At 43.8% G+C, this 140,477-nt stretch overlaps 2 protein-coding genes across 6 annotated transcripts; both read right to left on the bottom strand.

Annotated features, from left to right (window-relative positions):
• Positions 1-5,847: 5,847 nt before the first annotated feature.
• LOC110498836 (MAGUK p55 subfamily member 2-like) lies at positions 5,848-93,222 on the bottom strand. Of its 3 annotated transcripts, XM_021575484.2 has the most exons (13): positions 92,902-93,222; positions 72,696-72,777; positions 36,711-36,811; positions 23,882-24,058; positions 23,368-23,523; positions 22,884-23,111; positions 16,881-17,012; positions 16,646-16,748; positions 12,400-12,468; positions 12,017-12,178; positions 11,555-11,757; positions 10,996-11,124; positions 5,848-7,618 (listed from the first exon to the last, which is right to left on the bottom strand). In XM_021575484.2, exons 2-13 carry the CDS (start codon positions 72,724-72,726, stop codon positions 7,442-7,444), a joined length of 1,668 nt encoding a protein of 555 aa, XP_021431159.1. In that variant the 5' UTR covers positions 72,727-72,777; positions 92,902-93,222; the 3' UTR covers positions 5,848-7,441. The 3 variants fall into 3 exon arrangements, with proteins under 3 accessions (XP_021431159.1, XP_036811521.1, XP_036811520.1); XM_036955626.1 differs by lacking the exons at positions 72,696-72,777; positions 92,902-93,222 and adding an exon at positions 52,149-52,290 and having other exon boundaries at positions 23,882-24,034; XM_036955625.1 differs by lacking the exons at positions 72,696-72,777; positions 92,902-93,222 and adding an exon at positions 52,149-52,290.
• A 273-nt stretch (positions 93,223-93,495) lies between these two features.
• Positions 93,496-108,765, bottom strand: LOC110499577 (peptide Y-like). Of its 3 annotated transcripts, none has more exons than XM_021576712.2 (4): positions 108,676-108,754; positions 104,456-104,643; positions 95,259-95,339; positions 93,496-93,793 (listed from the first exon to the last, which is right to left on the bottom strand). In XM_021576712.2, exons 2-4 carry the CDS (start codon positions 104,641-104,643, stop codon positions 93,784-93,786), a joined length of 279 nt encoding a protein of 92 aa, XP_021432387.1. In that variant the 5' UTR covers positions 108,676-108,754; the 3' UTR covers positions 93,496-93,783. The 3 variants fall into 3 exon arrangements, with proteins under 3 accessions (XP_021432387.1, XP_021432386.1, XP_021432385.1); XM_021576711.2 differs by having other exon boundaries at positions 93,501-93,798; positions 108,686-108,765; XM_021576710.2 differs by having other exon boundaries at positions 93,503-93,798.
• Positions 108,766-140,477: the final 31,712 nt, after the last annotated feature.

A 140,477-nucleotide genomic window follows, 5' to 3' on the forward strand; every position in this document is an offset into this window, starting at 1 on the left:
TGTAGGTAACAGGGTGCCATTTGGGACCCAAACTAAGTGTTGTAATACCTGTGCAGTTTCCCAGGCTGTAGATCCATCAGGAGAAAGTAGCTCGGAGAGAGACTTCACCACAGTAACAAAGTTGGTTTGCACCAAATTAACGAGCCCTCCCAAAGCTGGCCGGGAGCCCAGGGTCCGCTACACCAGACAATACATTTTCCCTTGTGGAGAAATGTATCCCATTAGACTTAGCATTGATATTTGTTAAAGTAATATGTTATTGATTTGACAATGCCAGCAGCACATAAACAAGACTCTCTCTCTATGAATAATATATAGCAGTCTACATCATTGACATGACAATTCTCTGGTATTATTAGCACTCGTGCTTACTAGCACTTACTTAGTCTGTAATTCAATGCCGCCATTGCAATGTTATTCGGCCATCTTGTTGTGTCAGCTATCTATCTAGATGCTGACTTTAGAGCAATAATATGGTTGTGATGTTTTCCCAATTTATTGTCTTCCCCATCTCAATGAGCTGCAGCCTGGGAAGAGAACAGAGAGCGTGCAGAGTACATGGAGCTGTGGCCCGGTGGAGTGTCCAGTTGCTCCTGCTACCCAGCCTGGGAAGAGAACAGAGAGCGTGCAGAGTACATGGAGCTGTGGCCCGGTGGAGTGTCCAGTTGCTCCTGCTACCCAGCCTGGGAAGAGAACAGAGAGCGTGCAGAGTACATGGAGCTGTGGCCCGGTGGAGTGTCCAGTTGCTCCTGCTACCCAGCCTGGGAAGAGAACAGAGAGCGTGCAGAGTACATGGTGCTGTGGCCCGGTGGAGTGTCCAGTTGCTCCTGCTACCCAGCCTGGGGAACCCTCCTCTGCCAGCATCAATAATGGTCTCTACAGGTAAGCACAGGACAAGTTGGAGTAGCGATGGGGCATGACCAGTTATTATACTGTAGTTAAACCAGTGATAATGCACATATTACCAGTAACAGATGGACATTAGTCTACATTGCCTCAATATGGGACATACTGTACATTTAAATTAGGGATTCTGAAGAAAAAAAAACATCACAATTGATCTATAAAATATCAATTGAATGGAACCTTCTCATTGTACCAACCTACAGTATATATACACTACTGTTCAAACATTTGGGTTTGCTTAGCAATGTCCTTTTTTTAAAGAAAAGCACATTTTTGTCAATTTTTAAAATAACATCAAATTGATCCGAAATACAGTGTAGACATGGTTAATATTGTAAGTGACTATTGTAGCTGGAAACTGCTGATTGTTTTTGAAGGAATATCTACATAGGTCGTACAGATTCCCATTATCAGCAACCATCACTCCTGTGTTCCAATGGCACGTTGTGTTGGCTAATCCAAGTTTATCATTTTAAAAGGCTAATTGATCATTAGAATACCCTTTTGCAGTTATGTTAGCACAGATGAAAACTGTTGTTCTGATTAAAGCAGCAATAAATCTGGCCTTCTTTAGACTAGTTGAGTATCTGGAGCATCAGCATTTGTGGGTTCGATTACAGGCTCAAAATGGCCAGAAACAAAATACTTTCTTCTGAAACTCGTCAGTCTATTCTTGTTCTGAGAAATGAAGGCTATTCCATGTGAGATATTGCCAACAAATTGAAGATCTCGTACAAAGCTGTGCACTACTCCCTTCACAGAACAGTACAAACTCTAACCAGAATAGAAAGAGGAGTGGGAGGCCCCGGTGCACAACTGAGCAAGAGGACAAGTACATTAGTGTCTAGTTTGAGAAACAGACACCTCACAAGTTCTCAACTGGCAGCTTCATTAAATAGTACCCGCAAAACATCAGTCTCAGCATCAACATTGAAGATGCGGCTCTGCGATGCTGGCCTTCTAGGAAGAGATTAGCTAACACAACGTGCCATTGGAACACAGGAGTGATGGTTGCTGATAATGGGCCTCTGTATGCCTATGTAGATATTCCATAAACAAAATCAGCCGTTTCCAGCTACAATAGTCATTTACAACATTAACAATGTCTACACTCAATTTCTGATCAATTTGATGTTATTTTAATGGACAAAAAAATATGCTTTTCTTTAAAAATCAAGGACATTTGTAAGTGACCCCAAACTTTTGAATGGTAGTGTGTGTATGTATGTATGTATGTATGTATGTATGTATGTATGTACAGTGCCTTGCGAAAGTAGTCGGCCCCCTTGAACTTTGCGACCTTTTGCCACATTTCAGGCTTCAAACATAAAGATATAAAACTGTATTTTTTTGTGATGAATCAACAACAAGTGGGACACATTCATGAAGTGGAACGACATTTATTGGATATTTCAAACTTTTTTAACAAATGAAAAACTGATAAATTGGGCGTGCAAAATTATTCAGCCCCCTTAAGTTAATACTTTGTAGCGCCACCTTTTGCTGCGATTACAGCTGTAAGTCGCTTGGGGTATGTCTCTATCAGTTTTGCACATCGAGAGACTGAAATGTTTTCCCATTCCTCCAAACATAACGCCAAACATAACGTTTTGCATTGTTGCCAAAAAGTTCAATTTTGGTTTCATCTGACCAGAGCACCTTCTTCCACATATGTGGACTAGTGGCTAAAATGCCAAGGCTGAATTTTTGTCCCAGTCCGCCCCTGCCTCAGAATGCTATTTTCTGTATTCTCCACAAAGATCACGAACGGAATATTTCCAACATCTCACACAATAAACCATTTAAAAAAAACAACCTATTTGATAAAAACATGGCAACAAAGAACAAAGAAATGAAAGCTGACAGTAAAATATTCCATTCTCGGAGTAAGAAAATAGATCATGTGCTGCAACCAGGTAAATTCAACAGAAGGATGCATTGTTGACTGCTGTGTGAATGTCACGTTCTGACCATCGTTCGTGTGTGTTTTCCTTGTTTTAGTGTTGGTCAGGACGTGAGCTGGGTGGGCATTCTATGTTGGATGTCTTGTTTGTCTATTTCTATGTCTGGCCTGATATGGTTCTCAATCAGAGGCAGGTGTTAGTCATTGTCTCTGATTGGGATTTAGATAGCCTGGGTTTCACTGTGTGTTTGTGGGTGATTGTCCTTAGTGTCTTGATGTCCTTGTTCTGTGTGTATGTGCACCAGTATTAGGCTGTTTCGGTTTTCGTTACGTTTATTGTTTTGTAGTGTTTGTATCGATTCGTGGTTTACGTTAGTTTAAATAAACATGGATCGCAATCTACACGCCGCATTTTGGTCCGACTCTCCTTCACATACAGAAAACCGTGACAGTGAATGTCTTTGCGTGTGTGCCTATGCATTCATGCAGGCATTTGTGTATATTTATCTCAGATCATGTATTGCTATTGCTATGCCATTGTACTTTTTCAACAAAGAACATTAATAAGAATAAATACAGTAAGATCAACAATTGTCAATTATTTACAATTGTATGATCATATGACCAAATATACAGAATTTCATATAAAGAATAGTTACAGTTGGCCATAAAATGAAACACTGAATGTAAACATTGCAGTACATCGTTTTTGTAAGATTTGGTAAGGCCCCAATTTTCTTTAATAAATAAATATTTGGTAAGGCTAAACATTTTCATTATACTCCAAGAACTCCAGTACAGTATTTGCTAAATATATAAGCCTACTTCAACCTATATAACATACTGTCACTCGTATCACTCACATGCTACCTCAAAACACCTCTAACGCCTCCACAACAAATACCAATATATATTTTGTTAATATATTTTTAATATAAATTAGGCTTATCATTTTTACAGAAATTACAGTTCAACATCATGTCTGTGGAGGAACTATAATGTGTGCAACAGTCTACCATGAGGCAAACCCCTTGCACTGGAGCATCTGAATGGGCCCTTTACAACAGGCCTCCAACCAATACCCCATGAAAGTGATGCGTTTCTATGTCATACGTCCGTATCCATGTCCCTGGGCCCGGTTCCCCAAAAGCATCTTAAAGGAGAATTTCATTATTTAGTAACCTAATCTGTAAATTTGTGATGTACATGGCATGCTTTTGAAAGGTCCAGACACTTTCACTTGGTTTTGAGAAACTTACACTAGCAGTGATTGACTTTCTGAGTTCCAGGACGTCCAAAGAACACAAAATAACCACCTAAATACGTCTTTTTACAAACGGCAAAGCTCTTAGCATCGTGATGCAGGTCTTTAGAATCTTTACAAATGACATTGCGGATAAAGTTTAGAATGACACAATGTTATAATCAATTTTGTGGTTTGGGGCACTGACCATAAGGGGTGTGGGGACCAATTGTGGGATACATTTCTTAGTGACCCAAAACATATTCCAGTCCATGTGATCAAAACAGTCTTGGAGCGTGAATTCTGATTGGTCCAACTCTGTACAGACCTGTCCACCGGAACTTCCTTCTTGAGTTTTTGTTTGTAGGTGGAGAGAAGCAAGATGGAGTCATGGTCGGATTTGCCGAAAGGAGGATGGGAGAGGGCCTTATACCCATGTCGAAAGGTGTGTAGCAGTGGTCAAGAGTAGAATTTCCACAAAATAGACAGTCGACGTGTAATAATTTGGGTGCACAGCTCAAATACCAATATACCATGAGCTCTCAAATTACTTTTGTTAAAGTCCCCCGCAACAATGATCGTTGCCTCCGGGAATGCGGTCTCCAGTTTGTTCAGGGTCTAATGAAGATCTTTGAGATCCTTTTTGGTGTCGGCTTGGGATGGGATGAACACAGACATGGCGGTAATCCCTGAGAACTCTCTCGGTAGCTAAAAAGGGCGACATTTGATGACCAAGTATTCCAAATAGGGGGAGCAGAAGCTCGCAAGTTCATGTACATTTCCTTCATCGCACCCTGTGTTATTGGTCATAAAGCAGAGCCCAACACCTTTGCTCTTGCCAGAGAGAGCCCACTTCCTATCCTTCAAAAAACACTAAAAACCGCTGGTTGTATATAATCCATTTGGATGTCGGAGGAAAGCCAAATCTCAGAAAGGTATGTTACAGGATCGGATGTCCCTCTGGAAGGAGATCCTCACTCTGAGTTCGTCAATTTTGTTCATTTAATGACTGAACATTGGCGAGTAATATGCTCGGTAATGTAGGACGGGGCGCACAGCGTCTTAATCTCACTAAGATCCCACGATGTCTGCCTCTCCGTTTGTGTCTTTGCTTCCTACTCTCAGGTAGACCTCGCAAGCAGCTAGGCGCCTCGCCAAAGAAGCTAGTCCATTGTTTCGATTTCTCACGGATTCAGGGAGGTCGGGTGGACGGTGAGTATTCTAATAGTTCTACCCGAGTGTATGTAGTAATGCATGAAGTAAAATGATTATGAAAATTTGAGAAAAACAAAAAGTAGAAACCTGTTTTATCAGAGCTCGAGGCGAAGCACCCTTGGTCAGCGCTATCTTAACCACCCACTCATACAGAGATCTCCGCTAAACATAGAGTTAAGATGTTTAGCTGTCTCTCTGTGACCACCGATAATTTCAGAACAAAGTCGACTACAAATACAAAGTTGGCAATGTCTTTGCAATTGTTACAACCAAGCAAATGACAAACAATGCTTCAAATGAAAACTAAGATGACTGCATTAAAAGATAAATAATATAGGCTGCATAGGCCTATTGTCACGCCCTGGCCATAGAGAGGCTTTTATTCTCCATTTTGGGTAGGCCAGGGTGTGACTAGGGTGGGCATTCTAGTTTCTTTATTTCTATGTTTTCTGTTTCTATGTTTTGGCCGGGTATGTTTCTCAATCAGGGACAGCTGTCTATCGTTGTCTTTGATTGGGAATCATACTTAGGCAGCCTTTTTTCCTTTGTATTTTGTGGGTAGTTATCTTTGTTAGTGGCACTATAGCCCTAGGAAGCTTCACGGTCGTTTCTTTGTTTCTTGTTTTGTTGGCGACATTTACATAAATAAAGGAAAATGTACGCCCACCAGCCTGCACCTTGGTCCGGTCATTTCCACGACGACGACCCTAACACCTATATACAGTATTTCAATCATATTGAAGTACATTTTATGTTCAGTTATATTTTGCTCATTTTAGGTTAAGCTACTCTTTGTAATTTTGGCCTCACTATTTGTCATTATGTGTAGCAACATGTGCAATGATATGCCACATTTTGTGCATTATTATTGGATAACCAGCCTCAATATTTGCTGCCATATGTGGCAATATCTAAAGCTGATCCGAGAGCAGCACTGCCTTTCTTTCGACCCTATCAGCACCGACACACGCTCCAACGACGCATTTAGCAAACATTCTCTCTGCGTGGTGTTTTGGGAAACGCATGTTACACATTTGGCCGTTGTAGGAACGATAGAAACGTTAAAACACTCGTATGCCTAAGTTACTATTGGGAAACTATTGGGAAACCGGGCCCAGATCTTTTGAATGGTAATGAAGACTTGATAATCAAATTCAGGAAAACAAGGTGATTTAAGATATTTATGACATAACATCATATTCATATTCGTGATTTAGTCATATCAATGCCTTCTCTAAAAATATTTGACGCCCAAGAAGTAAGACATGGCAGAAAGGTAGAAAAGTATCCTTTGAACTTCGTCTCCTGCTGCTTTGACAGCATGCCGGAGCATGCATGCTCTAGCCGAGTACTTACTCGTTTCGTCCTGCAAATAGGCATTTCTATTAATATTTACATGAAACATTTTTACTTTTACTCTTCATTGATGCCAAGTTGTGGAAAGAACTGTAGCCTGGATCCCTTCATCAAACAAACGTAAACTATTTGGTTTCACCAACAAAAAAAAACATTTCCCATCAACAAATGCAGATCCATAATGTCAAGGAACAAAACTTATGATATGTCGGGTTGAATGTGTCCCTCACTATCAAATACGTGTTTAAAACACATTTTTATCCAGGGTCTTCCGGCTGTGGGCTGCCATTGTAGATCACGCAGTAGCTAACTCTCACAGGAAGAACTTGTTACTTACAGGCTGTTTGAAGGGTTTACAGGCTGTTTGATGTGTACGCTGTTTTTGTTAATGAACATTGCAGGCCGGTACTTTTTTTAATGCAAAAAAAAGAATTGTAGACCTGGCGAGCTGCCGAAAGATTTGTAGTTCTAATGAAACGGATTTCACTTTTCGGCTTCATGCTTCTTCTTGGCCATCAAATACATTGAAAACCATCTTATGGTAGAGTATACAATTTCACATATATCTTAAATGGCCACGTTTTCATGACTTGGACGATGCAAATTTGAGGCTCATTTTTAGCCTACAAAACAAGGGAAACGGAACTAAAATTGACGTAACTTGCACATCGTATAGCGTTACACGCTGCTGAGGGAAACTCCACTCCTTTACAATTTACTCTCTCCTAATTGGTCCCACTCTACCTGCCAACTCCTCAGACCTTTGACCCCTATTCTGACCTCCTGACCTCTAGCCCTGACCTCTGATTGATTGGCCTTTAGAAGACCCAGCTGACAGGAACCCACTGCTGCTCTGAGCTCAGTCTCTCCAGTGCCGTCTTCAGGCCGCAGAAGGCCCCCTCCAGGCTGTCGTTGATGATGTTCAGGTCAAAGAAATGTCCGTAGGCACGCTGGATCTTCTCGCTCTCATCCAATGTCCTCTTCAGCTCAGAGTCCTGCATGGGAGGAACAACATGGTGATGAGAGTGGTGATAGGAGGTCTACGCCCAAACAGTTCGAGCTTCTAATTTTAAAAATGTTTCTCTCCAGAAATAAGTCTCTCACTGTTGCCACAAGTCATAGACCCCCCCAGCTCCCAGCTGTGCCCTGGACACCATATGTGAATTGATTGCCCCTCATCTATCTTCAGAGTTAGTTCTGTTAGGTGACCTAAACTGGGATATGCTTAACACCCCGGCAGTCCTACAATCTAAGCTAGATGCCCTCAATCTCACACAAATTATCAAGGAACCCACCAGTTACAACCCTAAATCCGTAAACATGGGCACCCTCATAGATATTATCCTGACCAACTTGCCCACCAAATACACCTCTGCTGTTCTCAATCATAATCTCAGCGATCAGTGCCTCATTGCCTGCATCCGCGGTCAAACGGCCACCCCTCATCACTGTCAAACGCTCCCTAAGACACTTCTGCGAGCAGGCCTTTCTATCCTGGAAAGATATTGACCACATCCCGTCAGTAGAGGATGCCTGGTTGTTCCTTAAAAGTAATCTCCTCACCATCTTAAATAAGCATGCCCCATTCAAAAAATGTAGAACTAAGAACAGATATAGCCCTTGGTTCACTCCAGACCTGACTGCCCTCGACCAGCACAAAAACATCCTGTGGCGGACTGCACTAGTATCGAATAGTCCCCGCGATACGCAACTCTTCAGGGAAGTCAGGAACCAATACACACAGTCAGTTAGGAAAGCAAAGACTAGCTTTTTCAAACAGAAATGTGAATCCTGTAGCTCTAACTCCAAAAAGTTTTGGGACACTGTAAAGTCCATGGAGAATAGGAGCACCTCCTCCCAGCTGCCCACTGCACTGAGGCTAGGAAACACTGTCACCACTGATAAATCCACGATAATCGGGAATTTCAATAAGCATTTCTCTATGGCTGGCCATGCTTTCCTCCTGGCTACCCCAACCCCAGCCAACAGCTCCGCACCCCCCGCAGCTACTTGCCCAAGCCTTCCCAGCTTCTCCTTCACCCAAATCCAGTTAGCAGATGCTCTGAAAGAGCTGGACAATCTGGACCCTCTCTTTCTAAAATTATCCGCCGCCATTGTTGCAACACCTATTACCAGTCTGTTCAACCTCTCTTTTGTATCGTCCGAGATCCCTAAAGATTGGAAAGCTGCCGCGATCAACCCCCTCTTTAAAGGGGGTGACACTCTAGACCCAAACTGTTATAGACCTATATCCATCCTTCCCTGCCTTTCTAAAGTATTTGAAAGCCAAGTTGACAAACAGATCACTGATCATTTCGAATCCCACAGCACCTTCTCCGCTGTGCAATCCGGTTTCCGAGCTAGTCACGAGCGTGGCTGAGGGGCACCCAAGGTACTAAACGATATCATAACCACCATCGATAAAAGACAGTACTGTGCAGCCGCCTTCATCGACCTGGCCAAGGCTTTCGACTCTGTCAATCACCGTATTCTTATCGGCAGACTCAACAGCCTTGGTTTCTCAAATGACAGCCTCGCCTGGTTCACCAACTACAGTGCCTTGCGAAAGTATTCGGCCCCCTTGAACTTTGCGACCTTTTGCCACATTTCAGGCTTCAAACATAAAGATATAAAACTGTATTTTTTTGTGAAGAATCAACAACAAGTGGGACACAATCATGAAGTGGAACGACATTTATTGGATATTTCAAACTTTTTTAACAAATCAAAAACTGAAAAATTGGGCGTGCTAAATTATTCAGCCCCCTTAAGTTAATACTTTGTAGAGCCACCTTTTGCTGCGATTACAGCTGTAAGTCGCTTGGGGTATGTCTCTATCAGTTTTGCACATCGAGAGACTGAAATTTTTTCCCATACCTCCTTGCAAAACAGCTCGAGCTCAGTGAGGTTGGATGGAGAGCATTTGTGAACAGCAGAATGGTCCTGTATTTGGCTCCATCCATCTTCCCATCAATTTTAACCATCTTCCCTGTCCCTGCTGAAGAAAAGCAGGCCCAAACCATGATGCTGCCACCACCATGTTTGACAGTGGGGATGGTGTGTTCAGCTGTGTTGCTTTTACGCCAAACATAACGTTTTGCATTGTTGCCAAAAAGTTCAATTTTGGTTTCATCTGACCAGAGCACCTTCTTCCACATGTTTGGTGTGTCTCCCAGGTGGCTTGTGGCAAACTTTAACCGACACTTTTTATGGATATCTTTAAGAAATGGCTTTCTTCTTGCCACTCTTCCATAAAGGCCAGATTTGTGCAATATACGACTGATTGTTGTCCTATGGACAGAGTCTCCCACCTCAGCTGTAGATCTCTGCAGTTCATCCAGAGTGATCATGGGCCTCTTGGCTGCATCTCTGATCAGTCTTCTCCTTGTATGAGCTGAAAGTTTAGAGGGACGGCCAGGTCTTGGTAGATTTGCAGTGGTCTGATATTCCTTCCATTTCAATATTAGCGCTTGCACAGTGCTCCTTGGGATGTTTAAAGCTTGGGAAATATTTTTGTATCCAAATCCGGCTTTAAAGTTCTTCACAACAGTATCTCGGACCTGCCTGGTATGTTCCTTGTTCTTCATGATGCTCTCTGCGCTTTTAAAGGACCTCTGAGACTATCACAGTGCAGGTGCATTTATACGGAGACTTGATTACACACAGGTGGATTGTATTTATCATCATTAGTCATTTAGGTCAACATTGGATCATTCAGAGATCCTCATTGAACTTCTGGAGAGAGTTTGCTGCACTGAAAGTAAAGGGGCTGAATAATTTTGCACGGCCAATTTTTCAGTTTTTGATTTGTTAAAAAGTTAGAAATATCCAATAAATGTCGTTCCACTTCATGATTGTGTCCCACTTGTTGTTGATTCTTCACAAAAAAATAAAGTTTTATATCTTTATGTTTGAAGCCTGAAATGTGGCAAAAGGTCGCAAAGTTCAAGGGGGCCGAATACTTTCGCAAGGCACTGTATGTTCTCTATTTGTATTTGATTGTTGCCACTTGTGTTTACCAGTATGGATGACATATGCATTAGAGTGCAGAATGTGTTTTGAGAATGAGAATGTGTTTAGAGTTTTGCTGAAAAGTCTGCAAATTGTGTTTTATCATGTGAAATGGTTTAAGGTATTGACAACAGACTGCATAATTAGCTAAATGAGTCCAGGCAACTGAGAACTTTGTTCAGCCAATGGGTTTTAGTGTTTTAGCAATTGAGAAAAACTGTAATTAAATATGATGATTTGCTAGGGTTAATGCATGTTCAACATACCAGTCATACATTTTAACGCGTTTCAAACAACATATTCTGCTAACTGGAACAATGATGTAGCTATGATACAACTGTCCAGTCTGTCTGGGACTCACTGTTAACTGCTTAGTCATCACTCCGGCTTCTTTGGCAGACTTATTCATGGCTTTGAGAACCTCATAATCTGGAGCCTCAATAAACACCACGTAGGGAAGGAACTCTGATGTCCGCAGAACCTTAAGTGCCTGCAGAAAGAAATTAAATAGTTGAAATGCAGTTTTAATCATAGATTATTAGTAGATGCTAATGCAGGTAACGAGCTAATCAAATTAACTATGAACCACTTGGGAATATTGAGTCTCATTAAAGTGTTCCATTCCTTCCATTTCATCTCCGTAAATGCAAACCTTGGCTTTGGTTAAAAAAATAAGAACGTTCTATAATAATCCTATTACTTCACTGATCTATGTGCCAAAGTTTGGCATAGTGGTAATGTAGACAACAATCTCCATAAAACAATAAAATACGAAGGGGGGGACCCAATTCTGTTGTCCTTTCAAAAAAGAAAGAAAAAAAGGTCAAGATCAACCTCTTCTCTAGACATTGATGCAGAGAAAATGTGTCTGGAGTATTACACCGATGAATGAATAAAGATGCCCAGATGCTATAGTCTACCTGTGGGTTGACATCCAGGATGCAGATCTTTCCAGCATCCACCACCTCATGGATGGAGTTGATCTTGGTGCCGTAGAGGTTCCCGTCGTACTCGCCGTGCTCCAGGAAGCGTCCGTTCTTAATGTCCGTATCCATCTCAGTGCGAGTCATGAACGAATACATCTGTCCATCCTTCTCATCCACCTTGGGTTTCCTCGAAGTAACTGGAAACAGGTAATAAAGAGAGATTGACGGTTGTTGTTGGGTGATGTACAGAAAGGTGTAGCAACTGACAAGCACAGTGCTGAGCAACGCACACAGAATAAAGAAATGTAGCCCTTGTATCTCATACAAATGTGAATACAGTATTTGTATTTCTAAATTGTTTGTATGTTTTTAAAAAAAAAATTAAATATGGCATAAATCACAGAGGGTCAATGTCAATGGCTGGTCAGTGTTAAATGCTACTGTAGTGCTACTCACAGGGGATGGTGGTCCCGTAGCGCAGGGGGTCTGATACCAACAGTTTGTTTTTTAGACTACGGCGGCCCACTCCCTGTGCTCCAATCAGAACCAACGTCTTCCGGCGAAACGGGGAAACCTTGGCAACCTCCTCGTAGATCCTCAGCTCGTGCCGATCAAACTCTGGACAGGAACATATTGATATCAGACATCCACATAATCAGTGTTACTATCAGTATTACTTTACCTAATCTAATTCGTGCTGCACATACACAATATAGCATACAACATTGACAACCGTTTACACTGTTTTATAATCAAGTTTACAAGTAAAGAATACAATGGCAGCAGTTTCAAACATTGTTACGTTTACGAATTGTCATTTTGGCACAAAAAAAACGTACCTGCATTTTTGGTTGTCAGATACATCATCTTTTTTTTCTTCTTCCCACCCATTCCAGAACAAAGAGGACCTGAGAAAGGCAACACACAAAATGTTGTCTTCATTCAGTACTTCCCAACCCACTTAAATTGAGTCTTTATCAATTTAATGGATAGTACCTGCCAGTCAGGGTCGGTTGCCTTTTACAATGTTGCTGCTCTGTATCATAAATCAAGTCTGCAATATGTAGCCTGTACCACCAGAGGGGAGTATGCCAATGCATTACAGCAGGGGCCTTCAATCTTTCCCAGAAACCTCCTCCCAGGCAAACAGCGACCCAGGGACCCCCTTCATATATTAGCAAAAAAATGTAAATGTTCCCACGTCTTGTCTTATCATTAGGTGACAGATAATGGCAAGGAGAACTAATCAACATTTTATAATGAATGGATTTAAAAGATTGGTTTTCATTATTTTGACCTCCCCACATTGGATTTGTTAGAGGAAGTGTAACTCTAACATAGCCTATTAGCTAGAAAGGTAACTCCAGCTGTTTAGCTGTATAAACAAAGTTTAGCTATGTGTTGGCAAAAATGTATGTTCAAGCGAAGAAAGCTTACTAGTAGTTTTATTCTCCTCTTTTCTACTGTAGATAAGTCAATTAAAATGTGTTTATTCTGCTGTTTCTAGTGATATTCATAAAATCATGAATAAAAAAAAAAAATTTTTTTTTGGTATATATATATATCTATATCTATAATTTAAAAAAAAATAAGACTCCAGGTTGAATACCCCTGCATTACAGAAAGGAAGGCAGTTCAATTTGATTACAACAGTACACCTGGGAATCTCTGCCACTGCCCAGTCGTCTCTTCAGTATGGCTGGCTGGGAATCTCTGTCCCTGCCCAGTCGTCTCTTCAGTATGGCTGGCTGGGAATCTCTGTCACTGCCCAGTCATCTCTTCAGTATGGCTGGCTGGGAATCTCTGTCACTGCCCAGTCATCTCTTCAGTATGGCTGGCTGGGAATCTCTGTCACTGCCCAGTCGTCTCTTCAGTATGGCTGGGAATCTCTGTCACTGCCCAGTCGTCTCTTCAGTATGGCTGGCTGGGAATCTCTGTCACCGCCCAGTCGTCTCTTCAGTATGGCTGGCTGGGAGTCTCTGTCACTGCCCAGTCGTCTCTTCAGTATGGCTGGCTGGGAATCTCTGTCACTGCCCAGTCGTCTCTTCAGTATGGCTGGGAATCTCTGTCACTGCCCAGTCGTCTCTTCAGTATGGCTGGGAATCTCTGTCACTGCCCAGTCGTCTCTTCAGTATGGCTGGCTGGGAATCTCTGTCCCTGCCCAGTCATCTCTTCAGTATGGCTGGCTGGGAATCTCTGTCACTGCCCAGTCGTCTCTTCAGTATGGCTGGCTGGGAATCTCTGCCACTGCCCAGTCGTCTCTTCAGTATGGCTGGCTGGGAATCTCTGTCACTGCCCAGTCGTCTCTTCAGTATGGCTGGCTGGGAATCTCTGCCACTGCCCAGTCGTCTCTTCAGTATGGCTGGCTGGGAATCTCTGTCCCTGCCCAGTCGTCTCTTCAGTATGGCTGGCTGGGAATCTCTGTCACCGCCCAGTCGTCTCTTCAGTATGGCTGGCTGGGAATCTCTGTCACTGCCCAGTCATCTCTTCAGTATGGCTGGCAGGGAATCTCTGTCACTGCCCAGTCGTCTCTTCAGTATGGCTGGCTGGGAATCTCTGTCACTGCCCAGTCGTTTCTTCAGTATGGCTGGCTGGTGGGCTTTAAGGACATTCGTTTGAAGCAGAGATAACAATGGGCATGACATAACCCCTTGATATGTCTCTTTGTTCATGGATACAGTTATGACTGTGATATTGACGCAGTTTATATATTTGTTGATGGAATGCATTAAAGGGCCGGACCTTTGAAAATGGACCACTTCTGCTTTTTAAATATGTCTCGATCACATTAAAATCATATACTGAATTCTGGTTCCAATGGCTCAGTCGGTAGGACCATGGTGCTTGCAACACGACTATTGTGTGTTTGATTCTTACATTGACTTGATACAATCAATACATGTGTTGACTATAAGTAGCTTGGGATAGGCATTTTGTATACAGTCGTGGCCCCAAAAAATTGCATCCTTGTACTTTTTTCTCACAATTTTCCCTAAAAATAAGTTGAAATTTAACAAAGTATTTGTTCTCCACAATTCTTTATTTCACTGTTAATATTACAGAACCTTTGTTTTTTATTCAGAACTTAATATATCCATTTAAATTTAAAAAAAATAAAAAAAATGACATTGACAAAATTATTGATACCCTTGACTTAATATTTGGAAGCACAGCCTTAGGTCAAAATAACTGCAATCAAGCGCTTCCTGTAGCCAACGACGAGCTTCCTGCACCTCTGTACTGGCAGTTTGGGCCACTCCTCTTGTGCTCCCAGATTAGAAAGGTGCTGTTTTCAATGGGATTTAGATCTGAACTCATTGCTGGCCACTTCAGAACAGTCCAGCGTTTTGTCATGAACCATTCCTGGGTGCTTTTTGAAGTGTGTTTGGGGTCATTGTCCTGCTGGAAGACCCATGACCTTTGACGGAGACCCAGTGTTCTAACACTGGGTTGTCAGAAAGGCATGCTCAAGTCTGTTTTGTCAAATTGCAGTCAGGCTTTCCAGTCTTTCTCTAAGCAGTGGGGTCCTCCTGGGTCTCCTACCCCTTCCATTGAGTTGGCGACGGATGGTGCGACAGGAAACTGTTCTACCTTGTGTCTGAAGGTCAGCTTGAATATGTGTAGCAGTTGGCCGAGGTGCTTATCCACCATTCTAACAATCCTTCGCTGCAATCTTCCATCAAGTTTTCTCTTTGAGGCCATGTCCAGTGAGGTTGGCTACAGTGGCATGGGCCTCAAACATCTCGATAACATTACATACGGTGGAAACAGGAACATCAAGGTCTCTGGAGATGGACTTGTGGCATTGAGATTGTCCATGCTTGACTACAATCTTGTGTCTGACGTCCTCAGATAATTCTCTGGTTCTTTCTTTTGTCCATGCTCGTTGCAGTACACACAGTGTCAAGAGAGATCTGGAGCTGGTTACTACAGGTACCAGTCCTCTTCTCTATTTAACCTGGATGAATACGTGATGTTTATACTGCAGGCACCTGCAACTCACCACTAGTGAGTTCAATTCCAAAGTAAAGGAGAATCACCTGCTGGAAATCTAATTATTTCTAACTACTTCTAGATGGTGCAAATAATATTGTCCGGGCCATTTTAGGATTTCTTTGTGGAATAAGCTAAGATGTAAATAAATTATTCAGATTTTTTTTTTTAAATTATTATTATTTTTTGCACACTGAAGACATACGTATTTGGATACCAAAATGTTTTATTTTTAAACAGTTTTCTGGAAGAAATTGTATGTATGACTGTATGGCCATATCATATACTGCGTGAATAACCCCCACAAGTGTCACATATTTGTCTCATACAGGTCCAAGGGCAGTCTTAGTGCCTTAGTGGACTGCCTGACTGCCACCTCCCTCTACTGAAGTGAAGAGCATGTGGCTGCAGGCAGGGCAGAGTGGGGGACTCACCTCCTACCACCTGTGCTACAGACAGAAAGAGAACACTACAGTATGAATGTGACCTGGCACCTCCTGTCTAGAAGGAGCTTAAGGAGGAACAGCCTGCCTTTCTGAGTCATGTCTTTCTAAGTCTGCTGCTTTCTGGTAGTCCCTCTTCACTGATTAAACAACCATCTTGAAGGGTGACAAGGGGACAAGCAGGCAGTCGAAGCGTACGCACACAAAACACACAGAACAAAAAAAAGTATTTATTTTGTCGCATTTATTCTATTCATGTTTCATGTTGGTGGACCATATTTTGCGCATTCAGACAATAAAAAAAGTATAATCTTATCCCATTTTAGTTTTTCTTGTTTTATCTTCCTGACAAATGTGGACTCCTGAGTGGAGCAGCGGTCTAAGGCACTGCATAGCAGTGCTAGAGGCAACACTAGAGACCTTGGTTCGATTCCAGACTATCACAACCAGCTGGGATTGGGAGTCCCATAGGGCAGCACACAATTGGCCCAGCGTCATCCGGGTTAGGGTTTGGCTGGGGTAGGCCGTCATTGTAAATAATTTGTTAACTTGCCAAGTAAATGTGTTCAACTTGAGTAAATTGAGTGCTGTCTTTAGTGTGTGGAAGATGCCAAGCTCCTTTGTATCCTCAGTATATAATATACAGTACCTGTAGTAACCAGCTCCAGATCTCTCTTGACAAAAGCCTTCCTCTTCTCCTCCAGTAGCTGGCTAGGGATGAGGCCTGCACTGCCCCCCACTAGGTGACATGCCTGTGGTGGAAATACATTCATAAAGTGCTTCGATCACTGCATTGGAACCACAACATATCTTTTTTAAACTATTTAGGATAAACATGATAAAGTGAAAGACTAAACAGTGGTTGTCCGTTAGAAGTGACTGACCTGCCACCAGTTGAGGTCCTCCTGGTTGAAAAGCTGCAGGATGTCTCCACTGCTGAAGCCCAGGCCTGCCTCCTTACAGGGGATTAGGTTGTCATGGGACGGGTCGTAGTCAAAGTGACACTTCACATACGTCTGAGGGAGATAGAGAGGGAGCTCGGTGAACAGGTCAGAGCTTGAGTAGAGGTAAACACCATCTAAACATAATACATTCTCGGGCCGACTCTTTTCTCTGTATATATCAATGATGTTGCTCTTGCTGCGGGCGATTGATTCCCTGATCCACCTCTACGCAGACGACACCATTCTGTATACTTCCGGCCCGTCCTTGGACACTGTGCTATCTAACCTCCAAACGAGCTTCAATGCCATACAACACTCCTTCTGTGGCCTCCAACTGCTCTTAAACGCTAGTAAAACCAAATGCATGCTTTTCAACCATTCGCTGCCTGCACCCGCACGACCGACTAGCATCACCACCCTGGATGGTTCCGACCTAGAATATGTGGACATCTATAAGTACCTAGGTGTCTGGCTAGACTGTAAACTCTCCTTCCAGACTCATATCAAACATCTCCAATCTAAAATCAAATCTAGAGTCGGCTTTCTATTCCGCAACAAAGCCTCCTTCACTCACGCCGCCAAACTTACCCTAGTAAAACTGACTATCCTACCGATCCTCGACTTCGGTGATGTCATCTACAAAATAGCTTCCAACACTCTTATACCACCACTTATACCACCCACCACTGCGACCTGTATGCTCTAGTCGGCTGGCCCTCGCTACATATTCGTCGCCAGACCCACTGGCTCCAGGTCATCTACAAGTCCATGCTAGGTAAAGCTCCGCCTTATCTCAGTTCACTGGTCACGATGGCAACACCCACCCGTAGCACGCGCATCTCACTGATTATCCCTAAAGCCCACACCTCATTTGGCCGCCTTTCGTTCCAGTTCTCTGCTGCCTGTGACTGGAACGAATTGCAAAAATCGCTGAAGTTGGAGACTTTTATCTCCCTCACCAATTTCAAACATCTGCTATCTGAGCAGCTAATCGATCGCTGCAGCTGTACATAGTCTATCGGTAAATAGCCCACCAAATTTTACCTACCTCATCCCCATACTGTTTTTATTTATTTACTTTTCTGCTCTTTTGCACACCAATATCTCTACCTGTACATGACCATCTGATCATTTATCACTCCAGTGTTAATCTGCAAAATTGTAATTATTCACCTTTTGCACACAATGTATATAGACTCTCTTTTTTTTTCTACTGTGTTATTGACTGTGTTATTGAAAATTGTAATTGTTTACTCCATGTGTAACTCTGTGTTGTCTGTTCACACTGCTTTGCTTTATCTTGGCCAGGTCGCAGTTGCAATTGAGAACTTGTTCTCAACTAGCCTACCTGGTTAAATAAAGGTGAAATAAAAAAATAAAAAATAAAAATAAACATAATATCTAGTGCTCAATACACTGCCTACTTCAAAACGTTAAACACTTTATTACAGTATTTGTTTACATGCCATACTACTATGAACACAATACCGGCAACCTGTGTGTGGTCTCAATGATTCCTGGTGAATAGCTACAGTATCTGGTCAAGACCATCTCAATCAAACAGCCTTGCTCACATGAAACTCATTCATCTGCCTCTTACTGTCCCAGACAACACAAAGCTAGAGCACCACCCCTGTATCCCATCTCCTAAAAATGGAAGAGTCGGAGGAAGTTAGAGCCCAAACAGGTAGCCATGGCAACCCTTCCCTATGCTCAACGGTGATTACTCATGGCAGCAAGTTGAAGTGTGAATGAAATGCTCCCCTCAGCCCCTGAGCTACTCTAGCCCTCCCATCACCCCTTCTACCCCCCGGTGATTTTAGCAATGTGGAGGGAAATATTGTCACTTGGAGTCACAGACAGGACACTGAGTAAAAGGAGTATTCTACTTAGCTCGGTCACCTCAGCATACACCAGCACAGTACAGAGAGATGGTAGTTAATGTTGGTACTTTGTAATATACCGGGCGGATCTCTTTAATGGACTGGATTAATTGAGCACTTAAGAGGAATGCATCATCCATTATCAATGTAGTGTAGCACCCACCTGCACAAAGTGCCTTGTATGTAATGTAATGTTACGGTGTTTGGACAAACTGTTTATCTCATTGTTGAGGGCCGCCATTGTCCCTGTTCCCAAGAAAGCTAAGGTAACTGAGCCCCGCAGCACTCACTTCCGTCATCATGGAGTGCTTTGAGAGACTAGTCAAGGACCGTATCATCTCCACCCTACCTGACACCCTAGACCCACTCCAATTTGCTTACCGCCCCAATAGGTCCACAGACGACGCAATCGCAACCACACTGCACACTGCCCTATCCCACCTGGACAAGAGGAATACCTATGTGAGAATGCTGTTCATCGACTACAGCTCAGCATTTATCACCATAGTACACTCCAAACTCATCATCAAGCTCGAGACCCTGGGTCTCGACCCCGCCCTGTGCAACTGGGTACTGGACTTCCTGACGGGCCGCCCCCAGGTGGTGAGGGTAGGTAACAACATCTCCACCCCGCTGATCCTTAACACTGGGGCCTCTCCTGTACTCCATGTTCACCCACGACTGCGTGGCCATGCACGCCTCAAACTCAATCATCAAGTTTGCGGACGACACTACAGTGGTAGGCTTGATTACCAACAACGACGAGACGGCCTACAGGGAGGAGGTGAGGGCCCTCGGAGTGTGGTGTCAGGAAAATAACCTCACACTCACACTCAACGTCAACAAAACAAAAGAGATGATTGTGGACTTCAGGAAACAGCAGAGGGAGCACCCCCCTATCCACATCGACGGGACAGTAGTGGAGAGGGTAGTAAGTTTTAAGTTCCTCGGCATACACATCACGGACAAACTGAATTGGTCCACTCACACAGACAGCATCGTGAAGAAGGCGCAGCAGCGCCTCTTCAACCTCAGGAGGCTGAAGAAATTTGGCTTGTCACCAAAAGCACTCACAAACTTCTACAGATGCACAATCGAGAGCATCCTGTCGGGCTGTATCCCCGCCTGGTACGGCAACTGCTCCGCCCACAACCGTAAGGCTCTCCAGAGGGTAGTGAGGTCTGCACAACGCATCACCGGGGGCAAACAACCTGCCCTCCAGGACACCTACACCACCCGATGTCACAGGAAGGTCATAAAGATCATCAAGGACAACAACCACCCGAGCCACTGCCTGTTCCCCCCGCTATCATCCAGAAGGCAAGGTCAGTACAGGTGCATCAAAGCAGGGACCGAGAGACTGAAAAACAGCTTCTATCTCAAGGCCATCAGACTGTTAAACAGCCACCACTAACATTGAGTGGCTGCTGCCAACATACTGACTCAACTCCAGGTCACTTTATTAATGGAAATTGATGTCAAAAATGTATCACTAGCCACTTTAAACACTTAATATAATGTTTACATACTCTACATTACTCATCTCATATGTATATACTGTACTCTATACCATCTACTGCATCTTGCCTATGCCGTTCTGTACCATCACTCATTCATATATCTTTATGTACATATTCTTTATCCCTTTACACTTGTGTGTGTATAAGGTAGTAGTTGTGGAATTGTTAGGTTAGATTACCCATTGGTTATTAATGCATCGTCGGAACTAGAAGCACAAGCATTTCGCTGTCCTCGCATTAACATCTGCTAACCATGTGTATGTGACAAATAACATTTGATTTGATTTGAAGATGTGTTATGATGATGGAGCAGTTTTGAGATGCAAGGGAAATGTCTGCACAAACAGACAGTAGCATCTCATCTGTCATCTCTCTCCCTTTCAGAGAAGCCATTTTGCAGCAATTATCTGGTTTGGACAGCCTGAAGTCGCCTCCGGAGATCAAAATACTTCAAAATGGACCCTCGCCGGTCGCCAGGAAGTATTTCAATGCCGTAACCTCTACATTTTCTTCTCAGAACCTTTTGAAATGTGCCAAATATAATAGCCCAGGGACTGATTTCAAAATGTCAGTGGACTGGATGGACAGTACAGACCTGTGGGCGATTAGCATGCCATGAATTACTGCTATTTGAGAGAGGTGTCCAGTCCTGTGAGCTTTTCCTTGATCTCTGGGTCAGTTACCGAAGAGTCGCTGGTTCAAATACTCCAGCCGACAAGGTGAAAAATCTGTCGATGTGCCCTTGAGCAAGGCACTTAACCCTCATTTGCACCAGGGGTACTGTATTACTATGGCTGACCCTGCAAAAGAAAACCTTTCACTGTACCTCTCCGGGGGTATCTGACAAAACATTTTATTGTTATTTATTTCATTTGGGTCATGATGCCACTGAGTACAATCAATCTCGCACACTCTTTCCCACTGGGCACACACTGGTTGAAACAACCGTGATTCAACATCATTTCATGAAATGACATTGAACCAACGTGGAATAGACATTGAACTGACATCTGTGCCCAGTGGGTTGACTCCTCAGAGATTCTGGGTCCATTAGCTAGAATCACAGAGCTAAGGACACTATACTAACAAGGAATCCAAAGGCTGGGCGGAAAGGTTCAAGGGGACTAATAGTAACCAGTAATGTGTTTTAGGTGTATTCATTTAGGGTGCATACACTATTCTGAATAACTATTTTTGTCAACTGAATGCTGAGTCTGTGGGTTGAAATAACCGATTGAAACATTTTCTTTCTAGTTGGAACAGATGTACTGTACAGATCTTTTTCTGTTTTTCTGGCCCTTTTTGGTTTGCTCTCTCATCCTCACGGCGACTCCAGTAGCTAATTCATTATTCATGAGAGAAAAGCCATTAGTAGGATTACACTTAAAAAAATAAATACAAATATCACAAAATTGTAAAAGTAAAATTGCCAGCGCAATTGGCAGGTTGATGTTTATTGTCATGAATCTTGGCCTGCAGGCAGAACTGAGTGATGTCCACTAGATGGACCAGCTACAAAGTCAAAATTGGATATATCGTACAAATTCAGGAAAATGTAAATGTGCTTTTTGGTCTTAATCTAAGGTTAGGGTTTGACATTAGCATTAGCAGTGTGGTTAAGGTTAAGGTCACCACTCTGCAGAGCTGCATCCAAGGCAATATTCATGACAATAAATGCCACCATAGCACTCACTTGAAGAGGTTGCATTGGATGTGTATTCTTGGAAGGAGACACATGGTTAAAGACTGCAGGAGGGAGACATTGGCTCTACAGTATTTTCTGAAAACCAAAATACAATTTCATGTAAATCTGAAAAGATTTGATAGGCTAAGTGGACGTTTTTGGCATATTGGATACACATATAAAATGCTTTCAGATATACAGAAATCCCAAAACAGATATGGGCTAGGGTTACATTTATGCTGAACCAAAAAATAAACGCAACATGTAAAGTGTTGGTCCCATGTTCCATGAGCTGAAAAAAAATTAACCCAGAAATTTCCCAAAAGCATAAAAAACTTATTTCTTGCAAATGTTGTGCACAAATTTGTTTGGAATTGTCTGAGACCAGCCACAAGGACAGCTGAAGAAACTATGGGTAAATAAGGTATTTCTGTCTTTTATTTTTAATACATTTGCAAACATTTCTAAAAACCTGTTTTTGCTTTGACAAGGGGTATTGTGGGTAGATTGATGAGGATTTTTATTTATTTCATCCATTTTAGGAAAAGGCTGTAATGTAACAAAATGTAAAAAAAAGGGAAGGGGTCTGAATTCTTTATTTCGGGTAGCTATTTGGTCAACTATTAAACTAACTACTTAACAGTCGTATGGTTTGGAGTTGGAAGTTGTTCAGGGTCCTGTTGGCTCCAGACTTGGAGCAGAGGTACAGCTTGCCGTGCAGTAGCAGAGAGAACAGTCTATGACTTGGGTGGTTGGAGTCTTTTGAAAATGTTTAGGCCCTTCATCGGACACTGACTGGATGGCAGGTCATATGGTTCACTGTATGGGGTCACAGAGAAATCATGGATCAACTCACCTGGCGTGGGGTGTGAGGCTCCTGGTAGCTGGGGAGGATCTTGAGCACCACACTGCCGCTGGCCTCTTTCAGCATCTGCTGGAGCACCTTGGGGTCGTTGCCCACCTCTTTCGCGTTCACCTCCTTGATAATGTCACCGACGTGGAGGAGGCCCTGCTGGTCGATCATCCCACCGTGGAGGATGCGGGCGATCACCAGCTCTCCGCTCTCTACCCGAAACGTCACACCCTACAAAGGCAAAGATTTAGCACTGTATTTTACATTGCCGTTTTTAACTACATGAGCAGAGTCAAAGAAAAGTAAAAAATTCATGACACTGAGTGGAAGGACCTACCATGGTATAACAAGGACCGCCATTTTGTTTTTTAATTTCATTAAGAAACATACTCACAAACTCAACCACCACTGTAAGCCTCTGTAAAGTAAGCCATTTCAAAATGGCTGCCAGGGTGTCCAGCATTTCTTGCCCCTCACTGAGTCTTACCAGGTGCTCTCCAGACACCTTGCGGATGCCCACCATCCTGACTGCGTCTGGGGCTACAGGCTGGGTGTTGAAGGCAGCGTCCATGAAGGAACAGGGGCTGGGAGGAGGAGTCTCAAAGGTCTTGGATGCCACCGAATCATGGGTTTCCAGGAGAGACTGTGTGTGGACCAATAGGGGCAGAGGATAATGATGTTGATGATTGCATGACACATACTGTAGGATGGAATTGATCTAGTAAGATTCACAACTGATCTTAAGAAGACGGCATTCGATACATTAAACACGGTAGCATGCCATCCATGGTAGCTACATAAGTTAGGTCACTTTCCCCTCAATAAGGTAAAGTTCTTGGAGAATGGGTAAAAAAAAAAACTCTGTGTAGAAGTCCCACAGTAGGAGTGCTGATCTAAGATCAGTTTGGCCATTCAGATCATAATGAATAAGATTACGTAGACAGGCGGGAACTTGTCCTAGATCAGCCCTGATGAAAGCTAAAACATTGAGTGTTTTAGACCTGGAAGTGTGGCTCCTTCAGTATGCGTGCCAGTTCGTCTGCAGCCTTGTTCCTGTGTGTGAGGGGAGTGAGCTCCTTCAGGATGTCCTGCACCAGCTCCATGTTGTTGTCACTCACCGCCTCCAGCCTGGACTCCTCCAGGTTCTCATGGGCCTGAGGGTAGCAGGGAGACGGGAACTGAAGGTAAAAAAATGGTCTTGTTAATAACCATCTTTGTTGGAAATTTTAGCCTACACTATTTAGCCGACACTTTTATCAAACGCGACTTACAGTGCAGTGTGTGCACACATTTTTGCATTCAATCCCACGACCCTGGCGTTGCTAGCGCCATGCTTTTACCAACTGTGCCACACAGGACCATTGGAACCAAATCAGAACCAATTAGTGCCAAATCTCACAAAGTACTTAGGCCATACAAATAAGTGCAAATAGTCACAGAGTGTTCACCATTCGCTCAGTTCTTTTCTAGCAATAAAGTCAATGAATTGTAAAAAGACGGGAAATCCCCAAATAAACACAGTACAACTCCCATTCAGGAACAAACAACAAACGTCTCAGAAGATAAGCATCTGCCCTAAAACAGTCAAGTACGCTGTGTGTTTTCTCCCTGTGCTGTGGAGCATCAACATTCGTTTTTTTTTTTGTCTCTCGTACCGAGGGCACTGGGCCCTCATCTTTTACCATGACTGGCCTCTGGCCCACCCCCCATGTGGAACTAGTGAACTGAGTGATAATGTGTTACTGCCCATCAATCTCCAAATGTTTCTTTTTGGCTCCCATTAACAGCAAACCCTTTAATTTAGAAGTTTGAAACGCTGCATAGTACTTAAATGGTTTAACCTGATATCAACTTATGCTGTCTTAAACCCATTAGATAAACCAGTACATACATTGGTAGGCACAGTGTAACTATAGTGTTGATTCAAATTAGCATCAGATAAATGAATGAGAACAAGAAGAAGACTACTCAAATAAGGATCTCTATGCATAGCCGTTCCAGTACGCTGCATAGAATATAAAGATAGAATAGTCAATTATAAATGATCTATCATCCTGCTACGTTACTCCCAAACGGATACAAATAGCCATGTTGTTTTGTGGGTAGATTCACAGAGACAGTCATACTCCCTTGGGCCTGTTGTCTAATCTCTGATCTGGCAGCCATGGGCTGTTTGTTTACGTGAGGGAAAGGAGAGCGCCCCTGCTGTTAAACAAGACGGACAGAAACACAACACACACACAGTGTAACGATTTTCTTCCTCTTCTGACGAGGAGTAGGAAGGATCGGACCAATGTGCAGCGTGGTACGTGTCCGTGTTATTTTATTAGAACAGAAACACTAAACAAAATAACAAAGAGCGTGAAATGAAAATGAAACAGTCCTGTAAGGTGCAGCAACACAAAACAGAAAACGACTACCCACAACTCAAGGGCGAAACCAGGCTGCCTAAGTATGGTTCTCAATCAGAGACAACGATTGACAGCTGCCTCTGATTGGGAACCATACCAGGCCGAACACATAGAAATACAAACATAGAATACCCATCCACATCACACCCTGACAAAACTAAACATAGAAACATACAAAGCAATCTACGGTCAGGGCGTGACACACAGACAGACACTCACACACACACACACGAGAGAGAGAGAGAGAGAGAGAGAGAGAGAGAGAGAGAGAGAGAGAGAGAGAGAGAGAGAGAGAGAGAGAGCGAGAGAGAGAGAGAGAGACATACACACCCACACACATATAGAATGTGTTTTGGTAAGGGTGGCAAGGCTGGTGGAGCAAGCTTCCGAGAGTGGCCCTTGGACAGCAGAACAACACAGCCAAAGGCAGGTTATGCCCCCATATAATAGCTATCTTTGCCCTCTGCTGTTGTTGTCTGGCTTTGTAAGCTACTTCACAGGCACATTGGAAATATGGGAGGCTGAAGAATCCAAATAGAGCAAAAGACCTGCAAGTCTGTTGTCATTTATTTAGATACAGTATCCACTCATAGAAAATGGGTTCAAAAAGGGTTCTTCAGCTGTCACCATTGGAGAAACCTTTTGGGTTCCAGGTAAAACCCTCTGTAGAAAGGGTTCTACATGGAATCCAAAAGGGTTCTACTTGGGGAAAAATAGGGTTCTTCAAATGGTTCTCCTACGGGGACAGCCAGATAATCATTTTAGGTTGTAGATAAAATAAAAGGCTAAGAGTGTAGGCCAACTAAATACGTGAGTGAGAGCAAGAGCGCATTTGTTATCTCATGATCTACAACTTCAATAGTTCCAACATAAGGAGCCAAGCAGTAGCTGCCAAGGAACTGACTGATCATAATGTTCTGTAGTTTTGTGAATGGCTTTTGGCATAGCTGCTTCTGCCAATATCCATTCATTATATATATATATCTCTCACCATCATTTAGACAAGCATTTCTCTACACCCGCAATAACATCTGCTAAATATGTGCATGTATAACATTTGATTTAGTAGTACAGAACCTTGCTGAATACACACAGGGCCCTGTTCAAAAGCCCTGTAAGGAATAGGGCGCCATTTCAGATGCACCACGTAATATATTCCATTTATTCTTTACCGTGAATATTATACAATAGACCCGCTACTGTCTCAAGTCCTTGAACATGGACCAGTGCTCTTACAGCTGGCATCTGTGGATGAATCATTTATGATGTTTCCCATCGATAGACACAATGGGCACACACACAGATAAAACACACAGATAAACACACAGATAAAACACAGAGAGAGAGAGAGACTTTAATTTAATTTAAAACTCACCCCCCCCCCCCTTAAAAATAAAACACCAAAATATATCCTGTACTGCATACATGTACCGTACTCAGCTTGCCCTCTACCCTATGATACAAACCAACATCACAATACCCAAAACAACTCACCACTTCTACAACCAGCATATACAATCTGTATATGCTGACACTGCTATGCCTGTCACCATATCCATGCCTGTCCAGCACGGCAGGGTAGCCTAGTGGTTAGAGCGTTGGATTAATAACCGGAAGGTTGCAAGTTCAACCCCCCGAGCTGACAAGGTACAAATCTGTCGTTCTGCCCCTGAACAGGCAGTTAACCCACTGTTCCTAGGCCGTCATTGAAAATAAGAAGTCTCCTGCAGTCTCCTGCGTAGCAGTCCCAAAAAAGGCTCAATGGCTAGTGTGTATAACTGCCCAGATAGAGGGCATCCCTGTCTAACCCAGACTAGACTACTGAGCCCCCCTCCCACCTTGACCATACATGACGCCCCAGCATACAACATCTTCACACAGGCCAAAATCCTTTCTCCAATCCTTTTGCACTCTATCAAAATCCTTCTCTTGATCTAAAGAGACCAGTTCAAAGTTCACATTAGAACCTCTCGACAAGTCCAACATGTCCCTGATTAAGAACAAGTTGTCCGTGATTGACTGTCCCGGTACACAATATGTCCTTATGTACTATCGAGTCCAAATGGGACTTCAGTCTGTTAGAGAGGACCTTGGCAAAAGCCTTGTAATCTGCACAGAGTAATGCCACAGGCCTCCAGTTCTTAAGTTCACACAAGTCCCCCTTTTTTGGGCAGGAGAGTCAGAGCCGCCCGACGGCATCTCATCGGCAACTCTCCTACCGACGCATTCACGCAACACGCAAAAGAAGTCCTGTCCAATTACAAGTGCTCCCTTTGCTTTGACCTGGAAAAAACTGCCCAGGTCCCTACGTAATTCAGCTAAATTAGCCTGGAGGCCTACATTGCCTTGCCCCACCATCTCTACCTCCATCTCACTAATACAAAGCTCTAGTTCCCCCAATACTCTCCTGAGAGAGCTGTGTATTGTTGACAGAAAAGCCGAAATTGGACTTTTCTCAGAGACTCATACTCCTCTCTTCGCTGCCCCCACCCTTCCCAAAAGGTCTGGAAACCTAAGCAAAAAGTGGCATCTTGTAAGAGCTTTACATTGAACTTCCAATAAGATGCCTGTCGGGGCCCTGGTGAAATAGACAGCCGAGCCATGGTTATGTGGTTATTCGAAAACCCAACCGGGAGAATGGTAGCGCCCAAAAGTCAGTTGCTCCGATTCCTAGACATGTAAAAACGATCAAGTCGGGCTGCACTCACCCTAGCCCCAAAAACCTTCACCCATGTATACTGTCTTGTGTTAGGATGTTTAGTTCTCCAGACATCCACTAGGTTGAACTGATTAAGGATGTCCCTTAACACTCCCACTGACACTGAATGAGGCTCTTCCCCATTTCTGTCTTTTGTCAAATCCATTGTACAGTTCCAGTCCCCTCCGACCACCAGCGTCTCCTCAGGCGCTAGCTGTGAGAGTTCCAGTCCCCTCCGACCACCAGCGTCTCCTCAGGCACTACCTGTGAGAGTTCCAGTCCCCTCCGACCACCAGCGTCTCCTCAGGCGCTAGCTGTGAGAGTTCCAGTCCCCTCCGACCACCAGCCTCTCCTCAGGCGCTAGCTGTGAGAATTCCTGTCCCCTCCGACCACCAGCCTCTCCTCAGGCGCTACCTGTGAGAGTTCCAGTCCCCTCCGACCACCAGCGTCTCCTCAGGCGCTACCTGTGAGAGTTCCAGTCCCCTCCGACCACCAGCGTCTCCTCAGGCGCTAGCTGTGAGAGTTCCAGTCCCCTCCGACCACCAGCGTCTCCTCAGGCGCTAGCTGTGAGAGTTCCTGTCCCCTCCGACCACCAGCGTCTCCTAAGGCGCTAGCTGTGAGAGTTCCAGTCCCCTCCGACCACCAGCGTCTCCTCAGGCGCTACCTGTGAGAGTTCCAGTCCCCTCCGACCACCAGCGTCTCCTCAGGCGCTAGCTGTGAGAGTTCCAGTCCCCTCCGACCACCAGCGTCTCCTCAGGCGCTAGCTGTGAGAGTTCCAGTCCCCTCCGACCACCAGCGTCTCCTCAGGCACTACCTGTGAGAGTTCCAGTCCCCTCCGACCACCAGCGTCTCCTCAGGCGCTAGCTGTGAGAGTTCCAGTCCCCTCCGACCACCAGCCTCTCCTCAGACGCTAGCTGTGAGAATTCCTGTCCCCTCCGACCACCAGCGTCTCCTCAGGCGCTACCTGTGAGAGTTCCAGTCCCCTCCGACCACCAGCGTCTCCTCAGGCGCTACCTGTGAGAGTTCCAGTCCCCTCCGACCACCAGCGTCTCCTCAGGCACTACCTGTGAGAGTTCCAGTCCCCTAAGACCACCAGCGTCTCCTCAGGCGCTAGCTGTGAGAGTTCCAGTCCCCTCCAACCACCAGCGTCTCCTCAGGCGCTAGCTGTGAGAGTTCCAGTCCCCTCCGACCACCAGCGTCTCCTCAGGCGCAAGCTGTGAGAGTTCCAGTCCACTCCGACCACCAGCGTCTCCTCAGGCGCTAGCTGTGAGAGTTCCTGTCCCCTCCGACCACCAGTGTCTCCTCAGGCGCTAGCTGTGAGAGTTCCAGTCCCCTCCGACCACCAGCGTCTCCTCAGGCGCTACCTGTGAGAGTTCCAGTCCCCTCCGACCACCAGCGTCTCCTCAGGCGCTAGCTGTGAGAGTTCCAGTCCCCTCCGACCACCAGCGTCTCCTCAGGCGCAAGCTGTAAGAGTTCCAGTCCCATCCGACCACCAGCGTCTCCTCAGGCGCTAGCTGTGAGAGTTCCAGTCCCCTCCGACCACCAGCGTCTCCTCAGGCGCTACCTGTGAGAGTTCCAGTCCCCTCCGACCACCAGCGTCTCCTCAGGCGCTAGCTGTGAGAGTTCCAGTCCCCTCCGACCACCAGCGTCTCCTCAGGCACTACCTGTGAGAGTTCCAGTCCCCTCCGACCACCAGCGTCTCCTCAGGCGCTAGCTGTGAGAGTTCCAGTCCCCTCCGACCACCAGCCTCTCCTCAGGCGCTAGCTGTGAGAATTCCTGTCCCCTCCGACCACCAGCCTCTCCTCAGGCGCTACCTGTGAGAGTTCCAGTCCCCTCCGACCACCAGCGTCTCCTCAGGCGCTACCTGTGAGAGTTCCAGTCCCCTCCGACCACCAGCGTCTCCTCAGGCGCTAGCTGTGAGAGTTCCAGTCCCCTCCGACCACCAGCGTCTCCTCAGGCGCTAGCTGTGAGAGTTCCTGTCCCCTCCGACCACCAGCGTCTCCTAAGGCGCTAGCTGTGAGAGTTCCAGTCCCCTCCGACCACCAGCGTCTCCTCAGGCGCTACCTGTGAAAGTTCCAGTCCCCTCCGACCACCAGCGTCTCCTCAGGCGCTAGCTGTGAGAGTTCCAGTCCCCTCCGACCACCAGCGTCTCCTCAGGCGCTAGCTGTGAGAGTTCCAGTCCCCTCCGACCACCAGCGTCTCCTCAGGCACTACCTGTGAGAGTTCCAGTCCCCTCCGACCACCAGCGTCTCCTCAGGCGCTAGCTGTGAGAGTTCCAGTCCCCTCCGACCACCAGCCTCTCCTCAGACGCTAGCTGTGAGAATTCCTGTCCCCTCCGACCACCAGCGTCTCCTCAGGCGCTACCTGTGAGAGTTCCAGTCCCCTCCGACCACCAGCGTCTCCTCAGGCGCTACCTGTGAGAGTTCCAGTCCCCTCCGACCACCAGCGTCTCCTCAGGCACTACCTGTGAGAGTTCCAGTCCCCTAAGACCACCAGCGTCTCCTCAGGCGCTAGCTGTGAGAGTTCCAGTCCCCTCCAACCACCAGCGTCTCCTCAGGCGCTAGCTGTGAGAGTTCCAGTCCCCTCCGACCACCAGCGTCTCCTCAGGCGCAAGCTGTGAGAGTTCCAGTCCACTCCGACCACCAGCGTCTCCTCAGGCGCTAGCTGTGAGAGTTCCTGTCCCCTCCGACCACCAGTGTCTCCTCAGGCGCTAGCTGTGAGAGTTCCAGTCCCCTCCGACCACCAGCGTCTCCTCAGGCGCTACCTGTGAGAGTTCCAGTCCCCTCCGACCACCAGCGTCTCCTCAGGCGCTAGCTGTGAGAGTTCCAGTCCCCTCCGACCACCAGCGTCTCCTCAGGCGCAAGCTGTAAGAGTTCCAGTCCCATCCGACCACCAGCGTCTCCTCAGGCGCTAGCTGTGAGAGTTCCAGTCCCCTCCGACCACCAGCGTCTCCTCAGGCGCTACCTGTGAGAGTTCCAGTCCCCTCCGACCACCAGCGTCTCCTCAGGCGCTAGCTGTGAGAGTTCCAGTCCCCTCCGACCACCAGCGTCTCCTCAGGCACTACCTGTGAGAGTTCCAGTCCCCTCCGACCACCAGCGTCTCCTCAGGCGCTAGCTGTGAGAGTTCCAGTCCCCTCCGACCACCAGCCTCTCCTCAGGCGCTAGCTGTGAGAATTCCTGTCCCCTCCGACCACCAGCCTCTCCTCAGGCGCTACCTGTGAGAGTTCCAGTCCCCTCCGACCACCAGCGTCTCCTCAGGCGCTACCTGTGAGAGTTCCAGTCCCCTCCGACCACCAGCGTCTCCTCAGGCGCTAGCTGTGAGAGTTCCAGTCCCCTCCGACCACCAGCGTCTCCTCAGGCGCTAGCTGTGAGAGTTCCTGTCCCCTCCGACCACCAGCGTCTCCTAAGGCGCTAGCTGTGAGAGTTCCAGTCCCCTCCGACCACCAGCGTCTCCTCAGGCGCTAGCTGTGAGAGTTCCAGTCCCCTCCGACCACCAGCGTCTCCTCAGGCGCTACCTGTGAGAGTTCCAGTCCCCTCCGACCACCAGCGTCTCCTCAGGCACTACCTGTGAGAGTTCCAGTCCCCTCCGACCACCAGCGTCTCCTCAGGCGCTAGCTGTGAGAGTTCCAGTCCCCTCCGACCACCAGCGTCTCCTCAGGCGCTACCTGTGAGAGTTCCAGTCCCCTCCGACCACCAGCGTCTCCTCAGGCGCTAGCTGTGAGAGTTCCTGTCCCCTCCGACCACCAGCGTCTCCTCAGGCGCTACCTGTGAGAGTTCCAGTCCCCTCCGACCACCAGCGTCTCCTCAAGCGCTACCTGTGAGAGTTCCAGTCCCCTCCGACCACCAGCGTCTCCTCAGGCGCTAGCTGTGAGAGTTCCTGTCTCCTCCGACCACCAGCGTCTCCTCAGGCGCTACCTGTGAGAGTTCCAGTCCCCTCCGACCACCAGCGTCTCCTCAGGCGCTAGCTGTGAGAGTTCCAGTCCCCTCCGACCACCAGCGTCTCCTCAAGCGCTACCTGTGAGAGTTCCAGTCCCCTCCGACCACCAGCGTCTCCTCAGGCGCTACCTGTGAGAGTTCCAGTCCCCTCCGACCACCAGCGTCTCCTCAGGCGCTAGCTGTGAGAGTTCCTGTCTCCTCCGACCACCAGCGTCTCCTCAGGCGCTACCTGTGAGAGTTCCAGTCCCCTCCGACCACCAGCGTCTCCTCAGGCGCTAGCTGTGAGAGTTCCAGTCCCATCCGACCACCAGCGTCTCCTCAGGCGCGACCTGTGAGAGCTCCTGTCTAAGGCTCCCAAATAGAACCCGTCTTTCTCTCCCTGTGTTAGGCGCATACATGTTTATAAATACAAAACCCATGTTGTTGTCCAATGGATCAACACACAGACAGCCCCGGTGCAAAAAGGACTGTCACCCCTGCACTAAGATTTGTTCCATGGCTCAACACACAGACAGCCCCGGTGCAAAAAGGACTGCTTCCCCTGCACTAAGATTTGTCCCATGGATCAACACACTTGCCCCTTTCCATCAGAGCCCCAAATCGACTTCATTCATTCAACACATCACTATGTGTCTCCTGCAGAAACAACACCTGTACTTTTTTTTGTTTTACTGTACATATTCACCCAACTCACTCCTCTTTCCCGCATCTCTGGCACCATTTATAATGAGCGAGCCTACCCGAAGAGTCTCCATAAGAAGTGGGAGAAAAGCCAGTAAAGAAAGAGACCAATAGCAAAGCTCAAAAAGCCCCAGTGTCAGAAAGACATTATACAATATATATCTAAACAGTGTCTGAAGGTAAACCTTTACGCACTGTTGTGACCCACTTCCTCAACCTAAACCGTTTCCTGGGTGAGAGGACACCATGCTCCTCATTTTTCATAGCATGTTGTACTGATCTTACAAACTCTCTCGGATCAGAAAAAAAAGCCTCAAGATGAACTTTTTTCCCCTTGGTCTCATTCAGGAACCTTGTCAGTTCTCTCAACGTGTACTTTGACCCCTCTGCTTGACTGGCTGTCAGCTCCGGGCCCATTGAAGAGGAGTCTGAAAAAAATAACTCCTCCTCCTCACTTTCCTCTTCATCTCCCATCCTGACCACCTGCCCTTCCTCTCTGGTCAGGGCATCACACACAGCAACAGGAAAAGTTTCCATGGTGCCTTTGTCCACACCCTTTTCCTTTTCCGCTTGACACCCTCCTCCTCCACCCTATTCTCTTACACTTCCCCACTATACTCTCTTCATCCACTTGCATAACCTGACTAGACCCAGCCTCATCTACACCACCCTCCATAGCATGACTAGGCCCAGCCTCAGCTACCCCACCATCTCTAGGCTGACTAGACCCAGCCTCCGCTACCCCACCATCTCTAGCCTGACTAGACCCAGCCTCCGCTACCCCTCCATCTCTAGTCTGACTAGACCCAGCCTCCGCTACCTCACCATCTCTAGCCTGACTAGACCCAGCCTCATCTACCCCACCATCTCTAGCCTGACTAGACCCAGCCTCCGCTACCCCTCCATCTCTAGCCTGACTAGACCCAGCCTCCGCTACCCCACCATCTCTAGGCTGACTAGACCCAGCCTCAGCTACTCCACCATCTCTAGCCTGACTAGGCCCAGCCTCATCTACACCACCATCTCTAGCCTGACTAGGCCCAGCCTCATCTACACCACCATCTCTAGCCTGACTAGGCCCAGCCTCATCAACACCACCATCTATTGCATGACTAGGCCCAGCCTCATCTACACCACCATCCCTGGCATGACTAGACCCAGCCTCAGCTACCCCACCATCTCTAGCCTGACTAGACCCAGCTTCATCTACACCACCATCTCTAGCCTGACTAGACCCAGCCTCAGCTACAAAACCATCCATAGCCTGACTAGACTCAGCCTCAGCTACACCACCATCTCTAGCCTGACTAGACCCAGCCTCCGCTACCCCACCATCTCTAGCCTGACTAGACCCAGTCTCAGCTACCCCACCATCTCTAACCTGACTAGACCCATCCTCCGCTACCCCACCATCTCTAGCCTGACTAGACCCAGCCACCGCTACCCCACCATCTCTAACCTGACTAGACCCAGCCTCCGCTACCCCACCATCTCTAGCCTGACTAGACCCAGCCTCAGCTACCCCACCATCTCTAGCCTGACTAGGCCCAGCCTCATCTACACCACCATCTCTAGCCTGACTAGGCCCAGCCTCATCTACACCACCATCCCTGGCATGACTAGGCCCAGCCTCATCTACATCACCATCCCTGGCATGACCTCTGCATCTCATTACCCCCTGCACGTTGACCTCGATTTCCCCCACTGGCGCTTGTACCCTTACCTTGTCTACGGGCTTTATGTGGGCACGCAAAGCTCTTATGCCCCAAATCCCCACACCCAAAACACCGTAAACTATCTGTGCTGGCAAACTCTGGATAGAGCCCCTCCCCGTGCCTCACTTTAAAATGCACATTTAGCTGTTGCTCATTGTCATTCAGAAACAAACACTTGCCTCCGGAATGAAACAACTTAAAAACCGCTAGCAAACTTGCAAATTTGCAACTACCACTCTTGTCGAAGGGGTAGGGGTAGAGAAGGGTGAGAGAAAGGTGAAACTGGCACCAACACATCCCTTACAAATATTCCACTAGCAATTAGCCTACCAGCCAAATTTGCTCTTTTCATGAACACAATCACAGCTTTGTTCATTCTAGAAGCAGAATGTATAAATTCAGCTCCTACCTGTTCACCGACAGCAAGCAGAACCTCCTCCACCTTAACTCCATTCTCAGGAACACACCTGAATCTATGCCGTATAGACAGCGTCTCCTCCGCGCTAGGCTGAGAAGCCATCGCGCACACAACACCTTCCAAACCCCAGGAAACTAAAACTCTGTCCTCTTCCACCCTAACTTTGAAAAAACTGTGGATACCGGTAAAACAAATAGTGCATTAACCCTCCACCATAGAAAAAGAGAATTGAAAGAAAAGACCAAAAAAACTATCAAGAAACTTAGTTAGGACAGAGCCCTCCACACCAAAAACTCAAACTCCAAAAAACTCCCAGCATGCACTGAGACAGAGAGAGAGAGAGCAAAAATACAATTACTTAACACATTGCAAAGAAATTACAAAAATGTGGGTACACAGTGGCAGAATACCTGACCACTGAGACTGACCCAAAATGAAGGAAATCTTGACTATGTACAGACTCCATGAGCATAGCCTTGCTATTGAGAAAGGCCATGTGCACACTGCCCACAAAATGAGGTGGAAACTGAGCAGCACTTCCGAACCTCCTGCCAAATACAGTATATGACCATATTAGAGACACATATTTCCCTCAGATTACTCAGACCCACAAAGAATACGAAAACACATCCAATTTTGATCTATTGGGTGAAATACCACAGTGTCCCATCACAGCAGCACCATTGTAAATACAACCTATATTTATGTTGATTTATTTATTTTGTCCTTTAACATTAACACTGTATATAGACTGTGTTAAAGTTCAAAAAAAAAAATGTCTTTATTCTTTTGGAACTTTTGTGACTGTAATGTTTACTGTTCATTTTTTATTGATTATTTCACTTTTGTTTATTATCTATTTCACTTGCTTTGTAAATGTAAACATTTGTTTCCCATACCAATAAACTGTTACATTGAAATTGAGAGTGAAAGCGAGAGAGCGAGGGGCTCTGTTCTTTTCTTCAACTGGAGGGATTTGATGCAGTGCTCCCAGAGAGCTCTCATCTTCTTATCTCTCCCAAAAAAGTATGTCTGAATGCTCTCTGTAGGAGAGAGAGAAAGACCACACAGCACTAATGGGCCTGCGAGTCTGTTCTTTCTCTAAGCGCAAGGAAAAGAACACAGTATCCCCCAGGACATGGTATTGTAAAAGCTCAGAGCTTCTGTCAGTTCCTAGGCATCAACTGCATTTGATTGGATGACGCCACAATTACGACTATGTTGTAATGTTAATAATTACAATGTTGATGTCAAGGTTGATTTGATCATTTCAAAATGAAAACAAAACAATTTGCTTTAAATCATTTTGATGGTTGACTTTTCATTCTAGTAGCTCTTGTAAAAGTAAAATATTTTCAAACCTTACACGTTAACGTTATGGCACTTGATTTTATGTGCATTTTACATTCACTGTACATTTGTTGATAACAAAATCTGAAAATACTCTGGAGACATTTAGTAAAATGATTTGTGGTAGGTGCAACCGACGTTCCTCTAAACTGTGCACATGTACAGGCTCGCAGCTCCCCCCTGGATTGACGCACAGAAGAAATATCAGCCCACGCAGAGAAGCGCAGGATTGAACTACACTCAACTTTCAAGAGCTTTCCCCGTTTCTAGAGTTTTCCCCCTGTTAACACTATCAACATTTCAACTTTTAGCCCAGTTATAGATCATTTGTTGTCAGCAATGGGGAGAGTGATTGCTTCTTACAAGAGCACAAAATGTGTGCATTTTTCTAGACATCTTTGAAAAGAGAGTTTTTGTCTTAAAGGGGAACTGTTGTATTTTGAGGCAGGCTTGAATAAGCTAAGTAGCCAATAGGCAGAGGGTAGCATCATTGTTCTGATTCTCTGTAATAATGGTATGAGAATAATGATGCATTTTATTTTGTGAAGTGGTTTCTTGCATCAAAAAACACCATAGACAAGCATGTATACTGTAGGCATTCTGTAGGTACATATATTCTCACCACGGGGCTCTCCATGATGCCCTTGAGGAAGATGAGGTCCAGGTCATTGGCGATGGTGGAGCTGGTGCTGTCACTCAGAGTGTCCAGAACCTGCTGCATGGCTGAAGACAAACACAGAGATGAGGACAGTTAGGACTCCAGGTTACACACCGTTCCACTTTTCCCATGTGTGCCAAGCTGTCATCAAGGCAAAGGGTGGCTATTTGAAGAATCTCAGATATAAAATATATTTGGATTTGTTTGACACTTTTTTGGTTACTACATGATTCCATATGTGTTATTTCATAGTGTTGATGTCTTCACTATTATTCTACAATGTAGAAAATAGTAAAAATAAAGAAAAACCCTTTAATGAGTCAGTGTTTTAAAACGTTTGTCCTTGCTGGTTTTACACACCTAACCAACCCTTTGGGAGAGTCACACACACGCACCACCACACACCACGCACCACGCACCACACACACAGAGCAATTGCACCACTGTCATTCACTTCCCTTTGAAGTCTCTTTCTGTCAGTGTTGACAGCCTCTCACTTCCTCCTCAGTCTCTCTCTCTTCTATCTCTCCGATGTAGTCACAGTAGGGAGAGACTGGGGGCAGCGGGAGCTGTACTCAACAACTCCACTTGTTTTACGAGGAAGGTTGGCAGTGCAGTTGGTCCACTGGTTTTACATAACAAAAGGGACACATTAAAGTAAAGTGGACTGACTAGTGGTGTGTATTCATGGATGCCAAGAGAAGCCAGGCTTCCCCAAAAAATTTAACTAGAATTTTTTTATTATGGAAAATAAAATAAAACCACAAGTCCATATCCCTATCCATGACAAATTTAGGAAAAGGACAATTTTAGACCCTGGGACTAAACACCTCCCTCTGCAACTGGATCCCCCCCCCCCCCTCCGGTGGTGAGGGTAGGTAGCAACACATCTGCCACACTGATCCTCAACACAGGGGCCCTTCAGAGGTATGTGGTCAGTCCCCTCCTGTACTCCCTGTTCACTCAGGACTGCACGGCCAGGTACGACTCCAACACCATCATTCAGTTTGCAGACGACACAACAGTGGTAGGCCTGATCACCGACAACGACGAGACAGCCTATAGGGAGGAAGTCAGAGATCTGGCCGTGTGGTGCCAGGACAACAACCTCTCCCTCAACGTGATCAAGACAAAGGAGATGATTGTGGACTACAGGAAAAAGAGGACCGAGCACGCCCCTATTTTCATCAATGGAGCTGCAGTGGAGCAGTTTGATAGCTTCAAGTTCCTTGGTGTCCACATCACCAACAAACCAACATGGTCCAAGCACACCAAGACAGTTGTGAAAAAGGGCACGACAAAACCTATTCTCCAGGAGACTCAGGAGACTGAAAATATTTGGCATGGGTCCTCAGATCCTCAAAAGGATCTACAGCTGCACCATTGAGTTGCATCACTGTCTGGTATGGCAACTGCTCGGCCTCCGAACGCAAGGCACTACAGAGGGTAGTGAGAACGGCTCAGTACATCACTGGGGCAAAGCTTTCTGCCATCCAGGACCTCTATACCAGGCGGTGTCAGAGGAAGGCCCTAAAAATGGTCAAGGACTCCAGCCCCCCAAGTCATAGACTGTTCTCTCTACTACCGCATGGCAAGCGGTACCGGAGTGCCGGAGTCTAGGACAAAAAGGCTTCTCAACAGTTTTTACCCCCAAGCCATAAGACTCCTGAACATCTAATCAAATGGCTACCAGGACTATTTGCATTGTCCCTCTTTTTATGCTGCTGCTACTCTCTGTTTATCATACTGTATATGCATAGTCACTTTAACTCTACATTCATGTACATATTACCTCAACTAACCGGTGCCCCCCCCGCACATTGACTCTGTACCGGTACCCCCCTGTATATCGTCTCGCTATTGTTATTGTGCTGCTGTTTTTTAATTACTTGTTACTTTTATTTCTTATTCTTATCCAATAAAAAATGTAACTGCATTGTTGATTAGGGGCTCATAAGTAAGCATTTCACTGTAAATTCTACCCCTGTTGAATTCGGCGCATGTGACTAATAACATTTGATTTGATTTGATTACCATTGGGGTTATGAAAAACATCTGACCCCGTATCAGTGGTTACTAGTAACTTCTACTAATTCCACCTCACTCCATAACGCTCTGAAGGCAACGAGGGGCTAGAAGACATAAAATATAGAGAGGAGAGAAGTTGTGTATCTTCTCCATTACATGAGGATCAGTGTGATACAAGGTCAACAGTGACAAGTAGTTCTGTACTCACATCACTATAGAGACACTTCACAGTAAGGCATTCATTGTACATCAGACACAGCCTTGACAAGATAAATGGAAGTCACATAGGTACACTATAGACTTCTCTAAATCCGCAAGCATGCCACTTTTTAAGAGAAAGACTATGAATCACACACACATTATTATTATTTATTTTTTTAACCTTTATTTAACTATGACGGCCTTTACAATGACAGCCAATGAACAGTGGGTTAACTACCTTGTTCAGAACAACAGATTTTTACCTTGTCATCTCGGGGGTTCAATCTTGCAACCTTTCAGCTACTAGTCCAACGCTCTAACCACTAGGCGCCTGCCGCCCCAATTGACGGATCTGTTACCACATAATCAAAACGATACTGTTCATCTTCAAGCGAATACTGACCTATCATTTTTTAACACCTGTCCTATCATTACAGACCTCTCGTCAATAATAGAGACATTAGTGTAATACACTATCAAATCAAATTTGATTTATTTTTCACATACACATGGTTAGCAGATGTTAATGCGAGTGTAGCGAAATGCTTGTAATACACTAATGTGTCGGAGGCAACACCGTACACAGCATGCACTGTGCCCGGCACACCACAGGAGTCGCTAGTGCGCGATGGGACAAGTCTGAGCCTGGACTCAGGCGACAGAGCCTAGACTGGAACCCAGAATCTCAAGTGGCACAGCTAGCACTGCAGTGCAGTGCCTTAGACCACTGCGCCACTCGGGAGGTCCTATGATAGTAATACTGACCCTTGACAGGTTCTGCAGCTTCAACAGTTCCACCCCCAGCTGTCAGCAGCAAAACATGAGGATTAAAGATGCAGCCCTTGTCTTGATTTGGCTTTCACAAGACAGGAAGGATGACAGGAAGAGAGGAAGGAAGGCCATAATTAAAAAACCCAGTCTCCATCTACTTCCCTAAACAAAGAATTATGTGTGTAGTGGTGAAGGCTCGTCATCCCTCCCCTCTTCCCACCGAAACCCCTACTCTCATCTGGAGATCTGGAGCGGAGGTTGCCAGATTGGAGAACAGATCAAACTACCGACCCGGCTTTTACAGGCCCTGTATAATTCTCTTTAATAACCGACACTCGCCACAGTGTGCCCACTCTAGTAGAACCAACATTTATTGTAAAAGTGTACTTTGCTTCGGCTTCACACAGGGTTTGTTTACACTTTAGTTTACTGGGCCCTCCCTTGCTTCTCTCATACTATCGCGCTCTCTCCCTCTCGCCTTTTCAGTGTCGCTCTCTCTCTCTCCCTCTCTCCTCACATTTCGTCCTGTTCCTATTCCCGTCAGTTCTGGACAACATCATGTAACGTTACATAGTCGGCTCTTTAAACAGATTGAATAAGATAATACGGAGAGCTAGCGAACAGACAGGGGAAATAAGTAGCCTAGCCATGCTTTTCAATGAGGTTTTCTGATGTTTTGGAGTAGGTTTGATGTCTAGGCAAATTACGAGCGAAATGTGAAGCGAAAAGAGAATAAGGGCTCTATTGTTTTATTCAGAAGGATTATTAAAAAATCCAACTTGGCCTACTTCTTGTGTCTGGCTGCGTGTCAGTTGCCAGATCGGGTTGCCTCGCTCACTTTTCCGGACACACTGCAACAAAAAGTGTAAGAATAAGTAGTTTCAAGTTTTATTAGTGGCTTACTTGCAGGTTCTTTCTCGATAATGCGGCAACAATAATAAATCATAAAAGATAAGAATATGAACATAAAGTAAATCGCTCAGTAGGATAGAATAAACATTTGAGCATAAGTATAATACAGGGAGGCACAATTTATAGTCCAATATTTACCCTGTTTTGGGGAAGGGGGGATTGAGAGGCAAGTGTTTAAAATTGTGCAGTATTTAGCAATCATACTGTAATAAGAGTCTGATAGCAGCAGTTGTGATGCGTTTGTAGCATGAACGTGTGTGTGTGTGCGTGGTGTGTATGCGCGTCTGTGCGGGCGGTCAGTTCAGTTCTGATGGCTTGTAGATAGAAACTGTCCCTGAGCCTGTTGGTATCAGACCTCATGCTCCGATACAGTCTGATGTCTTGTAGATAGAAATTGTCCCTGAGCCTGTTGGTATCAGACCTCATGCTCCGATACAATCTGATGGCTTGTAGATAGAAACTGTCTCTGAGCCTGTTGGTATCAGACCTCATGCTCCGATACAATCTGATGGCTTGTAGATAGAAACTGTCTCTGAGCCTGTTGGTATCAGACCTCATGCTTCGATACAGTCTGATGGCTTGTAGATAGAAACTGTCTCTGAGCCTGTTGGTATCAGACCTCATGCTTCGATACAGTCTGCCCGTATAAAAAAAAGAGAAATAATAAAAAAATAATAACACAAGGAATAAATTAACAATGAGTAACTATAGCTTCGCGACATACACGGGGTACCAGTATCGAGTCGATGTGCATGAGTATGAGCTAATTGAGGTAGATATGAACATATAGGTAGGGATAACGTGACAAGGCAACAGGATAGAGGATAAACAGTAGCAGCAGCGTATGTGATGAGTCAAACGATTTAGTGCAAAAGGGGTCAATGCACATAGTTAAATAGTTAACCAATAGCAACTGGACTAAATATTTGGCAATCTGAGCATGGTGGATGTTTCGTTGTCTATCCTCACCACCTGGGGGTGGCTTTGGGGTAGAAGCTGTTCAGAGTCCTGTTGGTTCCAGTCTTGTACCCCTTGCTATGGTTCCAGACATCGTTACCACTTGTCATGGGGTAGCAGAGAAAACAGTCTATGACTTGGGTGGCTGGAGTCTTCAACAATTTTTAGTGCCTTCGTCTGACACCGCCTGGTATAGAGGTCTTGGACAGCAGGGAGCTCGGCCCCAGTAACGTACTGGGCAGTACACACTACCCTCTGTAGCGCCTTGCAGTCGGAAGCTGAGCAGTTGCCATACCAAGCTGTAATGCAGCAAGTCAAGATGCTCTCAATGGTGCAGCTCTATAACGTGTTGAGGATCTGAGGGCCCTTGCTGAATCTTTTCAGCCTCCTGAGGAGGAAGAGGCGTTGTCCTGCCTTTCTATGCAACTGTTTTGGTGTGTGCGGACCATGATAATTCCTTAGTGATGTGGACACTGAGGAACTTGGCCCACTCCAATACAGCCCCCTCGATGTGGATGGTGGTGTGCTCGGCCACTCCATTTCCTGCAGTCCACGATCTGCTCCTTTGTCTTGCAGACCACACTGCCAGGTCACTGACCTCCTCCCATAGGATGTCTCATCGTTGTCGGTGATCAGGCCAACCACCGTCGTGTTGTCAGCAACCTTAATGATGATGTTGGAAAAGTGTGCGGCCACGCAGTCGTAGGTGAGCAGGGAGTACAGGAGGGGACTAAGCATGCACCCCTGATGAGCCCTCTTGTTGAGAGGCAGCGTGGTGGATGTTTCGTTGCCTACCCTCACCCCCTGGAGACGACCCATCAGGAAGTCGGATCCAGTTGCAGAGGGAGCTGTTCAGTTCCTGGGTCCTGAGCTTAGTGATGAGCTTGGAGGGCTGGACGCTGAGCTATAGTCAAAGAACGAGTCAGCCTATAGGGAGCAAGTAAGTGGTGTCATGACAACAACCTCCTTCTCAACGTCAGCAAAACAAAGGAGTTGATTGTTGACCTAAGGAAGCAGAGGAGGGAACATGCCCCGATCCACATCAACGGGACTGCAGTAGAGAGAGTATGCAGTTTTAAGTTCCTCAGCATCCACATCACCAAGGACTTGTCATGGACCAACAACAAAAACAACTCTTGTCAAGAGGGAGCAACAGCGTCTCTACTTTCTATGGCGGCTGAAGAAATTCGTCATGCCACCCCCGGTCCTCTCCAAATACTACTGCTGCACCATTGAGAGCGTCCTGACCGGTTGCATCACGGCCTGGTACGGGAATGGCTGCTTCCATGACGGCAAGGCGAAGATGGTGAAGATGGCCCAGTACATCACTGGGATAGTGCTCCCACCCATTCAGGACATCTACATGAAACAGTGCCTGAGTAAGGCATGCAGCATCATCAAGGACCCCACACACCCCAGCCACGAGCTGTTCACTCCCTTACCGTTGGGCAGACTGGTTCGGAGCATGAGGTCTGATACCAACAGGCTCAGAGACAGTTTCTATCTACAAGCCATCAGACTGTATCAGAGCATGTGGTCTGATACCAACAGGCTCAGAGACAGTTTCTATCTACAAGCCATCAGACTGTATCAGAGCATGTGGTCTGATACCAACAGGCTCAGAAACAGTTTCTATCTACAAGCCATCAGACGGTATCAGAGCATGAGGTCTGATACCAACAGGCTCAGAGACCGTTTCTATCTACAAACCATCAGACTGTATCAGAGCATGAGGTCTGATACCAACAGGCTCAGAGACCGTTTTTATCTACAAGACATCAGACTGCTGAACACTTAAACTGAACTGACCACCTGTTCTGATTCTCCACACCGTAGCACACATGTACTCACTCATGCACACACCCACACAGACATACACAGACACATATTCAGTGGGTTTACAAAACATTAGGAACACCTTCCTAATATTGAGTTGCACCACCTTTGCCCTCAGAACAGCCTCAGTTCATCGGGGCATGGACTCTACAAGGTGTCGAAAGAATTCCAAAGAGATGCTGGCCCATGTTGACTCCAATGCTTCCCACAGTTGTGTTAAGTTGGCTGGATGTCCTTTGGGTGGTGGACCATTCTAGATGCACACGGTAAACTGTTGAGTGTGAATAATCCAGCAGCGTTGCGGTTCTTGACACACTCAAACCACTTATATCTTTTGAAAGTGTGGAACTGTGGGAAGCATTGGAGTCAACATGGGCCAGCATCCCTGTGGAACGCTTTTGACACCTTGTAGAGTCCATACCTCAATTAATTGTGGCTGTTCTGAGGGCAAAGGGTGCAACTCAATATTATGAAGGTGTTCCTAATGTTTTGTACACTCAGTGTATTACTCTACCAAGAACAGGCTCTACTAGTAGCTAAAAGGAAATAAAAGCAGGAAGTTGTCAAAAAAAACTTCTCACGCTTGACTTAATCCCGGTTTAACAGGGAAACAGAGTGAACATTGGGTCCACTACAGCAGTCAGTGGGATTACCACATTCCACCCGCTTCAATAACAATAACAGCCTAAAATGGCCGACAGACGGAGACTTGGCCGCTAGCCAATCACAAAAGGTACAACTATGTCAAATAATGCTCCCTCCTTGTCCATTTCTGCCCAAAACAACAGCATGAGGCCACAGGTGACCAGCCTGTGACTGTTAAGATTCAGTTGATCTCACGGGGAAGCTGCTAAGGTCCCAATATGTACATCAATGGCATAACGAAAACCATAATGTGGGTTTACTGGGTTGTAATAACCTCTGTTTGCCTAAGAGAAACAGGTAGACATATTTAAACTAGAAAATACCTAAAAATATAATAGGTAGAGGGGACTGCCTTGAGTCACCCAGCATTCATGCATTATCATACTACGTGGTCACCTCAACAACAACAAAAAGCTGCACTGTTCTGTGTGACTGAAACATTCAGAGTTGTTGTTGTTTGTGGTTCTGGTATGGGAACACAGTGGGGAACATTAACCTCATAGTATTAGCAGAGGTTGCTATGGAGCTCTGTGGCTCAAGTGAGTGAGACAGGGATAGTGGCAGAGGTTGCTATGGAGCTCTGTGGCTCAAGTGAGTGAGACAGGGATAGTGGCAGAGGTTGCTATGGAGCTCTGTGGCTCAAGTGAGTGAGACAGGGATAGTGGCAGAGGTTGCTCTGGAGCTCTGTGGCTCAAGTGAGTGAGTCAGGGGCAGTGGGTGTTTTTGTTGTGTAGTGACTCCACATAGGGAATATACTATTCTGAGATCTGTCTGTTGTTGTCATGCTATACATATGTCAGAAGAGTTGCCTAAAGTACATTCAGATCTCCAATATGGAGCACCTGACAACAACAAGATGTACTGTGGATATATATTTTTTTAGAGGATTGAAGGATGTAGGAAATGCAGACTAATAATGTCTATAGACGAAGCTATGGCTTAAACATTTGAGTTTGCTGAAGAACTACACAGTAATTCACAGTGTCATGTCTTGAGGGTCTTAACAGGTAGTGTTTCTGTAGGCTATTTGGGTAGTTTCCCTGAAATCCTCTTCGACTTTGCTCACTCTGAGTAAATCCATGAGCTGTTTGATATGACTGTAAGGATTGCTGTTAAATGGCTTTTTAGAAGTAAGTGCACTGCCATGGAGCGATTTATAAATCAAATACATTTGAAATTAACAATTACTGACACCCTAAATTGCCTAAATGATCTATCAGCAGTAAGACTTTTACAACATTAGATTTGACTGAGAAATGATGAAACAGTTAGAGGCAGTAGACATAAAATATTCCCTGCTTTCCACAGAGTTGTGTAATTAAACTAAGGCCTCCAGTAAAGATGATGACTGCCAGTAGACAATATTCAGTAAATGTTTTGGAGTGGAGCTTATTCCTGAGTGGTATGTCCCTGATTAGCAATTTTTGATGGAACATGCACTTTTAATCACTAGCTTTCATTATTGTATGTGCTGTGTTTCTGAACTTGGAACACTCGAAGAAAAGCCTTAAATTCCAACGTTCAACCAACATCTAGACTACATCAAATATTTTTCAAAATGCCATGCAGCACAAGAGGTATTGTAATTATCAATTGAGCCAGCCTAGTGTGCAAATGGAGTTGTAGTTTGTGAACAGAGTCTCGAGAGTTGAAGTCAACATTCACCCAGTGACACAGTAACTTCACTGTGTAAACTGGTTTGGGCTGATGTTTGTGTGCAGTACATGTGCATGCAGTGTGTGTGTATCTGTGCGCATTTGTGTGCAATGCATGTAGACAATATACAGTATGTGTGTTGCATATTCTGACCGTTAAGATATTTCCAACACCCCTTCCCTGGAGAACACAACAAGCCCTCTGAAGGGCCTACAGTATAACAGCCATTGACACCACAACATCTCCATGGTGATGGTCGTTGTCCCAGTCTACGTGCCCCAGGGCTCAGACCTCATTATCAAGCTGAAGGTCACCAGCCCAGACAACAACCAGTGATATTTAGCTCCCATTATATTTAATCCTAGCATGTCCAGGATAAAACAACAGGGTTGAACAACAGGCTTATTATATGATGGCTGTCGGGGAAGAAACAATGAAAAAGGTGTGGTGTGACACACTTTGTTCATTTCTATAATGACAATTATAATATATAATCACATGTCAATAGCAATATGAAAGAGCATTACATGACAGAGATGAAGACGTCACCATTGTCACCAAACCATCATTGGGTCATTGAAAATGGCCACATAAAACCCGGGTATTATTATCATCGTTAACAAACCACACAATCAGATCAGGATGTAAGACTGTCACCGTCAGTCCAATACACTCAGCAGTCACCCTTCTATGGCACCACACTTCTGTTCCTGACAGCCTAATCATACATGAAAACTCCCCTTACTCATCGTCAATGGTGCTGAAGGCTGCGTCCCAAATGGCACCCTAATCCCTTTATAGTACACAACGTATGGCCAGATCAGGGCACTATATAGGGAATAGGGTGCCATTTGGGATGTACACAATGATGTCTTTCCTGGGCCATTACCGATTGTGCATATCATTGAGTATTTCAATGTGACAGGTCCTGGTACAGAGAGGGCAGAGAGAGAGGGATGTTGTTTGAAGGTTGTGTCTGTCTCTGAAACTCCCAAACGTGACCGTTCTGAGAAGTGCACTGTTGCATATGAATCCCCGCATAGCAGCTCCCATAGAATACACAATACCCTGGGTAGGAGGGAGGTCCTGTGACAGTGTTGCGTTAGGAGCTAGGTGAAGGAGTCAGGCGCAGGAGAGCAGAGATGTCTGAGATGAGTACTTTTAATAGGCAAGTCCACCAAACACAGGTATGGCACAATCCAAAAGTCAAACGCCCTCGACAACAGACACACCCGTTACTCACGCAAGGAGGAACAAACAAGCTCCTTAATAACACTCTAATTAAATGCGTGAAACAAAAAAAATTGGGCGCAACCTCACCGAGGTACATCACAAAATAAAACAATACCGCACAAACCTAGGCAGGCAACAGGGTAAATATATACACACAGAAATGAAGGCAAATGAAAGCAGGTGTGAAAGAACCAAAGACAAAACAACTAGAAAAGGAAAAAAGGATCGGTGATGGCTAGTAGGCCGGCGACGCCGAGCGCCGCCCCAACAGGGGGAGGAACCACCTTCGGTGGAAGTCGTGACAGGTCCTCAATGAAGGACTAATGTGAATGTACTGACAGACTGTGTTGTCTGTCACATCAACTTGTATTGGAAGATGCTGTACATCTCGATCTCACTGTGTTATACAGCAGTATGCACCACGTGCATTATCTTATTAATTCCTCATTCACCTCTCTCTTGCTGTTGATATAATGTATATAATAACATACACTGAACAAAAACATAAAAGCAACATGCAACAATTTCAAAGAGTCTACTGATTTACAGTTCATATATTGGCTCATCACGCTCTAGTGACTCCTTGTGGCGGGTCGGGCGCCCGCAAGCTGATTCTGATCATTTGTTAGTCGGGTTAATCGAGCAATGTGTTAAAAAGCAGCTCGGCTAGGCGGATCATGTTTCGGCCTCCCCCGAGCTTTCAACCTTCGCCTCTCCCGAGCCTGTTAGGGAGTTGCTGCGATGAGGAAAGATTGTGGAGAAAAGGTAGGGCCGTTGACCAGAAAGCTAGTCAGTATCTTGTGACCACCGTTTGCCTTATCCAGTGCGACACATCTTCGTATAGAGTTGACCAGGCTGTTGATTTGTGACATGTGGAATGTTGTCCCACTCCTCTTCAATGGCTGTGCAAAGCTGCTGGATATTGGCGGAAACTGGAACACGTTGTCGTACACGTAGATCCAGAGGATTCCAAACATGCTCAGTAGGTGACATGTCTGGTCAGTATGCAGGCCATGGCAGGACTGGGCTTCCAGTAATTGTGTAAAGATCCTTGTGACATGGGGCTTTGCATTATCATTCTGAAACATGAGGTGATGGCGGCGGATGAATGGCACGGCAATGGGCCTCTGGATCTCATCACGGTACCTCAGAGCATTCAAATTGCCATCGATAAAATACAATTGTGTGTGTTCGTTGTCCGTAGCTTATGCCTGCCCATACCATAACCCCACCGCCACCAGGGGACACTCTGTTCCCAATGTTGACATCAGCAAAGCGGTCACCCACACTGCCCAATCTGGCCGGTACAGTTGAAACTGGGATTCATCTATGAAGAGCACACTTATCCAGCATGCCAGTAGTCATTGAAGGTGAGCATTTGCCCACTGAATTTGGCTATGACACCGAACTGCAGGGTGGTCAAGACCCTGGTAAGGACGACAAGCACACAGATGAGCTTCCCTGGCAGTTTGTGCAGGTATGATTTAGTTGTGCAAACTCACAGCTTCATCAGCTGTCCAGGTGGCTGGTCTCAGACGATCCCACAGCTTCATCAGCTGTCCAGGTGGCTGGTCTCAGACCATCCCACAGCTTCATCAGCTGTCCAGGTGGCTGGTCTCAGACCATCCCACAGCTTCATCAGCTGTCCAGGTGGCTGGTTTCAGACCATCCCACAGCTTCATCAGCTGTCCAGGTGGCTGGTTTCAGACCATCCCACAGCTTCATCAGCTGTCCAGGTGGCTGGTCTCAGACGATCCCACAGCTTCATCAGCTGTCCAGGTGGCTGGTTTCAGACGATCCCACAGCTTCATCAGCTGTCCAGGTGGCTGGTTTCAGACGATCCCACAGCTTCATCAGCTGTCCAGGTGGCTGGTCTCAGACGATCCCACAGCTTCATCAGCTGTCCAGGTGGCTGGTCTCAGACGATCCCACAGCTTCATCAGCTGTCCAGGTGGCTGGTCTCAGACCATCCCACAGCTTCATCAGCTGTCTAGGTGGCTGGTTTCAGACCATCCCACAGCTTCATCAGCTGTCCAGGTGGCTGGTTTCAGACCATCCCACAGCTTCATCAGCTGTCCAGGTGGCTGGTCTCAGACGATCCCACAGCTTCATCAGCTGTCCAGGTGGCTGGTTTCAGACGATCCCACAGCTTCATCAGCTGTCCAGGTGGCTGGTTTCAGACGATCCCACAGCTTCATCAGCTGTCCAGGTGGCTGGTTTCAGACGATCCCACAGCTTCATCAGCTGTCCAGGTGGCTGGTTTCAGACGATCCCACAGCTTCATCAGCTGTCCAGGTGGCTGGTCTCAGACGATCCCACAGCTTCATCAGCTGTCCAGGTGGCTGGTCTCAGACCATCCCACAGCTTCATCAGCTGTCCAGGTGGCTGGTCTCAGACGATCCCACAGCTTCATCAGCTGTCCAGGTGGCTGGTCTCAGACGATCCCACAGTTTCATCAGCTGTCCAGGTGGCTGGTCTCAGACGATCCCACAGTTTCATCAGCTGTCCAGGTGGCTGGTCTCAGACGATCCCACAGTTTCATCAGCTGTCCAGGTGGCTGGTCTCAGACGATCCCACAGCTTCATCAGCTGTCCAGGTGGCTGGTCTCAGACGATCCCACAGTTTCATCAGCTGTCCAGGTGGCTGGTTTCAGACGATCCCACAGCTTCATCAGCTGTCCAGGTGGCTGGTCTCAGACGATCCCACAGCTTCATCAGCTGTCCAGGTGGCTGGTCTCAGACGATCCCACAGCTTCATCAGCTGTCCAGGTGGCTGGTCTCAGACGATCCCACAGTTTCATCAGCTGTCCAGGTGGCTGGTTTCAGACGATCCCACAGCTTCATCAGCTGTCCAGGTGGCTGGTCTCAGACGATCCCACAGTTTCATCAGCTGTCCAGGTGGCTGGTCTCAGACGATCCTGCAGGTGAAGGATGTGGAGGTCCTGGGCTGGCGTGGTTTTAGGTGGTCTGCGGTTGTGAGGTGGCTGGTCTCAGACGATCCTGCAGGGGAAGAAGGATGTGGAGGTCCTGGGCTGGCGTGGTTATAGGTGGTCTGCGGTTGTGAGGTGGCTGGTCTCAGACGATCCTGCAGGTGAAGGATGTGGAGGTCCTGGGCTGGCGTGGTTATAGGTGGTCTGCGGTTGTGAGGTGGCTGGTCTCAGACAATCCTGCAGGTGAAGGATGTGGAGGTCTTGGGCTGGCGTGGTTATAGGTGGTCTGCGGTTGTGAGGTGGCTGGTCTCAGACAATCCTGCAGGTGAAGGATGTGGAGGTCTTGGGCTGGCGTGGTTATAGGTGGTCTGCGGTTGTGAGGTGGCTGGTCTCAGACAATCCTGCAGGTGAAGGATGTGGAGGTCCTGGGCTGGCGTGGTTTTAGGTGGTCTGCGGTTGTGAGGTGGCTGGTCTCAGACGATCCTGCAGGGGAAGAAGGATGTGGAGGTCCTGGGCTGGCGTGGTTATAGGTGGTCTGCGGTTGTGAGGTGGCTGGTCTCAGACGATCCTGCAGGTGAAGGATGTGGAGGTCCTGGGCTGGCGTGGTTATAGGTGGTCTGCGGTTGTGTGGTGGCTGGTCTCAGACAATCCTGCAGGTGAAGGATGTGGAGGTCCTGGGCTGGCGTGGTTATAGGTGGTCTGCGGTTGTGAGGCCGGTTGGACATACAGCCAAATTCTCTAAGAAAATAAGTTGCAGGATGCTTATAGTCGAGGAGAAATGCTTACTAAAAGGGTGTATGGAACATTTCTGGGATCTTTTATTTCGGTTCATGAAACATGGGACCAACACTTTACATTTTATATTTTTGTTCAGTGTATTATGATAGTCAATGCAACATAATGTCTAACAAAGGCACATGATTCTAGTACGTCCTGTGAAAGCTTCATGTTCCATTTTGACCCCTATCCATTTGTACAGCGATACATTTCCTTAGTGGCTGTGATTTCAGTGACTGAACATATTTCTTAATTTCTTTATTATGTTATTTTTCTGGATTATGTGTGTGTTGTTTTATTTTGTATTGCTATATTATACTGCACTGTTGGAGCTAGAAACACAAGCATTTCGCTGCACCTGCGATTACATCTGCAAATCTGTGAACGCTGCCAATAAACTTTTATTCGATTTCTATGACCAACAACAATCAATGCAAACAGCATGAACACGCATGCAGTAGAGTTCTCACAATTCTGTATGTATTGCGATTCGATACTGTGATTTTATTACCATATATCTGCTGCAGAGAAACAAGAAAGCCATGAGTAAACAAGTTAACAGTCATGGAAATAAAAGTTCTTAAAAGCAATTAGTTGCCTATTTTAAAAGAATATGGCGAACAAGCTATGTAGGTACAGCCAACTAGTGCAAATATAACATTACGATATTGTCAAAACGATACAATATATCTTCAAAAATAATATCCCGATATGTAACTATCATTTTTTCCCCAATCACTAATGCAATACATAAATATTTAATACCATCAATTATGGATATAATGTAGACGAGCACTTCCCCCACACACTCATTCAGCTTTGTCAGGCACAGCGATTTACTGTTTAGGGCAGCCATATTTGTCATAAAGAGTATAATGTTTTTTATCACAGAAATACAATCTAATAGAGTGATTCTATTTCTAGGGCCATTTGAGGGCTGTGTTAAAAGTACTACATGTTTTCTCTCTGTGGACTCTCATTTTCCCCTAGTCATAATGGACATTGGATCAATACATAGTTTAGCTAGTATGTAATAATTACACTTTATCAATGGTCAACTCAAGGACAGTAATGCCATACAAAAATAGAAGTATTCCCACATGCTTGAGATTCTGCTGTTTGTTATTTCTGACATCGGATGAAGACAGATTCCCACCTCACAGCAATGAGTCTCACACATCCACACCCTATTGGGATCTCATCTGTATCTCCCTACTGTATCTATAGGTAGGTAATCATTCTCACTCACACTTCACTTCTAGACCAATACATAAAACAACATCCAAGAAGTAAGTGGAGCACATCCATAGATGAGCCATAGAATCCAAACCCTCATCCCTTCACCGTAGATGAACCACAGAGTCACAACCCTTATCCTATTACCATATGGCCCAAACCCTCATCCATTTACTATGACCCCCATCACCATTAGTATCACCTCAGCCCTCTGTCCTTACCTTCCCCACTGAGTTCCAGGCCCTCCAGGGACATGACAAAGTCCTCCTCCTCCTCCTCCTCTAGGGAGAGTCTTCCAAACAGGCTGCCAGCCATGTAGACCACCCACCGACGACTCATACACTCACAACTGAGAAGCTCCTCTCCTCCTCTTTATCCTTCCCTTCCACAGAGCGCCTCTATCTCTCTTCTCTCTCTCTCTCTCTCTCTTCTCCTCCCAATACCTACAGCTCCTGAGAGCTGCCAAGGCTGATTGAGCCTCTCCCTCTGAATGGAAGAAGGAGGGGGAGACAGAGAAAGTGAGGGGGGGGGGGGGGGGGGGGGGGGGGGGTTAGAGCGATGCTTCTCTAGAGAGACAACACGAGAGAGGTGTGATGCTTGGAAATGTGGAAACGAGACACAATAATCTTCTACTACCGGCCACTACTCAGTATGTGTGTGTGTTGGGAAATAGAGCAGGGGGGCTGTGAGAGGGATCTTCTGATTGGAATTTATACCTAGAACTTCCTTTCTGTTTAGTAACATCACCACAGTTCACCACCCATTTGATGTGTCCTAATTAGAGGTATTCACGGGCCCACCCAAGACCCTACCTGGGACTCAAGTCATCCAGGTCCAAAAAATATTTTCCTTTATGTCAGAGTCGGATCCTGTTTGTTTGTCATCTGTCCTCAGGTCTATGCAACTACAGCTAATATACCAAGAACGGACCCAACCACGGCTCTGCCTAGCCTATAACATACACTGAACCAAAATAGAAACGCAACATTTAAAGTGTTTCATGAGCTGAAAAAAAAGATCCCAGAAATGTCCCATACGCACAAATAGATTATTCTCAAAAACAAATTGCACAAATTTGAATACATCCCTGCCAGTGAGCATTTCTCCTTTGCCAAGATAAGCCATTCATCTGACAGGTGTGGCATATCAAGAAGCTGATTAAACTGCATGATCATTACACAGGTTCACCTTGTGCGGAGGACAATAAAAGGCCACTCTAAAATATGCAGTTTTGTGTGTGTGTATATATATATATATATATATATATATATATATATATATATATATATATATATACAGTGGGGCAAAAAAGTATTTAGTCAACCACCAATTGTGCAAGTTCTCCAACTTAAAAATATGAGAGAGGCCTGTAATTTTCATCATAGGTACACTTCATCTATGACAGACAAAATTAGGAAAAAAATCCAGAAAATCACATTGTAGGATTTTTAATGAATTTATTTGCAAATTATGTTGGAAAATAAGCATTTGGTCAATAAAAAAAGTTTATCTCAATACTTTGTTATATACCCTTTGTTGGCAATGACAGAGGTCAAACGTTTTCTGTAAGTCTTCATGAGGTTTGCCCACACTGTTGCTGGTATTTTGGCGCATTCCTCCATGCAGATCTCCTCTAGAGCAGTGATGTTTTGGGACTGTTGCTGGGCAACACGGACTTTCAACTCGCTCCAAAGATTTTCTATGGGGTTGAGATCTGGAGACTGGCTAGGCCACTCCAGGACCTTGAAATGCTTCTTACGAAGCCACTCCTTCGTTGCCCGGGCGGTGTGTTTGGGATCATTGTCATGCTGAAAGACCCAGCCATGTTTCATCTTCAATGCCCTTGCTGATGGAAGGAGGTTTTCACTCAAAATCTCACGATACATGGCCCCATTCATTCTTTCCTTCAGTCGTCCTGGTCCCTTTACAGAAAAACAGCCCCAAAGCATGATGTTTCCACCCCCATGCTTCACAGTAGGTATGGTGTTCTTTGGATGCAACTCAGCATTCTTTGTCCTCCAAACACGACGAGTTGAGTTTTTACCAAAAAGTTATATTTTGGTTTCATCTGACCATATGACATTCTCCCAATCTTCTTCTGGATCATCCAAATGCTCTCTAGCAAATTTCAGACGGGCCTGGACATGTACTGGCTTAAGCAGGGGGACACGTCTGGCACTGCAGGATTTGAGTCCCTGGCGGCGTAGTGTGTTACTGATGGTAGGCTTTGTTACTTTGGTCCCAGCTCTCTGCAGGTCATTCACTAGGTCCCCCCGTGTGGTTCTGGGATTTTTGCTCACTGTTCTTGTGATCATTTTTACCCCACGGGGTGAGGTCTTGCGTGGAGCCCCAGATCCAGGGAGATTATCAGTTGTCTTGTATGTCTTCCATTTCCTAATTATTGCTCCCACAGTTGATTTCTTCAAACCAAGCTGCTTACCTATTGCAGTTTCAGTCTTCCCAGACTGGTGCAGGTCAACAATTTTGTTTCTGGTGTCCTTTAACAGCTCTTTGGTCTTGGCCATAGTGGAGTTTGGAGTGTGACTGTTTGAGGTTGTGGACATTTGTCTTTTATACTGATAACAAGTTCAAACTAGTGCCATTAATACAGGTAACGAGTGGAGGACAGAGGAGCCTCTTAAAGAAGAAGTTACAGGTCTGTGAGAGCCAGAAATATTGCTTGTTTGTAGGTGACCAAATACTTATTTTCCACCATAATTTGCAAATAAATTCATTAAAAATCCTACAATGTGATTTTCTGGATTTTCTTCTTCTCATTTTGTCTGTCATAGTTGAAGTGTACCTATGATGTAAATTACAGGCCTCTCTCATATTTTTAAGTGGGAGAACTTGCACAATTGGTGGCTGACTAAATACTTTTTTGCCCCACTGTATATATATTATATTAGCCACATGCTTTCTTGAGTAAGGCAGCTCCAAAATGCAGGTGTTTCAGCCTAGCTCAGTGGTTTCTGTGGTGGTGGGGCAGCCAGCGGAAAATACAGAGCATAGGGGTTGGTAATGTTCTCTAGTTGCGCCATCATTGGCTTAGTGTTCTGTCACTAATGGGGACACAACATCACCGCAAAATCTACAGGGAGAGCTAGAGAGTTCAAGCCCCTTTGGGTGCTGCCATAGATTTAAAATAGAAGTGCCCGTCCAAGAAGGCTCAAGGTCATTGGCCACGGATAAATTGCCGTCAAATCACGTTTTATCTACCATCGCTTTGATTGGACTGATCATGTCAACATCATACTTTCAAAATCTTAGCTAGCAAGCTAGACAAGCATTCACCATCATTAATCACATTGACAATCTACTGGCAAATCATTTTCAACCTTGTCATATGAAGGGAAATTAGAGATAAAACCTCTCGGTGCTCATCGGCCATAAACATTACACAACTAGTCAGAAATTGCAAATTCAACAATGAGTGGTTTGGAACGATTCAATGGCTAACTGCAAGCATCTCAAAGCAATCACTATTGTGCTTCCCCTGCCTGCTATTCAGTGGAGAGGGTGTGTGGTCCAAGTCTGGGTTTAGGGACTTAAAACATAAAGACAAGGCTGCTAAACTCGGATGACTGGGGAAATCAAAGTTGTGGCTCAGCTAGACACCACATATAGACAAGCCATCGACCTTCACAACCAATAAATGGAGGAGAATAGGTGCGCGCTTGCCAGAATTATAGCATGGATTAAATTGTGTGGCAATTGTGAGACAGCACTGAGGAGCCTGTTTGTACAGCAGTTCCGACTTGGTGGTTCCCCACTAGTTTTAGAGAAAATGTCATCATCAAATATTGTAACAGCTTTCATTGCCTGCTTACGCGAGCGCCCCCATTGTAAGAGCTTTCATTGTCTGCTTATGTGTCCCTGTTCGTACTTGGTGTAAATGGAAAATACTGTAAGAACGGCCCATGTTCTGAATTATGTCGCTGTCCATTTCAAAAGAGCTAAACAAATAGGCATATAGGATACTGTTCTGACTTGGTAGTGCACATGTAGCCTACATCGTGTTGCAAAGAAATGTCATCATCGAATATTGTAAGAGCTTTCATTGTCTGCTTACGTGCCCCTGTTATTCATCCTACGATTCTGACTTGGTGTACAGTGAGAATACTGTAAGAATGGCACATGTTCGGAATTATGTCGCCGTCTATTTCAAAAGTGTTGAACGAATAGGCGGCATATAGGCTACATCCGTCTCAACTCGCTCAAGTCTTAATCGAAATTACGGCTTGCCTCTTAACCTGCTTACCATCGACCATCGACCTGTGCAGCCGTCTTCATCGACCTTGCCAAGGCTTTCGACTCTGTCAATCACCCTATTCCTATCGGCAGACTCAGTAGCCTCGGTTTTTCTAATGACTGCCTTGCCTGGTTCACCAACTACTTTGCAGACAGAGTTCAGTGTGTCAAATCGGAGGGCATGCTGTCCGGTCCTCTGGCAGTCTCTATGGGGGTGCCACAGGGTTCAATTCTCGGGCCGACTCTTTTCTCTGTATATATCAATGATGTTGCTCTTGCTGCGGGCGATTCCCTGATCCACCTCTACACGGACGACAACATTCTGTATACTTCCGGCCTGTCCTTGGACACTGTGCTAGCTAACCTCCAAACGAGCTTCAATGCCACACAACACTCCTTCCGTGGCCTCCAACTGCTCTTAAACGCTAGTAAAACCAAATGCATGCTTTTCAACCGTTCGTTGCCTGCACCCGCACGCCCGACTAGCATCACCACCCTGGATGGTTCCGACCTAGAATATGTGGACATCTATAAGTGCCTAGGTGTCTGGCTAGACTGTAAACTCTCCTTCCAGACTCATATCAAACATCTCCAATCTAAAATCAAATCTAGAGTCGGCTTTCTATTCCGCAAAAAAGCCTCCTTCATTCACGCCGCCAAACTTACCCTAGTAAAACTGACTATCCTACCGATCCTCGACTCTGCGACGTCATGTACAAAATAGCTTCCAATACTCTACTCAGCAAATTGGATGCAGTTTATCACAGTGCCATCCGTTTTGTTACTAAAGCACCTTATACCACCCACCACTGCGACCTATATGCTCTAGTCGGCTGGCCCTCGCTACATATTCGTCGCCAGACCCACTGGCTCCAGGTCATCTACAAGTCCATGCTAGGTAAAGCTACACCTTATCTCAGTTCACTGGTCACGATGGCAACACCCACCCGTAGCACGCGCTCCAGCAGGTGTATCTCACTGATCATCCCTAAAGCCAACACCTCATTTCGCCGCCTTTCCTTCCAGTTCTCTGCTGCCTGTGACTGGAACGAATTGCAAAAATCGCTGAAGTTGGAGACTTTTATCTCCCTCACCAACTTCAAACATCTGCTATCTGAGCAGCTAACCGATCGCTGCAGCTGTACATAGTCGATCGGTAAATAGCCCACCCAATTTGACCTACCTCATCCCCATACTGTTTATATTTATTTACTTTTCTGCTCTTTTGCACACCAATATCTCTACCTGCACATGACCATCTGATCATTTATCACTCCAGTGTTAATCTGCAAAATTTTAATTATTCGCCTACCTCCTCATGCCTTTTGCACACAATGTATATAGACTTTTTTTCCTACTGTGTTATTGACTTGTTAATTGTTCACTCCATGTGTAACTCTGTGTTGTCTGTTCACACTGCTATGCTTTATCTTGGCCAGGTCGCAGTTGCAAATGAGAACTTGTTCTCAACTAGCCTACCTGGTTAAATAAAGGTGAAATAAAAATAAGCCATAGTTCGTACATCTGAATTGTTATATAGGTCTATCTCATTAGTATTGTGTGTCTTTGGCTATGCCAGATTAAGTGATATGACATGCTATTCTATAAAATCCTTTCTCTGTAATTAATATTACCTGATTGAGCTAATCATGTAAATGTAATTAACTAGAAAGTCGGGGCACCACAAAATAATATTTGTAGAGCAGTTATCTTCCGAATAAACTCTTAAAGACCTAGTAATATTTGACATCAATAGCAGTCAATATTAATCGTCACCTTATTTCAGTCTCATCTGAAAGTTGTAAATTCTTGGTTATCTTCACGAACCCTGGCTAACAAGTTGAATCAGCAATACAAAATTGGGTTTAATTATTTATTTACTAAATACCTAACTAATCACACAGAATTACATATACACAGAATGAATCATTCCTTGATTACAAATTACGTAATAAAGGAAAACGTCCCTAGCGGACGGAACAGATATGACAGCTGGTTACACAAAAGAAAAGGGGTCTGGGTTTGAGTGAAAGAGCGGGAAGACTTGAGGAACAAAGGGAGAAGCCATTCTATCGTAAATACAGTATCTTATTTATTCTAAATTACCGCCCATTTGGAAAATGAAAATGCAATACATATTTACTCTGAGCTGCGTTTCGGTAGGTTGGTGGTAGATGGAAGGCTGTGTTGCCAAACCGAGTCCTTTGTTCTTTGAAGAATGTCTCTGCTGGTAAATTGTAGTAACGTCGTTGTGTGGTAGACGGGATACTCTGTCTGTTCTTTCCTAGCCCACGTAGGCAGCTGCTGTTGCTAACTCAATGGCTAGGAGGTATCACTTCTTTATTGAATAAGAGTTCAAAGTTCATACCATTCGCAACCAAAGCTCACGCTGAGGTTGGCTTTGTTCTCTAGTTATTATCTGAACCATTCTGACATCAGATCGTCATCCTAATGTACCCGGAACAGAAGGTTACAGAAGTCTGGTGTCCTTTGACAGCTCTTTGGTCTTGGCAATAGTGGAGTTTGGAGTGTGACTGTTTGAGGTTGTGGACAGGTGTCTTTTATACTGATAACAAGTTCAAACAGGTGCCATTAATACGGGTAACGAGTGGAGGAAAGAGGAGCCTCTTAAAGAAGAAGTTACAGGTCTGTGAGAGCCAGAAATCTTGATTGTTTGTAGGTGACCAAAAACGTATTTTCCACCATAATTTGCAAATAAATTCATTAAAAATCCTACAATGTGATTTTCTGGATTTTTTTCTAATTTTGTCTGTAATAGTTGAAGTGTACATATGATGAAAATTACAGGCCTCTCTCATCTTTTTAAGTGGGAGAACTTGCACAATTGGTGGCTGACTAAATACTTGTTTGTCCCACTGTACTTGTGCTTACATTCTGAATTTACTGAACAGAAATGGAATAATGTTCGCATGGTTCAAAAGTCAAAACTCATTATTATTGAAGGAGAATGCGGTTCTTATCCAGTTACACAAATCCACAAGGAGTCAGTAGAAACAAATATTTATTTAACAAAGTCAGCCGTAAGCTCCACTGTTGGGACAGCTTTATGTAGGCCCTAACAGTTTGTGGGCACCGTTTGTCACCGTTATAGTGCATTTAATCTATTGTTTAGAGTTGTGTAGTGGCTTCGCTGGCATGAATTAAAAAAAAATGGGTTGTTTGCCCCACCAAGATTGACATGCTAAAATTACCACTGCCCCATGGTGGCGGTGGGGTTATGGTATGGGGAGTCATAAGCTACGGACAACGTACACAAATGTATATCTGTATTCCCAGTCATGTGAAATCCATAGATTAGGGCCACATTCATTTCTTTCAATTGACTGATTTCCTAATATGAACTGTAACTCGGTTAAATCTGAAACGGTTGCATTTATAGAGACGAGTACAAAGCTCTCTCTCGCCCTTCATTTGACAAATCTGATTCCTGCTTACAAGCAAAAATTAAAGCAGGAAGCACCAGTGACTCGGTAAATATATATAAAACACAGGAAATCAAATATTTGACTGCACTGGGCCTTTAACCAGAAGAGCAACTTGGCTGATACACATGTTTTTGGTTCCAACTGTTTGGATCATACTGAAATAAGCTCACATAGTTCCTGTCAAAAACTCCAAACTCCACACAGTTGTCAGGATATTAATTTCCCACTGAGCAAACAATTTCTGTACTAACAGCAATCTTATAAATACATTTTTATCAGGTTTTTGCATGGTTGGACCTTGTTTGTTTATTGAAATCTGTCAATAAAACTCATGAATACAACTGTTTATGTCAAATAGTTTTGTGTTCTACTTGTAGCCCTGGTTGTCCTGAAAATAAAAAGGTAATTGTGAGGCTAAATATAAGGGCTGGACATGCAGATAAATTAAAGTTAGATAAGTTAGAGTCTCGGGACTGATAGGGTTAAATTCCCTGAAGGTTTTGCCATGCTTTGTACCCATTTTGTGACCTGATTTCTGCCTATCTGTACTTGCTATTGGACAGGGACAGGGCTCAGGGACAGTGGCAGAGACAAGGACAATGAGAGGGAGAATGACATAAACAAGGACAGGGACACAGACAGACACAAGGACAAGGGCAGAGACAATAAATATCATACTCATTTATCAATCCACTGGGAGGGGAAGTGAAGGAGAGAAGAGAGAGATGGAGGAGAGGGAAAATTGAGCTGTTTTCTTTTTATATGGTTGGATGAATCAATCTATTACCAAACGTTGTATGGCCTCTGATGGAAAACATAAGTATATCATGAGTTTGAGCAGGACGGAGAGAGGAGATGAATTTACTCTGATGGAAATTCAACTCCCCTGAGATAAATTCATCTCCTCGGAGTTATTGATTGTGCATTTATCAGGGATCAAGGTAAGACCCAGGCTGTCAAAGTGACATTGTTTATAGTAGCAACAGGCAAAGACAGGTCAAGGCAGGCAGGGGTCAAAAATCCAGGGTGAGGCAAAGGTACAGGACGGCAGACAAGCTAAGGGCCAGGCAGAGAGGTCAGGCGGGCAGGTACAGGGTCAGGACAGGCAAAGGTCAAAAACCAGGAGGACGAGGAAAGAGAGGCTGGGAAACAATAGAAGCTGGCAGGAAAAACGCTGGTAAGCTTGAACGAACAAGACGAACTGGCGAACACAGATATAAATACACAGGGGATAATTGGGAAGATGGGCGAGACCTGGAGGGAGGTGGAGACAAGGACAGGTGAAACAGATCAGGGCGTGACAGCATTACATTTGTTTAAAAAAATGTCCCGCACATCAATCTATTTTTGTAAACTAGCCTAAGGCGAAGTCTCCCGACTGGAATTTTCAGTAACCTAGAATAAATTGTGCCTCCAAACCATTTCATGTCTCCCGTTCATGAAAAAGGATAGCATTTATCAGTGTAGATATTTTTGGCAATGGTATGCAGCCGGATACAATTACATTTTTATTTGGAGCGAGTAGGTGGTTCATGCACTCAGTCAATGAACCTGCAACGTTTTTATGTGCAATGAATGGAGAGCAAAATGCTAAAAGTTACAGTGCCTTCAGAACCACTTCCCATTTTCCAAATTTTGTCACGTTACAGCCTTATTCTAAAATTGATTTCGATAAAAAACATCCTCAGCAATCTACACACAATACCCCATAATAACAAAGTGAAAACAGGTTTTTTGAGATTTCTGCACATTTATTAAAGACAAAAAACTGAAATAAATTACTTACATAAGTATTCAGACCCTTTGCTATGAGACTCGAAATTGAGCTCAGGTGCATCTTGTTTCCATTGATCATCCTTTAGCTGTTTCTAAAACTTGATTGGAGCCCTCCTGTGGTAAATTCAATTGATTGCGTAGCAGTCAGGTGTCTTTGTCTTTGTCTTGTCTCGTCCCATGTGTATATATCTTTATCTTCTTTTTAATATTTTTCCTAAACCTCAACTTCAAACTACTCTCCCGCAACGTGCCTCACCCAATGTGGTGTAGATCTGTTTTTTTTTCCTAAAGTATTTCTATTTACCTCCGAACTGGAATACTTCAACTGAAGCTAGCTAGCTAACTATCTACCAGCTATCAGTCAGCTAACCACTGCTAGTGGTCATCAGCTAACCTTTAGCTCGGAAAGCTCTCGCCAGTTCGTACAACGCGTTTCAAACCAGAGCCTAATGGACCTATTTTTCTCTCCATATCCCTGAATTCCCACCACAAACTCTGAACTAGAGGTCGACCGATTAATCGGAATGGCCGATTAATTAGGGTCGATTTCAAGTTTTCATAACAATCGGAAATCAGTATTTTTGGGCGCCGATTTTGCCGATATTTGACAAAAACATTTTTACACCTTTATTTAACTAGGCAAGTCAGATAAGAACACATTCTTATTTTCAATGATGGCCTAGGAACGTTCTGCCTCGTTCAGGGACAGATTTTTACCTTGTCAGCTCGGGGGATCCAATCTTGCAACCTTACAGTTAACTCATCCAATGCTCTAACTACCTGATTACATTGCACTCCACGAGGAGCCTGCCTGTTATGTGAATGCAGTAAGCCAAGGTAAGTTGCTAGCTAGCATTAAACTTATCTTATAAAAAACAATCAATCAACAACTGTCGTTGCTCCAATGTGTACTTAACCATAAACATCAATGCCTTTCTTGAAATCAATACACAAGTATATATTTTTAAACCTGCATATTTAGCTAAAATAAATCCAGGTTAGCAGGCAATATTAACCAGGTGAAGTTGTGTCACCTCTTGCGTTCATTGCACGCAGAGTCAGGGTATATGCAGCAGTTTGGGCCGCCTGGCTCTTTGAAACAAACTAATTTGCCAGAATTTTACGTAATTATGACATAACATTGAAGGTTGTGCAATGTAACAGGCATATTTAGACTCATGGATGCCACCCGTTAGATAAAATACGGAACGGAATAAACGTTTTGTTTTCAAGGTGATAGTTTCCGGATTTGACCTAAAGACTCGTATTTCTGTGTGTTTATTATAGTTAAGTCTATGATTTGATATTTGATAGAGCAGTCTGACTGAGGGGTGGTAGGCAGCAGAAGGCTCGTAATAGTCAAAGGTATATGGTTTAGAGAAATAGTCAACGCGTTATAATTCATGTAATAACTTGCGGCTGAACTTGAAAGAGGTTCCTTCGTTATTTTACCGTTCATGTCTTCCATAGAGAATGTCTTGATCTACTTCAAATAAGGTCTGTGTTTCGTGCAGGTTAGGGTGCAGGTTAGGGTGCAGGCTTAAACCGCCTCTGCGTTTTGGTACCCGTGTAAATCTCACTAGGATAAGGTAACGTTTGTCAACATATTTTCATAATTCCACTCTACAAATTTTTTTTATCTTCGCTTATATTTAGCAAATATTGATCAGAGTTACCTTGTCCTATGGATATCTACACAGTTATAAAATTGGCAAGGTGGTGTAAGCCTACACGTAACTTAAACTCTATTTTTATTCAAACAGTTGAGAGTATTTGTCTTCTAAGCAGACTCTTCAGTATCGTTGTCACTTCAGAGCTGTATGTGTGTGTGTGTGTTTTACAGATGACAGAGAAAAGCAGAGCACCAGTGTGGGACTATTACATGGAATTTTTTTTGTCCTCCAATAATCGGTATCGGGGTTGAAAAATCATAATCGGTTGACCTCTACCTTTTTATCTGGATCATCACAGCTAGCTAACCGACATAACCTGCCCGAGGATTCCAACAGGCCCCTCAGGCGCGATGCCCGCTGAAGGCCCATTCTGCTAACCTGCTAGGCCTGCTAGCTACCTAGAGCTACCTGGACCCTACTAATTCCACGACTGGTCTATCGACGTCACCGCACGAAGAGGCAAAAACAGACTTACCCCTATCGTGACGTCCCCCAAAGGCTAATTTGCTAGCCCCGGTCTACTAACTGCTATCTTGCCAGCCCCGGGCTGCTAACTGCTAGCCCCTGCTAACTGCTTGCTTGCTAACCCGGTCTGCTAACTGCTAGCTTGTTTAGCCCCGGCCTACTAACTGTTAGCGTGTTAGAATCGGCCTGCTAACTGTCTGAATCGTCGTGGACCCATATGTTCACTTGGCTACGCATGCCTCTCTCTAATATCAATATGCCTCATCCATTACTGTCCTGGTTAGTGATTACTGTCTTATTTCACTGTAGAGCCTCTAGCCCTGCTCAATATGCCTTAACCAACCATGTTGTTCCACCTCCTACATATGCGATGACATCACCTGGTTTAAACGTCTCTAGAGACGAAATCTCTCTCATCATTACTCAATGCCTAGGTTTACCTCCAATGTAATAACACCCTACCTTGTCTTTGTCTGTACACTATGCCTTAAATCTATGCTATCGTGCCCAGAAACCTGCTCCTTTTACTCTCTGTTCCGAACGTGCTAGACGGCCAGTTCGTATAGCCTTTAACCGTACCCTACTTCTCCTCTGTTCCTCTGGTGATGCAGAGGTTAATCCAGGTCCTGCAGTGCCTAGCTCCACTCCCCAGGTGCTCTCATTTGTTGACTTCTGTAACAGTAAAAGCCTTGGTTTCATGCACGTTAACATTAGAAGCCTACTCCCTAAGTTTGTTTTACTCACTGCTTTAGCACACTCTGCCAACCCGGATGTCTTAGCCGTGTCTGAAATCTGGCTTGGGAAAACCACCAAAAATATTGAAATCTCCATCGCTAACAACAACATTTTCCGCCAAGATAGAACTGCCAAAGGGGGCGGTGTTGCAATCTACTGCAAAGATAGCCTGCAGAGTTCTGTATTACTATCCAAGTCTGTACCCAAACAATTCGAGCTTCTACTTCTAAAAATTCACCTTTCCAGAAACAAGTCTCTCACTGTTGCCGCTTGCTATAGATCTCCCTCTGCCACCAGCTGTACCCTCCATACCATATGTGAATTGATTGCCCGCCATCTATCTTCTGAGCGCGTGCTACTAGGTGACGTAAACTGGGACATGCTTAACACCCCGGCCATCCTACAATCCAAGCTTGATGCCCTCAATCTCACACAAATTATCAATGAACCTACCAGGTACAACTCCAAATCTGTAAACACGGGCACCCTCATAGATGTCATCCTAACTAACTCGCCCCCCAAATACACCTCTGCTGTTTTCAACCAAGATCTCAGCAATCACTGCCTCATTGCCTGCATCCGTAATGGGTCTGCGACCAAACGACCACCCCTCATCACTCTCAAATGCGAGAAAAGAGAAAAAGTGTAGTCAATATGACTAAACGTGGAATTGCTGGACAACAGGGTTAGGGTAACATTAACAATCAAATGACTCCCTGTCACGCCCTGACCCTAGATTGCTTTTTATGTTTCTATTTTTAGTTTGGTAAGGGTGTGATGTGGGTGGGTATTCTATGTTGTAGGTCTAGGTTTTATTTTTCTATGTGTTTGGCCTGGTATGGTTCTCAATCAGAAGCAGCTGTCTATCGTTGTCTCTGATTGAGAGCCATACTTAGGTAGCCTGTTTTCCCATTTTGAGTTGTGGGTGATTATTTTCCGTTTCAGTGTTTTCACCATAGGGGACTGTTTCGGTTTTCCTTTATTATTTTGTTCGTTTGTATTCAGTGTTCAGTTTATTAAAACCTCTTACAGGTACCCCTCTACTTTTTTCAGTTTCTGCCTGAAGACATACCCAAATCTAACTGCCTGTAGCTCAGGTTCAGAACCAAGGATATGCATATTCTTGATTTCATTTGAAAGAAAACACTCTGAAGTTTGTGTAAATGAAAATTGAATGTAGGAGAATATAACACAATAGATCTGGTTAAGATAATAAAATGAAAAAAATATTATTTTTTAATTTTTATTGTTGTATCATCATCTTTAAAATGAACAAGACAAAACAAACATGCAGATAGGATGATGGGGACAATTTCAGTGAAAAACATCAGAGGGCAACAGTACTTGTGCAAAGTTTCAGAATGATAACTTCCAAAATGAGTGTGCTACATGACATTTATCATGAAGTCACCCAGGTGTTCCACACAAGTAACCCAAATGTACCCAAGTGGCCAAATCGGTGAAGTTATACATTTTGAATGGAATAACTATATACAAAATACCAAAATGGTATTCTAACACACCACCCCCTAATTTGTTTTGAAAAAACATGAAAAAAATATATATACATTTACAAAATAACACTTTCAATATTTGGAAGACCCTCAGTCCTCTACACAATATTGTGCTGCTGATGCCAGGTGCCATAGCAGTCTCTTTCTGCTGTAAAGCAGAGGGTCACCAAGCATGTGGTGCAGGTGATGGGGGACTTCATTTTGCAAAGAACACAGCAACGCCTCCATGCTGTGCCCTTTTGGCCCTGAGGCACAACTCAATGAGGCCATACCTGGAAACAGTCCTGGAGGACTGCTTAATTAACCTGTGATGCACTAATTGATTCGGGCTTGACAATGACGCTCATCTCTCAAACGTTGTTCAATGATCTCAAAAGGGCTTTGAAGCCAGCTAAATGTTGTTTAAAAATGGAATGATGCGACACTACACTTCAAGGTTTCACTCAGACTACCTCGCCTCTCACATTGAGAGTCATGCTGAAACTACACATCCAGGACGTATCGCTTGTTCACACTGTGTATGTTAACAGACTCTGAACCCCTGCTACTCGGAGCAGACTTGATGGATAGGTTACTCCCTCTGATGGATCGGAAAACCAACCAGGTATGTTCACAGGTCACAGTGCCGTCTCCACTGACCACACTGTCTGCTCCTAACGCTAGCTGCAATGCAGTCATCCACAAAGGGTATCTGTCAACAGCACCCCTTGGGGAAAATGACGTTTCAAATCCTCTTGAAGCGGAATCTGACCAAAGGAGATATTACGATATCTCGTCACATTTAATCCTGACTGACATTCAAACCTGACTGACCCTTATTTTCATGGTTTCGAGCCAGCAGTCTCTGTGAATGAGCAACTTCCTTCCTCCTTGGAGTCGTGCAATACTGTAGCTGAGATGAACTTCTCTTGTCCTTCAGACACTTCCGCAAGCACTGCGGCCGTCTTAGGAATAAGAGCATCGACGTGCAAAGTGTACTCTGCTTCCGATTATATATTTTCCACTTTGAAGAGGACTGAAACCCCTCAAAATGTAACTAACAGCGTCAGTCCCGCAACTGACCTGATGACCCCCACTTGTGAAACACGATATCACAGACATATGTCCTCGTCTCACTTCGCAGGTACTGGAACAGCTGCCACACGCGGACGCTGTGGTGACTGACAAACACCAGGAGATTTGGTTGAAAGGTTACAGTTCTAATAACAACGCGGCTGCTGACAACTCGTACAAAGTGTCCGAACTTTTCGGTTGTGCCTCGGACACCAACAGGTGGTGGGGGTGGGTCCCGAGACACAAAGGGGGGGAATACTAGCCAGACCCATGATGAGGGGGGGGGGTTGAGACTACAGTGTTGTACGTAGGCCGCCAGAGCAGGAAGCAAATCTAGTTGTAAACTTCCCCATGAGAACAGAGAGAAGCGGACAGGGCCCTCAACGGGGGTAACCTTAGAACACATCTGAGATATCCCTGAGGTGTACCACACTGATCGTAAAATAAGTCCAGTGGACTTTCCACCTCCAAAACAATGGTAACAATAATCAACTATAATGCAACTAGTAAAATGCTCTAATCATGTGTCCGGGTAGGATAACATTTCAGAATAAATCGGTAGGATAACTGGTCCCCTTGAGTACCAGTACCAATGCCAGCAGTCAGTCCAGCCACAATCAGTAAGAAGGTTAGAGACCTCAAATTGATATTGATAGATAACAGCGACAGAGGAGTTAGTAGTCATTCAGATTGCAACACGTGGAAGGGAATCTCCAGAACACTCATCTGATGGTTAACACACATGCCACTAATAAATAGAACCCTCCAAACAGGAGAAAAGTTATTAGAAGTCATGAACAATGATCACACTGTGTACGACCGGTTCCGTGCTTAGAGAGTACTTCCGTCGTGAGGTCTCCTCCGTGGATAACATAGCTATGAAATAGACTCCATCATACCTATCGCCACTACAATGGTGTAAGACACAGTGACTCGTAGTAAACCAACTACAGGCCCCCTTAACATATGTCTCGAGGTCGGCATCAATTCTTACTGATCTCCAGGCATTGACATGAAAATGATCTGATGACGTCAGACTCATTCTGAACAGGTTGCAACCTACTTCATTCCCTTGGCATGTGCGCTTGTGTAAGCCTAAACGCACATGTACAAAGGAACATTTAATGAGGATTTATGCTAGGATCACTTAAGGGTCCGAGCAAAATACCAGCCTTAGTAAAGTTGAACATTTACCCTGAGGCCTTTGACTCTACAGCTACCGTACTCACAAGTTTCTCCCCAGAGGTCCATAGGTCATCCCTGTAGACTGTCCGAAGCTGGTGCCTTACAGCTGTAGACTTATCATGTAGTTATCAACTGAGGCTAGTGCCCTAAAGCGACACACCGCTAAGTAGTAATGCCCTAGATATGACATTAGACAGAATGCCATGATAGGGTCATTTTCTCAAGACCGTGGACATATATAGAATACAGTCCCATTAGATGATTAAGGTGGGGTAACTAGTTTTTGTATATCTTTTGTTTATGCTTTTATTCATTTTTGTTTCATTTTTTTGACACTTAGGAAGTAAACCCAGCAACAAAAAAAAACATCCCTTTTTCAGGACCCTGTCTTTCAAAGATAATTCGTAAAAAAATCCAAATAAATTCACAGATCTTCATTGTGAAGAGTTTAAACACTGTTTCCCATGCTTGTTCAATGAACCATAAACAATTAATGAACACGCCCCTGTGGAACGGTCGTTAAGACACTAACAGCTTACAGACGGTAGGGAATTAAGGTCACAGTTATGAAAACGTAGGACACTAAAGAGGCCTTTCTACTGACTCTGATAAACACCAAAATAAAGATGCCCAGGGTCCCTGCTCATCTGCGTGAACGTGCCTTCGGCATTCTGCAAGGAGGCATGAGGACAGCGGATGTGGCCAGGGCAATAAATTGCGATGCCCGTACTGTGAGACGCCTAAGACAGAGCTAATTGGAGACAGGACGGACAGCTGATCATCCTCGCAACGTTCTAGACTGTCAATCTACAGTTCCTTTAGAAAGTATTCATACCCCTTGACTTTTTCCACATTTTTGTTGTGTTACAAAGTGGGATTAAAATTGAATCAATTGTAATTTTCTGTCAACAATCTACACAAAATACTCTAATGTCAAAGTGGAAGACATTTTATTTGATTATTAATAAAAGTTCTCAATGGGATTAAGGTCTGGGGAGTTTCCTGGCTATGGACCCAAAATATCGATGTTTTGTTCCCCGAGCCACTAAGTCATCACTTTTGCATTATGGCAAGGTGCTCCATCATGCTGGAAAAGGCATTGTTCGTAACCAAACTGTTCCTGGATGGTTAGGAGAAGTTGCTCTCGGAGGATGTGCAAAATTGTGAGTGAGCCCACTCCCTTGGCTGAGAAGCTACCCCACACATAAATGGTCTCAGGATGCTTTACTGTTGGCATGACACAAGACTGATTGTAGCGCTCACCTTGTCTTCTCCAGACAAGCTTTTTTCCGGATGCCCCAAACAATCGGAAAGGGGATTCATCAGAGAAAATTACTTTACCTCAGTCCTCAGCAGTCCAATCCCTGTACCTTTTGCTGAATATCAGTCTGTCCCTGATGTATTTCCTGGAAATAAGTTTTTTTTTTTGCTGCCCTTCTTGACACCAAGCCATCCTCCAAAAGTCTTCGCCTCACTGTGCGTGCAGATGCACTCACACCTGCCTATTGCCATTCCTGAGCAAGATCTGTACTGGTGGTGCCCGATCCCGCAGCTGAAACATCTTTAGGAGACGGTCCTGGCGCTTGCTGGACTTTCTTGGGCGCCCTGAAGCGTTCTTCACAACAATTGAACCGCTCTCCTTGAAGTTCTTGAAGTTCTTTAGGTGTAATCTTCCTGGCAGCAATATCCTTGCCTGTGAAGCCCTTTTTGTGCAAAGCAATCATGATGGCACGTGTTTCCTTGCAGGTAACCATGATTGACAGAGGAAGAACAATGATTCTAAACACCACCCTCCTTTTGAAGCTTCCAGTCTGTTATTTGAACTCAATCAGCATGACAGAGTGATCTCCAGCCTTATCCTCGTCAGCACTCACACCTGTGTTAACGAGAGAATCACTGACATGATGTCAGCTGGTCATTTTGTGGCAGGGCTGAAATGTAGAGGAACAGTTTTTGGGGGATTCAGTTAATTTGCATGGCAAAGAGGGACTTGCAATTCATTGCAATTCATCTGATCACTCTTCATAACATTCTGGAGTATATGCAAATTGCCATCATACAAACTGAGGCAGCAGACTTTGTGAAAATTAATATTTGTGTCATTCTCCAAACTTTTGGCCACGACTGTATATTTGGCCTTGTGTTTTATGTTATAGTACTGCTGAAAAGGGAATTTGTCTCCCAGTGTCAATTGGAAAATGTATTTCACCTCCAGGAAAGCAGACTGAACCAGATTTTCCTCTAGGATTTTGCCTGTTCTTAGCTCTATTCCGTTTCTTTTTATCCTAAAAAAAAACTCCTGTAGTCCTTGCCGATGACAAGTATACGCATAACATGAAGCAGCCACCACCATTCTTGAAAATATGAAGAGTGGCACTCAGTTGTGCTATATATGCCCCAAATATAACGCTTTCTATTATGGACAAAAGTACATTTCTTTTCCGTATTTTTTGCAGTATTACAATATTTTTATTCTGCACAAGCTTCCTTCTTTTCACTCTGTAATTTACACTGAGTGCAGAAAACATTAATAACACCTTCCTAATATTGAGTCACACCCCCTTTTATCCCCAGAACAGCCTCAGTTCATCAGGACATGGACTCTACAAGGTGTTGAAAGAGTGCTTCCCAAGATTGCTGGATGTCCTTCATGTAGTGGACCATTGTTGATACACACAGGAAACTGTTGAGCGTGAAAAACCCAGCAGTGTTGCCGCTCTTGACACACTCTTGACACACTCAAGCTTGAAATTCACTGCTCAACTTACAGTAGGGACCTTATAGATAATTGTATGAGATGGGGTAGTCTTTTAAAAAGCATGTTAAACACTATTATTGCACACAGAGTGAGTCCATGCAACTTATTATGTGACGTGTTAAGCACATGTTTACTCCTTATTTAGGCTATAACAAAAGAGTTGAATACTTATTGACTCAAGACATTTTAGCTTTTCATTTTTTATTTATTTGTAAACATTTCTAAAAACATAATTCCACTTCAACATTATGGGTATTGTGTGGAGATCAGTGGAACAAGATCTTAATTTATTCCATTTTAAATCTAGGCTGTAGCACAACAACATGTGGAAAAGGGGGGTGTGAATACTTTCTGAATACACTGTATGGGTAACAAGGTTGGCAAGTTATTCTCAACCCACTCAGTTTTCCACCACAAAACACCAGAAAATGGCCATAAAGAGCAGAATCAGCTCACCTGCTTTTACAATCTGATTTGACTATTTAGTTCACATATCAGGTTTGACCTTAAAATGAGGGGCAGATGTATGTGAAACACTAATCACATTAAATAAATTATAATCTTCAGAAAGGATTTTATCAAAGCAACAAAATAACTATGGCTTTACAATTATGGTGACAACTTAAAGAAATCTTGGATATTGCAGAATGCTGAAATGTGGCACTTTAGCAAGTCTTTAATTAAGATATTAATTGAATTCTCCATGTGGTCTATATTAAAGGTCACTTCATTTAATATAAAAGGCTTTTAAAATACAATATTGGTACACAATCTTTAGTTAAAATTCAAAAGGGGCATTAATTTTGTGGAACGATCCACCCACTAGAGAAGCCTTGCCTGAAGGGCACGCACCAAGGGCAGTGTCCCTCCATTGGAGGGCAATGAGGGCTGATAACAGACAGATCCTTCCAGCCAGCCAGATTGATAAGTCTGAGTTTGACTTTACTGCTCCAATAGACACATCATTAAGTCACATTAGTAGAGTGGAGACTTGCAGGGGCCCGTGTGATAAACTGTCCCTCCCTGATCCTCTCTCTCTCTCGCTCTCTCCATCCCTCACTCTCCCATTTTAATGTTTTATCTCTCTTTATCCCTCCGTCACTGTCTTCTATGGTTCCCTCCATCCCGCTCCCTTTCGTTTTAGCTGTGTTTCTCTCTGTTATGTGGAAATATGCTGGAGTACAGGTCACTCTTCCAGCCTCATTCATCAGAGAAGAAGGTTAAAACAACCCCTTTCTCTCTCACACACCTTCTCTCTTTCTCTCACCTCCCCCAAGGTTAAAACCTGTCTACAGTTAACACCTTGGACCTCTATCTCTCACACTTTCTCTCTCTCTCTCAAATACACACACACACACACACACACACACACGCACACACACCCACACACACACAGGGCCGGCCCTAGCCTTTTGGGGGCCCTAAGCAAGATTTGGTTGGATGGCCCCCCCACCTCGGAGCAAAAATATTTTAGTGGTCCACCTCTTGACGGCAGAAAGAAAATGTTTCATTTTTAAGTTGTTTTCCTGCAATTCTAGACATTTTGCCAAGACTTATGTCATGTTAATGATATCTGAGTGAAAGTTACTAACTAAATCAATGGACTAACTTATCAATCAACATTTTTTTTGCTGTAATGTAATGGCTAATTATTGACTGTCAGAACAAGAGACAAACTGATGATGCACAACCAAATTTCACATTGCAACTTGCAACTTATTCTACTATTCTAACTCTCAACAGTAAGCTGAGACCCCGACTAAGCATAAAAAAAGGAGTCCCTAAGTGACCACTTATGTCGCTTAAGCGTGGAGCCACACACGTACACACACATACCTTTCTCACCCCTCTCTCTCTCTCGCTCTCTCTGTCTCTCTCTCGCTCTCTGTCACGATGAGGCCAAGCCACTTACCAGATTCTGAGTTGGCTGATGCCACAGGCATTTTGGAATTCTGGTACTCCCAAATCCTCTTCTCCGAATCTTGTTAGGTCAACTGGAGAGAGAATGTGAGGGGAGGAAAGAAGGAGAAGTACATATTTTTGACCAGTTATTGACCAGTTATCAATACAATCACCCTAAAACACTAAACAAGAGGGAGGGAGGGAGGGAGGGAGGGAGGGAGGGAGGGAGGGAGGGAGGGAGGGAGGGAGGGAGGGAGGGAGGGAGGGAGGGAGAGAAGGAAGGAAGGAAATGAGGGTGGGAGCTCACAAGGGGGAGGGAGACTGAGGGAGATTCTCTCACTCATGCTATTTGTGCCCAGTGCCCACCCAGTCCAAATATAGTTTCCATGCCCAAACATGCCCAGTCTCCTATGCCCCCCCACCCCTTCCTGTAAGTGGGTAAAAGTGTCTGCTAAATTACCAAAAAGCAGACATTGAATATCCCTTAGAGCATGGTGAAGTTATTAATTACACTTTGAATGGTGTATCATTACACACAGTCACTACAAAGATACAGGCCTCCTTCCTAACTCCCGCTCAGGGATTTCACCATGAGACCAACGGTGCTTTTAAAACAGTTTTAGAGTTTAATGACTGTGATAGGAGAAAACTGAGGATGGACCAACAAAATTGTAGTTACTCTACAATACTAACCTAGTTGGCAGAGTGAAAAGAAGGAAGCCTGTACAGAAATAAAATATTCCAAAACATGCATCCTGTTTGCAACAAGGCACTAAAGTAACACTGCAAAACATGTGTCAAAGCAATTCACTTTGTGTCCTGAATACAGTGTTATGTTTGGGGTAAATCCAATACAACACATGACTGAGTACAACTCTCCATATTTTCAAGCATATAGTGCTGGCTGCATCATGTTATGGGTATACTTGTAGTCGTTATGGGCTGGGGAGTTTTTCAGGATAAAAAATAAACGTAACGAAGCTAAGCACTTGTACAATTCTAAAGGACAACCTGGTTATGTCTGCTTTCCGCCAGACACTGGAAGATCAATTCACCTTTCAGCAGGACAATGATGTAAAACAGAAGGCCAAATCTACAGTGGAGTTACTTACCAAGAACACATTGAATGTTTCTGAGTGGCCGAGTTACAGTTTTGACTTAAATCTGCTTGTATTGTACAATCCAGGTGTGCAAAGCTCTTAGAGACTTCCCTAAAAAGACTCACAGCTGTAATTTCTGCAAAATGTGATTATAACATGTATTAACTCAGGGGTATGAAATACTTGATATTTAATTTTCTATACATTTGCAGACATTTATAAAAACATGTTTTGACTTTTTCATTATGTAGCACTGTGTGTAGATGGGTGAGAGAAAAAAAAAATGTTTTAATCCATTTTGAATTCAAGCTGTAACACATCAAAATGTGGAATAAGTCAAGGGGTATGAATACTTTCTGAAGGCACTGTACACACAAACACACAGACAAATGACAGAGCTTGTTGAAAGTATGCTGGGAGCAGGCGCATGGTAGAGCCCTGCAAAGCCTACATCCTACTCAGGCCCGGCCCAGGTCTGCCCGAAACCAGAAATAACTTTCTCCGTTAGTAAATCCATTAGCTGCTCCTCTCTGTCTGTCACTCGCTCCCTGCGCACAGCTTGCTCTGCATGAGCTCCGCTCATGGCGGCTCTGAGTCTGTGAGTATCCATAGCAACGGCTCCGCTTGGGCTGCTCTGCTTAATGAAGAGACATGAGAGAGCAGTTAGCTGCTACTTACCGCCACTCTAAACTACAACACAATTCAAGGAACATGATTATTTTCTGTCATATTTGATGAGGTTGAAGCACTTCTGACACCATGTTATGATCTTATATGACTGTACTGAGTGGCAGATCAAGAGCCAATGTCTCAGCTTCAAAATGTTAGTTGCCAATTTAGTGATACCCAAGCCCTGCCCATATCCTAGTTATTGATGGAAAAAAAGGCACTACACGGCACTAACCCAATGTATAATGTCGGGGCCCGTTGGGCTCAGGTCGGGTAGCAAAGCTCCAGGGCGTGGCAGGTAAGGAGTCAAGCAGATTGCAGGGTGCATTAGCCATGCATAAGCTAGGTTGATGTAGGGAGGGGAGAGAAGGTGTTTACAGACATATTAAATCCCTTCCTATCCCAGTCTGCTGTCCCCACTTGCTTCAAGATGTCCACCATTGTTCCTGTACCCAAGAAAGCAAAGGTAACTGAACTAAATGACTATCACCCCATAGTGCTCCCTTCTGTCAGGCTAGTTAAGGATCACATCATCTCTACCTTACCTGACACCCTAGACCCACTTCAATTTGATTACCACTCCCAATACATCCACAGACGATGCAATCGCCATCACACTGCACACTGCCCTAACCCATCTTGACAAGAGGAATACCTATGTAAGAATGCCGTTCATTGACTATAGCTCATCATTCAACACCATAGTACCCTCCAAGCTCATCATTAAGCTCGGGTTCCTGGGTCTGAACCCCGCCCTGCGCAACTGGGTCCTGGACTTCATGATGGGCCCCCCAGGTGGTGATGGTTGGAAACGACACCTCCACTTCGCTGATCCTCAACACATGGGAACCACAAGGATGCGTGCTCAGCCCCCGCCTGTACTCCTTGTTTACCCACGACTGCATGGACATGCACGCCTCCAACACAATCATCAAGTTTGCAGGAAACACAACAGTAGTGGGCCTGATTACCAACAATTACGAGACAGCCTACAGAGAGGAGGTGAGGGCCCTGGGAGTGTGGTGCCAGGAAAATCACCTCTCACTCAATGTCGACAAAACAAAGGAGCTGATCATGGACTTCAGGAAACAGCAGAGGGAGCATGCTCCTATCCACATCGACGGAACCGCATTGGAGTAAGTGGAAAGCTCAAGTTCCTTGGCGTACACATCACTGATGATCTGAAATGGTTCATCCACACATACAGTGTGGTGAAGAAGGTGCAACAGTACCTCTTCAATCTCAGGAGGCTGAAGAAATGTGACTTAGCACCTAAAACCCTCACAAACTTTTACAGATGCACAATTGAGAGCTTCCTGTCGGGCTGTATCACCAACTGCACCGCCCGCAACCGCAGGTCTCTCCAGAGGGTGGTGCGGTCTGCACAACGCATCATCAGGGGCAAACTACCTGCCCTCCATGACACCTACAGCACCCGATGTCACAGGAAGATCATCAAGGACAACAACCTCCCGAGCCACTGCCTGTTCACCCCGCTATAATCCAGAAGGTGAGGTCAGTACAGGTGCATCCAAGCTGGGACCGAGAGACTGAAAAACAGCTTCTATCTCAATGCCATCAGAATGTTTAATAGCCATCACTAGGCAGCTTCCATCCGGTTACATAACCCTGCACCTTAGAGGCTGCTGCCCAATATACAGTGAGCACCATAATTTATTGGACAGTGACCATTTTTTGTCATTTTGGTTCTGTACTCTAGCACTTTGAGTTTGAAAGGATACAATGACAATGAGGGTGAAGTGCAGACTGTCAGCTTTAACTTGAGAGTATTTTCATACATATCAGATGAACCGTTTAGAAATTATTGAAGCTTTTGTACATAGTCCCCCCCATTTTGGGCATCAAAAAACATTGGACATAATGTGGAATAAAGTAATCATTGTTAATGTTTGGTCGCATATCCTTTGCATGCAATGACCGCTTGAAGTCTGCGATGCATCGACATCACCAGACGCTGGGTATCTTCCCTGGTGATGCTCTGCCAGGCCTGTACTGCAGCCATCTTCAGTTCCTGCTTGTTTCGAGGACTTATTGCCTTCAGTCTCCTCTTCAGCATGTAAAATGCATGTTCAATTGGATTCAGATCCGGTGATTGACTCGGCCAGTCAAGGATTTTCCACTTTTTGGCCATCAAAAACCCCTTATTTGCTCTAGCAGTATGTTTAGGGTCATTGTCTTGTTGCATGATGAAGTGCCGTCCAATGAGTTTGGAGGCATTTGGTTTTATCTGAGCAGATAAAATATTTCTGTAGACTAGGGAAGTCTCTAAAGCTTTGCACACCTGGATTGTACAATACAAGCAGATTTAAGTCAAAACTATAACTGGGCCACTCAGAAACATTCAGTGTCTTCTCGGTAAGTAACTCCAGTGTAGATTTGGCCTTCTGTTTTACATCATTGTCCCTGAAACGATTTCCTAACTACAGACGCTGGGAGATGGGAAGCAAGTACAGGGTGAGGATTTAATAATAAATAGACATTAATCTTAACAAGAACAGTGTGTGGAAAAAGAGAAACCAAACAACATCAATGCAGACACGGGAATAAAACTGAGGAAGTGACAGACATAGGGGAGGAAATCAATGATGTGATGGAGTCCAAGTGAGTCCGACGAAGCGCTGGTGCGCGTAACGATGGTGACAGGTGTGTGTAAGGATGAGCAGCCTGGCGACCTCGAGCGCAAGAGAGGGGGAGCGGACGTGACACTCCCTCTCTCCTTTCTCTCTTTTTCTGAGCATTTCTTGTGCAGGGGCAAAATCAAATGATATGGTTTTCTTAGCCTATTCTGAAAATGGATGAAAGTGCAATCAGGCATTCCAAACTGAATAATAAGGGTGGGTTCATAAACGTACAATAGTAGCATTAGATTCTACAACAGAGACCAGGGTTTGTAGCGTTCACATAAAAACACAATGTTCCTGCTAGGTCTTTGTTATTTGGTATTTAAACTTCTTTGTCTTTAGGTGTCCTCTTGCCCCACTCACTCACTCACCCACACACACATACACACACACATATGTTCTCTGTCCCACTGAGCCAAGGGCACATCGACACTGAGGATACAAAACATTAGGAACACCTTCCTAATATTGAGTTGTGACCACTTTTTCCCTCAGAACAGCCTAAATTTGTCAGGGCATGGACTCTTCAAGGTGTTGAGAGCGTTCCACAGGGATGCTGGTCCATGTTGACTCCAATGCGTCCCACATTTGTGTCAAATTGGTTGGATGTCTTTTGGGTGGTAGACCATTATTGAAACACATTGGAAACTGTTGAGCGTGAAAAACCCAGCAGTGTTACAGTTCTTAACACACTTAAACCAGTGTGCATAGCACCTAATACTATATCCTGTTCAAAGGCACTTACATTTTTTGTCTTGCCCATTCACCCTCTGAATGGCACACATACACAACCCATGTCTCAATTGTCTCAAGGCTTCAAAATTATTCTTTAAACTGTCTCCTCCTCTTCATGTACACTGATTGAAGAGGATTTAACAGGTGACATCAATAACGGATTATAACTTTCACCAGGATTCACCTTGTCAGTCTATGTCATGGAAAGAGCAGATGTTCCTAATGTTTTGTACACTCAGTGTATACCTGAGCTGCTATGACATCATGCTCGCAGTGCAGGCCTGCAATCATCCTCTCTCAGCCCAGCCAACCAATTAAGACAAGAGCCAGGGGGGTGGAGAGAAACACTGATGACACGGATGACAACAGCATTAGTCAACACAATCTCAGAGAGAAGAGGAGTGAGAAACACTGGGGGAAGCATTTATACATTGCTAAACAGTCCTTTACATGTCTCTGAAATATATTTTTAATAGGGTTCCTTAAACTAAAGCCCAGTTTTCACTGTCACTTAAAATTAGGGCCAAATTCGAGCTGGGTCAAGGGAAACACGGGCCAGCGGAGCCCAGTTTCACAACTGGTGCCAGCTCAATTCAAATTTGGGCTGGTGACACCGTGACTGTGCAACCACCAAGCTGATCACTGCTGGATGCTGACACAACATTTAGCTAGCTCGACTGTGCTTGTTTCTGTTAGCTAGCACATGGACAAGCAGTACTGCAGTAGTCAGTCATGACACCAATTACCACCATAGCTGGATCATTCCTTTATTTTTGCGCTACACAAAAAAACTTTTAGGAGAACAGTCAGCCCACGAATGCTAGTTACCCAAAGTTAGCTAGCAAATCAGAGTTGAAACAAGCTAGCTAGCTAGTTAGCTAACGTGTACTAGCAGGAATTTTAGCTGGCCAGGTTGTAGTGAAAGCTAGCTAGCTAGCTACATCATATCACACCTGTCATCTGGTTTGCTTGGTTATCTAGCTAGCTAATAGCCAATACCATGGCAAGCAAGGTAGGAATTAAGCTAGCTAACCTGTTATGCTAGCAATGACGCTAACCATTTAGCTAGCTATCTAACGAGAGTCTGGCTGGCACTGGCAGGAGTATGGGGTCATTTTAGTTACAACATGGTGATGGTTAATTAAATTATTCAACATCTTGCTAGCTAGCAACATTAGCAAAGCCAGCTGCAGTCACATATTGGCTACCTAGCAACATGACATCCTTTCTCATTTCTGGAGCAGGTGGAAATGCAATTTGAACTACCTCACCAAGGGCAACCCAACCTGTCTTGGATCCATTGCAGTTTCATCAACCAACACATCTTGGCCAGGAGCCAGCCCCTACTTTCTTAATGTCTGTCACTGGCACACAGGTGTTATGTCTACCCCCACCAGGCAGTTTCCACCGTAGAGCTGTGATACCAAGACTTACACACACACAGACCCTCTGACACACACGTACTCTGACAGAAACACAGACACACACTTGCATCACACCTAAAAATAACCCTGCCTGTGCTTCCACAGGTTCCTCTCCTCCTATCATTACTTTACAGGGGGAAATGCTGGTATCCAAGACAACCGCGAAGACCTCTTTTGTTTTTTTTCCATCGCTTTGCCATGGCAACAAGGAAAAATGTGTTAAATAATTAATAAGGGGAAAGGGAATTGCAATTGTTCTCAATTTGGGAATAATTAAAAATAAAATTGTGTAGTTAAATGTATCTCTGCTACTGTATTGGAGTTTTTATATTAAAACAATACTGAGAGTGTGAACAGCGCCATTGAAATCCAGAGTGTTGCCTCAAACGAATCACAGTGGAATCGATCACAGCGCAGTGAGATGCACAAACTGGATCGCAAGGTTTGGCTTAAACAGCAGTTTAAAAGGCCAACTCAGAGGTCTATGATGAAAGCTCTCAATCAATGGGTGAGAAATGACTGTGTGAATGTGCTCTCTCACCCGAAAGACTGATTAACTTCATTTCAGAACCTGGGTCGATGTATGTCTCACTCCATTGACCAAAGTGCTTGAATGAACTTCAGGGGTTTGAGTCTGATTGTCTAGAGTTTATATAGTTTATATTCAGGTCCACTGGTGCAATATTCGAGTGGCAAGAGTATGGTGCATTTGGTCTAGGGCCGGGTCTGTATTCATTAAGTGTCTTAGAGTAAGAGTGAAATCTACGATCAGTTTTGCCTTTTAGAACCTAATGAATATGACTACATGGACAGGAGGGACCTGATCCTAGGTCAGCATTCCTACTCTAAGACAGGGCCTGATTTCTCTAAGAAGAACTAAATGTAGAGAATCCCAGAACATTTATAAGGAGCTTTTAAATAACATATTAAATGTTTTACTAACTGTAATGAAATCAAGGGTGACCTCGATGTCTCCAAAACACACTCAAAATAATTAATTATTATAACTCTACCTTCTGTGTCACACAACGGGAGCCCAAAATAACTCAAAATTACTTTTGTAGGGAGGAGAAACAAACTAATTGAAATGTCGTTTGAAGCTAGTACCTGCAACATGGTTGACTGAGATGTGCATATAGAACACTGTTTTCATTCTCACCTCATGTATATTTACATTAACAGCTGTTACTATAGTTAGCTACCTAAACTGCCCTGAGATCGACAGTGATGGCCCAAACTCAACTGGAAAAGAACATTTTAGCCACACACACACATACACACACACCAGCCTTAGCACTGTACCGCGCAGGGGGAATGTTCTAAAGCGGTTCCACTGCCGGTAATTCATTCAAGGTCCCTGTTCTCCTTGCCATACTTTTATTTCAAAGGGAAAGGAATTACTGATTGAATAAGACTGAATAATGACAGGCCGTTGTTCAATGTCATTGACATCGCTCTTGACTGAGGATGCAATGGGAGTTTCTGACCAAATGTTACAGATGGAACAGTACAGTGCGATACAGTATGATATATTAGGGTGAAGTGCGAAGGGGTGTCTCTAGAATCGATGCTGAGGCTCTGTATACCGTCGCTGGTTAATCTCCATGCCAACGCATGGTGCTAACAATGGAGGCCCCACCTCTGCGCTTTCTCTGCTGACAGCTGATTGCAATTCCACAGTAATTACCCAGCCAGACGAGAAATCAAAGTTAAGAATATGGAGCTACAGAGCCACATAAGAAGAAAATATTGTTAATATTAACAAAGGTACAATCAGGCTTGGTATTTAAGGAAGAATTTGCCGATAACCTAATCTTTCATGGACATACTAACATAAATGGTATAAATAATGTGAGATTTTCGTTCTGGGTTAACCGAGATTACCAATAACCAGATCTAGGATCGGATTACACTACCCCCATGATAACCTTATAATTGTGAGATTTGAGGCTGCCCTCGTTACGGCCGTCGTTAAAGGAAGACCAAGGTACCCCCCCTCCCAAAGGTGCAGCCTCCGGCCGCAAAACCTGAACTTATAGGGGAGGGTCCAGGTGGGCAGCTATCCGCGGTGGCGGCTCTGGTGCGGGACGTAGACCCCGCTCCACCTCTGGCTCACCCCACTTTGGTGGCGCCTCTGGTGTGGGGACCCACTCTGCGGGCCCCAGACTAGGGACCTTCGTTGCGGGCCCCGGACTGGGGACTCTCGTTGCGGGCCCCGGACGGGGGACCCTTGTTGTGCGCCCCGGACTGGGGACCGTCGCTGGGGGCTCCGGACTGGAGGCCGTCGCTGGAGGCTCCGGACTGGGGACCGTCACTGGAGCCCGTCGCTGGAGGCTCCGACTGGAGGCTGTCATTGGAGGCTTCGTGCCATGGATCATCACTGGAGGCTTCTTGCCATGGATCATCACTGGAGGCTGCGTGCCATGGATCATCACTGGAGGCTTCCTGCCATGGATCATCACTGGAGGCTTTCTGCCATGGACCATCACTGGAGGCTTCGTTCCATGGATCATCACTGGAGGAGCCTGCCGTCCCCAATTAAGGTGTCACCAGCTCACCACTGATTCTGCAGCATTACACATCTGTCAAACCTGCAAACAATCCTGTTGCAGCTGCCAGTTCTCAAATGGAGACTAATGAATGACCATGCACCTGCACTGTGATAGTCTCAGAGGTCCGTTAAAAGCGCAGAGAGCATCATGAAGAACAAGGAACACACCAGGCAGGTCCGAGATACTGTTGTGAAGAAGTTTAAAGCCGGATTTGGATACAAAAAGATTTCCCAAGCTTTAAACATCCCAAGGAGCACTGTGCAAGCGATAATATTGAAATGAAAGGAGTATCAGACCACTGCAAATCTACCAAGACCTGGCCGTCCCTCTAAACTTTCAGCTCATACAAGGAGAAGACTGATCAGAGATGCAGCCAAGAGGCCCATGATCACTCTGGATGAACTGCAGAGATCTACAGCTGAGGTGGGAGACTCTGTCCATAGGACAACAATCAGTCGTATATTGCACAAATCTGGCCTTTATGGAAGAGTGGCAAGAAGAAAGCCATTTCTTAAAGATATCCATAAAAGTGTCGGTTAAAGTTTGCCACAAGCCACCTGGGAGACACACCAAACATGTGGAAGAAGGTGCTCTAGTCAGATGAAACCAAAATGGAACTTTTTGGCAACAATGCAAAACGTTATGTTTGGCGTAAAAGCAACACAGCTGAACACACCATCCCCACTGTCAAACATGGTGGTGGCAGCATCATGGTTTGGGCCTGCTTTTCTTCAGCAGGGACAGGGAAGATGGTTAAAATTGATGGGAAGATGGATGGAGCCAAATACAGGACCATTCTGGAAGAAAACCTGATGGAGTCTGCAAAAGACCTGAGACTGGGACGGAGATTTGCCTTCCAACAAGACAATGATCCAAAACATAAAGCAAAATCTACAATGGAATGGTTCAAAAATAAACATATCCAGGTGTTAGAATGGCCAAGTCAAAGTCCAGACCTGAATCCAATCGAGAATCTGTGGAAAGAACTGAAAACTGCTGTTCACAAATGCTCTCCATCCAACCTCACTGAGCTCGAGCTGTTTTGCAAGGAGGAATGGGAAAAAATTTCAGTCTCTCGATGTGCAAAACTGATAGAGACATACCCCAAGCGACTTACAGCTGTAATCGCAGCAAAAGGTGGCGCTACAAAGTATTAACTTAAGGGGGCTGAATAATTTTGCACGCCCAATTTTTTAGTTTTTGATTTGTTAAAAAAGTTTGAAATATCCAATAAATGTCGTTCCATTTCATGATTGTGTCCCACTTGTTGTTGATTCTTCACAAAAAAATACAGTTTTATATCTTTATGTTTGAAGCCTGAAATGTGGAAAAAGGTCGCAAAGTTCAAGGGGGCCGAATACTTTCGCAAGGCACTGTATATGTCCTCTACCATTAGCAACTGCAATTTCAGCTCTAGGGTAAATAAGTTTAAATTCAATAGATGAAAACAGAACTACCGCAACATTATTTTTGTACCTGCCAGCGGGGCGGGAGTAACACAGCCTTGGGCCGGAAGTAACACAGCTTTGGCCCGGAAGTAACACAGCCTTGGGCCGGAAGTAACACAGCCTTGGGCCGGACGTAATACAGCCTTGGGCCGGAAGTAACACGGCCTTGGGCCGGAAGTAACACGGCCTTGGGCCGGAAGTAACACGGCCTTGGGCCGGAAGTAAAACTGCCTTGGGCCGGAAGTAACACGGCCTTGGGCCGGAAGTAACACGGCCTTGGGCCGGAAGTAACACGGCCTTGGGCCGGAAGTAATACGGCCTTGGGCCGGAAGTAACACGGTCTTGGGCCGTGTTGGCCTTGGGCCGGAAGTAACACGGCCTTGGGCCGGAAGTAGCACAGCCTTGGGCCGGAAGTAATACAGCCTTGGGCCGGAAGTAACAGCTGGCGAGAAGTGTACAATATCTGTCTTTTCTCCATGTTTCTGGTTTGTAAATGTTCGTTACTTTCAACAAATGTACTATCAGACATAATTTCATGTTTGTATCGATTTGAATAATGCTATAGGTTCTAAATGTATGAAAACAAACTACAATATTAATGTTATCCGCAACCACAATATTTTGCCCTACAATATTAAGCGGACTAAAATGTATCACACAATAGCTATATTAACCATCATTTTCTCATCTAACTTTAATGGCAATGTAGTAGAAGATGTTTTTCACCATTTTCAATGACTATTCATGCTTAGCCCTACCAATCATTTGTGCTCCAGCTGTCCTTGAAATGCTCGCTGCTTGTATCACAATAAAATAAAAGTTTTTAGACAAGAGGATAGAAAATCAGGCTGAGGCATAAGCCTACCTCCTCACTCCGCTGTCCACACCAGAGCATAAAATGGCAGCGCCAATGACAGAGAGAATACCAGACAAAGAGGTATTTGGTATTTTAGTTATTTTATTAGGATCCCCATTAGCTGTTGCAAAAGCAGAAGCTACTGTTCCTGGGCTCCACACAAAACATGAAACATATAACACACAATGACATAATACAGAACATCAATAGACACGAACAGCTCAAGGACAAAACTACATAAAAATGTTTAAGGCACACATATAATACTGTGTATAACGTAGTTGTTGTGAAATTGTTAGATTACTTGTTAGATATAAATGCACGGTCGGAACTAGAAGCACAAGCATTTCGCTACACTCGCATTAACATCTGCTAACCATGTGTATGTGACCAATAAGATTTGATTTGATTTGATTTAGCCTCCATATCAATGTATACACACAAACTATCTAGGTCCAATAGGGGAGAAGTGTTGTGCCGCGAAGTGTTGCTTTATCTGTTTTTTTAAACCAGGTTTACTTTTCATTTGAGCAATATGAGATGGAAGGAAGTTCAATGCAATAAGGGCTCTATATAATACTGTACACTTTCTTGAATTTGTTCTGGATTTGGGTACAGTGAAAAGACCCCTGGTGGCATGTCTGGTGGGATAAGTGTGTGTGTCAGAGCTGTGTGTAAGCTGACTATGCAAACAATTTGGGATTTCCAACACATGACTATTTTTTTATAAAAAGAACAAGTGATGCAGTCAGTCTCTCCTCAACTCTTAACCAATAGAGACTGGCATGCATCATATTTATATCAGCCCTCTGATTACAATTAAGAGCAAAATGTGCCGCTCAGTTCTGGGCCAGCTGCAGCTTAACTAGGTCTTTCCTTGCAGCACTGGACCACACGACTGAACAATAATCAAGATTAGACAAAACTAGAGCCTGCAGGACTTGCTTCGTGGAGTGTGGTGTCAAAAAAGCAGAGCATCTCTTTATTACGGCCAGACCTCTCATCTTCACAACCATTCAATCTATATGTTTAGACCACGACAGTTTACAATCTAACAGCAAGTAATTTAGTCTCCTCAACCTGTTCAAGAGCCACACCCTTCATTACCAGATTCAGCTGAGGTCTAGCACTTAAAACTTCTTTGGGATAGGGGGCAGTATTTTCACGTCCGGATGAAAAGCGTGCCCAAAGTAAACTGCCTGTCACTCAGGCCCAGATGCTATGATATGCATATAATTGGTAGATTTAGATTGGAAATACTCTAAAGTTTCTAAAACTGTTAAAATTATGTCTGTGAGTATAACAGAACTGATATGGCAGGCGAAACCCCGAGGACAAACCACCCCCCACCCCAAAACAAATTCACCTTACCACTGTTTTCAATGGTTAGTACTATAATTATAAGTCCTCCCAAATAGCAGTTCCTATGGCTTTCACTAGATGTCAACCGTCTTTAGAAAGAGTTTCAGGCTGGTTTTTGGAAAAATGACCCAGAAATTGTAGTTTTTCTAGGTGGCTCCCATTTTGGCTGTAGTGTTTCCAAGCGCGTGGAGGAAAGCGCGTTCTTTCTTATTTATCTCCGGTAATGAACATACTATTCTCCGTCTTAATTTTTTTTTGTTTATTTGCGTATTAGGATACCGAAGGTTTGATTAGAAACGTTGTTTGACTTGTTTGGAAAAGTTTATTAGTAACGTTTGGGATTCATTTTGAATGCATTTTGATGGAGGGAAACTGAGTGGATTATTGACTGAAGCGCACCAGCTAAACTGAGTTTTATGGATATAAAGAAGGACATTGTCGAACAAAAGGAACATTTGTAATGTAACTGGGACCTTTTGGAGTGCCAACAGAAGAAGATCTTCAAAAGTAAGTAATATATTATATCGCTATTTCTGACTTTCATGTCGCAACTCCTTGGTTGAAAATGATTTGTTAGGCATTTGTGTGCTGGCCGCTGTCCTCAGATAATAGCATGGTTTGCTTTCGCCGTAAAGCCTTTTTGAAATCTGAAACGGTGGCTGGATTAACAATAAGTTAAGCTTTATTTTGATGTATTGCACTTGTGATTTCATGAAAATGTTATATTATTAGTAATTTAATTTGAATTTGGCGCTCTGCCATTTCACCGGATGTTGTTGAGGTGTCCCGCTAGCGGCACGCCTTTCCCAAACAGGTTTTAAGGAATGATTTGTAACAAATACAATGCTCTTAGTTAAAGAGATATTCAGGTCCAGTTTATTACTGGGCACCCATTCCAAAACAGACGGCAACTCTTAGTAAAGGGTTTCAGTGACCTCATTAGCTGTGGTTGCTGATGCGTATATGGTTGAATCATCAGAAGGACACACATGCTTTGTTTAATGCCAGTGGCAGGTCATTGGTAAAAATAGAAAAGAGTAGAGGGCCTAGAGAGCTGCCCTGCAGTACACCACACTTTACATGTTTGATATTAGAGAAACTTCCATTAAAGAAAACCCTCTGCATTCTACTAGACAGATAGCTCTGAATCCACGCTATGGCAGATGTTGAAAAGCAATAACACATATGTTTTTTCAACAACAGGTTATGGTCAATAATATCAAAGGCTGCACTGATATCTAACAGTACAGCTCCCACAATCTTCGTCCTATCAATTTCTTTCACCAAATCATCAGTAATTTGTGTCAGTGTAGTACATGTTGAGTGCCCTTCTCTATAAGCATGCTGAAAGTCTGTGGTTAATTTGTTTACAGAGAAATAGCATTGTATTTGGTCAAACACAATTTTTTCCAACAGGTTGCTAAAAGCTGGCAGCAAGCTTATAGGTCTGCTTTTAGAACCAGTAGAGGCCGCTTTACCACTCTTGGGTAGCAGAATTACTTTAGCTTCCCTCCAGGCCTGAGGACAAAGACTTTCCTCTAGGCTCAGATTAAAGATATGACAGACATGAGTGTCTACAGAGTCAGCTACCATCCTCAGTAGCTTTCCATCTAAGTTGTCAATGCCAGGAGGTTGGTCATTATTGATCGATAACAATCATTTTTTTCACCTCTCCCACACTAACTTTACAAAATTCTAACTTGCAATACTTTTCTTTCATTATTTGTTTTTTTATGCATGAATACAATTGCTCACTGTTAGAACAAAGTTCTACAGCATTAGTAAAAATGTGATCGATACATGTGGATGATGTTGTTCTTGTAGTGTTTGTAAACACCCTGGTAGGTTGATTAATAACCTGAACCAGATTACAGGCACTGGTTACAGTGAGAAGCTTCCTCTTGAGCGGACAGCTTGATGAAAACCAGTCAATATTCAGGTCCCCAAGAAAGTAGACCTCTCTGTTCACATCACATTCACTATTAAGCATTTCACACATATTATTGAGATACTGACTGTCAGCACTTGGTGGCCTATAGCAATACCCCAAAAGAAAAGGATTTAGATGTGCCAAGTAAAACTGCAACCACAACACTTCAATAACCCTTGACACAAGATCTTCTCTAAGCATGACAGGGATATGGCTCGGAATACAGTGGGGAGAACAAGTATTTGATACACTGCCGATTTTGCAGGTTTTCCTACTTACAAAGCATGTAGAGATCTGTAATTTTTATCATAGGTACACTTCAACTGTGAGAGACGGAATCTAAAACAAAAATCCAGAAAATCATATTGTATGATTTTTAAGTAATTAATTTGCATTTTATTGCATGACATAAGTATTTGATACATCAGAAAAGCAGAACTTAATATTTGGTACAGAAACCTTTGTTTACAGAGATCATACGTTTCCTGTAGTTCTTGACCAGGTTTGCACACACTGCAGCAGGGATTTTGGCCCACTCCTCCATACAGACCTTCTCCAGATCCTTCAGGTTTCGGGGCTGTCGCTGGGCAATACAGACGTTCAGCTCTCTCCAAAGATGTTCTATTGGGTTCAGGTCTGGAGACTAGCTAGGCCACTCCAGGACCTTGAGATGCTTCTTACGGAGCCACTCCTTAGTTGCCCTGGCTGTTTGTTTCGGGTCGTTGTCATGCTGGAAGACCCAGCCACGACCCATCTTCAATGCTTTTACTAAGGGAAGGAGTTTGTTGACCAAGGTCTCGCGATACATGGCCCCATCCATCCTCCCCTCAATACGGTGCAGTCATCCTGTCCCCTTTGCAGAAAATCATCCCCAAAGAATGATGTTTCCACCTCCATGCTTCACGGTTGGGATGGTGTTCTTGGGGTTGTACTCATCCTTCTTCTTCCACCAAACACGGCGAGTGGAGTTTAGACCAAAAAGCTCTATTTTTGTCTCATCAGACCACATGACCTTCTCCCATTCCTCCTCTGGATCATCCAGATGGTCATTGGCAAACTTCAGACGGGCCTGGACATGCGCTGGCTTGAGCTGGGGACCTTGCGTGCGCTGCAGGATTTTAATCCATGATTGCATAGTGTGTTACTAATGGTTTTCTTTGAGACTGTGGTTCCAGCTCTCTCCAGGTCATTGACCAGGTCCTGCCGTGTAGTTCTGGGCTGATCCCTCACCTTCCTCATGACCATTGATGCCCCACAAGGTGAGATATTGCATGGAGGCCCAGACCGAGGGTGATTGGCCGTCATCTTGAACTTCTTCCATTTTCTAATAATTGCGCCAACAGTTGTTGCCTTCTCACCAAGCTGCTTGCCTATTGTCCTGTAGCCCATCCCAGCCTTGTGCAGGTCTACAATTTTATCCCTGATGTCCTTACGCAGCTCTCTGGTCTTGGCCATTGTGGAGAGGTTGGAGTCTGTTTGATTGAGTGTGTGGATAGGTGTCTTTTATACAGGTAACGAGTTCAAACAGGTGCAGTTAATACAGGTAATGAGTGGAGAACAGGGGGGCTTATTAAAGAAAAACTAACAGGTCTGTGAGAGCCGGAATTCTTACTGGTTGGTAGGTGATCAAATACTTATGTCATGCAATAAAATGCAAATTAATTACTTAAAAATCATACAATGTGATTTTCTGGATTTTTGTTTTTGATTTCGTCTCTCACCGTTGAAGTATACCTATGATAAAAATTACAGACTTTGTAAGTAGGAAAACCTGCAAAATCGGCAGTGTATCAAATACTTGTTCTCCCCACTGTATATACAGCAACACCTCCCCCATAAGCATTTCTGTCTCTTCTATAGATGTTATATCCTTGTATTGCTACTGATATATCACCAAATGAATTATCTAAGTGAGTCTCAGAAATGGCTAATATATGAATGTATCTGATGTTAGCAAGTTATTGATTTCATGAACCTTATTTCTAAGGCTACATATAATAATATAGGCTATTTTCACCCCTTTCCTGGGTAGTTTATCAGAGAGGCACATGGGCTACTAACAGCTTACTACACAAAATACACTTAGTATTACTTTCTTGGCTACAGTATACATATCTCTCTGGCATATTACAGTTTTTTTACAATAGCATACAATACATTTTTGGACTCACAGTTGTGCTGTGCTCACTTGAACAGGAAGGTGGCACGACGGTCCTTCTTGTGGGATAATTTTGTCATGAAACTTTGTCATCAAAGTCTGGCATTCTCTGGATTTATGGTGCTTTCCCAGCTCATTTTTGTTCAGTTCCCAGTAGTCTTGAACTCGCTTAAGTCTGAGATTTCCCTGTTCCGAGTTTCCATTGACAGTGGGGCCAATTTATTCAACCTTCTCTTGCCCATGGTGTTGCATGTGAATGTGTATCCTTTTAAGCTTGGAAAGAGACCCCTAAACTTAGACATGGACCACACACCCTCTCCACCAAATAGCAGGGCAAGCAAAATAGTCATTGCTTTGCAACGCTTACAGTTAGCCACTGATTCCTTCCAAACCACTCATTGTTGAATTTGCCATTTCCAACTTGTTGTGTAATGTTTATGTCCAATGGCTGATGAGCACCGATACGTTTTATCTATAATTTCTCTTCATTTGACAAGGACTGAAAAATATTTGCCAGTAGATTGTCGATGTGATTCATGAGAATGACTGCTTGTCTAGCTTGCTAGCTAAGATTTTGAACATAGGATATTGACATAATTAGTCCAATCAAAGCTACAGTAGATATAACGTGATTTGATATAATTTTATCTGTGGCCAATAACCTTGAGCCTTCTTGGACGGGCACTTTTAATGTAAAGCCTTCTTGGACTGGCCCTTTTAATGTAAATCTATGGCACCAACCAAGGGGGCTTGAACTTTCTAGGTCTCCCTGTAGATTTTGCGGTGAAGTAGTGTCCCCATGAGTGACAGAACACTGAGCAAATCAAAGCGCAACTAGATAAGATTACCAACCCTTACGCTCTGTATTTGCCGCTGGCTGCCCCTCCACTACAGAAAGCACTGAGCTAGGCTTAAACGCTTGCATTTTGGACCTGCCTTACTCAAGATAGCGAAAAAGAGACCATGTATGTATGCATCTTTATTAACTCAATACATTTTTTATTAAATTGTTTGCAAACGGATACATGACACGTATTAACGCAAAAAGAACATGCAAAACAGGTTGGGTTCAAGCAGGTGGGGCTCTCCCTGAGTGACAGGTCTGTCATGCCTGCTCCCGCTCACCCTCCCTGGTGCTCAAAAGGCGCCAGGCTCCCCAGCATTACACACTCCTGCCACCATCATTACGCACACCTGTCTTCCCCCGTCACACGTATCAGCGGTTATTAGACTCACCTGGACTCAATCCTCTGTGTCATTACCTCCCCTATATCTGTCTGTTCCCAAGCTCTGTTCCCTCCAGGATTAATGTTAGTTTGTCTCTGCATACCCGGTTCTGATGCTGTCTCTGTCCTGTTTGATGTCTGTTCCCTCCAGGATTAATGTTTGTTTGTCTCTGCATACCCGGTTCTGACGCTGTCTCTGTCCTGTTTGATGTCTGTTCCCTGTCAGGATTAATGTTAGTTTGTCTCTGCATACCCGGTTCTGATGCTGTCTCTGTCCTGTTTGATGTCTGTTCCCTGCTGTCAGGAGTAATGTTTGTTTGTCTCTGCATACCCGGTTCTGATGCTGTCTCTGTCCTGTTTGATGTCTGTTCCCTCCAGGATTAATGTTTGTTTGTCTCTGCATACCCGGTTCTGACGCTGTCTCTGTCCTGTTTGATGTCTGTTCCCTGTCAGGATTAATGTTAGTTTGTCTCTGCATACCCGGTTCTGACGCTGTCTCTGTCCTGTTTGATGTCTGTTCCCTCCAGGATTAATGTTTGTTTGTCTCTGCATACCCGGTTTTGACGCTGTCTCTGTCCTGTTTGATGTCTGTTCCCTATTAAATGTTCTACTCCTCGTACCTGCTTCTCTTCTGCAGCGTCGGTCCTTACAGGGTCGCCACTGGTAAAACGACATGTAGCCTATTTTAAATGATGAGCGCTTCATACATTCACCTTTTCATGTTTTTTTTTATTTTTATCATTCAAATCATATTGTTGAGTTTCAATACTTCAAAAGCAATACTTCAAAAGCATTCAAGGAGACCCGCGGGTCGGTTCCGAAAATTGATCCTCAGGGAAGAGTACTTGAAGGGGGAGCATTAGGGTGGGCAGACCCTACCCCAGGCTGGCAGCACCAGTTATGCTTATTGTTTATGGGGTTGTGATGGTAATAGAAGAGGGGGGGCTGCACATAGGTTTGTGGGGATATAACTATTGGGGAGTGCCCCATTTTTTTCTCTGGGGAGATACCTCCAACAATGTTTATAACTAACCCAAGATAGACCACAGCCTGTATTGAGATCAAATGTTTTTAAAATTAGCAGAATGTTGGCCCAAATTCATCTAATTTCATCTTCTCCCACCGCCGGCCACTGGGCTTCCTCTCACCACCATATTTGGTAATGAGTGGAAACGCACAACCGGATGCTTCACATTTATACATCCCGTGAAATATCTGTGATACCCCCGCTGTACTGCTAGCTAGTTCAGACTAGGTTTGTTGTTTTGTGCAGTGATATCCCCGTACCTCGTGTAGTCTAACATTGTCTGTTGACATGAACCGTATTTCCCTCTCTGTCAGTGTGTTATTTAATCTAACGCTAGTAAAGTTGTAAGATCGGGAAACCCCTAAACGCCTCAATATATTCCGAATAAAACTGGGTGGCGACGTGGGCATGCGCCAGGTTACAGGTGCTACAATGCATATGATGTCCCACTGTCAGGTCTGGCATTCTGCTATTGTAAAACAGCCATTTTCTCCCAGTCCCAATTACATTTAAAATTGGATGATTGATCATTCATCATTAACTCATAGGTTATTGTTCATACTTGTAAAGTCAGGGAATGTTATAATTCACTAGCGCAAAATATGGGAGTCTGCACACGGTTTACTATCCCCTCACACAACTCGAGTCCCGTAAGTGGGATAAGAAAATAAAATCAGAAATAGTTTGTTTTTGCTTAAATGCTTTTCTCTCAGGCCAGTCCTCACGAACTGTGGGCTTTGTATGCACTAGGCATATATGTAGGCTCCTGCGTAATAACCATAGCCATCGATTGTGGACGTAATCTAGAGGTAAAGTGCTGGCTAATGGTTTGCACTGTCATCCTTCGTGAGATTGTGATACCACCACTATCATGAATTCACACTGTCTAGTCAATTCATTTGTCATTTGGATTCCAGCATAAAACAAGCCACCTGGTGCCAGGCGCACATCACGGCAGAATCCCAATCGATTTTAAATAGCCGGTCTACGAAGAGGAACATTATGATGACAAAAAATATAATATTCTAGTCTATATCAACAACCTCATTAATTCTATTCAACACATTACTAGTTTATGAGCTCATACCTGTTAGGTTACCTTGCTTCAGTTAGTTCCAGTGTCCAATTCGAGCTGAAAGCTAGACGGAGCGGCTGAAATGTAAAATCCCTGAGCACGGTTGCTGGAGATAAAGGGGGAAATGGGCTGTGTGACAGTGCAGACCCCACTGAACTGCGATTTGAATGCCTATTGTCGAGTAGGTTGCTTGCGATGGGAATTTCACAAATGATAAGACAGTGTAGCCTACCACAAAAAATGAAAGAGTAAACTAATACTGTGTCCAAAAGTTTCAGAATTATGAGTTTCATCTTCACCCTAGGAAACGGTATTAAAATACTTATACTTCAATGCATCCCGACTCTTTTTTTATAATATTGTGAGGAATTATGTTCAATGTAGGCTATGCATGTCCTGCAGCATGGTCAGTAGACTATGTTGTCTAATGCCTAAATTGTCACATAACTCAAATGGCAAATGAGGCAGAGATAGAAAATTGTTAGAGTAACTGAATTCTCTTGTAATATACTGTCACCTATTGGTATGAATATGTAACATATACTGTTAGAAGATGGTACTCTTATAACAACAGGCCTGAAGTGCTTGTGGTCTAGGATCATTTATTTCCAATCATGGCTTGTGAACCGAAAGGTCAACTAAAACTAACTGTAACCAGATGTATTATTACACATTAATTTCTTTATTATTCATTATTTAATTTAATAACACATTATTTACAGGATGAGAGAGAGAGAGACAGAGAGAGAGAGAGGCATGCGTGTCGGACAGAAGTAGTGGGCCACACAGTCCAGTGAAGGCTTCCAGTTGAGCAGCCTGTTTGAGTTGTTGTTAGGCCCACCATTTAAGTGGAACAGCAGAGCAGCACACCAGAGGTACGATATTTACCATAGATCACTGCCATCTGAACTGAAAGAAAAAGACACAAAAAGTCAGTACCTCAAACTCACTAAACTACAGTGATCAAACTTAGATATTGCTATTCATTGTTGGCACTACTTTTTGGAATATCATAATGGATTGGGTTAATTCCACAAATTAAATTCTAATTCAATTACCTCTCCCCGTAAATTCAATTTAATTCAAATTCCAGATCAGTCATTGAATTCAGAGATAATTCAATTCCTTTCAATTCCAATGTTAGGTAGATTCCAATAAGTCAATTCCCAATTCAATATTATCCCCACCAATTCCACAAATTCTAATTCAATTCCCATGGGCTTTCAGGATAGGCACTTTTCAGACAGTTATACTGGAAATGTAGAAATACAAGTTTAAATAATTTAAAACAAGGACGGGCAACTGGCGGGGGTCTCAACTTACTCTTGGGAGTGAAAATAGTACAATACACAGGTACCAGGGGCAATTTTTACATTTGGTTGTGCATCAAACAGATGCACACATCTGTCGTTCTGCCCCTGAACAGGCAGTTAACCCAATGTTCCTAGGCCGTCATTGAAAATAAGAATTTGTTCTTAACTGGCTTGCATAGTTAAATTAAGGTAAGGGGGGGTTCCAACAAAATGTAGTTTAGGGGCCCTAAAAGGCTAGGGCTGGCTTTGACTGCATGTGTGGGTATGCAGACCCTGTAAGGGCCGATGCTGGAGGTAAGAAGCAGGTACGGGGAGTCAACATTTAATAAGGAACAGACATGAAACAAGACAGGAACAGCAAAACAACGACGATTGACAATCAATGCTGAAGCGGGGAACAGAGCAGGGGAACAGACAGATATAGGGGAGGTAATGACAGAGGTGATTGAGTCCAGGTGAGTCCAATAATTGCTGATGAGCGTGACGAGGGAAGGCATAGGTGTGCGTAATGATGGTGGCAGGAGTGCGTAATGCTGGGGAGCCTGTCACCCAGGAGCGCCAGGGGGGAAGAGTGGGAGCAGGCGTGACAGACCCATGAACCACTGCGTCTCCTTATGTGTTCAGATTTTTTTGTGGCCCCCACCCCAATCAAAGTTGCCGATCCCTGATTTAAAACAAATCCTGCTGCCAATGTTTTATGCTAAGTGCATTAATTTCACTGCCAGGGAAATGCACAAATGCTGATTTCCAAATAAATTCCAAAGATTAAATGTTTTTCCAATTCCAATTCAACTCCAATTCAAACAGTCCAAACAGTCTAATTCCACTTCGATTACAATTCCAAAACTTGAAGATTGTTGAATTTCGAATTGAATTCAATGTAAATTCTCCACGTCATGAGTGAATTCAAGAAATGAATTGGAATTTCAAATTAAATTGGAATTGCCCCCAACCCTGTGGGTCATGTTGATATATTCAATGTATGAGTATATTGGAACACATCGGAGACGCAGTTATTTTGAATAACCATGTCCCCCAATCTCTTCATTCTCTCACCGTGCTGTTAAGTCGCCTTCTGACTCGTCTCCAAACAGCAACCACGCCATAGCTGACTCAGGGGAAGACCTCTTCCCATACCTAGTGGACACAGAGAGGCCATCACTGTTGCTGTATGTCACCAAGAGATATACATTGCTTGCTGGAGTGTGCTGACAGGGGTCCTACGAACATATCATGTCCCCTTGTGGCCATGATTCATCTTTCCGAGATCCCTTGTGTCCTATCTCCTCACCTTCTTCTCAACCGTATCGGAGGAGAAGATCCAAGGTCCTTCCCCTCGGACCTCCCTCTCACTTACATTTTGAGAAGAAGGCGAAGAGAGAGGATGCTAGGAAGCGAGGAAAGATTAATTTGAGAAAGAGTAAAAGTGTCAAGAAAGGAGACATTCTAAGTGCTTATACCCTACTCGGTGTACTCACTAATCACTAATGCCCTTTTAATTTCCAGAGGCAAGATCACATATTTCTCATAGCTCCAAACGAGGAGAGATTTCCAATGTCCAATGCTCAGTAAGGCTAGCAATCCTCAGCTCCACAGGCAGCACCAAGTCTTTTAAAATATCTTTACTGAAATCAATGCCTGGCCATTGTGGAGTGATTCTCCCTTTGTGTGAGAACAGAGGGGCTGAACTGCATGGCACACAGCCATTGCAGTGCATTGACAGCTCCAACCCTTTTAATGATAGACCCTGCAGTTTTTAGACGTTTAATAGGAGACTGGTTCAGGTTCCCTCAAACTCTACACGCCTACATGAAATCTCTCTCTGAGCAACAGACATACCTGCACAGATACATACGCACAGATGCACAAGCAGTCACTCATATGCACACACAGATGGAGACTCCACATGCATGCATGGACACACATACACACACACGCGCGCGCACACACACACACATATATAAATGTGGTATAATTGTGGTAAGCATTCGAATGACACATTTCCTGAACAAATTCAGTGATATCTGCTAACCAGACGTGTCGACCTCTCATTAAGCGATGGTCTTGTATTGCTAAAGAATTCAGATGGTTAGTCATTCATTGTTGATATATACTGTTGACGCATGTTTCTGAGGACTTTTTATTGTCGACAGTGACAAAAATGTCAGTTGTGTGTGCATAGAAATGTAAGTTGCAGGGGGGCTTTTACTGGGGGTTTTGATAAGATTCAGCCATATGTTCTACTGTTAGTATTTTGTTAATGTTATTAGTATTCTTTAAAGTTACAGTTGCCAATGCTGCTTTGTGTATTGTTTATCATATGCAGCAGTGACCTGTTTTGCATGTTATTTTGGCATTAATACGTGTCACATATCAGTTTGCAATGTAAATAAAAAAATACAAATGGTTGAGTTAATAAAGCCTCCATACAAACATGGTCTCTTTTTTGTTTTGTTGAGTAAGGCAGGTCCAAAATGTCGGTGTTTCAGTCTAGCTCAGTGCTTTCTGTGGTGGAGGGGCAGCCAGCGGAAAATACAGAGCGTAAGGGTTCTCTAGTTGCGCCGTGATTGGCTCAGTGTTCTTTCACTCGTGGGGACACTACATCACTGCCAAATCTAATGGTAGAGCTGGAAAATTCAAGCCCCTTGGGTGATGCCATAGAGTTACATTAGAAGTGCCCATCCAAGACGGCTCAAGGTCATTGGCCACAGATAAAATTACGTCAAATCACGTTATATGTATAGTAACTTTGATTGGACTAATTATGTCAACCTTATAATTACAAAATCTTAGCCAGCAGTCATCTACATTAATCAAGTCAACAATCTACTGGCAAATCCTTTTTAATCCTTGTCATATGAAGAGAAAAAACGATAAGAAATTATAGATAAAACGTATTGGTGCTCATTGGCCATTGTACATAAACATTACACAACAGGTTGGAAATCGCAAATTCAACAATGAGTGGTTTGGAAGGAATCAGTGGCTTAATGCAAGCATTGCAAAGCCATCACTACTCTGCTATTCAGTGGAGTGGGTGTGTGGTCCCAATTCTCGGTTTAAGGTTCTCATTCCCAAGCTTAAAACTATAAACATTCAACACTGGCCATGCTGTCAATCCAGCATGAATTCTGCCACGCTCAAAACAACTGTTAACTCAGAACTGTGAAATTTGACTTCAGTGATTTCAGGATAATTGGGAACTCAGGTAAAAACGAGCACCGACTGTGAAAAGATGTTTTGAACGGTCATCCAACTCGGAATTGTACGTATGGAACTTAGGCCTGTTTCTAGAGCTACAACCTGAAGATCACTGAAATCATCATGATTCAATCTTGTTTTTTTCCAGAATTCCCAGTTGTCTTGAAAGCACCATAAATCCAGAGAATGCCAGACTTTGATGACAAAATTTGCCCACAAGAAGGACCGCTGAACCACCTTCCCGTTCAAGTGAGCACAGAACAACAAGTTGAGTCGAAAAATGTAATGTATGCTGCTGCATAAATGACGTAATATGCAAGGAAGATATGTATATTGTAGCTAAGAAAAAAATACAAAGTGTATGTTGTGTAGTAAGCTGTTAGTAGCTAATGTGCCTCACCCTAATAATTTGGACTATTTTCCCCTCTTAATTTTGCCTACTGTTCTGACTTGGACATGTAGCAAAATAGTCTGTTTTAGAGAAATGTAATCATTGAATATTGTAAGAGCTTTCATTGTCTGCTTATATGCCCCCTTTATTTATCCAACAGTTCTGACTTGGTGTACAGAGAGAACACTGTAAGAACAGCCCATGTTCTGAATTCTGTCACTGTACATTTCAAAAGTGCTGAACAAATAGTTACATTGACTATGTCCATCCTAGCTCGTTCATTAATGTCTTAATTGAAATTACGGGTTGCCTCTTATCCGTTTGTCGTCCCCTTATGCTACAGTTCCTACATCTCAATTGTCAGTAGAAAGCATATTTGTTTAAGCAAGTCAGCCATATCAGCTCTGTTTTTTTAAAGGCAGTAAATGAGGCTGAATGAACTGTTTCACTGCCAGACTAGGCTCTGCTGATAGCCAGCTGTAGCAGTGGTAAGGTGTTGGGACTGCTGTTGGTACAGCTTCATGTAGGCCCTAACAGTTTGTGGGCACAGTTTGTCACCATTATAGTGCAATTAATGTATTGTTTAGCATGCATCCTCCCCACAAAAAAAAAATGTGGATTTGCCCCACCAAGATTTACATGCTAAAATCTCCACTGATTGTATGCAGCATTATTCCGTACTGCCATAAGTGTTATTGCATTGGTTGCAAAAGTACTTTTGCAGAAGTGGTTTATTTGTTCTATTGTTAAACATCGTCTTTTGCATGCACACGCTACCACAGCGTTTTCCATAGTGCCCTTTATTAAGGTGTTTTTGTCTGCCATTGGCGAGCTTCTAGAGACATCCCAGACAGCTCTTGGAGCTTGCTCATGCGCAGAGTAAATTACGACCCTGTGGTACCAGGACAGCTCTGATGAGGCCTCAGCCTGGCAGATTCTGGAAATCTTGACACTTTGTCAAACCAAGTACTTGGTTTCTCTCTCTCTCTACAAGAGGTGAATGTTTCTGTTTATATTGATGCTGATAGTTATATAACTCTTAATTCTTAATACTGTTTAGTATGTGTTATATCTTTGTCTTGTAGAACCACAACAATAAGATTCCAAGTCATTCGGATTACTAAAATCGTATAAATATCCAGCTGTTTGTGTGTGTGTGGCGGTGACTATTAAGAGTACAGCAATGTACTGGGCAGAACCAAACCAATCAGCTACAAGTATATAGCGGGTGAGGGCATTCACATTGACCACTCAGACGGGTGAGGGCATACCAGCCAATCGTTTTTACGTGGTACTTCTAGATGGATTTACTGACTAACAGTTTTTACATGGTCCGTCATTTTTCCGGATTTAGTGACCAATAGTTTTCACAGCTGTACTGAGAGACAGGGGCAATTCCTGTTGAGCTTTCCTCTTGCCCCAAGACACAGAGACAGGACATGCACTTAAGTTAATGCCTACTTTTGTTCTATCCAACACACCAGTCATTGGAGATTACACATGCACTGTACAGCAGCGCATCATTGCCTACAGCAGTCTTGCCCTTACAACCCAGGTTGAGGGAATAATGATAGCAACTCATTATAGATCAGTATAATGAAGCCAGACCAGATCAGGTATATTTGCCGGTAACAGCACATCTCCATTACACAGACCAAGGTCTCAGTGGAGCCATTATAGGTCTCTATCGCTGAACGCAAGGTAGGTCAGTGATGGAGCAAAACCAGGCTCCTTTCCTTTCCATACCATCATTATTTTTAATAACTACACTCTGCGATCTCCAAATACTAATCTCTCTGCTGCATATGTGGCTTTCCAAAACTGGAATTAAGTTATGTTATCACAGTGTTCAGAACAACAGGCTGGTCGGAGAGCCAAGACATCATTATCCTCAGGCTTAGTTCAAATATCCTCTATAGAAAATGTTGTTGTCATACGCACATCTTTAAAAACTTAGGTGCTGGGCTAATAAATAACATTTGTAAAGAATCATAATGAATCACAGAGGTACATATGGTCATAAACGATTATAATCAAAAGAGTAAAACCCACAAATTCAGATATACAAAAAGTTCCATATCAGATTATGCATATTGTTTATGAGTTGGCACCACATATTTATGAACAGCTGTGCCTGGTGTCCTTTGTAGTGTGCTATCTCATGAACTGATATGATGTATTCAGGTGAGAGGACACCTGGGGCACTTGATTCGTGACTTGCCCTTCGTGCCCGCTCCCATACCCTATAATTTTGTATTTCTTTGTGACTCGTTTGTATATAGGTAGAGCAGACAAGCCACATGCCTGATTGGCAGATGACTGGCAACCCTGATTAGAAGCACCTACTGCTCATCGGTTGTTCTCTACAAATGCTGTTTTGAATTCAAATACAATTGTACCTACACACTGAAGAAGGCTGTAATGCCGAAACCTCTGTGCAAACTATCCCTGATGCAATTAAAATAATTTAAGTATGCTTTATGCAACATCTTTTTGAGTGCGAACCCATTACACCTTTCTGTTCATAAAGGATTATAAAGTGCCTTCGGAAAGTATTCAGACCCCATTAACTTTTTCCACATTTGGTTAGATAAATATGACATTTACATAAGTACAGTACTTTGTTGAAGCACCTTTGGCAGCAATTACAGCCTTGAGTCTTCTTGGGTATGACGCTACAAGCTTGGCACACCTGTATCTGGGGAATTTCTCCCATTCTTCTCTGTAGATCCTCTCAAGATCTGTCAGGTTGGACAAGGAGTGTTGCTGCACAGCTATTTTCAAGTTTCTCCAGAGATGTTCGATCAGGTTTAATGCTGGGCTCTGGCTGGGCCACTCATGGACATTCAGAGACTTCAGAGACATTCGAGACAACTTCTGCGTTGTCTTGGCTGTGTGCTTAGGGTCATTGTCCTGTTGGAAGGTGAACCTTCGCCCCAGTCTGAGCTGGCTGGAGTGTTTATGGACATATTCAATCTCTCCATATCCCAGTCTGCTGTCCCCATGCTTCAAGATGTCCACCATTGTTCCTGTACCCAAAAAATCAAAGGGGACTGAACAAAACGACTATCGCCCCGTAGCACTCACTTCTGTCATCATGAAGTGCTTTGAGGGACTAGTTAAGGATCATATCACCTATACCTTACCTGACACCCTAGACCCACTTCAATTTGCTTACCACACCAATAGATCCACAGACGATGCAATCACCATCGTACTGCACACTGCCCTAACCCATCTGGACAAGAGGAATACCTATGTAAGAATGCTGTTTACTTCTTGGTGACAGGGGGCAGTATTTTCACGTCCGGATGAAATGCATGCCCAAATTCAACTGCCTGCTACTCATCCCCAGAATATAAGATATGCATATTATTAGTAGATTTTGATAGAAAACACTCTGAAGTTTTTAAAACTGTTTGAATCATGTCTGTGAGTATAACAGAACTTATTTAGCAGGCGAAACCCAGAGGACAAACCATTCAGACCATTTTGGGGGGTGTCACTCTCTTTTCAATGTGTTTCATTGGGAATCCAGATTTCTAAGGGACCTTCTTGCAATTCCTACCGCTTCCACTGGATGTCACCAGTCTTTAGAAATTGGTTGAGGTTATTCCTTTGTGTAATGAAGATGTAGCACTGTTCAGAACGAGGGTCACTTGTAGTGTACTGTTAGATAGAGGCACGTGACCAGAAAGCTAGCTACAGTTTGTTTTCCTCCTGTATTGAACACAGATCATCCCGTCTTCAATTTGATCTATTATTTACGTAAAAAAAATACCTAAAGTTTTATTACAAAAGTAGTTTGAAATGTTTAGGCAAAGTTTACAGGTAACTTTTGAGATATTTTGTAGTCACGTTACGCAAGTTGGAACCGGTGTTTTTCTGGATCAAACGCGCCAAATAAATTGACATTTTGGATATATATTGACGGATTTAATCGAACAAAATTACCATTTGTGACGTTTATGGGACATATTGGAGTGCCAACAAAAGAAGCTCCTCAAAGGTAAGGCGTGAATTATATTTTTATTTCTATGTTTCTCTCTTTGTTTACTATGGTGCTATCCTCAGATAATAGCATTGTTTGCTTTCGCCGAAAAGCCTTTTTGAAATCTGACATGTTGGCTGGATTCGCAACAAGTCTAGCTTTAATTTGCTATCTTGCATGTGTGATTTAATGAAAGTTAAATTTTTATAGTAATTTATTTGAATTTGGCACCCTGCATTTTCCCTGGCTTTTGGCCAGGTGGGACATATCCCAGAGAGGTTAACTGACTATAGCTCAGCATTTAACACATAGTACCCTCCAAGCGCATCATTAAGCTTGAGGCCCCGGGTCTGAACCCCGCCCTGTGCAACTGGGTCCTGGACTTCCTGACGGGCAGCATCCCTGGTGGTGAAGGTAGGAAAAAACACCTCCATTTCATTGATCCTCAACACTGGGGTCCCACAAGAATGAGTGCTCAGCCCCCTCCTGTACTCACTGTTCACCCATGACTGCGTGTCCATGCACGCCTCCATCTCAATCATCAAGTTTGCAGACGACACAACCTGATTACCGACGAGACAGCCTACAGGGAGGAGGTGAGGGCCCTGGGAGTGTGGTGCCAGGAAACTAACCTCTCACCCAGAGTAAACAAAACAAAGGAGCTGATCGTGGACTTCAGGAAACAGCAGAGGGAGCACTCCCCTATCCACATAGATGGGACCACAGTGGAGAAGGTAGAAAGCTTCAAATTCCTCGGCGTACACATCACTGACAAACTGAAATGGTCCACCCACAGAGAGAGTGTGGTGAAGAAGGCGCAACAGTGCCTCTTCAACCTCAGGAGGCTGAAGACATTTGGCTTGGCACCTAAAAACCTCACAAACTTTTACAGATGCCCAATTGAGAGCATCCTGTCAGGCTGTACCACCACCTGGTACAGCAACTGCACCACCCGCAACTGCAGGTCTCTCCAGAGCCCCAAGCATCACCGGGTGCAAACTACCTGTCCTCCAGGACACCTACAGCAAACGATGTCACAGGAAGGCCAAAAATATCATCAAGACCAACAACCACTCGCGCCACTGCCTGTTCAGCCCATTACCATCCAGGCAAGGTCAGTACAGGTGCATCAAAGCTGAGACCGAGAACCTGAAAAACAGCGTCAATCTAAAAGCCATCTGACTGTTAAATCGCCATCACTAGCACATTAGAGACTTGAAATCATTGGCCACTTTAATAATGTTTATATATTTTGCTTCTCATATGTATGTATTGTATTCTATCCTATTCTACTGTATCTTATATATGCCACTCTGACATTGCTCTCCCAAATATTGATATATTCTTAAATCAATTCCTTTACTTTAGATTTGTGTGTTTTGTTGTGAAATTGTTAGATATTACTTGTTAGATATTACTGCACTGTTAGAGCTAGAAACACAAGCATTTTGCTACACCTGCAATAACATATGCTAAACACGTGTATGTGACAAATACAATTTGATTTGATTTGATTTGAGTACTTTGGAGCAGGTTTTCGTCAAGGATCTCTCTGTACTTCGCTTTGTTGATCTTTCTCTCGATCCTGACTAGTCTCCCAGTCCCTGCTGCTGAAAAACATCCCCACAGCATGATGCTACTACCACCACGCTTCACCATAGGGATGGTGCCAGGTTTCCTCCAGAAGTGACCTGGCATTCAGACAAAAGAGTTCAATCTTGGTTTCATCAGACCACAAAATCTTGTTTCTCATGGTCTGAGAATCTTTAGGTGACTTTTGGCAAACTCCAAGCGGGCTGTCATGTGCCTTTTACTGAGGAGGGGCTTCCATCTGGCCACTCTACCATAAAGGCCTGATTAGTGGAGTGCTGCAGAGATGGTTGCCCTTCTGGAAGGTTCTCCCATCTCCACAGAGGCACTCTGGAGCTCTGTCAGAGTGACCATCAGGTCCTTAGTCACTGCCCTGACCAAGGCCCTTCTCCCCTTGTGGCTCAGTTTGGCCGGGCGTCCAGCTCTAGGAAGAGTCTTGGTGGTTCCAAATTTCTTCCATTTAAGAATGATGTGTTCTTAGGGATCTTCAATACTGGATAATTTTTTTGGTACCTCTCCCTAGATCTGTGCCTCGACACAATCATGTCTCGGCGCTCTACGAATGATCATATGGGCATGTATTCCAGCAGTTTCCAATGTCATCTTTTTTTACTGTTGCCTAGGTTTTAATTTGGACCAATTTGTATATAATTCTTTGACCATATGTACCTCTGTGATTAATTATGATTGACTATGCACAAAAGTGAATTATATATTTTGGGATGTGAGCACTCAGCCTGTTTGACCTGAGGAAGATCCGTTTCAATCTAAACATTGTCAATAAAGTTGCGAATTTGGAGCATAAACAGTGTGTGGGCCTTCCTGTTCATTATTAGTTAACATACCCCCCCCCCCCATAACTTCCCCTGTGACCTTGCCTATAGTGGTCATTTGACCTCTTAAGATTATCAGCAACATTTGATTGGAATTTATGGGGGGCATTTTTTTTGTGATTTTTTTTGTATTCAAATTGAATGAATGAACATGTAATCAATCTATTGGTTGTTAGTAGGAGCTTTACGCTTCCTGAAAACCCAATAGGCTGAAATGTTTGCTTTGTTAGAATGCTGACTCACTCACCTCTGTCTAGTAATAAGGTTTATGTAGTGTCGTAGCGCCGTGTTGTATCTGGCCCATTCCTCCGGAGGCGCGTTGTTGTCGGGGCTCACAGGCTTGGGCGGGTAGGCATCTGCGAAGGTGCCCAGACTAACCAGCACGCACACGAGGAGGGCTACGAGGATCACCCAGGGTCTCATTATGTTGGCCATCTGTAAATAAAGAATGTAGTCAAACATTTCCCTGAAAACAGCTGGACATAGTTTTGTTTAAGGTAAAGCTGTTGATGAGTAAGATTTTGTATTTTTGAATGGAGGATTCATTAGAGACGCGTTAGGTCTCGTGCTCGGTCTATGGTGCCGAAATGTGTGCCAAAAGTTGTTTACGAAATAAATAAATTGGTCTTCAACCTATTGATTTTACAGTGCTAGGGAACATTCTGGAAGTGTTAAGTAATGATAATGAAGAATCGCTTTTGTACTCTAACATTCGGACATGCTACTGCAATTGGTCGTTCTTGAATTGCGGTGGCAGTTGCGTTCCTTGCCTTTGCAATCATGAAAAACACTTTCAAATGACAAACAGTTACACATGTATGTTTTTGTTTATATTGAAGTGTTTATGATGTGTCCCTAAGTGTTATGTAATTGGTGTTACCACTTTGAAAATTACTCATTACAAAGGATACACAAGGACCTTGAGCATTCCCTCCAGTGGCAAACCGTTTTTGGGGAGTGGTCTTTATTAATAAAAATGATTAACTAATCACACCCTTTTAGTATGTCCTAAATTGTAGGATTCCATTGATCATGTAGTGTGTCTAAATGTTACTAAGGGTTAAAGGGTTAATACATTACCCTATATTTGGGCATTTGTTGCCTCCATTTAAGAAAATCCTCAATTATCAAAAATATGTCATAGGTGTTATCATCATTGGTGTTACTACTCCTAGGGTGAAGTCAGCATTAGTGGGACACTTTTTGGTGAATCACTATGTATAAAATCGAAATCAACCTACCCTACTCAACGAATGTTTATTTCAATGAATGTTTATGATGAAACAAGTTGATAGTTCATTATTTGGTGGATGCTACAATCGCTAAAACAACATCAGACCCATACCTTTGCTAAAGTGTGTCTTTCAGTTGTAGTGGGACACTTTAGTAGATGTTTTATTTAACGAGGCAAGTCAGTTAAGAACAAATTCTTATTTACAATAACAGCCTAGGAACAGTGGGTTAACTGCCTTGTTCAGGGGCAGAATGACAGATCTTTACCTTGTCAGCTCGGGGATTCAATCCGGCAACCTTTCAGGTTACTGGCCCAGCGCTCTCACCACTAGGCTACCAGCGGCCTAGTAGATGAAGTAGAGAACACTTTGCAGGGGCTTATAGATAACACACTCTCCATGCCCTTGCAAAAGTGATGTTGGGACATTCCCAAGCTCTCCGTGAAACTCTAACTAAAGCACTCTGGAGTCCGCACAGCTTTGACTTGATCCTGAAGCAACTCTATTATTCCCCAAATGTTGTCCACTTTCATAAACGTAGCCTCTTTTCTATCCTTACTTTCTTACATGCCATTGTCCTTTGTTTCCTTTCTTCCCTACCCGTTATTTTTCTTGTATTCCTTCCAATGTTATATTATTGTTATATTATGCTGTTTATGTGCTATATAGTGTCTAGAATACATTTTAAGTTGTTATAAACTGCTACAACAGCATATTTTAAAGGCCTAGTGCAGTCAAACAACTGATTTTTTCTGTGTTTTATGTACAGTGAGTGTACTAAACATTAAGTACACCTGCTCTTTCCATGACATAGACTGACCAGGTGAATCCAGCTGAAAACTATGATGACTTATTGATGTCACTTGTTCAATCCACTTGAATCAGTCTAAATAAAGGGGAGGAGACAGGTAAAAGAAATATTTTTAAGTCTTGAGACAATTGAGATTGTGTATGTGTGCTATTCAGAGGGTGAATGGGCAAGACACAAGATGTAAGTGCCTTTGAACGGGTATGGTAGTAGGTGCCAGGTGCACCGGGCTAATGGGTTTTTCACGCGCAACTGTGTATCAAGAAAGGTCCACCACCCAATGGACATCCAGACAACTTGACACAACTGTGGGAAGCATTGGAGTCATCATGGGCCAGCATCCCTGTGGAATGCTTTCGACGCCTTGTAGAGTCCATGCCAATGATTTGAGGCTGTTCTGAGAGCAAAAGGGGGAGGAGCAACTGTATATTAGGAAGTTCCTAATGTTTGGTATACTCAGTGTGTATCTCCACTCTACGAGGTTGGAATAATGCTGTGAAAACTAAGACGATGCACTTTTAGTGTAAGAGTTGTATGAAAAGGCCGCCTGAAATTTCTGCCTGTTTTAGTGGGTTGGAGTTTTAGACTTCCGTGGTGACATCACCATGCAATAAATGAGTTAATAGACCAATAAGTCGTTAACATTAAAACGTCACAATAGGGTGCAGAGCGTTCGATTTGCCTGCAGGGGGGCAAGGAGACTTGCAGCTCGGGTAAAACCATTGACAACTGCGTGCCGTTATCAAGGGATTTTTAAATAAGTGTTAACTATTTGGTTGTAATATCATCCCCTCTTGAAGAGCATTGTCAAAACTAAAATGTGTAGATTATTCCATGCAAAACAATTGCACATATTTAGCTCTATCATCAGAGTTATAGGCCTACAGCCAGTAACTGCATGCCTTTCATGATCAGTAAACATAATGTAATCATGATCATGATAATGTCATTTCTGTCAATATTGGCCACTATTAATTGCATATTTGAGTGATATAAAAGTGAACTATACCTGACCAGTATCAGTGGTTTAAGGCTAATTTCCCATCCTTTGTGGGGTCTGCCTGTCAAGCATCAGTAGGGGCATTCGCCAATGTAACAGTCCTGTTACAATGCCTTCAGGAAGTATTCATACCCCTTAACTTACTCCAAATGTTATTTGTTTAATTATCTATAGTGGTGATGACAGTAGTCCGACTGACACCTTTACCAGGACGATGTCAAGCACTTTCCAAAAATGAAGCAAGCTAAGAGGCACATTGTTTGCTTTAGCAATCTAGCTACAAGCCAAATGGATCTGGCTAGCCTGACTTAACTGAAAATTTGCTGATTGCTGTAAAACTCTGATGATAGAGCTAAATGTGGAATAATCGGAAATGCTAGTTCTGACTATGCTCTTCAAGAGGTGACGATATTAAAACCAGGTAGTTATAATGTTTATTTAGAAATCCCTTGAAAACGGCATGGATTTGTCAATAGTTTTAGCGGAGCTGGGGTCTCCTTGCCCCACAGCAGCCGAATCAAACGCTATTGTGATGTTTTATTGATAAGCAAAATATAAGAGAGTTCCAAACCTTTCTGCCAATTACAGCTCATTTTCACTTTTCTCCTCCCCACTTAGACCACTCCCACACAGTCTTAGCAATAGTCTTGCTTGAGAAATTTCCCTTTGCTAAGCTATTTTACGTTTATTTTTGACAATTTTAATTGAAAACAATCACAGTAAGGTACTTCATTGTTAGAAATCATACGATATTGAGACAAAAACGGCTGCATTGGACATTTCATGTATTTTTGAATATCTAAAGGAAATTGCATTTATATTGATTAACAGATGTTTTGTGCACAGTACACATTTAGCAGAAAACCAATAGCATGTGTTGTGATTGGGTTGCAAAATGACCATAGTGCAAACAGAATGCCCCACTACACCTGTGGGATATATTACAAAGCAGGACCAAAGAGTTAGTCAGATAACTTGAAATGACTTTCAAAAAGTTTGAAAGATAAGCTTGAAATGGGCATGGTCTAACTGGCTCAAAAACCCCAAACTCTAAGTTTAGCTTTCTTAATGAAACTGGAAATCAAGTTATTTCTGGTTGTTTATCAAAATTAGCTGGCAAATTCATTGATACTGCTTTGTAGTATATCACTCTCTCACTAATTCTGACTTCACTTTACTGGTGGCACAATGTTATCATAATGGTAAAATATCATCAAGCTGCCATGTTAATTGATTTACAATGGGAAGATACTCACATAGATATTATTTTATTTATTCAAATGTAGGCTAAGACTTTTTTCTCTTCTAAAATGCATTGCCCAAATGCTACCGCATTTCAAGAACGATCCAATTGCTAAAACTACCACAACAATCAAAACCTCCCAAACTCAGCCTTACATTGATAGTCTCAGAAAGCAAAAACTCACTTTTACTCACTTCGCGGGAGGCTTGCTTCACCGGTTTTCACTTAGTTCTTGTTGTGCGTCTTGTTTTTAATTCCCAAATCCCGAAGGTTTATATAGGCAAGGCTATGTGATGCGCGCGCCATGAGATACAAGTAGGAGCATCCAATGAAAACCACACCCCTATTCTTTTTTAACAATAGTCATTGGCCAGCTGGTGATCATAGTGTTGCGTAACAAATGTTTATGACAAAATGACTGTATCAATAACGTGCAATAAGGGTAAATACATGCATGTAATAACCAATGAAGAAGAAATGCATTCCTACAAATGTGGGAGAAACTGCCAGTTCTCAAAGATGATTTCACCATATATTTCGACCCTTTATTATAATAGTATTGGGCCACCACTACTCATGCTACCCATTTAAGGCCAAGTTGGTCTCTTGAGAGGAGCACACACATCGCATTCACTCTCGTTGTGTACTGAATACTAGTGTGTTTTCCCTACATTTGTGAATCATTGCGTTTGTGAGATAATACTTAATCTTTCACTAAATATGTAGATTCATTTTCCACTTCTGCACACAACTCCTGTAATGCAACACACTTTATTCCATTACTAAAAACTGCACGAAAATAAAAAGACTTCATTCCCCAATTGCAAAGTAGCTATAAAGCTCTAAGAGTAACACACCAATATAAATTAGGCCTATGTGTCTGACAGCAGTTATTAAGCCACATTTTTTATTCTATGCTGCTGGCCTTTTTTCTTATAGGCAACTATTATTATAGGCCAATAACTCGGGGGGAGTCGTGAGTCATGGCCTCTGGTTTGAGAAGTTTAGAACCACTGGTTAAAAGCAGTTTCTCTGGACCCCCCCAAAGGTCGTTCACCCCCCCCCCCCCTCCCTAAAATAAACATATATTCTGTCCGCCAGACAGCCACTCATAGAACAGTCAACAAAAAAATGTAAACTGAAAGAAAGTACAGACTACCGATCGCTGTCCACGGTGCTGAAATTGCGCAGGGTTCGCACAAGGTGCTTGAGTTGCTTAAAGTACTTGAATTCGGCTATTAGTATACCTTGAAAATCATACATTTTCTCAAGTTTCTACTTGGAAAGTACTTGAATTAAAATCATAGGAGAACAGAAAATGCTCAAAAATGTTAATATGAAAAATATTAGAAAAATGTACTAGTCTTGCGAACTCATTTTCCATGCAGACTACCGAGTTTAATTTCCTCGTGTTTCGCGTTCTGGTTGCCAGGCGAGCTCGCTCATTCCACACACACTGCCACTCAGTCAGGCAGGTACAGAACTGACTGACAAACGTCACATCTACACCTGAAATGCCAAGCAAATGTAGATTCAAACCTGCCTGCAGGATGTTGATGTTTATGAATGGGTTTTGCCATACCCAAACAGGGATGTAGTGGAGGGTAAACGCACCTTTTTATTTGTGAAATAGCGTTTACTCGTTTTTATTTAGTTAATTATCGTTTACGCACTTATTATTGCGTTCCAAGCAATGATCAACGCTCAGAAGGCTTCTTGATCTGGATTCTAATTAAGCAATAAGGCCCGAGGAGGTGTGGTATATAGCCAATATACCACGGCTAAGGGCTGTTCTTATGCACCACGCAACACGGAGTGCCTGGACACAGTCCTTAGCCGTGGTATATTGGCCATATATCACAAACCCCCGAGGTGCCTTATTGCTATTATAAACTGGTTATCCAACGTAATTAGAACAGTTTTGTCATACATGTGGTATACGGTCTGATCAGCATTCAGGGATCGAACCACCCAGTTTATAATCTTCAAATTATTCATGTACGCATGCACGTTATATTTGCCTGCTCCCCGGATTTGCCTTGTTAGCAGCGCCTTCATTCACCACTCTGTCATATGGGAAACTCTGCGTGTCAACAGACATCCCCCCCAAATAAAAAAAAAAACCTGACTCTCGGAGAATGAGCGTACAACTGATAAATAGATGCTGAAATTAAGATAGCTATAATCAAAAAGATGGGCTACTGTAAATTCTCACAACAAAATACATTTTCTTTACAGAGAGTAGTGAGACAGACAGTGATAAGTCAGGCTGCAATTACTTTTTTTTGCCTGAATTTAAAATGGATTACATTTAGATTTTGTATCTACATACACACAATACCCCATAATGTCAAAGTGGAATGAGGAAATCGGTCAATGTAAATATATTCAATAGGCCCTAATCTATGGATTTCACACGACTGGGAATACAGATATGCAACTGTTGGTCACAAATACCTTTAAAAAATGGGCCTCACAATGGCCCTCAGGATCTCGACAGTGTTTTTGTGCATTCAAATTGCCATTGATAAAATGCACTTGTGTTCGTTGTCCGTAGCTTATGCCTGCACATACCCTAACCATACCGCCACCACGGAGCACCCTGTTCACAACGTTGACATCAGCAAACCGCTCGCCCACACGACGCAGTACACATGGCCTGCAGTTGTGAGGTCGGTTGGACGTACTGACAAATTCTCTAAAACGGCGGCTTATGGTAGAGAAATTAACATAACATTCTCTGTCAACAGCTCTGGTGGACATTCCTGCAGTCAGCATGCCAATTGCACGCTCACTCAAAACTTGAGACATCTGTGGCATTGTGTTGTGTGACAAAACTGCACATTTTAGAGTGGCCTTTTATTGTCCCCCGCACAAGGTGCACCTGTGTAATGATCATGCCGTTTAATCAGCTTCTTGATATGCCACATCTGTCAAGTGGATGGATTATATTGGCAAAGGAGAAAGGCTCACTAACAGGGATGTAAACAAATGTGTGCACATCATTTGAGAGTAAGAAGCTTTTTGTGCATATGGAACATTTCTGGGATATTTAATTGCAGCTCATGAAATTTGGGACCAACACTTGGGTTTATATATTTCTTTCAGTGTAAACTGTATACCTTGAAAACGTGATTGCTCACATGCAAAACATTTTTCAGACTATATCAATAATGTACTAATGAAACAAAAGACAGTTTTTGGGTAGAATTTTACTTTAAATATTTGACACACTTTGACTTTAAGCTGTTGACATTAACAAGCAATTAAGCAGAGAAGTATATGAGAGCACCATAAAGCCTCCAAGTGGATTACACATTGATTACTTTGCTTTGGCCATTAAACAATCAATAATTGTCTAATATTTGAAACCCTTCCACTTTCAAACAGTCTGCAGACATTGAAAAGCAGTTTGTGTTTGTTTTACAAAACGATCTGTTCCTTAAAAATCAAAGCACAGAAGAGTAAGAATGAGCAGTTAAAAGTCCAAATGCTAAAGTATTCAATTTCTTACTCTCTCTTACCGTGATTGGCATGTATCTTTTTCTTGCACCCCTCACCTCTTGTCTATGGGATAACAGTAACAGTACAGAGCATATCCTGTTGTCTCAATCTACCTCTCTCTGTTTCCCCTGCTCCCAATAAAAGTCAATGACAAGAAACAACAGGTAGAAGACAAACTCATCTCAGAAGATAAACTGATCTCTGCCTCTATAGGTAAACATTCAGAAAGTAATGGCAGATAACGAAAAGGCAAACAGTTTAGGGTTTTTCATGGCTCATCGGGCCCAATAAACTCCCCCAGACAGGTCTCTGGCTAATGTACTCCAAGACAGCAGCAGATACAACTAATTTACAACTCAATTACAACTCATTCAGAACCACATTCTGGCTCAATGCCAACAGAATCTCACTGAGATTGCACTAGATTTGTGATGTTTCACATCTGTATCAGGCCTTGCCATATTTTCTTACTAACGATGTTGTTGTGCCCATTACTCAATTACAGGTTTAATTGTGCTGATGAACCTCTTTAGCAGTAGGGAACATTTTACATTTTCTGTACATAGACACTGAGTGAACAAAACATTTAGGACATCTGCTCTTTCCTTGACAGACTGACCAGGTGAATCCAGGTGAAAGCTATGATCCCTTATTGATATCACTTGTTAAATCCACTTGAATCAGTGTAAATGAAAGCTTAAAGAAGTATTTTAAGCTCTTTATTTATTTAACCTTTATTTAACATTTATTTAACTAGGCAAGTCAGTTAAGAACAAATTCTTATTTACAATGATGGCCTACCGAGGAACAGTGGGTTACCTGCTTGGTCAGGGGCAGAACGACAGACTTTTACCTTGTCAGTTTGGGGATTCAATCTAGCAACCTTTCAGTTACTGGCCTACCGCTCTAACCACTAGGCTACCTGCCGCCCCAAAATTGAGACATGGATTGTGTATGTGTGCCATTCAGAGGGTGAATGGCAAGACACAAGATTTAAGTGCCTTTGAATGGGGTATGGTAGTAGGTGCCAGGTGTACCAGTTTGTGTCAAGAATTGCAACGCTTCTGTGTGGTCCACCACCAAAAGGACATCTAGCCAACTTGACACAACTGTGCGGTGCATTGGAGTCAACTTGGGCCAGCATCACTGTGGAACGCTTTTGACGCCTTGTAGAGTCCATGCCCCGACAAATTGAGGCTGTTCTGAGGGCAAAAGGGGGGAATGCAACTCAATATTAGGAAGGTGTTCATAATGTTTGGTATACTCAGTGTATGTTATCTGTATTTCAGGGAATGTGTGTATGCTAATTATGTTAGAATGCTAGACCAAAATCCTCTACCGTTCGAAAAACCTCTTGCTTTGAAGACTAGACAATATGATTCTGCCCTTTTTTGCACTCATTACGTTTGCTGCTTCTACAAATAGAAGTAGAGGGAGGAGTAATACACACAGACAGAAAATTGGCTTCATAACATGGATGTCTCCCCAGAGTAATCTATGACTCCTTCCGGTAGTATTGGGAGGTTGTAAAGGGGGGAATGATTATGCGTTTTTATTTAGCCTTATCTTCCGAGTGAGGCATCCACTAATGTGAGCAGAGTGCTTTCCAGTGATCCAGTCAACCCCGTCTGTTTACACTGCATACTTCATCATTGGATAGAAAACGGAGGTCGACGATTGTCTGTTAGTGCAATCATTTATGAACACATGACCTGCCCTGAAAAGACTGCTGAGCATCACTCAGAAGCACTATCGAATGACAGTGACCAAACAATGGGATATTTCCCAGGAGGTTTTTCATTTATTGTGGGGAAAATAACCCTTGAGTCACCACACGTTGGAGAGAAAAGGTATAGTAAGAAATGCCTGGCTGTCATTTGTAGCTTATGTGTCCCAAAAGAGTTACTCCTTTTACACATGAAGCCCTCTGTGTGTATACATAATACATAGTATACATAATATCACTCCTTATAATGACACCCACGCAAAATATTAACATCCGTGTTTCGCAGTACATATCGGCAGATATTAGTCTTGCTAGCTATGGATGAGACACGTAGCTTTGATTCCCTCATGAGAGATGTAATTCGTCACCTCCCCAGAGGAACAAAGCCAGTCTGCCTGTAGAAGCAATTAGACCGTTTTTTAAAAATGAAAACAAATCTGACCAATTAAACCAATAGAAAGCCACCTGATATATCTCGTTATGACCGAACAGACAGCCACAGTCCTAATTTCCATGGTTAACTTTGATTGATTGACTCAAAGACCGTTGAGAGTTGGGACTAAATAGATGATGCCATTGGTCTGAATCCCTAGGTACCGTGGCTGTATCATGGACACCAATTAAACACAACATGAAATTAGGTTGTTTGCGAGGGGTTCAATATTTTTTAATCAGTCCCGAAGAAATGTCCAAATTAGAGATGGACGCTAGTTTCACAAAAACAACCACCAAATAAGAACCGTTAACAAGCACACTCGATCCTGATGGTATTGATTTCTCTGGCTGTGTTTACACAATTTGGATCTTTTTCACTAATTGGTATTTTGACCAATCAGATCATCTGTTAAAAAATATCTGCTGTGATTGGTCAAAAGACCAATTAGTAGAAATACATCAGAATTGGGCTGCCGGTATAAATGCAACCCGTGGAACTGAGACTGATTGGCAATTAGCCTACATGATGAAATCATTGTTCATTGCGGCAGTCAGAAAATAATATAGAAGGATCTACAAAGGCTATTCAGAAAAAAGAGGTGGATCTTCCCTGTTGGACGTTATTGGACTGATCACTGAGGTGGACAATAGCAGGTATCAAAGCCCCCATATGGCAAAACTCTTCATTTCTATTTCATTTCTTCCAGCCTTGTTATTTTCAGAAATGACTGTGTTCTAGGAAATTTGAGAAACATCTCACAAACAAGCAAAGCTTCTGTGAGTCTGATGTAGCTGCCAAGACAGGCTTCGCAGACTGTAGAAGAATGATGGGGGGGGGCAAACTGAATGGCAGTGGTGATAGAACCTTTAACCTTCATTTCATGTACTGGAGGCATATGCTGCAGTACATCATGTTCTGTGGTCTCTTCAGTGATGGCAGGGTTCTAGTAGATATGTCAAATATACAAGTGTCCAAGTGTCCATTATCAACTACTGTTCTTCCACTGGTGAAATTGGGTTCCAAGCCAGCCAGCCATTCATAATAATGATGAAGATTTCATTTTAAAAGAAACTGGATCCAAGAAGCTACCCGAAAACCTAGCAAGACACAAACAACATGAAACACAGACAATTGTGACCATAAACAGAGACGCATACAACAGCTGAAGTTTACAAGTCGACTACTATACATCTTAATAGCCTCAGTGCTTTTGATTTTGTCCGAAAGATGAAATGCACAATGTTAATCTGAGCATGGGGTTGTGAGCTATCTCTGCTTCCCTTGAGCTATGGCTCCTGGTTCGCTAATAAAGCAGCGTGTCTGCCTGAGTAATTGCAGTCATGTGAGCAGAAAGGACTATCTGGACTAGACCAGCAAACACAGGTCCCCTGGCAGCAAGCACACAGACAGAGATCATGATTCAGACCGGTGTCTACCAGGCTGTTTCAATGGTGGACAGAGGGTCATTGACACATGCACCATGTCATTCAGACCTGAGTAACATAAACAGGCAAGCCCTCCTGGAGACTAAATGTTGATGGCCTACCATTGTGACTTAGGGACATGGGAGCTTCTACTATAGTAAAACATTGGACATATTCCGTGGCACAAATTCAAACTGCAAAAGTTGGCTTATGAAAAAAAAGATGAAAGTTGTCCAATTGCTTGATAAATATTTTGTTCATTTAATACCAACTGTTGAGAACTGTCAACAATAGCTTCAGTTAATGGTGGTTGTGGGCAGAGGCAATATCCACTACTTACATTAATTCCCTTAAAAAATAATCATAAGGGGATCATACTTTAAAACAGAGGTCAAATCAAACAAATCACTGAAACAATACAAAGGAGTGCACTTCTGCAGGGCACTTGAAATAAAACATGCCGGCCCTACTCTAAGATCCAAAAATAACTAACTGAACAGCATGACAGCATACAATCAATATTTACAATATTTTTTATTGCTTTATAAATACAAGCTCTTTCATTACAATTCAGAGCTTTCTTGGTCGGATCGGTTTTCAATAAGATACATCAATTCGCTAACGTTTTACCAAACAAAAATATCTCATATGAAAAAAAAAGAATAATTTGAAAAAGAAAAATGTGATTATCACAACACACAATCCATTTCCAAAACAGTCCGACATCTGCCATCTTCTACCCAGTCTTCCCCATCAGTGTGTCAGCCATCTTGGGCAGGAACATTTCTAGGAAGTGAAAGAAGTCCTGGTACAGTCCGGCGCCATCAGCAGAGGGGCGAAACATGATCACGGCCTTGGTGCTCTCTGTGCCGCCCACCACCTGGGCCTGAACCTGGAACTCCAGTGGCTCCTTGTCCACTATGTGCTGGGTCTCCAGCTCCACACTGCTGCCCTCTGTCCTGGAGTCCATGTTCATCGCCCCTTTAAACAGCTCCCACCTCACCTCCCGCCGGCCCGCTCACACCCTGTGCCTCTGGACATCGCTCCAGGGTGGAGACCCGGGGTGATTCCCGCTGTAACTGTCCAGCCTGGGCCTCATGCCCTGCAGGGACATGGAGGCATCGCTGCTCTCAGAGGACAGCAGTGCTCTCTTGGCTCCCGGTGTGGCCTTACTCTGGGGGCTGCAGTCACTGCTTGAGGAGGCACAGCGGTTGGCGTCCTCACCGTGGTTGTTGTTGATTTGCTGTATCCATTCCCTCAGCTCCAGTGCTTTGCTGCTGCGTTAATCAGGCTGCACTTGAGCACTCCCTGAAACAGCCCCTCCACAGCAGAGCACACCCTCTGGAACGAGAGCAGGCGGAAGCTGTCCCCGGGGGAGTGCAGATGTCTGCAGACCTCCTCAGGGAGCGAAGAAGCCTTGAAGGGGATGCTGATGGCTAGTGCCTGCTCCGCCCCCTGGAGGTGAGGACCCTCGTCCCAGGGGATGCTGATGGCTAGTGCCTGCTCCGCCCCCTGGAGGTGAGGACCCTCGTCCCAGGGGATGCTGATGGCTAGTGCCTGCTCCGCCCCCTTGAGGTGAGGACCCTCGTCCCAGCGGATGCTGATGGCAAGTGCCTGCTCCGCCCCCTGGAGGCAAAAAAGGTGCACCAAGACCCACACCTTGCCTTTGGTGGACTTGGGCTCGCAATGCAGGTTTCAGCAGTACTTCTCTGCCTCCTGGCACACCCTCTGAAAGCTCCTCTGGCTGCGCTCCGTTAGGTTGCCCGCCACATTGTGGCTCAGCTCGAAGGGGTCCAGCACATTGAAGGGGCCAAGCTTAGGGTCTGAGGTCCTGAGGTCCTTGCTCCATTGCCTCCCCTTGCCTCCTCCATTGCCTCCCCTTCCCGCTTTACCTTGTCTCGGCTAAGAAAGCTGGTGACGGGGAGTGAACAGCCCTCCCTGATGGCGCTGACAGAGCTGGCAAAGACAAACTGGGCATAGAAGGAGAAGTTTGACAGTAGGGAACCTACAGAGAAAAACAAAGGAAAGGTATTGATCAGCCCAAAATGAATAAATGATGTGAAAACAACTGAGGGTGTTATACCGAAGATGTACTTAGAGACAGTTAGGTAAGATGAGGACAGATTTAATTGATAATCTGTAAATAACACATCCAACTTCACCATTCCCTAATTGGTATAAAAACAGATTTAATATTGTACCTGCCAATACCACTAAGGTATTTTAATTACTTTTATGAAGAGTGCCTTACTTTTCCTTCATCGTTTTTCTCTAAATAGCACCTTCAATTCTACTACTGATATCCTGACTTTCTCTCGTAACGCTGCCCATCCTTCTGCATGGTTGGATGTATTTTTCATGCAATTGTTGGTGTAAACTTCCCAGATCCTGGGTGTTCTTGCTGGAGGGCACAGCAATGGGCTTACTGGGGAAGGTGCAGTTCCAGTCTTCAATAACATACTCTTCCTCCTCGCCTTAGAGGAGCAGAGAAGTACAGTGAAAAAAACACATCAAGACAAATAATAATTTAATTCACTAGGCACAAAACTATTCACATCCTCAGGTTAAACCTATTTTCTGCCTTATAGGGTACTGCATGGGTTAATATAGGGTACAACATGGACTACATAAATACTAGTCCTAACAGTAATATAAGTCCTGTACATGCTGAATAGTAATGTCTTGAGAGGAGATGTGTGTTATCAGCATGCATGTGATATTTGTGTTGAGCTTGAAAGCGGTGCAGACAGGAAGAAGTACCTGTGTGGGGAGAACAGGAGGGTCACACTTCTGCAGATAGATCACCAGCAGGGTCAAAGCAGTTATTCAGCAAGGGTCCCGCACCACTGTGATGACCTATGGGAGAAACACTATAGAGAGAGAACCGTCATTCCAAGCATGTGACACCGTATCGTCTGTTGACAAAAAGGTTAAAGAAAGGCAGCAAGGTTCTGCTGCCCCCTACTGAATACAGTTCAAAATGGTATGAAATCTAAGACGTTAGTCTCTCATACAGGATGCTGTGAAGATCACTCACCAGCCAGCTGCTTCTGTTTGGCCCAGTAGCGGGATGGTGTCCAGCCCTGAGCACAGCTGCAGAAAACGGGTGCTCCTCACCGCCAGTCTGATGGGTGGAGGAATAGAGAGCAGGAGGGTCAAACCCATGTTTGTGTTCATACCAGAAATACTAAGAGTTGGCCTCCCGGGTGGCGCAGTGGTCTAAGGCACTGCATCGCAGTCCTAGCTGTACCAGCAGAGACTCTGGGTTCGAGTCCATGGGTCAACGCACAATTGGCCTAGCGCCGTCTGGGTTAGGGAGGGTTTGGCCGGTAGGGATATCCTTGTCTCATCGCGCACTAGCGACTCCTGTGGCGGGCCGGGCGCCGTGCACGCTAACCAGGTGCACGGTGTTTTCTCAGACACATTGGCGCGGCTGGGTTAAATGCACGCTGTGTTAAGAAGCAGTGCAGCTTGGTTGGGTTGTGTTTCGGAGGACGCATGACTTTCGACCTTCGTCTCTCCCGAGCCCGTTACGGGAGTTGAAGCGACGAGACTAACAATTGGATACCACGAAATTGGGGAGAAAAAGGGGGTAAAATTAAAAAATAAATACTAAGAGTTGTTGTCTGGCTTTTCTGATTATTATCAAGTTAGGATGTAGGGCTAGGGGTCAGTCTGGGTCTGGGCCATACACAGTAGAGATACAGTTGAAGTCGGAAGTTTACATCCACTTAGGTTGGACTCATTAAAACTAGTTTTTCAACCACTTTCAACCACAAATGTCTTGTTAAAACTTCTGAGAGGAAATCCAAACAGGAAGTGAGAAATCTGAGGTTGGTCGATTTTCAACCTAGCCCCTATTGAATTCACAGTGGGATATGGATGAAGTTGCACTTCCTAGGGCTTCCACTAGAAGCCAACCAACTGCCAACCGTCTTTAGAAACTTGGATGAGGATTGTACTGTGTTGTGGTGCTGAATAAGAGCTGAATGAGTCAGGTTACTGGCAGAGAGCCAGGTGAAATTCACATGATAGCGACCTGCATTCCATTGCTTTTCTACACACAAAGGAATTCTCCGGTTGGAACTATTGAAGATTTATGATAACAACACCCTAAAAGATTGATTCTATACTTAGTTTGACAAGTTTCTTCAACCTGTAATATAACTTTTTGAAGTTTTCGTCCAACGTTCAGATGGACCAGCACGAGCATTTGGATTTGTATACCTAAACCCTAACAAAAGTAGCTACTTGGACATAAATATTGGACATTATCGAACAAATCAAGCATTTATTGTGGAACTAGGATTCCTGGGAGTGCATTCTGATGAAGATCATCAAAGGTAAGGTAATATTTATAATGTGATTTCTGGTTTCTGTTGACTCCAACATGGTGAATGATTTTTTTTCTTTTTTCTGAGTGCCGTCTCAGATTATTGCATGGTTTGCTTTTTCCGTAAAGTTGTTTTGAAATCTGACACAGCGGTTGCATTAAGGAGAAGTATATCTATAATTCCATGTGTATAACTTGTATTTTCATCTACATTTATGATGAGTATTTCTGTAAAATGATGTGGCTCTCTGCAATATCACCTGATGTTTTTGGAACTAGTGAACGCCAATGTAAACTCAGATTTTTTTATATAAATATGAACTTTATCAAACAAATCATACATGTATTTTGTAACATGAAGTCCTATGAGTGTCATCTGATGAAGATCATTAAAGGTTAGTGATTAATATTATCTCTATTTGTGCTTTTTGTGACTCCTCTTTTTAGCTGGAAAAATGGCTGTTTTTTTGAGTTGGTGGTCACCTAACATAATCGTTTGTGGTGCTTTCGCTGTAAAGCATATTTGAAATCGGACACTGTGGTGGGATTAACAACAAGATTACCTTTAAAACGGTATAAGATAAATGTATGTTTGAGGAATGTTAATTATGAGATTTCTGTTGTTTTGAATTTGGCGCCCTGCACTTTCACTGGCTGTTGTCATATCATCCCGTTAACTTCTTAGGGCTGCAATCCCGTTTTAACAAACTATAGTTTTGGCAAGTCGGTTAGGACATCTACTTTGTGCATGACACAAGTAATTTTCCCAACAATTGTTTTCAGATTATTTCACCTATAATTCACTGTATCACAATTCCAGTGGGTCAGAAGTTTACATACACTAAGTTGACTGTGCCTTTAAAAAGGCTTGGAAAATTCCAGAAAATTATGTCATGGCTTTAGAAGCTTCTGATAATTTACATAATTTGAGTCAATTGGAGGTGTACCTGTGGATGTATTCCAAGGCCTACCTTCAAACTCAGTGCCTCTTTGCTTGACATCATGGGAAAATCTGAATAAATCAGCCAAGACCTCAGAAAAAATGTGTAGACCTCCACAAGTCTGGTTCATCCCTGGGAGCAATCTCCAAACGCCTGAAGGTATAAACACCATGGGACAACGCAGTCGTCATACCGCTCAGGAAGGAGACGCGTTCTGTCTCCTAGAGATGAACATACTTTGGTGTGAAAAGTGCAAATCAATCCCAGAACAACAAAGGACAGGTACAGCTTCCTTTTTAGTCACCATGGGTGTGGAGTCTCTATACACCACCATTGAGCATGAACAAGGTTTGGCAGCTATGCACCGTTTCTTGAGAACCCGGCCTGAAACTGAGATGCCTCCTACAGAATTCATTTTCTCACTGACTGAATGGACTCTTAATCATAACATCTTTATCTTTCAGGACCGTATTTTTAAACAAAGGATGTGCCATGGGAACTTGCTACAGCCCTTCCTACGCTGGTTTGTACTTGGGTAAATGGGAAAATGACTTCATTTTGGATCCTTCTAATAACCATTTCTTTGACCAGATTATATGGTGGGGACACTATATTGATGATGTTTGCCTGTTTTGGTCCGGCTTAGAAGATTAACTTATTTCCTTCCACCAATACCTTAACAGCATTAACCCTAACATCAAACTAACTATGGAGTACAGCAAGGATAACATTCATTAACCCTAACATCAAACTAACTATGGAGTACAGCAAGGATAACATTCATTAACCCTAACATCAAACTAACTATGGAGTACAGCAAGGACAACATTCATTAACCCTAACATCAAACTAACTATGGAGTACAGCAATGACAACATTCATTAACCCTCACATCAAACTAACTATGGAGTACAGCAAGGATAACATTCATTAACCCTAACATCAAACTAACTATGGAGTACAGCAAGGACAACATTCATTAACCCTAACATCAAACTAACTATGGAGTACTGCAAGGACAACATTCATTAACCCTCACATCAAACTAACTATGGAGTACAGCAAGGATAACAACATTAACCCTAACATCAAACTAACTATGGAGTACAGCAAGGATAACATTCATTAACCCTCACATCAAACTAACTATGGAGTACAGCAAGGACAACATTCATTAACCCTAACATCAAACTAACTATGGAGTACAGCAAGGACAAGATTCATTAACCCTAACATCAAACTAACTATGGAGTACTGCAAGGACAACATTCATTAACCCTCACATCAAACTAACTATGGAGTACAGCAAGGATAACATTCATTAACCCTAACATCAAACTAACTATGGAGTACTGCAAGGACAACAAGGACAACATTCATTAACCCTAACATCAGACTAACTATGGAGTACAGCAAGGACAAGATTCATTAACCCTAACATCAAACTAACTATGGAGTACAGCAAGGACAACATTCATTAACCCTAACATCAAACTAACTATGGAGTACAGCAAGGACAAGATTCATTAACCCTAACATCAAACTAACTATGGAGTACTGCAAGGACAACATTCATTAACCCTCACATCAAACTAACTATGGAGTACAGCAAGGATAACATTCATTAACCCTAACATCAAACTAACTATGGAGTACTGCAAGGACAACAAGGACAACATTCATTAACCCTAACATCAGACTAACTATGGAGTACAGCAAGGATGACATTCATTTTTTTTGGACCTTGACATTAGTAAAAATGACAAAGATTGTTTGCACACATCAATCATTAGGAAGCCTACAGATGGGAATACCATTCTGAGGGTAGACAGCTTTCACCCCAAAAGGCTAAAAGAAAACGTTCCATATGGCAAATTCCAAAGAGTCCGCAGAATTTGTGATCAGGAAACAGACTACAGTGTCAAATCTGCTGAATTGGAGAATCACTTCTTGAATCGGGGCTACAGTGTTCAAGTCCTGAAAGATGCCGGTATAATATGCCAAGTCTTTCCTGAGCCACCAGTCAAGCTTTAAGAGATGTCCTACTCTAAATGACAAATTAGTCCAGATTTCTTCCTGCTGACTCGCAAAAAACTTCAAGACCACAAAACCCAGGGGCTCTTTTAAATGCAACCAGTGCAACCATTGCAGAAATATTGCACAAACTATTTTGTTAACACAGCTTCTAAAATGTGCAAGGTGTTCTACATTGGACAGACAAAGAGGCGCCTTCAAGACCGCTTAGTGGAACACCAGTACGCCAGGAAATGAAGACCACCCCATGGCAAGGCACTACAAGTCCTTACACCATGGCAACCCTGCCTACCTACAAGCTATGGGTATTGATCATGTCCCAGCCTCTATTAGAAAAGGGGACCGTCTTAAACAGTTAAACCAAAGGGAACGTTTTTGGATTTACAAACTACAGGCCACTAAATACCCTGGTTTAAATGAAGATGTGGATTTACAAACTACAGGCCACTAAATACCCTGGTTTAAATGAAGATATGGATTTACAAACTACAGGCCACTAAATACCCTGGTTTAAATGAAGATATGGATTTACAAACTACAGGCCACTAAGGGTTGTGATAGGTCCATTTGCTGTCATCTAGTGGACATTTTGCTCAATTTCCCTCGGCTACGTTTAGACTGTTGTTGTTGTTCATGTTTGCTGTGTACTATGGAATATATTGCTTTCTTTTTCTTGACACTTCTCCCAGTCATATTTAAAGCTAGATCTACCTTTCTAGGCATTCTGATACTTCTAGCTTGGAGTTCAATTTTTAACATAGCTACAGTATTTAAATGTTTAATATGTATAGTCTTGCTTACTAGGTGTGTCCAATCAATTTTGTAAACACTCCCTCTTCAAATTAGGGCTAATTGGAAAATCTGTTCAAAAGAGGACATTGCATTATTTCTGTACTCCCTGAGGAAGGCCATGCAGCCGAAACGCGGCAGACTTTTTAAAAGGTTGTTTCTATTGAACATGCCATACAAATAAAGGCATTTTAATTAATTATATGAAGAGTGCCTTGGCCCTCCTTTCTTTTTGACAACAACAAAGGACCTTGTGAAGATGTTGAAGGAAACCGGTACAAAAGTATCTATTTCCACAGTAAAATGAGTCCTATATCGATATAACCTGAAAGGCTGCTCAGCAAGGAAGAAGCCACTGCTCCAAAACCACACAAAAAAGCCAGACTACAGTTTGCAACTGCAAATTGGGACAAAGATTGTACTTTTTGTAGAAATGTCCTCTGGTCTGATGAAACAAAAATAGAACTGTTTGGCCATAATGACCATTGTTATGTTTGGAGGAAAAAGGGGGAGACTTGCAAGCTGAAGAACACCATCACAACCGTGAAGCACGGGGGTGCTTTGCTGCAGGAGGGACTGGTGCACTTAACAAAATAGATGGCAACATGAGGAAGGAACATTGTGGATATATTGAAGCAACATCTGAAGACATCAGTCAGGAAGTTAAAGCTTGGTCGCAAATGGGTTTTCCAAATGGACAATGACCCCAAGCATACTTCCAAAGTTGTGGCAAAATGGCTTAAGGACAACAAAGTCAAGGTATTGGAGTGGCCATAACAAAGCTCTGACCTCAACCCTACAGAACATTTGTGGGCAGAACTGAAAGTTCTGTGCAAGGAGGCCTACAAATCTGACTCAGTTACACCCGCTCTGTCAGGAGGAATGGGCCAAAATTCACCCATCTTATTGTGGGAAGCTTGTGGAAGGCTACCTGAAACGTTTGACTCCAGTTAAACAATTTAAAGGCAATGCTACCAAATACTGATTGAGTGTATGTAAACTTCTGACCCACTTGCGAATGTGAAGCTGAAAGCATTCTCCACTATTATTCTGACATTTCACATTAAAATAAAGTGGTGATCCTATCTGACCCAAGACAGGGAATTTGTACTAGGATTAAATGTCAGGAATTGTGATAAACTGAGTTTAAATGTATTTGGCAAGGTGTATGTAAACTTCCAACTTCAACTGTATTTCATATCTTTGTTGTTGTAGGAAGACGCCTCATAGCGGGTAACATCAGAGGTGCCCTTGTGTCTTATCATGTTCGGGGTAGTTGCAGCTGCAGGACTACCTGTGTCTGTAGTTAAGGTATGAAATGGAGGGAGGGGGTGGGTGGGGGGTGAGAGGGAGGTGGAATTAGGGACATGTGACCACAAGGTTGGTGGATTTTGTGGAGTCAGTGGCAAGAGGGATTGGGCAACAAATTGATTTTGGGGAAAGAAATAGGCTGTGTTCTGATACCCTGCATTCAGAAGTGTTCACACTTTAATTTCACCTCATGCATTGGATTGGTGTAAGAATAATGGGGAGACATTCCACCACAGCACAAGACCACTGCACCACCCCAGGCCAAGCGTTTTCTTTCCTGTATTAGAATATTGTGAAATAAAGAAACAATCTACCACAATCTACACATTACAGCACTGTAAACTGCATTTTATCAACACAGAAGTTACACAGTGTTATGCTTGAATGTTTTAAGTTGAGTTAGATCTAACGGCAATGCTTTCCTTTCAAATGACAGAACTGGATTGGTAACTATGGGCGTCCACTTAATACCTCCTGCAACACCCGGCGCCGTAAAGCTGCTGGTTATAAGAGCAGTATGTCTGTCTGTAACTTGTTTTGGTCAAAGCTGCTGGTTAGAAGCGCAGTGTGTCTGCCTGTAACTTGTTTTGGTCAAAGCTGCTGGTTATAAGAGCAGTGTGTCTGCCTGTAACTTGTTTTAGTCAAAGCTGCTGGTTATAAGAGCAGTGTGTCTGCCTGTAACTTGTTTTGGTCAGAGCTGCTGGTTAGAAGCACAGTGTGTCTGCCTGTAACTTGTTTTGGTCAAAGCTGCTGGTTAGAAGCACAGTGTGTCTGCCTGTAACTTGTTTTGGTCAAAGCTGCTGGTTAGAAGCACAGTGTGTCTGCCTGTAACTTGTTTTGGTCAAAGCTGCTGGTTAGAAGCACAGTGTGTCTGCCTGTAACTTGTTTTGGTCAAAGCTGCTGGTTAGAAGCACAGTGTGTCTGCCTGTAACTTGTTTTGGTCAAAGCTGCTGGTTATAAGAGTAGTGTGTCTGCCTGTAACTTGTTTTGGTCAAAGCTGCTGGTTATAAGCACAGTGTGTCTGCCTGTAACTTGTTTTGGTCAAAGCTGCTAGTTAGAAGCACAGTGTGTCTGCCTGTAACTTGTTTTGGTCAAAGCTGCTGGATATAAGAGTAGTGTGTCTGCCTGTAACTTGTTTTGGTCAAAGCTGCTGGATATAAGAGCAGTGTGTCTGCCTGTAACTTGTTTTGGTCAAAGCTGCTGGATATAAGAGTAGTGTGTCTGCCTGTAACTTGTTTTGGTCAAAGCTGCTGGATATAAGAGCAGTGTGTCTGCCTATAACTTGTTTTGCTCAGAGGTGCTGAAGGGAAAAGGTATATATTCTCAGATGAATGGTTATTCCAACATAAAACAAAAAAAAATGTTCTTCCCCCGATTCACTACTACTAGCAATAATTATACTTTTGAATTTGGCGGATGCCTTTTAGGACACTCAAGGACATTTTACATTACATTGTAGGTCTACATAAAATGAAGTGTGATACATAGTCATAAAATGAAGTGAATCAATCAACAGCAATATGAATGATAAACGATCTAAAATCAAAGGACGAGACAAAATAGGAAAGATAAAAAGAGAGAGGGGTTGGGAAGAGGATACAAACCTGGTTTAGGGTAAGGGTTGGGTTTAAGGTGGTAGGCTACCCGGTTTGGTGTAGTTGATCTCATGTGGATTCTGGCAGCAGAGTTCAGAACCAGTTGGAGTCTATTGATGAGGTTGGTGGGGATCTGGTGAGGAGTGTTACTATAGTCTAATCAGGAAGTAAACAAGGCATCTGGTAGAGTGTTCTGTAGACTAGTCAGGAAGTAACCAGGGCACCTGGTAGTGTTACAGTAGTCAGGTCAGTAAGTAACCAAGGCATCTGGTGAGGAGAGTTACACTAGTCTAGTCAGGAAGTAACCAAGGCATCTGGTGAGGAGAGTTACTCTAGTCAGGAAGTAACCAAGGCATCTGGTGAGGAGAGTGACAGTTGTCTAATCAGGAAGTAACCAAGGCATCTGGTAGTGTTACTGTTGTCTAGTAAGGAAGTAACCAAGGCATCTGGTGAGGAGAGTGACAGTTGTCTAATCAGGAAGTAACCAAGGCATCTGGTAGTGTTACAGTCGTCTAATCAGGAAGTAACCAAGGCATCTGGTGAGGAGAGTGTTACACTAGTCTAGTCAGGGAGTAACCAAGGCATCTGGTGAGGACTGTTACAGTCTAATCAGGAAGTAACCAAGGCATCTGGTGAGGAGAGTGTTACAGTAGTCTAGTCAGGGAGTAACCAAGGCATCTGGTGAGGACTGTTACAGTAGTCTAATCAGGAAGTAACCAAGGCATCTGGTAGAGTGTTACTGTAGTCTAGTCAGGAAGTAACCAAGGCATCTGGTAAAGAGTGTTACACTAGTCTAGTCAGGAAGTAACCAAGGCATCTGGTAAAGAGTGTTACTGTAGTCTAGTCAGGAAGTAACCAAGGCATGGATGAGGGTTTTGGTGCTGGAGTGTGACAGTGAGGTGCGGAGCCTGGAGATTTTGGTGTCCGGGTGATGGTTTTTATGTGGGGTTCGATACAGAGGGAACTATCCAGGGAGACACCGGGACTTTTGACTTCTGATTACAGCGGGACAGGGAAACCATCTGTGGTGATGCTTGGAGAGAGTGGATTTAGAGCCGATGAGCACGACCTCTGTCTTGTTGATGTTGAGTTTGAGGTTCATGCTCATCCAGCTCTGGATGTCCTTAAGGCAGCTGATGAGGGAAGGGAGTGGTGGGTTTGGTGGAGAGGCAGGGCTGGATGTCCTGAAGGCAGCTGATGAGGGAGGGGTGGTGGGTTTGGTGGAGAGGCAGATGTCCTTAAGGCAGCTGATGAGGGAGGGGAGTGGTGGGTTTGGTGGAGAGGCAGAGCTGGGTGTCCTTAAGGCAGCTGATGAGAGAAGGGAGTGGTGGGTTTGGTGGAGAGGCAGAGCTGGGTGTACTTAAGGCAGCTGATGAGGGAGGGGTGGTGGGTTTGGTGGAGAGGTAGAGCTGGGTGTACTTAAGGCAGCTGATGAGGGAGGGAAGTGGTGGGTTTGGTGGAGAGGCAGAGCTGGGTGTGATCAGCATAGCAGTGAAATGTATGATGTTGCCTGATCTCGCCCAGGGGTAGTAGAAATATAGATTCTTCTGACAATTAGCATTATTTTTTGAGGAAGATTTTTGCACATTAATGAGTGATTTACAGGAATGAGGTCCATGGTTTGAATCATAAGTTTAATGTATTCAGAAATCTATTACTTAAAACAATGCGGTTCACTACAAATCACGTATCAATCCATAATCACTCAGCAGTTGTGAGATGGATGCCTATATAAGTAGTAATGACGGTGTATTTAGTCACACTGCATCAAGCTGCCCTCAAACGTACACTGCTCAAAAAAATAAAGGGAACACTTAAACAACACAATGTAACTCCAAGTCAATCACACTTCTGTGAAATCAAACTGTCCACTTAGGAAGCAACACTGATTGACAATAAATTTCACATGCTGTTGTGCAAATGGAATAGACAACAGGTGGAAATTATAGGCAATTAGCAAGACACCCCCAATAAAGGAGTGGTTCTGCAGGTGATAACCACAGACCACTTCTCAGTTCCTATGCTTCCTGGCTGATGTTTTGGTCACTTTTGAATGCTGGCAGTGCTTGCACTCTAGTGGTAGCATGAGACGGAGTCTACAACCCACACAAGTGGCTCAGGTAGTGCAGATCATCCAGGATGGCACATCAATGTGAGCTGTGGCAAGAAGGTGTGTCTGTCAGCGTAGTGTCCAGAGCATGGAGGCGCTACCAGGAGACAGGCCAGTACATCAGGAGACGTGGAGGAGGCCGTAGGAGGGCAACAACCCAGCAGCAGGACCGCTACCTCCGCCTTTGTGCAAGGAGGAGCAGGAGGAGCACTGCCAGAGCCCTGCAAAATGACCTCCAGCAGGCCACAAATGTGCATGTGTCTGCTCAAACGGTCAGAAACAGACTCCATGAGGGTGGTATGAGGGCCCGACGTCCACAGGTGGGGGTTGTGCTTACAACCCAACACCGTGCAGGACGTTTGGCATTTGCCAGAGAACACCAAGATTGGCAAATTCGCCACTGGCGCCCTGTGCTCTTCACAGATGAAAGCAGGTTCACACTGAGCACATGTGACAGACGTGACAGTCTGGAGACGCCGTGGAGAACGTTCTGCGGCCTGCGACATCCTCCAGCATGACTGGTTTGGCGGTGGGTCAGTCATGGTGTGGGGTGGCATTTTTTTGGGGGGCCGCACAGCCCTCCATGTGCTCGCCAAAGGTAGCTTGACTGCCATTAGGTATTGAGATGAGATCCTCAGACCCCTTGTGAGACCATATTCTGGTGCGGTTGGCCCTGGGTTCCTCCTAATGCAAGACAATGCTAGACCTCATGTGGCTGGAGTGTGTCAGCAGTTCCTGCAAGAGGAAGGCATTGATGCTATGGACTGGCCCGCCCGTTCCCCAGACCTGAATCCAATTGAGCACATCTGGGACATCATGTCTCGCTCCATCCACCAACGCCACGTTGCACCACAGACTGTCCAGGAGTTGGCGGATGCTTTAGTCCAAGTCTGGGAGGAGATCTCTCAGGAGACCACCTCATCAGGAGCATGCCCAGGCATTGTAGGGAGGTCATACAGGCACGTGGAGGCCACACACACTACTGAGACTAATTTTGACTTGTTTTAAGGACATTACATCAAAGTTGGATCAGCCTGTAGTGTGGTTTTCCACTTTAATTTTGAGTGTGACTCCAAATCCAGACCTCCATGGGTTGATACATTTGATTTCCATTGATACGTTTTGTGGGATTTTGTTGTCAGCACATTCAACTATGTAAAGAAAAAAGTATTTAATAAGAATATTTCATTCATTCAGATCTAGGATGTGTTATTTTAGTGTTCCTATTGTTTTTTTTGAGCAGTGTATATAACTGGTACACAGTAATAAATGCAGTATCAACATTGTTCTGAAACATGTTGGCTGGAGTTGTTATCTAATAACCAATACGGCTAGACTGTAAGTACAGTACATAGCAGTTTTTATGGAAGTACAAAGTGATGCCATGAAAGCATTTTTATCCAGCCTGGCATTATCACACCTGAATTGACTGGCCAATGAATCACAAAGACGTTGATACAGCCAAATGCAGATGTATCTGCATGAGATTTCAAATAAACAGGAGATATCTGCACCAATATCTGCACCAATATCTTTCAGCACTAATATTGGTAACTTCTCTGTAATCAGCATTGGAGCGCTCCACAATAATATCACACAATCTGGAGGTCATGTGTTTAGGGAGACGTGTCCAGGGAGAAGAGCTGATCCTGGATGGAGGTCACATGTTTAGGGATGACGTGTCCAGGGAGAAGGAGAGCTGATCCTGGATGGAGGTCATATGTTTAGGGAGGTGTGCCCAGGGAGAAGGAGAGCTGATCCTGGATGGGGGTCATATGTTTAGGGAGACGTGTCCAGGGAGAAGGAGAGCTGATCCTGGATGGAGGTCATATGTTTAGGGAGACATGTCCAGGGAGAAGGAGAGCTGATCCTGGATGGAGGTCATATGTTTAGGGAGACGTGTCCAGGGAGAAGGAGAGCTGATCCTGGATGGAGGTCATGTGTTTAGGGAGACGTGTCCAGGGAGAAGGAGAGCTGATCCTGGATGGAGGTCATATGTTTAGGGATGACGTGTCCAGGGAGAAGGAGAGCTGATCCTGGATGGAGGTCATATGTTTAGGGAGACGTGTCCAGGGAGAAGGAGAGCTGATCCTGGATGGAGGTCATATGTTTAGGGAGACGTGTCCAGGGAGAAGGAGAGCTGATCCTGGATGGAGGTTATATGTTTAGGGAGACGTGTCCAGGGAGAAGGAGAGCTGATCCTGGATGGAGGTCATATGTTTAGGGAGGTGTGTCCAGGGAGAAGGAGAGCTGATCCTGGATGGAGGTCATATGTTTAGGGAGGTGTGTCCAGGGAGAAGGAGAGCTGATCCTGGATGGAGGTCATATGTTTAGGGAGGTGTGTCCAGGGAGAAGGAGAGCTGATCCTGGATGGAGGTCATATGTTTAGGGAGGTGTGTCCAGGGAGAAGGAGAGCTGATCCTGGCTTGGAGGTCATACTTACGTTTCAACTACCCAACTGCCGTTGCTGGAAGTCTCTTGTCCTCTCAATGCAGGCCAGCCTTTACAAATAATGGGAATCTTCTGTCCACTGGGGAAAGACCAGATACACCCGGGCGCACTCAGTTAGGTGACCCATGTCACACCAATAAAACTTGGGTATTCCGTAATGTTTTTATTAGAGAATAATTTAAAAGTGATTTTGTTTTATTACATAAATCAATCTGTTTTCCAACATATTTAGAAAGAGGTTAAGCTACGCATGACTAAGTCGCTTAAAAGTGTAAATGTAATGGCATATATTATCATATATTATTAGAACATATTATATGTGGACTATAATATCTTTCTAATATTAATACAGACATGGGTCACGTGCGTTATTGTGTGTTTGTAACTTACTGCATCGGCCTGTAGGGAATGTAGGGGTTCAGAAGGTCAATAAGGTATGAGGGTGCCAGTCCATTGTTAGGGGAGTGCAGTGAGCAGGTGGGAATGTAGGGGTTCAGAAGGTCAATAAGGTATGAGGGTGCCAGTCCATTGTTAGGGGAGTGCAGTGAGCAGGTGGGAATGTAGGGGTGCAGAAGGTCAATAAGGTATGAGGGTGCCAGTCCATTGTTAGGGGAGTGCAGTGAGCAGGTGGGAATGTAGGGGTGCAGAACGTCAATAAGGTATGAGGGTGCCAGTCCATTGTTAGGGGAGTGCAGTGAGCAGGTGGGAATGTAGGGGTGCAGAACGTCAATAAGGTATGAGGGTGCCAGTCCATTGTTAGGGGAGTGCAGTGAGTAGTTTGAAGGTGATCCTATATTGTTCTAGTAAGCCAATAGCTCAAGACACTTTCACCACAAAAATGTCCTCTGTTATAGTTGACATCAGTATACAATATTGTCATCTCAGGTGACCTGACAACCCTCAGTGGCAGGTGGGGGAGTTTAGGTGAGATGGAGAGGAGGAAGTTCCAGAAGATGGCTGAGGAGCTCTGGGCGTCCAGGGATGAAGACGTTAGGGCGAGAAGAGTTGATGACCACATAAAGTCATTTAAAGCCCAGGTCAGAGTAGGATGGCAGCCTAACACTTTATTTTAGCCCACACTTTTTAGCCACTAATTTGTAGTTTATAAGTGTTTCATAGGTAGTTTATTGCATTTATTAGGTATTACTTAAATTTGATTTCAGCAACCCTCCAGTCATTTGAACCAGTGACCTTGCAGATGTTGGCTCTTACATATCAGCGACTAATTAGCAGCTTTTAACTGTGAGCTTAATTTTTTGTTTTAGAAATATATAGATCTTTTTTATTTAACCTGTTTTTAACTAGGCAAGTCCGTTAAGAACAAATTCTTATTTACAATGACGGCCTACCCCAACGCTGGGCCAATTGTGCACCACCCCATGGGACTCCCAGTCACGTCCGGATGTGATACAGCCTGGATTACAACGTGTTAGTGTTTCAGAACCCCACATAGGGTAAAATAAGAAGTATGAGAGAAGAGGTTAATATAGGGTTCAGAGATGACTTTTTTTTTACAGAAAATGTCATCTGTTTTCAGTGTAAAAAGTGTACAATTTACTAGTTCTTATAAATAAATTGAATGTTTGGTTCCTCCTTGTGTAGTTTAATAAATGTTCTTATTTAGTTGTCCGATTTTGGGGTGGAAGCTGTTGTCCTCCTCTTGAAGAGAAATAGAGACCAAAAGGAGGTGCAGCACCTGGCCCCTGGTGGAGCGTAACAGGTTGTCATGCCAACTGGAGTTTGGCATTTTCTTTGCAGGTAAAGTACCAATGAAAAACAGATTAAAAGCCAGACAATGTGGTTGCTGTGTTGTTTTCCTAGGCATATTTACCATACATACCTATAATAGTAATAATTAGGTGGGTGCTTATGCTTGTCCTATTTTGTGTCATTCTGCACCATGTTATTTTAATTGTTCATAAACACACAGGCTGTTAAAGACGTCTTCAATTCTACATGTAGCATGTTTGTTTAAAGGGATTTCCTTTCTCACAATAGCAAACAGCAGATACATTTAGTCACTTCAATAGATTACAGATACATTTGGTCACTTCAATAGATTACAGATACATTTGGTCACTTCAATAGATTACAGATACATTTGGTCACTTCAATAGATTACAGATACATTTGGTCACTTCAATAGATTACAGATACATTTGGTCACTTCAATAGATTACAGATACATTTGGTCACTTCAATAGATTACAGATACATTTGGTCACTTCAATAGATTACAGATACATTTGGTCACTTCAATAGATTACAGATACATTTGGTCACTTCAATAGATTACAGATACATTTGGTCACTTCAATAGATTACAGATACATTTGGTCACTTCAATAGATTACAGATACATTTGGTCACTTCAATAGATTACAGATACATTTGGTCACTTCAATAGATTACAGATACATTTGGTCACTTCAATAGATTACAGTAACATTTGGTCACTTCAATTGATTAGACTAAATGTAATTATATTGTTTAGTGTTACCAGTAATGTAGTATGTAACATTTGATGTTTGATATGTACAGTATGTATGTTATCCATGGCAAGCTCTCTGTGTCTTCCCTGTTAGATGAATGTGGTGGAAAAGGTTGGTTCCCCTTCCGCTTTTTTGAGGAGGGGACCATCGTTATTGGAAGTCTGGGGCCTGAGTTCACCATCAAGCTCTGTGTCTTCCCTGTTAGATGAATGTGGTGGAAAAGGTTGGTTCCCCTTCCGCTCTTTTGAGGAGGGGACCATCGTCATTGGATGTCTGGGGCCTGAGTTTACCATCAAGAGACCGTCATCTTTTGGAGCGAAGCAGCTGGAAGACCTACTGGCAAAGGCAGGGGACTTCAAATGTAAAATTAGTAGGAGTACATGAGTTCTATCTTTGTCTCATTCTATTATTGTTAAATTTTCAGGGTCTGCCTGTTTTGCCTGGGCCTCCAGGTCCTGTAGTTGCTGGGTTAGTGGGTCTGCCTGTCTTGCCTGGACCCCCTGGGCCTCCAGGTCCTGTAGTTGCTGGGTCAGTGGGTCTTGCCTGGGCCTCCAGGTCCTGTAGTTGCTGGGTTAGTGGGTCTGCCTGTCTTGCCTGGGCCTCCAGATCCTGCAGTTGCTGGGTCAGTGGGTCTGCCTGTCTTGCCTGGAGCCCCTGGGCCTCCAGGTCCTGTAGTTTCTGGTTCAGTGGGTCTGCCTGTCTTGCCTGGACCCCCTGGGCCTCCAGGTCCTGCAGTTTCTGGGTCAGTGGGTCTGCCTGGGCCACCAGGTCCTGTAGCTGCTGGGTCAGTGGGTCTGCCTGTCTTGCCTGGGCCTCCAGGTCCTGCAGTTGCTGGGTCAGTGGGTCTGCCTGTCTTGCCTGGGCCTCCAGGTCCTGCAGTTTCTGGGTCAGTGGGTCTGCCTGTCTTGCCTGGATCCCGTGTCCTGTGACATTTGCCCCTGGTGAGGTGTTGTGCAGACCGCACCACCCTCTGGAGAGCCCTGCGGTTATGGGCAGTGCAGTTGCAGTACCAGATGGTGATGCAGCCTGACAGGATGCCTTTAATTGTGCATCTGTAAAAGTTTGAGGGTTTTAGGTGACAAGCCAAATTTCTTCAGCCTTCCGATGTTGAAGAGGCGCTGTTCTACCTTCACCATACTGTCTGTGTGGGTGGACCATTTCAGTTTCTCTGTGACGTGTACGCCAAGGAACTTCAAACTTTCCTCCTTCTCCACTGCTGTCCCGTCGATGTGGATAGGGGGGTGCTCCCTCTGCTGTTTCCTGAAGTCCACGATAATCTCCTTTTTTTGACGTTGAGTGTGAGGTTATTTTCCTGACACCACACTCCGAGTGCCCTCACTATCTCCCTATAGGCCGTTGCGTCGCTGTTGGTAATCCAGCCTACTACTGTTGTGTCGTCTGCAAACTTGATGATTGAGTTGGAGGCGTGCATGGCCATGCAGTCATGGGTGAACAGGGAGTACAGGAGGGGGCTGACCACACACCCTTGTGTGGCCCCAGTGTTGAGGATCAGCGAAGTGGAGATGTTGTTTCCTACCTTTACCACCTGGGGGTGACCTGTCAGTAAGGTTTTACCCAGGGCCTCAAGCTTAATGATGAGCTTGGAGGGTACTATGGTGTTGAATGCTGAGCTATAGTCGATGAACAGCATTCTTACATAGGTATTGTCCAGGTGGGATAGGGCAGTGTGCAGTGTGATGACGATTGCATCATCTGTGGACCTATTGGGGCGGTACGCAAATTGAAGTGGGTCTAGGGTGACAGGTAAGTTGGAGGTGATATGATCCTTCACTAGTCTCTCAAAGCACTTCATGATGACAGAAGTGAGTGCGACATAGTGATAGTCATTTAGTTCAGTTATCTTTGCGTTTTTGGGTACAGGAACAATGGTGGCCATCTTGAAGCAGGAAGGGACAACAGACTGGGATAGGGAGAGATTGAATATGTCCTAAACACACAAGCCAGCTGTTCTGCGCATGCTCTGAGGATGTGGCTAGGGATGCCGTCTGGACCGGCAACCTTGCGATGGTTAACACGTTTAAATGTCTTACTCACATCGGCCACTGAGAGAGCCCACAGTCCTTGGTAGCGGGCCATGTCTGTGGCACTGTATTATCCTCAAAACGGGCAAAGAAGTAGTTTAGTTTGTCTGTATGCAAGACATCGGTGTCCTTGACGTGGCTGGTTTTCTTTTTGTAGTCCGTGATTGTCTGTGGACCCTGCCACATACTTCCCGTGTCTGAGCCGTTGAATTGCAATTCCATTTTGTCTCTATACTGACATTTCGCTTGGTTGATTGCCTTGCAGAGGGATTAACTACACTGTTTGTATTCGGCCACATTCACGGCTAAATGCGGTGGTTCGCACTTTCAGTTTTGCGCGAATGCCGCCATCTATCCACGGTTTCTGGTAATGGTAGGTTTTAAAAGTGACAGTGGGTACAACATCTATGTACTTCCTTATCAACTCACTCACCTAATCAGCGTATAAATCAATATTATTCTCTGAGGCTACTCGGAACAGTGGATTTCGATTGGTCAGACCAGCGTTGAATAGGTCTTGTCACGGGTACATCATGTCTGAGTTTCTGTAACAATGTCAGCCTATTTGTTACATACAACATTTAAAACAATCCAACGTTTTATACAAAAACGTAGCCGGGATTCAAACGGAAGAACGATGGAGCAACAAGAATCGATTAATCAGAAAATTCCAAAAGAATCCCAGCTGAGACATAGGCGATAGAAATTTTAAAGGTAATTTCAGACTAAGCATATGCAGCATTAACTGTGAATGAAATCTCCACAAAATCTGGAACATTTCCTTTAAATTTCAACAACTTGTAGGCCTATGTATGCTGTATATGAATATGTGTAGCCTGGCCTGTCTGTGTAACGTTTTATTCAACCCGAGCCCATGTAGTATTTCAGGCCTTCAGATAGTGAAAACTGATGCGTTTCGTGAAAAGCCTGTTGGCTTGGCATGTGGACATAAACTTTCTGATCAATCAAATATGTTCTTATTCTTATCATTACAAGTCTCTACTGGTACAATCAAGCTGTTTCCCTAGTTTACTGAGGAGTATATATTTCACGTTGCATCGTGTCCAGTGGCGGCAACCGGAAATGGCGCCGAAATTGTAGTTCTAACCCCTTTGTGGTTTAGAAAATTATTTCTTAAATGTGCTACTTCAACCACACCATGGCCTCGAGTCTCCCCTCTCCAGTAAAGTACATGTATCGGAAATTACGAGTGTACAAGGCTTGATCTCTAAATTGGTTTCTCCGTAGGCTTAATACTTAACCCCGAAAGCTAGAATCCTTAGTTGCTAAATCCATTTTGGGACTGTTAAATGTTGCGAGAACCAGGCAGGATCAGGTACAGAAGTTATTTTATTTAAAGATGACATTTGTATCTAGATATTCAAATGACAATATTTACAAAATAATGTAAATTGACTTACATTTTTAAATATATTTACAATCTCCACAACTAACAGGTCAATGAAAAGACAATACTTTGGAGGAAGCAAACCGGTCACTTCCATTAGACTCAGGTTGGGGTATACCAGGCTCAAGTCAGGTTCTCCTCACCATGACATAAATAGTAAATTACATGCACAATGGCCTGTATCACATCTAACAATTAAACAGAAATGTGCTTATTTTAACCCCAAAAGAGCAATACAACACAATTGTAAACTAAGGGCTATTCTACTCCTCCATCAATATTACCATCGGTGTCATTGCCGTCGTCGTCGACATCCTCATCCACTTCCTGGATGTCCTCCACTTCAAAGTTTCTGCCACTGCCCTCAATAAAAGCCCTTCGGAACAATTCACATTGTCCATCTGCATACTGGAGCTCATCAAGCTTTCCATCAAGGACAGCTCTTGCTCTGTGTAATGTTGTGAGGACTCCACGATCAGTTCCTGCTCATGTGAATAGAACTTCTTGGCAGTGAAGACATCATCCTCAATGTACCGCTTCTCCTCACAAACCCGCTCTCTGAGGGGCAAGCCTTTTGGACAGGTGGTTGGCAATACCTTAACCATCTATTTTTAACAGATAATACAGACAAAAAAAGATGTTAAAGGTAATCCAATCTAAACAAAAAAACATTGAAAAAATGACAAAAGCTGCTATGCAAGTACTCTAGATCATTAGCAACAGAAACTTGAAAAAGAGCTAAAAATAAAAATGATTGTGTTTGCCCACCCAGAAATATCATAGAACTGATATGAGTTGACTTGTTCCTATTGTTGAATATATACAGTTGAAGTCATTAAAACTCATTTTTCAACCGCTCCACAAATGTCATGTTAACAAACTATAGTTTTGTCAAGTCGTTTAGGACATCTACTTTGTGCATGACACAAGTCATTCTTCCAACAATTGTTTACAGACAGATTATTTCACTTATAATTCACTGTATCACAATTCTAGTGGGTCAGAAGTTCGCATACACTAAATTGACTGTGCCTTTAAACAGCTTGGAAAATTCCAGAAAATGATGTCATGGCTTTAGAAGCTTGTTAGGCTAATTGACATCATTTGAGCCAATTGGAGGTTTACCTGTGGATGTATTTCAAGGCCTACCTTCAAACTCAGTGCCTCTTTGCTTGACATCATGGGGAAATCAGAATAAATCAGCCAAGACCTCAGAAAAACAATTGTAGACGTCCAGAAGTCTGGTTCGTCCTTGGGAGCAATTTCCAAATGCCTGAAGGTACCACATTCATCTGTACGAACAATAGTACGCAAGTATAAACACCATGGGACCACGCTCAGGAAGGAGACGAGTTCTGTCTCCTAGAGAAAATGAAAATCAATCCCAGAACAGCAAATGACCTTGTGAAGATGCTGGAGGAAACAGGTACAAAATTATCTATATCCACAGTAAAACGAGTCCTATATCGACAACCTGAAAAGCTGCTTAGCAAGAAAGAAGCCACTGCTCCGAAACCGCCATAAAAAAGCCAGACTATGGTTTGCAACTGCACATCGGGGACAAAGATCGTACTTTTTGGAGAAATGTCCTCTGGTCTGATGAAACAAAAATAGAACTGTTTGGCCATAATGACAATCGTTATGTTTGGAGGCCGAAGAACACCATCCCAACCGTGAAGCACGGGCGTGGCAGCATTATGTTGTGGGGGTGCTTTGCTGCAGAAGGGACTGGTGCACTTCACAAAATAGATAGCAACATGAGGAAGGAACATTATGTGGATACAGTGCCTTGCGAAAGTATTCGGCCCCCTTGAACTTTGCAACCTTTTGCCACATTTCAGGCTTCAAACATAAAGATATAAAACTGTATTTTTTGTGAAGAATCAACAACAAGTGGGACACAATCATGAAGTGGAACGACATTTATTGGATATTTCAAACTTTTTTAACAAATCAAAAACTGAAAAATTGGGCGTGTGAATGTTCCCTCCAGATTGGTCCTCAATCTGTTACTCTGCAGTCTGTGGAGTGCAGTCTGGAAGAGACTGCTGGTGGGGGACCATCGATGGAGGATGCTGTTCTTCCTCTCCATCGTCTTCAGTTTTCTGTCATCAGAAAGGTTCTAAATACTTTGACCATAACAATTGCACTGTTAAAAACTGAGGAAGTACCTCTCGATCTGCACAACCTGAAAAACAGCTGTTCCTGCTATGCCCTGAAAGTAAAAAAATGTATTAGAGAGGGCATACAATAATGAATGCCGAAAAATAACAACTTTGTTTAGTCATTTTGAAATGATTTACATACATTGCAAGTGTATGTTCCTGGAGCATTGCAACATATTGCTCCTCCCAGCACAGAGAAGGTTTTTGCCTATCAAGGGTGACACTGACATTCCTGCCCCAATCCCTAATGGTGTCCAGTGTTGTTCCTAAAACATAACAACAGCGACAGATGTGACAACATTTCTAATTAGTACTGAAATTATGTGCTTAGATTATTGATACAATGGGTTACCAGGAAGAGACTGTGTAATTTCTGCCATTTCCCTTTCTGCCTCTTTTGCAACTTCTGTTGCTTGGGAAAAACCTCTGTGGCAGGAAGTCCACTACAACAAAACAACAGGAAATGTTAGGAACATCACTAGAGACAACCAGCATCAAGTAACTTAATAACAATTCCAAGTCTACTAACATGGCCTCTGGCGTATCTTTTTCCCATGGTGGGGAAGTGCATCAGTCAGGAGGTCAATACGATGGCACGGCCTCATTTCTTTTTCCCATGGTTGAGAGGTGCATCAGTCAGGAGGTCAATACGATGGCACGGCCTCATTTCTTTTTCCCATGGTTGAGAGGTGCATCAGTCAGGAGGTCAACACGATGGGGCGGCCTCATATCTTTGGTGACCTTCCCAATGCGCCTCAGATACGACCACAGCCTCTTTCATATAGAAATATAAAATCATGTAAAAGGGTTATTTGGTTTAACCTTATAAAATATGAATAATACCTACTGACAATATTAATGATCATGTTCGAGTACCTGACATGGCAAGTCATGTCCATCAGCATGGAAAACTGGCACAACCAATTTGGTCCCATGCTTCAGTTCATAAAGTTTCTCGAAAAAGTTATGGAGAAAACTGCTATTCAGATGTTAAACTCAATGCGATATTGAATAAAAAAAGGTGTTACACCTTCTAACAATGGTGAGTGGAGGAGTCAAGCGCAGAGAGCAGGTAATTCAGTACGTGGATATTTTATTCCATAGACTGTGGAACCACGACATGCAAAACACCAGGGCGCATGAAACAACCCGTCCCAAAATACAACGGACTAAAAACTGTCCGGAAAAATACTGATAACACTCATACATAGATAACAGGAAACAA

The sequence above is a fragment of the Oncorhynchus mykiss genome, chromosome 20 (assembly GCF_013265735.2).
Source record: "Oncorhynchus mykiss isolate Arlee chromosome 20, USDA_OmykA_1.1, whole genome shotgun sequence".
In the NCBI taxonomy this organism is placed as follows: Eukaryota; Metazoa; Chordata; class Actinopteri; order Salmoniformes; family Salmonidae; genus Oncorhynchus; species Oncorhynchus mykiss.

What these genes read in the sequence shown, in the direction of transcription:
- LOC110498836 (XM_036955625.1), bottom strand. Translation starts at nt 52,266, where the DNA reads ATGAGTCGTCGGTGGGTGGTCTACATGGCTGGCAGCCTGTTTGGAAGA. An exon ending in GCATCATGGAGAGCCCCGTG is followed by an intron (nt 24,059 to 36,710) that starts GTGAGAATATAT and finishes TTTTACCTTCAG; the next exon opens with TTCCCGTCTCCCTGCTACCC. An exon ending in TCCTGGATGTCAACCCACAG is followed by an intron (nt 11,125 to 11,554) that starts GTAGACTATAGC and finishes TTCTTTCTGCAG; the next exon opens with GCACTTAAGGTTCTGCGGAC.
- LOC110499577 (XM_021576711.2), bottom strand. Translation starts at nt 104,643, where the DNA reads ATGGCCAACATAATGAGACCCTGGGTGATCCTCGTAGCCCTCCTCGTG. An exon ending in AACCTTATTACTAGACAGAG is followed by an intron (nt 95,340 to 104,455) that starts GTGAGTGAGTCA and finishes TGTGTCCACTAG; the next exon opens with GTATGGGAAGAGGTCTTCCC. An exon ending in GAAGGCGACTTAACAGCACG is followed by an intron (nt 93,799 to 95,258) that starts GTGAGAGAATGA and finishes TTTTTCTTTCAG; the next exon opens with TTCAGATGGCAGTGATCTAT.